Below are 144,179 nucleotides of genomic sequence, written 5' to 3' on the forward strand. Positions count from 1 at the left end.
GCACTTCCTAACAAACACCCATCAGGAGGAAAGCAGGAGGAAAGCAGGAGTTAAGTTTATGATTTGGCTCCCAGCACCAGCCAATTATTTTAAAGGACAACACAATTCCCTAATAGCCCCTCCCCCCCCTCCACTCACATGTGTGTCAGGCTAGAGACCCCCTTGCTTACTTGTCTCAGTAAATGCTTACTGGAAAACGGGCTTGAGGCTTCACCCTCCCATCCTGCTGTGTGGCCCAAACTTGTGCCTGAATAAAGACCCTAGTGCAATTGCATCAGAATTGGCTCCTGGGGGTCTTTTGGTTAAAACAGCCACAATAAGAACACTTGCTTGCTGTTCGAGAGAACCTGAGTTCAATTCTCAACATTCATGTTTTTAAACTCACAGCTGCCTGTAATTTCACCTCAAGCGATCCAACACCTTCTTCTGGTCTCCACAGGCGTCTACACTCATGTGGCACGGACGCAGATGTGAACGAGATGTTTAAAGGAGTTTGAGATACCCAGGAATCATCTGGAGTCCTAGTTAGTTGCTAGTCCCAGAAAACTTAATCAAGAATGGGTAAATCAAATAAGGAATTTGTCTCATAAGCCAAGATATCTGGGGCTGGGCATGGTGGCACATGCCTGTGATAACATCACATAGGTGGAGGAAGGTCAGGATTGGGAGCTCAAAGTCAGCCTCAGCTACACAGAAGATTCAAGGCTAGCCTGGGCTATGGGAGACATTAGCTTGAAGATGTTTGTAAAGGCACAGGGTGTGTGACAGGTGGCTAAGGCAAGGTTTACACCACTATGTGATTCATCTTCCCTGTGACGCTGACTCAATTTGGAATCATCCAGGAGATACCTAAAGAGTCTGTACTCAGACAGACTAAAAGAGAAACTGAGACCCGGCATCCGTCTCTTCTGCTCCCTGACTGTGAGCACTGTGAGCCAGCCATCTCCTGTTCCTTGCTTTCCCGGACACTATTGACTGTTTCTTCCCAAACCAGGACACAAAACAAACCCATCTTATGTGAGCATTTTATACCTATGACAAAACTAAGGCAACCACCAAGAACCTAAGCTTTCCTTCTCTGGTGCTCGGGAAAGCCCCCTGTGCCCTCCAGCCTCACGCACTCATCCTGGAAGAAAAGACTGAGAAGATAAACTACAGTTTGAGCATATGCCCACTCACTTCCCACCAGCACTTAATTGGATGTCTTCTCTAGCCACGGTACCATCTGGGAAATCAGGCTGAGCAGGAATGGTTAAAATACAGACCGTGGGGTAGACGGAGCCCCCGAGTACAGGAGACAGGAAGAAAGAACTGGTCTCCCCAGAACACAGCTTGGTGAGTAAGCTATACATTTTATGTGTTTCGTCTGTAAGTCTAGGACTTCTACAGTGAGATGGATGTGGAGACAAAAGCAAACCCAGATGCTCACAGACCAGCCAACCTTGATTGTGCAGCTGTCAACAGGGCAAGGACAGACACCCAAGCTTGGCTGCTCCTGACTTCCACAGTGTACCATGGCACATGGGTGCCTGCATTCCGACACATGAATACACTCAAGCACGCACACACACACACACACACACACACACACACACACACACACTTGCTCACTCGCACACAGGCCTTTGTACATAGGAAGAGAGGGTTTTTTTTAAGCTATTAAGTGAGGCAATTTGTTATATAACAATAGATAAAATAAGTAAATGAAACATGGTCTCTCAAAAGGCCACCTCCAGAATGGCCCCTGTATTAGTTGCTTTTCTGGACAGTCACAGTGGGGGTAAGGCATGGAGCAGGAACAGGAGAGAGCTGGTCACATTGCATCTGTCGTCAAGAAGCAGAGAGGACAGGAAGTGAGACTATAAAAACTAGTAAGCTCCCCCAGAAAGAGAAAGAACTTTTTTCTTTAGTCTTCACAGATACATCCTATAAACGGGATATTCTGAAAGAATTCTGAGCACATGTGTGTGCTCGGTGCATATTTGGGAAATTAACAAGTGCTTTTTACTTCTTGTGTGGATTCTTGGAAGTTTTTTTCGAAGCCCTGTCCAGTTTCCTCATGGCTGTCCTTCCCTCCTCTCCGTCCTCCTCCCCTTCTTCCTCTTTCTCCTCCTCCCCTGCCTTTCTTGTTTTTTTGAGGCCAGATCTCACTCATGGCTGAACTTAGAACTCACTCTGTCAACCAAGCTCACCTCAAACCCACAGAGATTTGCCTGCCTCTCGCCTCTGCCTCTGCCTCTGCCTCTGCCTCTGCCTCTGCCTCTGCCTCTGCCTCTCTGCCTCTCTGCCTCTCTGCCTCTCTGCCTCGCCTCTGCCTCTGCCTCTGCCTCTGCCTCTGCCTCTCTGCCTCTCTGCCTCTCTGCCTCTCTGCCTCTCTGCCTCTCTGCCTCTCTGCCTCTCTGCCTCTCTGCCTCTCTGCCTCTCTGCCTCTCTGCCTCTCTGCCTCTCTGCCTCTCTGCCTCTCTGCCTCTCTGCCTCTCTGCCTCTCTGCCTCTCTGCCTCTCTGCCTCTCTGCCTCTCTGCCTCTCTGCCTCTGCCTCTGCCTGGACCATGGCCAAGAGACACCATGCTCTGCTCCCTAGCCACGTCTGTGAATCAAAACAAGCTATTTTTATAGAACCTGGAAATTAAAATAAGACTAAACATTCTAATGCCACGTTCTAATTTTTCCTAAAGTGATTAAGAGGAAAAAGACCTAAAACCAGTCTAGAAGTTTCTTCTCTTAACCTAAGGGATTCTGCCATTGTTACTGCACTCTGATGAGTGAAACAGGTCCTTTGGAACTAAGATACATAATGAAGAACCCTGACACAACCAAAGACTGAAATTGCCTTGAGCCAACATAGAATGTCCCAGTTTCCCTGAATCGAGCAAAATGATATCAGCTCACTTGTCCTGCATACGCGCTTCTGGGAATGTTCTAGATTTCTGTGGTGCATAGGACATAAATGTGCAGCTTAATGCACAGGTACTGAGTGAATACCAATGGCTACACAACTCCAGACGGAGACTGGAGAATGTCAACACCCATGCTCCACTTCACAGTTCTAGGCTTTTCCTTCCTCAAAAGGAACAGAGAGCGGCGTGCCCAGGAAGCAGTCTCAGGTATAGGTAGGCACGAATGATGCTTATACGGGACTGCCTGAAGATCCATATCTGTGGGTGGGAAGGGAAGAACTAGGCAGAGAGATGCTGAGTGCGGCTAGAGCTCAGACTTCATCCATCTCCTCAGGCAGCTCTGGGGTTGACCTGTCGCACAGTGAAGCTGACATTTTAAACTCAGCTTTGATCAGCATCTGGACCCATCTGCCCCCAGGAGGGTGTGAATCCTCTTTAAATCCAAAATCCTCCTGAAGTCTCATCTAGGGGTCACCTGCCAGGAGTTACAGAATGCTGAGAGGTAAAAGGATTGAAAGGGAAAACACGAAATATGCCTTTGTGGATAATATGAATATCTCTCTGGAAAGATAAAACATGCTAAAACACCAATGTTACAAGTGAATCCTGCTCCATCAGACGCAAGCCTGCAGCATCTGGCTACAGCTGGCCACAGTGGACAGCTAAGATGGCTGAAGAAAAAAAAAAAACCTTTATGGTTCTGCACCCACCAGCTGAATATGTGCAATCAATCTATACTTACTGTCTTTGTCCTGCTATCAAAAAAAATGTATCTTTTCAGATCTATTCTTGTTGCTGAACCTTAATTCAGCTTGATTCATTTATTTTCAACCTTGCTTATCCTGATTTTAAAGTGTGTGTGTGTGTGTGTGTGTGTGTGTGTGTGTGTGTGTGTGTGTGTGTGCATTTGCTGCATCATGCACATGGAGGTCAGAAGACAACTTACAGAGATCAGTTCTCTCCTTCCATCATGGGCTCAAACTCAAGCTGTCAAGGTATGATACCAAGTGCCCTCACCCACTGAGGCAGCTACTCATTCTTCCAGCACTTGGGGTTATTCACAAGCTGGATGATTTTTTTTTTAAGAGCCATTGAGAATAGGGTATGGGGGTGTGCACATGTCTTGGCGAATTTCTAGGTTAGATGCTTAGGAACAAATTTGCTGGGTGCTCACTAAAGCTGTTTAAAATTTTCAATTCCACTAGAAAACCCCAAATACTTTCTGGTTTTTGTAGTCCTGTGGTTCCCTGTGGGGCATCCCTGGGGACAGGTTTGGAAATGGTGTGGTGACAACCCTGTCGTCTCAGTGACTCATGACAACAAAGATTTCCTTCCCAGCTCATTGGAGCTGCTTGCTATGCATTCCAGCCAGCTGCTGCATAATTACCGCAGGTCCCGGAACAATGGATCAGACCGGCATCTGCTCACCCAATCACCTGCATGCTTTATACCCTCATATCTTTGTGGTTTTTTAATCTCTAGAAAGGGACTCTAGGGCAGCTAGTGACCAAACCAACCGCCAGGAGACTGAGCACACGACTGTGCCATGGCTTCTGTGGGATCGGAAAGCTCGTGGGCTTTAAAGCAGACACTTGTTTGGTTCATTAGACTCTGGATCGGTAATCTGAGGTTGCACTTGTTTGGCTGCTTCTCTGCCGCCTAGGAGATGAGCTAGAGAAAGAACAATGTCACCTGCAAGCAGAATTTAAAGAGAATGTAAATGGTCAACAACTGGTGCCCTCTGCGATCTGCTCAGCCAGGAAAATCAAGCCCAGAGAAGTTGTTGGATGCTGAGTTCATATCCCTTGTCTTGGTATATTTCACAACATCATAATAGCAACAGCTGCATTAAAAACATACGATTGACCCAGGTATGGTGGGAGGCAAAAGCAGGCAGATTTCTCTTCTATGGAGTGAGTTCTAAGGCACTTAGTGCTACTTGAGGAGAACCTGTCTCAAATACACACACACACACACACATACACACACACACACACACACACAAACACACGGGGGGAGGGGGAGGGAGGGAGGGAGGGAGGGAGGGAGGGAGAGAGAGAGACCGACCAAAGGTCTATTACAAGATAACAAAACTCAAGCAAAGATTAGTACTATTCTTGGTACCAATAGTACCAAAGAGTACCCAGGCAAAATGGCCTCCGCTTAGAAAATGCATATGTATGTATATGCAGATGCATATATCTATGTATGTATACACTATGTATACACACACACATACAAGGCTCCTCTAGCCCAGGATGACCTTGAACTCACTTACTCTGTATCTGAGGGTGACCTTGAGCTCCTGATCCTCTTGGGTTACAGATATGTGTCACCATAACTCATTTCGTTTTGTTTTCTTTTCTTTTTTGTTGTTTTGTTTGTTTGTTTGTTTGTTTGTTTGTTTGTTTTTTGAGACAGGGTTTCTCTGTATAGCCTTGGCTGTCCTGGAACTCACTCTGTAGACCAGGCTGGCCTCGAACTCAGAAATCCACCTGCCTCTGTCTCTCAAGTGCTAGGATTAAAGGCATGTGCCACCACTGCCCGGCTAACTCATTTTGTTTTATGGGACAAGATATTACTATGTTGCCAGTCACAGACCTTGAACTTACTGATCTTTCTGCTTCAGCCTAACCTGTGATATGCATGTGTACACGCATGCATACATGACTGTGTATGTGCAGGTGTGTATGTATAGTCCTCAAGATCAAAGTTAAAAGCTCTCTTTCCCTGAACTACATTCCTATCCTTTCCTGCTTGCACCATTTTGCTTTTTTTTGGGGGGGTGGGGGGGTGGGGGTTGTTTGTGACAGGGTCTCATGTAGTAGCCTAAGCTGGCCTCACTCACTGTATTTCAGAAGATGACCTGGGATTATAGTTGTACACCACCACACCTAGATCTCATATAGATTTCTGCACTTCCAAGCACAGCTGGGAACCGAATTCTGAGCCCAGCAACCCTAAACCTTCTAGTTTCATAGACTCAATGAAATGCATTGAGTGTCTAAAAACACTGAGCAATCGATTCACCTAATGACTAAGATGCTTAAGCTTTGCAGAGTGAACCAAACAGATGCCAAGATAGCTCAGAAGGCATTTCATCCTGGTTTTGGACCAACCGACTCATTACATAGGGCTGGATGTCACTTGACCTTTCTACAACTTAAGTTCATCGTAAGAATTAATATCCCCAAAGCAGCATAAGGTGATAATTAACTAGACAACAAATCTAAAAGAGAATTTCAAAATGCATGAAGCTTTTCCTCAGGGGCGAGGGGCTATACAGAACCTTGGTGTTTGAAATAAATGCAAAATAAAAATAATAAATGTAGAGGGGCTGGAGAAATGGCTGGGCAGTTTAGAGCACTCGCTGCTCTTACAGAGGACCTGAGTTATATTCCAAGCACCCATGCTGTGATTCACAACCGCCAGTAACTCTAGATCCAGGGGACCTGACACCCTCTTCTGACGTCAGCAGGCACAAGACATGTGTGTGTTGCATGCACATACACACAGACAAAACACTCGTGCATATAGATAAATCTAAAAACAAACAAAGAATGCAGAATCTATAAAATGTTCTTTCTAGGGCAAGAGACATAGAAAGGAAGCCAGTGCTAGGGTTTTCTGCCCTGAGCCCCCAGCAGCTCAGGTGGCAGGTCCTTCTTGAAGGTGTATCTAGAAGGTACACTATGCCCTCAGCAGGGCATGCCTAGACCATAGGCATGGTTTCCCAGATGCCCACATCCAGTGGCTGTGGAGGCGGGGAATACTGACTCAGCCATCAGAGTCCATCCTGGGCAACACCAAGAAGCCCTTTTTGCCCCAGATCTCTTTGTGGGTAGAGAGAGCCACTATTGTGGTGGAGATTGGCCTTCATGGCAGTTCAACCTCTGTCCATATTGTTCCAGTTTCCCTCCAGGCCGGAACTACATGGGCAAGGTATAAAAGCCACGCCCATCATCCTCCATGCTTCATGACACTAAGAATCCTCTCATGGGTGATAGTAGGAACAAGCGGAATAGGGCAACAAGAACCCTAGCCTGTCCATGCAAGGGATTCAAAGCCGATTTTATCTTGTGTTTTGGTCAAACCAGTTTCCCTCCTAAGATGGTTTCCTTCACCTGGAAATAAAGACATTCACTAGCATCTGCGAGGTGGTGGTGGGAGTGAGGAACCAGACAAGATAATGCAGAAGAAGGCCCGTGTGTTCAAACCGGGTATACTGAGCAGGATAACTGTCCTCTGCAGGTTTGGAGGCAGCAGAAGAGCTAAGTGGAAGTGCTGTACTGCCACCTAGGAAACACAAGGAGAATAGCAACTAGATCTCAATGGTCCCAAGGAAGGGAACCAACACTGCTTGAGAGTACGGGCCTTCATGTCTTCAGTTTCTGGACTCAAGAAGGGCAGAGGAGGAGTCAGAAGTATAAATGTACCATGACCCAAATACCACCCTCTGGACAGAGAGACATACCCCTCTCTGCTCGGGCAGCTGGGACTGTGTCTAAAAGCGAGGCATCGACACCTGCACAGTCAGCAGCTCTGCTAATGAGCTAGAACAGCTGCTGCTTCATTTCCTTCGTTAAAAGCACGGGATCCCAAAGCAGAAACACACAGTATGCTACGGCAGAAAGCAGAAAGATAGGCCTCCGGGCGTTGGGTAAACCTAGGTCATGCACAAATGGCTGGGGGAAAAGATTATAGGTCTACCATCAGGTCTTTTGTGCTGGGCAGATTTGTTGCAGGGAACATAGTCTTCCCTTTGTGATAAGACAAAAGTAATCTCGCTGTAAAAATCGAGTATAATTTTGCTTCTTTGACCACTCTGTGCAGAGCTGGATCCCCAGGCTGGGGAGATGGTTTAGGAGTTAAGAGCACTGGCTGCTCTTCCAGAAGACTTCAATTCCCAGCACCCACAGGACACTTCCCAACCATCTGTAACTTCAGTCACAGGGAACCTGATGCCCTCTTCTGGCCACTGCAGGCTCCAGCCACTTAGTGGTGCACAGACATACGAGCAGGCAAAACACCCACCCACACATAGAAAATATAAGGGTTAACATAAGCAAAAATTAAGGGTTTTTAAACTGATTCCCACTTCCTCCTAAATGTCACCAGACTCTGGGGGAACAAAAATGAATCTAAAAACCCTAGTTTCTGGGACTGGAGAGATGACCTGGGCAATTGAAAGCACTTGTTGCTCTTGTCGAAGACCCAGGTTTGAAGCCTTGAACCCAGATGTCAGCTCACAACAGTCTGCAACTCCAGCTCCAGAGGATCTAACACACCCTCTTCTAACCTCCATGAGTAGCAGGCATGCCCACGGACACAAACATATATGCAGGCAGCACACATAAAATAGATCATATCTTTAAAGCAATTAAAATTTAAAACAAAGGTTTCTGTGTTGGGAACTTGCCAGAGGGCAAAGTCCACTGTGTCCTGGGGGGGGGGTCGCAGGGGTGGATGAGAGTCATGAGACCATCAGCTCTCTGTGGTCTGGTAGGCTTGTTCTCCAAATTCATGTGACAATGTTAATATCAGATCTGACTGCATTTGCATCTAGAGCCTTTTAATTAGATATGCAGAGGGGTGGGGCCCTAATATAGATGATGGATGCTTAGAAGATGCCAGAGGGTCTCTTTGCCGCCCCATTCCGTCCCTCCCTCCCTGAGCATGTGGAAGGAAAGGCCATTCGAGGACACAAGAAAGTGCCCATCTGCCAGCTAGAAGAAACCCCTCACCAAGAAAAGCGAGCAGGCTGGCGCACTGAGTTGGATTTCTAGGCAGAGCTTTGAGACGTAGACTTCTGTTCTGTAGGGTACCCAATCTGTGATGTTTCCTTAGGGAAACCCAAGATGAATAATACATGTCACAAAGAACCCAAGCCAGACTCCATCAGTTTCCCAGAGTTCCCTCCTTCTCAGTGCTTGGTAGAAGCTAGGGATGTGTTCAGAGGCCAGGGAAAAAGCTCTGTGTGTCTGTCTGTCTGTCTGTCTGTCCACCTATGTCTCTGTGTCTGTTGTATATCTGTATGTGTCTGACCATCTGTTGGGCTGTATGTGTGTCTGACTGTGTGTCTGTCTATCTATATAGATTATTCCAGCTTCTCCTCAGGTGTGTGGGTGTGTCTGTGGTGCATGTGTGTATCTCTGTCTATCAGCCTGTGTCTCTGTGTATGTGTCTGTGTATGTTAAATCACAACACATTTAATTTCTTTTAAAAAAAACTCAAATATTTGAGAATAAACATTGGAATCCTAAAGAATATGCAAGATCAAGCCAAACAGCATCCCAGCACGGAGAGGGAAGATAGGCACCCAATTACATCCCAGCTGGGGAGTTCTGCGAGCAGCAGAGTCGGTTTTCATTACAGTGCAGTCCCTGGCAGGTCGGCCATGCTTCAGTGGAAGGCCACGCATGTGGGCAGCACAAACTGGACTTGATGGGGGTTTTTAACGATGGCACAAAGTTGGATTGGCAGGAGAGAGGGAGTGAATCTTGAAGGAGTCCAAGTATGGGTGAATATGACCAAAACACTTTGTACAAAGTTCTCCAAGAGCTAATTTTACAATGAGGGAAAAATAGAATTTAATCCTTCTCCGTTACAAATGATCTAGCCTAAGCCTTCACAGGCAGGAAAACAGTGGAGGGAGTTAGAATATCCAGGGCTACAGGGTGGGGTTTGTCAGTCATGAGCTGGGAAGCCTGTCTCAGCAAGGGTAACGCCAGTCTCACTGTCTCGCCGTTAAAGGAAGGGCGTCAGTTACAAGGCTTGGCCTACACCATGTCTCACACTCTTCTCTGGTTTCAGACTGGTTGGCCTTGCCCCCACAGTCCCCAAACCAGAGGCGGTAGCAAGCTTCTTCTTCCTGGCTGTAGTACTACTTCAAGACATAATTCAGGCACTCGCCTTCCTCAGGACCCATGGGACAAGGACCTGCAAGCAAACAGAGGAGAGAGAGCTGGGCTCAGGCACGATGGGTCTGATTGTCTCAAACACTGCAATTCCCTGCCTTCCCACCAACTGGCTGTGCGACCATGGGTAAGATAATGATCCTGTCTGAGCCTCGACTTCCTCAACCGTAAAGACAATACTTTTAAGCCTAATATCACAAGTGTAGTACAGTAAGTCACATGTTGCAACATATACCACGTGCATATAGATATAATTATCATTAGACATATATGGAACAAAGATGCATTATATACAACATATACATGTGAATGACGCTGCGATCCCTCACTTGCTTTGTTTCCTTTTACAAAACATCTCAGTCCTTTGCCCAACCCCAAACTTGACTCCTCCTGATAACATACAGAAATCCAGCTTATTTGTCCTGATAACATACAGAAATCCAGCTTATTTATCCTGATAACATACAGAAATCCAGCTTATTTATCATTTGTAGCATCCTGATTTTTTTACTCAAAAACTTAAGGTAGCCACTATAAAAATAAAAAAAACAAATATGGTATGCCTTGGAAGATTTTTTTTTAAATGGCATTGGGAATCAGCAGATCACAGCAGGGCAAGAGTTGGGAACTTCCGGATTTTCAGTCAGGGGCAGGTTTCCCAGGTGTGTCACCCCCTCCCTCCGCATGTCTTTGGAGACACTTTATATCTTGTGCACTGTGCTCATCCTGGGCCAACCCTGAAGGGCAGAATGCTGGCTGGAGTTCCCTCTGGAACTTCAGAGGACCCTAAATAGCAAAGACACCACACAGAGAGGAGGCAGCACAGTATACGATGCCCCCGCTGCCAGGAGCTGAGGATCAGCCACTCGGTGGCATCACACAGAGAGGGGGTGGCACACTGCATGATGCCCCTGCTGCCAGGAGCTGAGGACCAGCCACTCAGTGGTACAATCAACACCTGCCATCTTTCTAGGAGATGCCAGCACCCATGAGGATGGAAACACTTGATCCTAAAGGAACTGCTAGGATTGTTCTGTGCCTGGGGCAGGCACACTTGGATGTATCATTGTATGGTTCTCTTCTCAGGGTAGGGTATCAGGAAAAAGGACACACGGTCAAAGCCTTGTGGGAGTCAACCGAGAAACACTGAGAAGCCAACAGCCAGCTGTTCTGTCTTGACCTGACCTGGAGACTTGCAGCACTCCTCAGCTCTGCCAAAGCCGATCTACTTAGAACCCACAAACCAAGGACTTGTCACATCAGCTTGGGCCCTTGTCTTTAGAAGCCCCACTTTGCCTGGGTGGAAAGAAGCCACTTTTCCTAGATTACATATCTGGAATGGTGTCATGCAGCTGAACTTTCTTCAGTGACACAAACATCTGGATCGATAGGAAATCTATGCTGATCAACACCCGTGCCCACATGACTGCTGAGCATCTGAAGTGAGTCTGGGCCCGCCAAGATACCGAAACTTTAATTGTACTGAATTTTAAAATACTTCCACTTAACCAGCCTCTAGTGCTTACTGCCTTAGTCGGAACTATGGGTGAGTCCTCGCCACTTCCATCTAAGCAGCCGACACTCTTGCCTGAAGCCTAACAACACCCAGTATTTCTTACAGCCCTGAGCTTGCTTTATTAGTATGGTATGACATCAGAGAACAATAAGCTTTTACTCAAGCAATTACTGAAAACCCCTAATCTTGTATTAGGCATTGTTTTCCCATGAATATTAACATTTGCCTTCTTGGCAGATGCTGCCGCAGTGCCCAGGATTTTACTCAAGTCTGTGGAATCCAGGGACGTCGGGAACAGGGTGTGTGGGAAGGAGAGTGCTGGTGGGTGTAACGAGCAGCTACAGTGAAATTGCAGCTTCACTGAAGTCCAGGCTTGTTCTATCGCCCAGTATAGATGTTTTACAATATAACCCTACCTGGAAGGGGGAAAAAAACTCTGAGTGCTTGAGAGATAACGCCAAAATTGAAAATGTTTCAAGATCATCCTGGCTTGTGTGAATAGAGATAGCACTTGTCTAAAATTCTTCACAAGCAGGGCAATAGCGGGGTGCAGGCTTCATGGCAGAATCCAGCAACAACAGGAGGATACAAAGGAGGCCATGAAAATTTCATAAGGGCACAGAGAGGGCCCCGAGGAGGGATAAACTTGAGCCCAGTGGTAATGAATGAGCAGAGGCAGGCAGGTGAGAGTGAGCTGGGCCACAGAGGCTGGAACCAAGTACCAGGACCCAAGGACCAACTGTGACTCCTGTAAACATGACATACAGGAACACGGCAGCCATCAAGGCTCTAGAGCCTCTGGGCATGGGTCAACCTTAAGGGGCCTGTGTTCCTCACACAGGAAGGACATATGATAAGAAATGACATGACCCAATCTGCATTCTCACAGGGGTGCAGAATGAAGTTGTACAAAGGAAAAGTCAAGAAAAACATATCAGAGAAGAAAGGGAGAGTAAGAGAAAGATAGGGAGGGGCTGATGTTCTACGCCTGGCTCAAGAATGGTTGTCCACTCCAATGCAGACTGCTGTCCACAAAGCCAAGGGACAAGCAGGAGTCTGAAAAGGAAGGGGACAGTCATCAGTGGCAGAGTCCCCAAGCAACTCGAGGCTATGGGGTCTGAAAGAGCAGTTTTGTCTGTCTCAGCAATTCAGAACAAGATGGAGACTGGCCAGCTCTTTTCTCCAATGGGAGAAGATGGGGTGGGCGGGGCAAGAGAAAGGAAGTTGAAGGTTTGACTGTTTACCTTTATTTCTTTTGAAAAGTGCAAAAGGAGTAACTATGGGAAGGGAAAATGGAGGAGGGGGCTTGAGGTTGTTATGAGGGCTAAGAATAGCCTTGGAGTGCAGGAGGAGAAAGAGCAGACACAGCCAAGCAGCAGAGTGGCTGAGGGGGACTGGGGACCTGCAGGCGTCAGGTTTATGGATAGGCCTAGATTAGATGGCCAGGCAGCAGTCCTCCATCATTCTGACCTTGGTTTGGGGACTAACCTGCCTCAGAGCAGCCGCCATTGTTGACTAAGCTGAGGAATCACCTGTAAGTCCCCCACCCACAGACTGCTCAGAGGAGAATGTCCCTCGATTCCCAGGTGATGAGCGGCAGTTGAATACTCAGCCCTAAATAAGATGTTTACACCATTTCCTCTATGGCTCAGGAAGGTCACCAAAGAAGGGGTGGGGAGAACACAAGAGCCAGAAGACCAAGAGGAGAGCTGAGATCCGCCATCTTCTGAATTCAACGCAGCCACTACAATCAGGAACCGAGGCTGCCTGAACTGAGCCTGCGCAAGACTCTCCCTGTCAACAGTCGGCCATAAAAGGAGAGAAGCCCAGGAAGCCCTGGCCCTCCAAGCTGAACTTTCATCGTCTGGAAGAGTCATCGTCTTCAGTTGCACGCCCATGGCTCAGCCCACCAGGTTCAAACGGATAGCTCCAAACCCATAACTCACACCGATGGCTGTGGTTAAACTTGGTGGATTTCAGAATGTGAAAGGGGGCTTTGTGGGACAGAGAAGACAGTTGATAGAAGAGAAATGACAGAGGGTGGGGGGTCGAGAGTAAACAGAATGCATGATACACATTTATAAAATTGTCAAGGAACAGGCTTAATTAGTAAGAAAAGATTCGCAGGTGATTTCCGATGTATATCCAGGTCTAAAACAGTTACCTCAGTAAGATTAGCTGAAGATAGTCTGTACTGAAAACATAATCTGCATGTGAGTTCTTCTGATGCCCATTTTAACCTATAGAGGGGAAGTCACTGCTGTGAGGAAGGGAAGTCACTGCTATGAGGAGGGGAAGTCACTGCTGTGAGCACCTACTCTTGAACCACCAAGTTCTGTTGCTCCTCCTGGATGCTTTGGAGTCTAACAGGTAACTAACTACACATGGCATCCTCACCCTTACAGCTAAGAGTGCTGTGTGCTTAGCAGGCGCTCAACGCAGAACATCAAGCTTTATCCTCAGAACAACCCTAAGAAAAAAAGCACTCATCTAATTCAGAGCCATGAGCCACAGAGAAATTGCATTGTTCCTGTGGCCACCTCACCAGCAGCCATAAGTGTCCCTCGAGAATCATGCAACACATCTCCTCTTATCTAAATAGGACTAGCCCCACCCCCAGCTCATAGAAACTCCACCTTCTCGTATGACTTTTGAGAATGCCAAGGTTGGGGTCTAGAGAAATGGCTTGGTAGTTAAAGAGCACTGGGTGCGTTTCTAGGGGACCTGGGTTCAATTCCCACCATCCACATAGTGGGCCACAATTGTCCCTAACCCCAGCTCCTGAGGATCTAACGCCCTCTTCTGGCCTCCAAGGGCACTGCACTCGTAGTGCATGCATACATACATACAGGCACTCTCACACAAACAGAAAATAAAAAAAAACAAAACTCTTCAGAAAGCATTACAGTCAAGTCCCCCCATGTCTCTCACTAATGTGTTTACTGTTCCGCTTAATCCACCAAGCACAGATAAGACATAACACTTCTACACGTTGTGATCTAAAACCTATCTACAGCTGTTTTAAAATGTTCCTTAAATGAAAGATAGCTCAGAGGTTAAGAGCACTGACTGCTCTTCCAGAGGCCCTGAGTTCAATTCCCAGCAACCATATGGTGGCTCGCAACCATCTATAGTGAGATCTGGTGCCCTCTTCTGGCCTGCAGGCATACACACAGGCAGAATGCTATATACATGATAGTCTTTTGGTGAGGCTACACCACAGTGAACATTCATAGACCAAGAAGTCTACCAGGGAGGTCAGGTCAAGGTCAAGAGTAAATTCACCACCTCTGGAGGAGGCAATCTGGCCTGTGGATTGGTTGGTTGTAATGGGCCCTTGAGTCTTTTCTATCTGGCACCACTTCCTGGAGAGATGGTGACATAACATGGCCTGATATGGAGTCTAGGGGAGGGAAAGTCAGCCTCTTTTTGATGTCTTAAAGTACTTTCCACAGCTTAGTGAATAAATTTGTAAATAAGATGTGCTAAAGAGCGCATGTTGACAAGGTACACAGAATCGTTTTCTAAAGATAAAGATGTTTAAAAGTGAATCAAACTTAGAGAACAAGGAAGCCATGGTTTGGCGGCTCACCGTGGGTGGGGCCCAAATGTCTTCCTTTTGCTGGCGTTTCCTGATCAATGTCTTCAGTGTCCGCCCTGTCCTTCCCATGACTTCCCAACGCTTCTTGCAGAGCTACGGACGCCACCCTGCTTTTCCTCTCCCCTAGAAAGATGCCCTGTGACTTGAGTGCTTCTGAGTCATTCGCAAAGGCAGCAGACGTGCCAGACTGGCTCCTGGAAAACCTGCAGGAAAGAAACCCTTGTCACAGTGCACAGCCAGGGATGTAGCCCAGTGGTACCACACCTGCCTAAGCTCAGTCTCCAAGATCACGAAAGACTCCCACAAGCCCTGTTATCTGACCAAACTGAGCGGCTCTGCCCTCGGTGGTGGACACTCCTGCTGTGGCTCTGGGCTGAGGATTCATACCACTCTCTGGCTGGACCAGGGGCAGCATCGGGTGCTTAGCATCATCATCTTTTCCTCTGAAACTTGAGATTGGAAGACAGGTGCTATGGTGGGATGGGAGTTTTCCTTTTGTGCTTTAATGTTCCCGTGTGCTCATTGAGTTTTTTTTTTTATATTGGTCCTATGTTGCTTTTTATTATCCTTGTTTTATGTAGATGAGTGTCTGCCTTGCATGCACTTGGGTAAACCATGTGCATGCCTGGTGCCCATGGAAGCCAGAGAGGGTATTGCAGCCCCTGGAACTGCAGTTGCAGCTGTTTGAAAGCTACACAGGGATGCTGAGAACAAGTGCAGCAAGCGCTCCTAACTGCCAGCCATCTCTCCAGGCCCATTCTTGCTTCCAACACTAAAGAACAACAGACCTGGGCAGTGGTGGTGTGCACCATTAGTCTCAACACTCAGGAAGCAGAAACAGGCAGATCTCTGTGAGTTCAAGGCCAGCGTGGTCTACATAGTGAATTCCAGGACAACCAGGGCTACGCAAAGAAACCCTGCCTTTAAACTATCCCACCACACCACCAAATAGTTAGAAAAGAGATCCGCTCATCATACCACATCTGTAACCCCAGTGCTCAGGAAGCAAGAGAATCATATGGTCAAAGCTGCCTGAGCTATACACGGAGACCCTTTCTCAAAAAAAAAAAAATTACAAAAGAAATACTAAGCACCATCAGAGCTGTCAAACCCATAATCTGGCTCAAGCTAAAAACTGGGACTTTGTGCAGAGAGGCATCATCCCTGTCCTGGGTCAACCCCACCCCGAGCTCACCTCTTGGCAGAAGTGAAGAAATGCAGCAAGGTGTCCCCACGGTTTGGGCCTCCACACTCCTTAACAAGCTCTGGGGGTGGATACTGGTTTATTCCACCTGAAAGTAAAACAATTTTTAAAATCAAATCATAAAGAATGTAAAAATAATCAAAATGCAAACAGTGTCCGAGGTGTGCCCAGCACAAACAGGACATCTAATCACCACCACTGGGAGCCCTGCAGTGCTCGGGGACCTTGAGGAAAGAAGAGATGCAAAGACTGTGGAAGCCAGGGGTGGGAATCAGCACAGCAAAGCAGTGTCTCCTTGACAGGGTAGCACTCCTACACTCACACTCACAAACTCACAGTAGGTGTGCCAGAAACCTGCACCAGAGAAGCACCATATTCTAGCAGGAGGGAAAGAGGCTCACTAACCACATGCCTATCTGAGGAGATACTGATGGTTGGTACGCATGGAGACAAAAACCAGTTTCCTTTAAGGGCGTTGGCCACTGGTAGTCATCCATGCTCCAGTGGACACCCCCCACACCTTGTGTGTATAAAAAAAAATAATAAAAAACAGCACAAAAGAAAACAAAATGCCACTAACATCACCGCCAAAAATACTGCATCAAACTCAAAAGTCAGAAAATTAAGGCAAAATCTAGAATAAAACAAAATAAAATAATGCAAAAAGGAGGCAAATTGAACAGTAAGAATAACAAAAAAAAAGTCTGTGATGTAAAATCAAAGACTCATAAAAGGCACTAGAACAAAGCATAAAACAAATGTAAGAATAAATGCAAATAAAACAATAAAAATTGAATCATAGGCAAGCAAAACAAAAACATAAAGCGCATTCTGTTAGATAAATAATATCCCAACATAAAGGAAGACAACAAAATATAAAGTGCAAATCTAATAAAAACCTCAAAAATAAAGTAAAACCACATTAAACAGATGAGAGAATCGATTGTCTTTCAGCTTCTCCCTCAAAGAATCGCTGAGCTCTAAGCCACCTCCACTACTCTCTAAGGCTCAGAGAAAGAAAGCCTGTGGCTTTTTCTGTCACACAGCTCCCGAGTAACAAAGCGAGGACTAGATTAGCTCAGTGATGAAGCATCTGTCAAACGGGAAGGTGCAAACTCCACGCCAGTGCTTCTAAGGTGTCCATCAGCATCCCTTTACCTCCTGCGTCGGGAAGGAGCAGATGTCCCTCAAGACCCACAGTGGGACGTCATAGCCGCTGTGAACTCATGTCTTCCAGCATGGAGGGGGAGGAGGCAGCACCCAGACCTCACAGCATGCCCTGAGCATGGTTCATTTTTAATTACCCAGTGCAATACAAATGCCTGGAATTGGCCAGGCTAAAACCCCCACCCTATGCTAAGTCACCACTATTATGTTGGGGGTACACTTTGGTCCTGGATGCTCATGAATTCGGTTCATCTGGGTGTAATAGGAGGTGAGGCTGCTGGGGCATGGATGAAGGGGAGAATCCCAGCCTGGATGCACTGACACAGCCCCCACTCTTTAATCGTCACCATTGGCTTAATCTACCCCGCCTGAAGGAGACCCCAAGCTCTTGACCTGTCACCCTTGCTTCCTGGAAAGTCTCTGAGGACTTCTGACCTCATGCTGCCAATTCAACCTGTGCTCTAAAGCAATAAGACAAAACCCTGCCTGCTTCCTCCAATGTACAGAGCTTAGGTCTCAAATGGTGAAGGAGGCAATGTGTGTGCATGCCTGCACACATGTGCATGTATGTGTGCCCATGCATATGCATGTGCACATCATGTAACTAGAAAGAGGATCATAAAAGTGAGGAAGAGATCACAAGAGAGGAGGCAAAAGAGGATGTTGGAATGTAATGTGTGTGAATGGAAGCAGAAGGGCTGTCAGGGAAGGAAAGGGCACAGCCAGAGGAAGCTGTGGTTCCTCAAGAGAGGCAGCAGGAGAGGGGGGTTAAGTGAGAAAGTATAACAACACATATGTATTAAAGTTCCATAATCAGACCACTGCTTTGAATGCTGACTTAATAAGTAAACAAAAGAAGAACAAAGTTCTCTACCCTTGTTACTTAAAATGTGTTCCATGACTCTGAGATGGTGGCACATGTCTGCAATCCCACCACTTTGTGGGGAGAGGGTGGTGAGGCAGGAGGATTACAGCCAGTTTAAGGGCATCTTGGACTGTAAAGAAAGACTCTTGTCTCTAAAAAACAAACAAACAAACAAACCCCTTGGTCCGTGGGCCAACAGCGTCATTCTGAAGCTGTTGAGAAATCGAGACCCTCAGACCCCAGCCCAGACCTCAGAACTAGATCAAGACCTGACCAGGATGCCCAGAGGATGGGTGTGTGAGTTAAAATCTGAGAAGCATGGCCATCTACTGCTGAAAAGGAGCAGTGGGTGTGGCGGCAGCGCCCATGTATTGGCGCTGAGTCCCTCCATGAACATCTGGTTTAATGATCAGGGAACAGACATCCCAAATTTTTCATTTTGATAACTGAAAAAAAATGGAGAAACTGTGTGGAAGCCTGGGGCCACCGGGTGAGGAGAGAATGACAAGGAATTTGGAGCAGATTGCTGGAAACGGTATCCTGAAACACAGCCATATACAGGTGACAGCTGCGGAGGGAGGGACAGTCGGTTTTCTTTTGTGGTGTGCCCCATGGTAGGTTGCCCATGTTCCTAAAGCAAATGGCCCATGGTTCCTAAACCCACGGCCAACTGACAACACTAAATGAACTCAGTGGCAAAGAAGAGCAGGAGGAGGGGGAAAAAAGAGGAGGAAGGGGAGGAGGAGGAAGAAGGAAGAGGAGGAGGAGGAGGAAATGAAGTTGGGAGGAGGATGTGGGGGAAGGTTCAAGAAGAGTTGAAACAGGAAGAGTGATATGATCTAAATATATTATTTTCCTGTATGAAATTAACAATGAATATAAAGGCTTTCAACTATCAAATAAAATGACATTGAAAATAAAATAAAATAAGGTGTTTTAGAAAAAAAACATCTGCGGCCAACAGCACCTAGGATAACCCAGTCCCTACCCACCCCACCTGCCTACACCCCCAACCCACTTCCATACCCACCCCCTTGGCCACTCACTATTTAGAAGGTTCAGGAAGGCCTCCGTGAATCTGCTGGCATAGGCCACCTCTGCCTCTGAGACACCCTCTAGGCGTAGCAGGTGCTGCTCCCAGGGCGCACTGGCCACTTTGGCCAGCTCAGCCAGCTCCTGGGCGCCCACTCCAGGGCCCACGGCGAGCACGAATAATGCGATGCCCTTGCACTTGGCCTCCTGGGACAGAGTCCTTAGCTTCTCTCTGTCCCAGATGCTTGTCTCGCTGGCCACGATGGCATAGAGGACCCGTGACCTCCGAGGCAGTACGGCTGTCAGAAGCACGTTTTCCAGCGTCCACTCCAGGGCGTGGCCCAGGGCGGGGCCTCCCTGTAGCAGGCCACTCGCAGCCTCCCGAATCTGCCTTTGCATTTCTGTCCGGTGGCCGTGGGAGGTCAGGTGGAAGTACTCAAGCACAGGGGCTTGATCCACACCAGGCCAAAAGCCTGGGGTTGTGTGTGTCAACAGGGCTGCGCGCGCCCCGTGCCAGGATGTGCCAGGCTGCGCAGCCACCTCCAGGTCCTTGAGCACTGAATCCACTAGCCGCAAAGCCCCAAGGTATATGTCCCTGCTGACACCCTGGGAGCTGTCCACCAGGAATACCAAGTCCATGTCCAACTTCTGAGGCCCAGGAGCACGCAGCTGGCACCCCAGGGCTGGTCGGCACTTGTCTGGCAAGAAAATAAAAAAATACAGAGTGGGGGAGGGTAATGAGGGAGAGCCAGATTTAAGCCAGGTAACCTTTCTTTCTGTGCAGAAAACACTTCCAGCCTCATGGTGAATACCTGTCCTGAGTCCTGCCCCGGAAGAAATGGGTGGAGATGGAGATCTGACAGCTAGTTTAAAAACAGGTGTCCATCTTTCAGAAGACAGAATTGAAGCTGACTGCATATCTAATGTTCTCCAATACTGAAGGGATGTCAAAGCTATTGATATTGCAAAAGCATATTGGGGTCACCAAGTATGTCAGGCCACATCTGTAGCTATCCTGGGATACACGGTACCTGCGGGGCCAGGCTGGACATGCCTGCTAGGTCTTCTGGATTCCTAATCTCTGGTTATCAGTATTGTTTCCTCTCCATAAAAAAGAACTAGAGATGAACGGTTTAAGTAAGTAAGAAAGTTTACATGGACGTGCATACACTCAGGCATTCGACCGGGGTTTTAGGATCAGGAGACCGTTCCTTCCATATGAGAAACCACACATTGACTGCTAGAGCTAACAGTGAGCCTAGCAACCAAGTAAGACTGACATTTTATGCTTATATTTTTATAAATGCAATGGTGGTGGTTTTAAAGTGACTTCCCGGTCAGGAGATCAGAGTTCTTAAGCTGGTTCTGCCCTACAGGCACACAGAATCTTTTTCCCTCCCCCGCCCCACTCAGACTTTCTGCCAATGTTTTAGGAACCCACCCATGAGCCAAACCCTTTCATTAAGAACTTATGGTCAGTGCTCACTTCGGCAGCACATATACAAAAAAAAAAAAAAAAAAAACATGGAATGCTACAGAGAAGATTAGCATGGCCCCTGTGCAAGGATAACTCACAAATTCGTGAAGTTCCATAAAAGAGAGAGAGGAAGAAAGGAAGAAAGAAAGGAAGGAAGGAAGGAAGGAAGGAAGGAAGGAAGGAAGGAAGGAAGGAAGGAAGAAAGAAAGAACTGGTGGTCAGCTGGTGTTCTTAACTTGGCACCACAGTCCCTCAAGGGATCTATAGAGCATGCAGGGGGTAGTGATGTCTTTATTTTCACAACTTCTATCCCAGAGAAATGGACTCACTTCTGTGTGAGATCTAAAAGGAACCTGGTTGCCTGGTTCGATCCAGGTTCATCTCTTACTCAGCACGTGACCTTGAGCAAATGAACTTGTCTCTTCCCACCTCCCTGTGTCAGACACAATGAAGATAACAGCACCTATCTTGTAAAGTTCCTTCCAGAGGCAGAGAAACGGCTCAGTGCTTAGGAGCCCATACCACCTTCATACCCAAGACCTATGCCCAGTACCCACATGCAGTATGGCTCACAACCACTTGTTACTCTAGCTCCAGGAAAACCTGACAACCACTGACCTCTAAGACATACTTACCCTTAATTTGAAAATAATAAAAATGCAGTTGGTTTTGGTGTTTACATTTTTAAAATATGAGTTCAAGTACGTAGGGCTGAGAACAAAGCCTAACACACAGTAAGATCTTAAGGAACACCCATGAGGTTAGGTTTCCACAGAGCAGAACTGGGGTTCCAGGAGAGACCATGTGCCCCATGAGACAGTATGTGTGGATGTGGCTTCTGAGCCACAGCATGGTCCAAACAGCCATTCCTGAATCTGACTACATCCTCTTGGGAGTTCAACCCTCTGGTGTGGGTTCTCCACGAGTATGGGTGGTTCACTACAGTGGGCATGCACGAGAACGCCTCCCAGGCAGGCAGGCATACTTCTGCAGAGAGGATCCTCTGGCACAGCCTAGTGAGCAGTGTGGGATACAGTGGAGGAGGTGGGAGAGCTGAAGAGGGTGGATCTCACTACTAACCAGAAGTAGATCCATTGTCTAGGACCCAGGACTCCTGACTCCTGTTCAGTGACCACTCATCACACTAAAGGAGGACTCTCATGCTCAGACACATACAGGAACTCTGAAGAACTGAACAGAGTGTACTGGGGTATGCCAAAGGGGACGAGGGAGGACCAGGGAACACAGCAGTCACTTGGCTTATCAGGAGTCATGCCTCCTCTGATCTGCGGTCAGCCAGGAATGTGGTGTTTGTGCCTCTCAGGATAATGCTGACTTCCTAAGAAAAACTGAAAACCTGCATTTAGTAAGAATTCCCAGACTCTAATGCACTGTGCATGCCAAGCACATTAGTGTCTGAAGGGCAGGTCTAGCCTTATGGCTGGCGTTGACTCATCTGGCCTTAAGTCCTCAGCTGGATTAGGAACACTGTCCTAGCTCTTACCATAGCAGAGAGTACAGCTGGCCAGGCGTTCCACATCCTGCTGGCCCTCGGTCTCCCACGTAAACAGGTGAAATTCGTTGGGTCCATCCACCTAGTTCAACACATACACACACAAATTCATGACCACCTGAGTTAAATCCCAAGTCATTGTCTTTGTGGCTTTTAAGGAAATACACAGTTACGTAAATAAATACATAGAAATAATTTGACATTATATAACACATTTATAATCATGTAGGATCCTAGCTCTAAGGGATCACATACTATGTACTAAGGAGGGAGTCCTGTAACGTTCAAGGGAAAGAGGTAGACACCATGAAGGGAGCACCTGTAGAACATTCCTGGTGATCACAGCCAGGGCCTAATACAACTCGCAGCTATGAATGAAGAATCAGAGGAGCTTTGGTGAAATGGGAAAATATGTTTATCTCTTTCATTACCTCTCTGATCATGATTAGTACAATAACTAACAAAAAAAAGATTAAAAACAAAATGTGAATAACAACAGTAAATCCAACAAGGTTCCTAGAACACCTTTGAAGTGCCTTCTTCCTAGGTGCAGAGCCAGACTACATTTCCCAGCTTCCTTTGCAATGAGTTCCTGTGGTTTGGTTAATGGAATGTATGTCATTCTAGGGTATGCATTGTAGTTTCTTGCTCCCTCTCCTACCTTTGCCAGCCAGATTTAAAGGATGGAAAAGAAAAGGGTTTGATCCCCTAAAGTATAATGGGACTGCTGAGAGAAAAAGCCAGAGTCCTGAAGTGGCTAAATATAGAACGTGCCCTGCCCCCAGTATCTTACATAAGGACTACGTTCACATCATGGCATTCTGGTTGGGGAATGAATGGTTCCACAGTTAGCCAGGCCTGGCTAACACTGTTCCTGAGATTTCTACCTCATGATGAAAACTAGAGATGTTCTCCAATCCTTCCTCTCAAACACTGAGGTGGAGTCTGCAAAGCTGCAGGGGTTTATTCACGTCCATCTTTGTATCCACTCTCTATCAAAGCATGAAAGATGGAGCCCAGTCGAGGGCCTGCTCCTCCCCCTTCATGCTCAGGGCCAGATCCAGTCAACTCTCACCACTCCTCTAGGTAGTAATGTGGCCAGGCCAGGAAGATATCCCGCTAGCTCTCAGGGAGACAGACCATCGAGGAGTACTCTGGAAAAGAACTCTATGCCATCAACTCTTTACAGAGCCCACTGCTCTCTCTACTCAATGCTCCAGCAGACCTCCATCGCTGCCTTCCAAAGCAGGCTCGCTCGAAGGAAACATCTTAATGAGGAAAGAATTATGAAGAATTGACATTTATTTCTATTAATGTAACACAGAGACCAAAACAAAAAGGCAAAAGTCTAAGAAGAAAGACAAACTCACATCCTCTCTCATTCTTTACAGGGCAAAAAGAACATTAAGTTGTACCCAGGCTGATCAGTAGCCACTTCCTAAGAGTCCTCATAAGCCATGTAAAGGGCAGGAAGGTGACAGGGCCATGCCTTCACTTGTGGAAAGACAGACAGAGGATCTTCAAGAAAGAAGGGACTCTGATATATAATATGTTTTAGGAACTCAAGGGAAGGGGTTAATGAAGGCAATGACATTTGGCACTTTTCAGAGCGTGAGGAGGGAAACTTAACAGGCAAAGCAGTGGTGGTAGCCTTCTAGTGTGAAGGATAGCACATACCAAGACTCAGAGCTGGACAACGGCTTCCAAGCTGGCCTCTACTCACTGACCCATTTTGTGTGTATTAGAGAATATCCACCTCCAATGTGCCGCTGTTGTGTAAATCTGAGCCATGTGGCTCCCTGACACATGGGAAACAGTAACACAGAGTCTTCTTAAGTACATCATGCAGATCTCCTCCAAATGGCTAACAGATCCAAGCATGGGCTAGCCAAATGTACCCAATTCATCACTCCAGATTAAACCAGTGTAAACAGGATTATGACATGTCATCATCTTACTGGAAGTCACAAGAGGAGACTGGGAAACTTCTGGGCCCAGGATCTATGGCAGTGAGCCGGGAGAAATGAGAAGCAGAGAGAACCCTAAGAGCTTTGTCAAGGCCTTGTAGGGATATGTTAAATTGGTATACAACTTTTTTTAAATCACAGAAAGTATAGCTGAAGATATATATATATATATAAACTTAAACGAAGTTTTAAAGTAATGAAAGACCTCAGACAAATGTAAACATTTAGCCTACGTCTGTACAAATTCATGCTCCTCTATCTTAGAGACGGCTCCAGGGGAAAGTTCTAGGCCAGGAGTTTAGGGAACCTGGGTTATAATCCTTGATCTGCCTGCTGTGGCAGTGCATCCACAGAGAGGTATCTGCCTTCCGTGTCCTAGGTAACACAGTTTTAGGATGGAAGTGGGTACATCTGGGTTCTCCTGTGCCAGAGCAGCTTGGTCCCAAGTGACTGTCATCTGTGTCCACGTCTGTTCAGGACAATATACGAGACCTTCTGCTCTAAGCACCTCAGAGCCTATAACTCTTCCATGTTTTATTCAGCTCATTGGAAAGTTGCCAAATTCAGTCAAATTTGACTATATACACAACTTCCACTTTTTAACTTCCCTTGGGAACAATAATTTTAGGATCCCACTTAACATCTGTACTGTCCTTGCAAAAGAATTGTGGAAACAAGAGACAAAATGCAGTGGAGTCCACAGGGAAGCTATGACTCAGGAGAGATATATCATCTATATGGGGCTTTATTAATAACTTTCCATGACTTTGGCCTTAGGCTTGCCAGCATAGTCATTGCCAGTGAAGAGGGAAAAGAGGGTCTCCTGAGAAAACTCAAGCAGAGAAAGAATGTGGGATGGTCACTGGTGTGAGGAGAGAACAACTGGCCCATTGCTTCCTGCTGAGAATCCACAGCAGAGCAGGGAAACCAGAGGGCCTCAAAGGCAAGCTGAAGTCAGCTAGCATTAGAATCTGCGCCATTGACATCCTCACCACCGACTCCATTCCTACACACCCAGTAGTGTTTGCAGCAGTGGGGAAGCACAGCGCAACAGAGCCAACAGCAGCCTCAGGAATCCGAGAGCCCCTTAGGGGTCTCTACTCGGGTAAAGTGGGATTCCTGACTGCCACAGAAAAGGACTTCAGGACAAGTTAGAATGAGGCACCCACCGGTGGTGATTAAGTATTTAGACAGAATACAGGAAAGGGAGAGGCATAATGCCAAGGCACAGGTGTGGTCTCCTGAGAGAGAAAACTGCTCGGTACCTTTACCCTTAGAGGACTGTCTCCCTCCTTTGAGGATGTAATCTACAACAAGAATTAAAGGTTAAGCCAAATGAGCCTTTCTCAGACTTCTGGCTAAGACTGAGCATAAACATTAAGCAAATCTTAACATTTAAGTGAGGTGTAAAGTCTGTTTTAGCTGGAGTACTTATCTTTCCTACCTTGGAGACTTACCTAATGTGGGCTGGGAGGGAGCTCAGTCATAAAGCATAAGAACAGAATCCGATTCCCCAGAACCCACAGGCAAAAAAGAAAACAAACAAACAAACAAACAAGAAAACATGGCTGGTCCACACTTACGATCCCAGCACTAGGGAGCCAGGGACAGACAGATCCCTGGGGCTCAACAGCCAGCAAGGCTAGCCTACTTGGCAAATTCCAAGCCTATGAGAGACCCTGTCTCACAAGAAAAGGTGAATGACACCTGAGGAGAGCCAAGGTTGTCCTCTGACTGCCACAGGTCACCCTCATACACGTGAACCTGCACATACACAACACACAGAATTTCCTTTTGTAAATAAAATCGTAAGGTAGTTTTATGGGGTAAAATATTACTGTATAAGATTTAAGAATAAAGGGCTAGGAAGATGGCTCAATAGGTAAGAGTGCTTGCCATCCAAGCATGAGGACCCAAGTTGAAATCCCCAAGAAGCATGAAAAAGAAAAAGCTCAGAGTGGCCACACAACACCCTCCTGTTCCCCAGTGTTGTGGTAGGCCAGAGGCAAGAGGATCTTTCAAGCTTGCTGACTGCCTGCTACCTCCAGGTTCCAAGAGAGACCCTGTCTTAAAGGAATAAGGAAGAGAGTGACAGAGTATGACACTATTTCTGACTGTGAGTGTTCCCACCCATATGGGCATGTGTAGTGAGAATTTTGGTTTCCTCAAAAACACAGAAATATTATAAGACTAGGGTCTCATTTTAATTCCAGGTGTAGGATATGGGGCTGCTTCAGACTGTCCACAGCAGCTGACTATGATTTGCCTCATGCTCTAGCAGGGCTATGATTTTGTCAGCTGCAGATAGTTTCTGTGATTGTGTAATGTTTGAAAAGCTGGGGACTTTTCACAGGGAATATAAATGCTAGGACCCTGAGAGATGTGGTTTGGTGGTTGGTGGTTGGTTGCTGTTGGTTGTGGCTTATTAAGTTGTCATGTACAAAGAAAAACAAGAAGAAATTAGATCTCCTGATGGCGAAGTTCAAACTTGCCACAAGGAACTTGACACCCCTAATCAGCAAGAAGTAATCTAAGGATGTAGATACCCCCCTTTTCCTCTTTTTTTTTTTCTCTCTTATCTAGTGTTAGGGAGTTGGAAGGGTGGGAGAAAGAAGAACCCAGAGTAGCCAAAGTCTGGCTACAGGCATATACTATACTACACACACACACACACACACATACACACACCGAGATTTAGGGATAAGAAAAATGCTGATAGGCTAAGCTCAAAAGTTACATTCTGGTCCCAAGTAGGCATAATATATTGATTCATTATGATGTTCTTGTTTGAGATGTCTTGTTTTAAGGAAAAACACATCATGTCTGTAGGCACTTGCAGTTTGGCCTGTCGTGTTGACGTTTCCTGACACTTACTCTGCAGGAAAGGCAAACTAGATCCCAGGCTGGGGGCTTCCTTCCATGTTCCTGTCACCTCCCTGTCACTTCCAATGCTCCCTGCCTTTCTACCCCACCTTAGTGGTAAAGACAGGGAGCGACAGCACATGCCCGTGGGTTTGCACGGACATTCTTTGCTGGCAGAAGAACTCATAAGCAACATTCAAACCTCACTGAATCTAACCCCCAATACTAAAGGCCGTCCCATGAACCCTTGTCCTGAAGACTCCCAGGCTCTAACCTAAGGCCTCAGCTGTTGTGCTCAGCTGCCAGAGGCCAAAAGAGAATTTCATTCCTGGGAATAAGCTGGGGGAGGCTCTTGGCCTGAAAAAACAAAAACAGATAGGGATGGTGGAAGCAAGTCCTAGGGAGGGAGGTTTACCTTGGAGAGAGTGGAGCTGACTAACTAGACTCTAAGGAGTTTACAAACCATCTGGCACTGAGTTGGGGTAAGGGCTCAGAAAAGAAGAAACTGTGGGAGTGAGGGAGTGAAGAGGCCAGAGGAGGAGAGAGAGGACAAAGCTGCCATCTAACCTGTGGCTGGCCCAAGGAGCATAGGTAGAGCTACGGCTCCTCTAAATTTATATCATAGTGTCACCAAAGTCAACCAAGAAATCCACTCTCCCTGTTCTCCCCAGAAACACCAGGAGTCAGAACTGGGATAAGAGTGTATGTGATGGTTTGTAGCTGTTTGGCCCAGGGAGTGGCCCTATTTGGAGGTGTGGCCTTGTTGGAGGAAGTGTGTCCCTATGGGTGTGGGCTTGACCCTCTTCCTAGCTGCCTGGAAGCCAGTCTTTTCCTAGCAGCCTTCAGATAAAGATGTAAGACTCTCAGCTCCTTTTGAACCACACCTGCCTGGATGCTACCATGCTCCCACCTTGATGATAATGGACTGAACCTCTGAACCTATAAGTCAGCCCCAATTAAATGTTGTCCTTATAAGAGTTGCCTTGGTCATGGTGTCTGTTCACAGCAGGAAACCCTTAAGACAGTGTATATACAGTGAGGAAGAGGGACTTGGGAGCAGGCCATATCAGGATGCAAATTCCTGGACTGTGTGGCTTAGAACAAGTCATTTCTCCCTCTTGCCTTTGTTCACTTCATCTGGGCAATGCAGGTTAGCATTTGTAACTGGTGGAACTGCTGTGAGGGTTAGACAGTCCTTGTGATAGCTAGATTTATTTATCAACCTTACACAGACTGTATTCATCTCAGAAGAAAGAGCCTCTGTGCAGAATCATCTGTGCTGAGCTGGTCTCCAGGCATGTCTGTGGGGGAGCATCTTAACTAAGTTAATGGATATGGGAAGATCCAACCTACTGTGGGCATGAGTGCCACCAATCCATAGGTAGGGGTCCTCTTTAAGAGTAGAGAATTTAAAAATAGTATCTGGAGCTAGGGACATAGCTCAATTGGTACAGAACTAGCCACACAAGCTTGGGGCTATTTGATCCCCCACACCCATGGAAAAGGCTGGGCATGGTGGCTTGAGAATGGGTTTGTAATCCAAGGTTAGAAAGAACAAGACAGGAGGATCCCTCAGGCTCCCTAGCCAGCCAGCCTTGCCCAATAGAAGAGCTTCAGTTCTCAGTGAGAGACCATGTGGGCAAAACCAAGGTGGACAGCACCGGATGAACTACATCCATGGCTGACTGCTGGCCTCCATGTGCACATGCGAACACACACACACACACACACACACACACACACCAATTTCTTTATCTTCTAAAGCTGATGACATATGAAGAGACAGGACTTCTGTGACAGCCGGTCTTCCAGCCTTCGGATTTGCTAAGGACTAAAGTAGGACCGTTTTATAGACATATCTCCTAATATAACTATAAAGATAAAATGCCCTAAAAGAGAGAAGGGACTTAGAACTTGGAAGGACTCTGTTTTACTGTCTTTAACTTTTGAATTCAAAGCCTTGGGGCCCGTGAGAGCTCCAGACCTTGACCGCTCACTTAACTGCTGTGCCTTGGTATCATCGCCTGAAGAACAGGCTCATCATACTGCCTATCTCACTGGGTTCTGAGGATTAAGTGAATCAATAAAGGCTTAGAATGGTGGCTGGATCAATAAACATGAGCTATTTTCCTAGGCGTTGTTTCAAGAGAATCTGTGCGGGGCTTTTTAGAAAGAAAAATGAAATCCAAAGCCTGGCACGCAAGCTGCACTTTCTCTCTAGTGCTCTGCTTCTTCGCTTTAAAAAGATGATCTAATGAAGGCTTGTGTTTGGGGACATGCGACCTCAATAGTGATGGGATCAGGCACGGGGAGTCCAAGTGCAATAGTACCATTTTATCTAGGGCTGAGACAATTCCGTTGATAACGAAAGAAACTTTCCAATAGGCATGGTGGTCTCCAAGTGTGTCTAAATGCAATAAGAAGTTACGATATCTGTTTGTGTAATCTGTTCAACTTGGACTACCATCATTTGCCTGAAAGAAGTATGTGGGAGTTGTTCTGAAAATTATGGTAACGCAGAGGTGAAAGGCAGAAAGCCTCACACACGTCAGCAAGCCTTTGGGCAATGAATTCAGAAGATGAACCATAAGACAAACCCACCACCTTCACTAGATTGCCCTCATGTAAGGAATAAGGAACCAGGGAGGCTGCAGCATACCCACCAGAGAAGAACGGGGGCTGAGAGGCCCTGAAGAAGCGGTTGTCATTTTGACAATTTCTTTCCTTGCCAGTGTCACCGGCAGCAAGGTCATTCGTTACATCTGAACTGGCAAGCACCATTTAACATCTTTTCTAAACCATTAAATTTTCAAAGTGCCGAGCTGTCTCCCCACAGCCTGGGGCAAGAGCATGTCCACAGGAGAGGAGGGCGGCTAATAGCGATATCACGGCGTGTCAAGTATATTCAAGCCGGCAACCTCACCTCACAGAGCATTTCATGCTTTCACTCTGAAGCCCACCCACCCACCACGAAGAGGGTGAGCAGGCCATGACTAAGGATGTACCTACAAATCAGAAGCAAACACGAGCTGTCCATCATCCCATCTGAGAGCACCACAGGGCTGCATTCAGGGGGATGTGACTGCCCATGGTGTCAACCTCTAAACGTCAGGGGCCGGCCTTCCTGAGAAATAGAGGTGTTGATGGTTATACCTGGACAGAAGCCTACATAACAGTGCAGCACAAACCCGTCTCCATCCCTGTTTTAATTTTTGTTTAATTTGGTTTGGTTTTTGGAGACAGTGTCTTGCATAGCCCAGGTTGGTCTTGAACTTGCTACATAGCCAATGGTGACTATGAAATTCTGATTCCCCTGCCTCCACCTCCCACGTGTTAGATTACAGGCATATGCCACTTTCCTCGGTTTATGTGGGGCTAGGATCAAACCCAGGACTTCACACATGCTAGGCAACTACCCTAGTAACTGAGCCATATCCTCAGACCCCAGTGTTTTCATTTCTGAGCCAAGAAAAATGAGACCCAGACAGTCCAACTATTATGATGGCTCCTATAAGCATCTTATCATCTATGAAAGTGGGGGAAAAAATCACATCTCTAACTTAAGTGGTTAGCTTTATACTCGGCCTTTATCAAAGCATCCTGAAAATTACCAGACCTCTCTCAGCAGCCTGCCCTGTCCTGCTAGGCCAGGAAGATGCAGCAAGAACAAGAAAGAGCACCATGTCTTCGTTTTCTCTTTGTTTTTCAACTGAGATGGCTGCCTGCCCTTCCTGGTAGTTGGCAAGCTGTCACAAGCTTATCCATTGATTCTTCAGACACATGCACTGTGTGTCATCCAAATTTCTCACCTAGCAGTTCTGCTGCACAACTCTATCTCAAGAGAAAATGAAGTGGCCCAGCACAGCTGAATCCATTAGTTATTAAGGAGAACCATGTGACATCTCCATTTTTCCCGGTCAGAAATGGTCAAGTGTCGGTAATATCACATGGCTGAATCTAGCATTTGCACACAGTGGAAGAAAATCGACCTTGAGTTTGATAAATCGTCCCAGAAACTCTGTGAGCACATACTGCATGGGTTTTAGTTAGAAGAGAAAACTTTAGAGGCTACACATCTGGACTAGTTTCTACCAGCTGCTAGTTTCTATACATATTGAAACACCATACTGACAGAAGGAACAAATTACCCAAGCACACAACATAGATGAGCAAGACTGGACGTGTTGACTGGAAGAAGTCAGATACAAAGGACTAAATGGGTGATTTCATTTATATCAAGACTCAGAATACGTAACACTAACTGCTTGTGATCAAAGTCAGAGGGGTAGTTACCCTGGGGATGGCAAGGAACAGGGAGAGAATTTATAAATGCCAAAGGTACTCTGAATCTTAAGTCACATCCTGGTCACAGAGGAGTAAAATACCTAAGAACCCATCTGGGCTTGCTCTGTCAGCAAAGTGCTTGCCATGTGAGCACAAAGACCCGAGTTCAGATCCCCAGTAACTAGGTAAAAAATCCAGATATGGCATAAACCTGTAATCCTAGCACTGCAGAAATGGAGTCAGGAGAATACTGGGGCTTGCTGGCCAGCCAGCCTAGCCTACTGAGCAAACTCCAGGACAATGAGAGACCCTGCCTCAAATCACAAGGTAGTCAGCGCCTGAGGAATGACAGCCAAGTTTGGACTCTGGCTTTCACACGTATGCCTATGTATACATGTATGTGAGTGTGTGTGTGTATGTGTGTGTGTGTGTGTGTGTGTGTACATACACACACAATCCTTTTATGTGTGTGCTTTAAAAGCACAACATTTTTTCATGTTGTTAAAAGAACACATAAGGTTATAGGAAGAAAAGGAAGAAAGCCACAGTTGATAATCTCTGGTGTTAGTTTAGCATATATATTGTAATGAGCAAGCTTGACGGCAGATTGTAGTCTGCCACTAACTAGTTACTTGACCCTCAAAAATATCCTTACCTTCTCTAAGCCTTCTTCTTACAATAGGGAGAACCGACAAGGCCTAACTAATTGCGCTTTAGGTACATTACATGTGATATGAGGCCCTTTACACAATTCATGCGCCTCCTAAGAGCCAGGTCATCTGTAGTAGCTCTGTCAAGAGTATCCATATTGAGATCCCCTCACCTCTCCCATAGTCAGCAATTTCTGAAGAATTTTTCCCCCGAACCACTCTGACTGCTCATGTCATCCCTGGTAGAATGGTAAAAACCAGACTAACGCCAGAACCTCTTCCCATCAGCCCTTGCACCTCCTCCCATCAGCCCTTGCACCTCCTCCCATCAGCCCTTCCCACATCTCACATACCAGCCCTGCCTCTGGGAGGTTGTGCTCCTCTGTGAAGGTCACAACTGCTGTAGCAATGTCCGCTGCGTGGAGCTCCAACGTGGCTGTGCTGACAGAGGCTGTGTCATAGTTCCTACCTGCCTGGAAGAACACGGCCACCTTCCTCACCAGAAGGCCTGAGCGTACACGTTTGAATACGTGTCTAGCCACAAACCTCATAGTGGCCCCAAGGTTCCGAGACCCAGATGAGCGTTCCAGGGGGATTTTCCTGACAGCCTGCAGAAGGGCAGCTTTTCCCCGATGGTCTGACAAGCGCACTAGGTAATCTGTCCTCGTGTTGTAGGAAACAATGGCCACTCGGGCACCAGTGGGACAGTTGCTCTCGCACATTTCCAGCTTCATCAGCAGAGATAATAAAATGTTTCTCATCCTCTCAAAGTCTGATGGGGCGACATCGTTGGACATGTCCAAGGTGAAGACCACTTCTGTTGGGAATGCTGGGCACCTGGAAATACCTTGACACGGGGATACACAGACTTGAGATGTCTGAGCTGCAGCTAGACAGGCGAGGGCTTATGTAAACAACGAGCAATATTTACCTGTTGAGCAAGCTGGAAGGGAAAAGACACGGTTTGTGCCTGTCTATGGGCAGTTTCTATTTAATATAAAATACACTGGTTTTGGTTTGACAGCTTCTGTGTCACTGAAGCTGACCTTGAATTTAAAATCCTCTTGCCTCAGTCCCCCAAGTATTGGAATTTTCAAACTATATCTACTTTGAAAAATCCTCTTTTGAGAAATTCAAGTGACCTTCTAGATACCCTTCCTTGGTATGGCAAAAGTCCCTACTATTTGCCCAGGATCCAGCCTTTTTTTTTTTTTTTTTTCCTATTATAATAGGGCCTCAATTTCTGACTGGGTATATCGCTGCCTGAAACAAATGTCACACTTCCACTGGGCTAGCTGACTTACTACATTCTGGATAATACAGTATGACTTTGCAAAAGCATCTTTATATCCTAATGAAACCCATTATTAAGTTATAAGAGAGAGGCAAGAGCACCCTTTGCCTTTTGCCCTTTGCCCTTTGCCTCTTCCTTCCCTTCCAGGCTGGATAAAATGTAGATTCAATGACTGAAGCTTGATTAACTTCTCAGAGCATGAGATAATTTGAGAAATACAGCAACTAACACACACGACAGAGAAGAAAATACAATGAGGCTTCATCCTGGAACCCCTGGAATGCACACCCCAGAACTCCATATCAACCCAGACTAATGATGGCTAAGCTTTGACCTGAGAGACACATTTCCCCATTGTTATTGAGGACTTTGGTCATGTTCAACTAAAATTAAATCCATCTAAAGCACTAAGCTATTCTGCAGCTATATTTTACATGTGCCTCATACATACATATTCATAAAATATAAATTATCTACAATTATATGTATATCTTATGTAAAGTATATGTGTGTATATACATATATATGTGAGTAACTTGCTCATAAAAAAATGTGTCCTTAGTTCACATCTATGTATTCAAACATAAAAATACTTTTATTTTATAAAACTTGGAGCTTAAAGTATGTTTGACTCTGAATCATATTACACTGGATATGACATTTTTATCAATAAATGCCAAGTGCTATCATATATTCTACTATGTAGCTGTCCTGTGATTTCTTCAGCCACTGTCTCTCAGTACAAACACACATGTACAAGTATCTGTGCCTATTTGTCCAATTAATCTGCCTATCGCAGTAATTATGGGCTTTTATATGACCATTCCAATTACTCTTTAGGCAGCACTTTATAGTCCCACAAGCCACGTTTATACATTCCTCAAATTAGGGCTAAGGATTTTTTTGACTTTTCAAAAATATTTCCAATTTGAAGCTTAGACCTGGTGGTACAAGCTTGTATTCCTAGCTCTTGGGAGGTTGATGCAGGAGGATTGCAAGTTTGAAGCCACAGCAGTATACATAAGGAGTTTTGGGCCATATTAGCAAGACCCTATCTCTAAAGCCAGAACTATATAAACAAATATACATATGTATATGTGTATTATTTACATACATATATATGTATGTATTATATGTGTATGTTTATGTAACAAGTATGTATATATTTCCATATATACCATATATGAGAACCATAAAGAGCATATCATAGTTTTAACTGATAATCTTCAATTTCCACTGAGGGTGAATATTCTCCCAGGTGCATTGTTAATTTATAATTTTTTTCTTCTCTGATTCTTTATGTCTTTTGCCTATTTTCAATTCAAAAGGCTTTTTTTTAAACATTTAGATTTAGCTCTCCAAAAAAAGTCCACACTTATCTATAAAAATGATTATGCAGCAGCAGTTTTAATCTTGCCGTGACATAGCAAGGACACTGAGCCCTTCACTTGAGTCTGCTGCTTCTAGCTAGAATTTATTTTCTCCCTTTTCTACTTGCTTTTGACCCTGTGGTGCTCCTCGCTGTAAGGGGTTTTAACTTTCTATGTGGCCAGTTCTTCCTTTCTATCCAAGCTGATAGTATTCCTCTAGGTGACTCCCAGGAAAATGGATCCTGGACTCTCCTTGAATAGCAGTCAGATGGGAGTGGACAGAAGCCAGAAGGTTGAGCAAGAAGGCAAGTGGTTGTGTAGAAAAGCCAGACTTCTACACCAAGACCTTTCAACTCAATGTTCTTTCCCTGTCGCCAGTAAGGAGAGATGTGTGCTCTCTGTGGATGCGAGTACCCACTATGTTTTTAAAGAGAGTACAAAGTGACAAAGCTAGTCTTAAGACCTAATGGTTCATAGTTCCATTTCTGCAATGGAAATACCAACCAAATAGAGCATGTTTCTTTTCAAAAGGTCACTGTGAATACTGTTGGCTGAAATAAAAAGAACAGGGCTTCCCATGCCCTGTTTCAGGGACCAAGGCTCATGGGTATGTGAGTATGGCAATACGTTGCGGGATCCAGCCTTGTATGGTAGACTTTTTCTTCAGTATTGAGATGGTGTGCCTTTCAAACTACTTAACTTCCAAGCCCACTGAAGAAGAGAAGACTTACTTAAAGGGAGCTTGGACCCAGTCTGTTAATTTATAAGATCTTTTTACAATGGACAAGCCACTTCCCAAGGCTCAGTCAAATCCTCGGGTAACTTATGTCCTTGGTCCTTGATCCACACATCCCCAAACCACCACCTCCCAAACAACTCACGGCAGTTTCCTCGCACGAAGTCAACAATTTCACAAGGCTGTAGAGAGACGGGGAAAGACAGGGAGAGGAAATAAGCATTTAAAGTGGAGCGGATTTCACTGTCGTGGCTTGAAATGATGCATGTGCGTGTTACCAGTTCCTAGCTGAAGCATTTAAATACGTAACAGAAAACCACAAAATTGTTAGAGCTGATGATACCACCTAACAGTATTATTTCCGGATCCAGCCACTACTTTAAAACATTTAAAGGATTTGATATGATACATTGAGATAAGTAGGTAAGGTATACTGTTTTACTTTGTAATCTGCCTCACAAATCGATGGAATCAAATCTGATGTGGAAGGTTGAAATCCAGGAATCTCAGGAGAGAATACTGGGGACCACTGTTGATGTATGCAACTTTATAGAAGTGTTTGCTATAAACTTCCCTTCTTTAGACTGACTGCCCAGACAGGTACCTCCATAACCTGACCCCAAGGAGAGTCCTCTGTTTTTGTTTGTTTGTTTTTATCCATTATAGGGATAATTTCTTGTGTACTGTGTGGAAGCATCACCTGCCAAGAAACATCTAATGGCCAATAAATTGAGACAGGATTAGAAGGTAGGACACCTGGCAGAGAGAAGGGAACTCTGGGAAATAGTCAGGCTAGGAGGATTCCCCACCGGGATTTGAAGGAAGTTGGATGCATGAAACCGAGGAGAGGTAACTAGCCAAGTTGCAGACGTAGAATTGTATAAACTGGCTAAATTATGAGCTAGCTGGGGAACAAGTCTAACTTAAGGCCTAGATATTTTATTAACAAATGATGAGCCTCGGAGTCGCTGTTCAGGCCCTGGGGAACAGGTGGGAAGCCTGTAGTTCGAATCCCTCCCTCTCTCTCTCTCCTTTGCTCTTCCCTCAACTTCAGATCCTGACACTTCCCGTTTGTTGGTTGTTTCTGCTTCCTGCCACCCCACCTAACAGTCTCTGTGCACTTGGGAGAAAAGCACTCCTCGTCATTGCTGATATTATTCCCGGAGTGTCCCATAAGACATGAAAGCCTGTGCTGTTCTGTGCATTGGCGCATTAAAAATGCATAGCTTTATGAGCCGTGTTTTTAGCTTTACAGAAGAGCATGCTTCAGAAAGAAGGTAGCTCCCAAATATTTTCATTTATGTCACTTAATATTTAAAATATTATCCTAATTTTATACTGGCATTTCTGGGGGGGAAAAAAAAACTCTGTAAACTTAACGTATTAACAAAATTTATAAAAGGAAAACCTCCGAAGCTTTAAGATGAACACATCTTGCTTTGTGGCTATTGAAAGATTTATGTTCTAAATGAGTGAATTTTCAAATTAGGAGTCTTCACCTACCGTCCTATCTGCCAAGCCTTTCGAGCCTTTGGTGCCCTGGAAAGAACAGAAGCATGGTTAGAACCGTGGGTTCTGATTCCTAACACTTTTTTATAAGCAACTGGAGATACTGAGTGCTCACCAGGGCACATACACTGCCCTCCTCTCCTGGCCCTGGAGTTCTGCCCAGCCCAGTAAGGAGGTCAAAGTACCTGAGTGGTATATCCTAAATCTCAGAATCCAGGAAGCCCAGGAGGATGAGACATAAACTCTTGGAAGACCAAGTAATTTTGAAACCAACTTATACTTCAAGTTCAAATTCAAAAACTGGTATTCAAGATCCCAGGTCCTGCCACATGCTATTCTAAACTACATCCTGGTATCCCCCTGTTCCTGCTCTTCCACGCCTCTCATCCCCACCCTGTTTCGACCCTCGTAGTGAAGGAACCCTCCCAGAAGTCTTCCAGTTACCACTGTCTGGCTCCAGCCCCCCTGGGAGCCTAGCCAGTCGTTGACTTTGTGTAGTCTCTACACAGTGGTAACCTGAAGTCTAGGGCAGGTCACTGTACTGAGACCCACTAAGTCAGTACTTCATCATCAGATGACTATGAACTACCTCTGTGGTGTTTGGTTTTTCTGACTTAGTTGATTCCCTCTAATAAATACTCCAAACTCCAGTGAGGGACATGCCGATGTCCCCTTCTGGCTGATGAATATGTTATTCCTCACAGAGTGACAGACACACACTGGCTAGTTTTTTACCGGCTTAATACAAACCTTGGCATATCTCAGAAGGATGAATCTCAAGTGAGGAATTGTCTCAGATTGGCCTATGGACATGTCCATGAGAAATTTTCTTCATTGCCAACAGATAAGTTCCCAACCAACTGTGGGTAGTATCACCCTTAAACAGATGGGCCTGGGATGCTACCATCCCCGGTGGGGAGCAAGCCAGTAAGCAGCATTCCTCTATGGTCTCTGCTTCAGTCCTGGCCATCAAGTTCCTTCCTGCCTTGAGTCCCTGCTCTGACTTCCCTCAATGATAGACTATAATCTATAATCCAAATAAACACATTCCTCCCCAACTCGCTTGTGGTCAGTGGTTTCTCACAGGGAAGCAAACTATTCCATGCTGTCTCTAAAACAGGACACAGGGCAAACCTTCAGAGTCTCTCTACATCCCAGTGTATTCTAAAAATTCTTCTAGTCTTGCAGCATTATCAGCTCAGATTGTATGGATGGCATATCTAATGAGGATTTCCTTCTGGCTTTATGTATTGGTCATCATGTTTGCATTGATAAGCTCATTCACTGGTAAGTTTTATGTATTAATCTATGTATTTAGGAAGATCCATAAATCTCTATCTACGCCAAGATCACCTCTATATTCAGAAACACTACATCTAGAATGCTATGTAGGGTTTGAAGTTAGTGCTTTCTAAGTAGTTTGCCAGTTCCCTTGAGCCTGCCAAATGTCCCAGATGTTTGTTTCTCCTTCAGCGAGGCCTCTTATCAAGCTCTTTCTCACCTTGGCACAAGGTTAAAAATATAGAAGGAAAGGTACTCATTACCATTTTTCCCGGTGGGCCTTGGTCACCTGGAGTTCCAGCAAGCCCAGGAAATCCAGAATTGCCCTATAATGAAGAAACCAAAGAAATAAGTGTCCCTGTTGGCTATAAGACTGGTCTTCCCAAACCATCAAATTGCTTCATACCTAAAGCCAATGACTCTGCCCCTGTGAACTATGTATCCATGGAGAGACAGGGAGGCTTTATGGGAACCAACAACTCCCTTCTAGGCCACCTATCTAACCCCAGCTTGACCACGGATTACACACACACACACACACACACACACACACACACACACACACACGAGTACATTTCCATGCAGAGCCTTAAAAGACAACTTAACCCTAAAGGTTAAGTCTCAAGGGCATACGATAAACATGATAAACACAAGGGCTACATAGAGGGTCTGACAGCAGAGAAAGGGAAAATTCCCATAGCACCTTTGGGCCTCAGTTTCTCAAAGACAGTTTCAGGTGGCCAGGGGTTCACTGCTCATATGCTAGGTATTCGAAGTAAAACAGCACCGATTATCTGGACTGAATCGGTGCCTCATCTTTTTTTATTTGCAAGTAGAAAGAAAAGCTGACTGACCAGAGTAGCCACAGGCAGCATCGAGCTGAGAAAGCATGGCCCCGATTGTCTGTAGGATCTCGCCAACAGATGAAAATACCAATTACTGAGTCCAAGGAAAACACGGGCTTTCTATCCCTCCTTCCCCTTTGCTCTGAACACAAGTTCATGCCCTGTTCCCAGAAGGCTTTCCTTGAAACATTTTTATCAAGGATTCAAAGGAGGTCTTCCTTAACATAACATAACAAGTTCAAGGGCAGCATGGGCTATCCGAGACTGTCTCAAAACAAAAAAGAATTAAAAAAAAATCATCATCTACAGAACCTGAAGGAATGAGTTCTTAACAGGAGACTCAGTTAAGCACACTATATTCAAAGTCCACCAAGACAGAAGTTATCTTTTTGAGAATCTAGTCCCAAAGAATCTTGGGGAAGACTCAGACAAACCACACTTGCTTGAAAGTACTGTCTGTGACAATGTCCTTCCAAATTTCCCTAGAGTCACCAAGATAGTCGTGTGTGTGTGTGTGTGTGTGTGTGTGTGTGTGTGTGTGTATGTACTGACTGGTCAAGGATAGCCTAGCCCCATCGTCACCTGTGATGACTGCAGATAACCGTTCAGTTCTTACCCTCTTCCCTCGGATTCCCTTGGCCCCCTTCTCTCCTCCACGGCCTGGGTTACCATCTTCTCCCTTAACAAGGCAAAAGCAGGGTTATGAACGTGAAGAAAGATTTGCACACATGTGACACACAGTGCCTACCAGTTGCCAGGCCCACAGAGATCTCTTCTTACTTGCACACCAGGATAGCCAGGGAACCCAGGTTCACCCTAGGGTCAGAAATGATAAGAAAACATTCAGTGCCAGGTAATTTAAGTTTTTCTTCAACATTCCTCCAGGAAAGAGAAACGGTCATCAAAAGGCCACATTTTAATTCCAGAGATCAACAATTTATAAATAGTTTTTACAATTTTAAGCATCTTTGATGCAGGGTCTAATGAAACTTCCTTCTTGTGCATTTTATTTCTCAGTCTAAAGCCCCTGAGATCTGTGACAACAGAAAGCAAGGCAGGAGCATCAATCTGAATGTTAGGACCCAGCATGGAACCGTCAGAGGCACAGGCATGCTTCAAAATGATCGCCCATCCCACAGACATTTAGTTATCCCTTGCTGTTTGCCAAGTGGTCCTGTAATCACTGGGGACTCAGCTATGCACAAAACCAAGACCCACACTGAACTTGCATTCCCAAAGAAGCAAGTGACCAAAGAAGTAAATAGCATCTCAGAAATGGACCAGGATTCCAGAGTGGGGACCAGGAAATTAAAAATGAGCTGGTGAGATGGTCCTGTGGGGGAAAGACACTCACCACCAAGCCTACCGACCTGAGTTCAGTCCCTGAGACCAAAGGTAGTAGAGGGAGAAAACAAATCGAGCAGGCAGTCCACTCTCCTATGCTCTTGCACACACAAATAAGTAAATGTTAGAGTGAGAGAACAAATCTTTTAAGTTCAGACTCCATTTTAGAAAACTTGAACTCAGGTAAACTAACAGGTCGGTACCTAGCATTGGTTTCCAAATTACCCCACAACAAAACCCAAGCCTAGCTCCAGTTTCTAGGCTAACTCCAACAGACCAGCATCTCCAGGTTAGTTTTCCCCAACAATCCAGCATTTCCAAGTTAATTGCCAACAAGCCTGCCCCCTGCATAACAACCACCAATGCAGAGGGAAGCAGAAATTAAGTTTATGGTTTGACTCCCAGCACCAGCCAATTATGCTACAGGCCATAGGTGCTCTCCAATTAGATGCTTGCCAGGCTAGAAACATTCACCTCCCACTTGCTGCTTTCTATAAAGCCTTCCTGCAAAAGATATTCAGGGCTGAGGAATTATTAAGTTGATGGCCGCTAGAAGGAAAACCAGTTTTCATTAGGTATACAGCTCTCTATATATTGGACATGTTTATATAACGTTCAATGACCAGTGAATACATTTTCCTCAACATTCCTCTGAGAAAGGTCATCAAGAGGCCACATTTCAATCCCAGAGGTCGACAATCCATAAATAGTTTTTACAATTCCCCCTACACCACCTAGAAATTATAACTCCAGTAGATGCTCCCACACACATATGGGCAGGGATAATCAGACTTAGCAAGTTTTAAAGACTTGGAAAGGAGACGATGTCAGAAGGAGATCAAGGAGCTGGAGTGGGGAGATAGGAGGAAGGAATAAAATGAGAGTATGAAATTCTCAAAGAAAAAGTTAAAATATTATGTATTTTTAAAAGAAATAAAGAATTACAGCTGCCCCTCAATATCTTCAGAAGGTTGATTCCAATATCCCCCAAAGGTACAGAAATCTGAGCACAGTCAACGCCCTGACGTAATACGGTGCTGCCAAGCACATACATGTGACATATGCACACCCTCTACTAGACTTTAGTCTCCAGATGACACAGAACACCTACAACTACGGGTGCTGTGAAACAGACATCACCTTGAGCTATTTAGGGGATAATGGGTTCGTACATGTTCAGTACACATGCAGATTTTTCTCAGATGTCTTAACCTATAGCTGGTTGAATCTATCATTGGGAGCCTGTGAGTATAGAGAATGTGAAGGGAGAAAGGCAGGGAAGTGAGGGATGAGCCCAGTCTGATTTCTCAGTAAGGGAACTCTGTCAAGCTATAAAAAGGAAGGAAGGAAGGAAGAAAGGAAAGGAAAGGAAAGGAAAGGAAAGGAAAGGAAAGGAAAGGAAAGGAAAGGAAAGGAAAGGAAAGGAAAGGAAAGGAAAGGAAAGGAAAGGAAAGGAAAGGAAACCATTCCTGACATACAGTCACTATATTCTAGTAAAACTCGGAACGTGACTTGATATTGGAATGCTCTTGGCAGGAGCTCACCTTCCTGCCTTTTCTTCCCGGATAACCATGGCCGTCTGGACCGAAAAGACCCTAAAAAAATAACACAAGATTAATTGACTGTCAATAAACCCAGACCAACTCATGGCAAATGACAATACCCAAGCCTCTGGATAAGCCAATAAAGTAAGAAAGTGGGGGGTAGAAGGAGGGGGTGGTGAAGACTGGGAGAATGCCTTCACAGGATAAACACGACATTGGAGGGAGTGGGGCTTAAAACCTTAAGAGACCATGAATGACAGTGTCACCTACACAGTTGTTGGGAAGAGTATTAAGAATGTGCACAGATGTGCTCACCATCTGGTGAACATGTTCATATTGTTTCCAGTTTTCAGAAAAGCCCAAACAGGAGGCCTGAGAGTCTGAGCTAGCTTAGGCTCAGTGAGACCAGTGAGACAGTAAAACCCTGTCACAACACACACATGCTTACACATACATGCATGCACACACATGCATGCACTGGTACATTTCAAGAGGTTGGAACACCTGTATGTCCAGATCATAAATGTGTATTATAAGGAGTGAATTCAGAACCTTGCAGTGCCTGGGGGGGGGGAGGCGGGATGTGACTAGAAACTGTTTCTAGATCAAGTAGACTATCAGAAAGGGAAAATAACAAGCTGAAGGGCTAAAGACTCTTCCTGTGGCCTAGTTAGGAAACATTTAATATTAAAAGACAGCAAAGTCAGGGAAATGGGGGGAGGGGGGCTGAATCTTGAGGGAAGGAACATGCCGTTGGCTGGCTGTCTCTCTGTCTTCTCCCTCCTGAAGATTCACAGAGCATCTGTGCCTGCAGCTCCAGGGACAGACCAAGGCCTGGGTTTGGAAATTTGTGAAAGCCCTGGGATTAAAGATGTGTGCTACCATATCTATCTTTACCTGAGTTCTAGAGATTCAAATTTAGGTCCTTGGGCTTGTGCGGTCCTGAAATGCTGCCTCTAAGAAGGATATCCTTCCCTAGCTTTGGGGAGGAGGGGGGGAGGCAGTCAGGGAGGGAAGGAAAAGATAGATGATAGATAGATAGATAGATAGATAGATAGATAGATAGATAGATAGATAGATAATTGATATACATACATATAGGCATACATACATACATGATTGATAGACAGATACATAGAGACATAGATAGATAAATACATAGATGATTGATAGACGGACAGACAGACAGACAGGTGAGGGTATTAAGGGGCATAAGCTCTATGCTATCTCAACAAAATTTTAGTTTCACCATTTTACCATCTACCTTTTTGGAGGATGGGCACAGGGCACCTGTCTGCTTCACAGTCCCCTTCACAAGCGCCCATTTCTGCTCTCTCTCCCTGTACATTTTAATTTAAGCTTCCTGGGTCTGCTTCGGGTTTCTCTCCTTCCCAACAAATGTGACTTCAGTGCAGAATTGCAGGAGGTCAGGGATACCTTTCTAGGCCCTTCCTAACTGCTGGTGGGAGAGATCTCCAGAAGACAGCTCTGCTCTTGTGAAAAGTGAACTGCAGAGAAGCAGTGAGCTGAAAAATAGTCATACAACATAACGATTTCCCCCTGCATTCAGATCAGTGAATGTGGAAGAACCAAGACTGCTGCCTTTGAAAGTTTCATCTGTAGAAAGAAATAATTCATGATTATTGGTCTCCAAAGTTATTCCTATGCTCTGGATAATTAAACTCATACTCTGAAAAGCTAATGATTCTGGCTAAGTATTCTTATTTGGTATCTACAAAATTGAGTCTGTGTGCTGGGAGAGATGGCTCAGCGGGTAAAGCACCTGCCGAACAGGCATGAGGACCTGGCTTTAAATCCCTAGAACTCATTTGAAGCCAGATACGGTAGCACAATCTTCAATCTCAGTGCTCCCAGAGGGAAGTGGAGCTCATGGCTATTTGCACTGCCTCACACAGTTATTAAAAACAAGGAGAGCTGCTTCAAACAAGGCTGGGGGCTGGGGAGATGGCTTGGAGGTTAAGAGCACTGGCTGCTCTTGCAGAGAGGATCTGGATTCAATACAGAGTATCCACGTGGAGGCTTACAATCAACTAAACTCCAGTTCCAGGGAACCCAACACTCTTCTGGCTCCCACAGGTACAAGGCAAACAAACACGTGGTATACCGAAATACATACAGACACCTATACATATAAAGGCCAAAAATGAAGAACACCACCCAAGGTTGACCTCCACATATATGCCATGGTATGAGTATGCTCACACACACACAAAGCACATACACACACACACACACACACAGATACAAACTCACAAAGTTTTGGTTTGCTTTGTTTTTAATTTGTCTGAGCATCTCATTAGTCCCAAAAGACTCAGATAGTTGAGAAACTTCCTTATCAAGTAGAAGAAGCGCACAGACACTTCCCTCTTCAACAATGAGAAAGAACATAAATCCAACACATTTTTGGATTTTTTATTTATGTGGAACTTAGGAACCTTTGGCTAAATCTTCAACAGCCCAAGCCATGATGTCATATTAGTAAGCCCAAGGGTAAATCATGGAGCACATTATGTTTTATGTGCAACAAGAACACATACCAAACAAGAAAAAGATAAGGTATTCAATTGGGAATTCAAATCAGAGAAATGAGACTTACAGGCTGCCCTCTTGGGCCTTGCTGACCCCGTGGACCTCTTTCTCCTGCAGGACCGACTTCTCCCTTTTAATAGAAAGGAGAGTTGAAATTAATTTTCTCCTATGAGTTTCTGAACCTTTGGGCCATTTTCTTAGAAACTGTTTGGTTAGCCTTTTTAAAACCTGCTGCCTTCACCAGGCTTGTTAAGGCTTGTTCTGGAAATGGGGTTAAAATGCACAGTGGAATTAGATACAGCTGTAAAAGAAATTAAATCAACAATATTGCAGGAAAAATGAATGCAACCATAACTCATTATGTTACAAATAGTTACAGGGGAAAAGCTGCACTTACAAATACTACATGATTCCTTTCAGACTCAGAAACTAGACTTAAAATTATGTATATTTATATGTATGTGAATTAAAGAAAGATAATTATAAATACACTAGCTGTCTTTGTACTGATGAGTACACATGTTGACAGTGAGCCCATGTTTGTTCTCTGTCAATACACATTTGCCTCCTGATATATGTGAGCCAATTCTCCATAGGTCAGTTTTTATAATTTCCTTCTTTTTATGCATCTATCTAGCTATAAGCTACCATAATTTCATCAACAATATCAGAAACATGCTAGAAATGATCACATGACAGGGAAATATTTGCCTAAGAAAGCCCAAAGGCCTCCTAAAGTCATAGCCAAGAGTGACACATGTAAAGTGGCCAAGAGTAACATAACCAAGAGTAACACATGCATAGTAACCAAGACTAAGAAACATAGAGTAACCAAGAGTAACATAGATAGAGTAACCAAGAGTAACAAACATAGAGTATCCAAGAGTAACACAGATAGAGTAACCAAGAGTAACACACGTAGAGTAACCAAGAGTAATACACATAGAGAAACCAAGAGTAACACATGTAGAGTATCCAAGAGCAACACAGATAGAGTACCCAAGATAACCAAGAATGTTCCCTGATACTCGCCTTCAGTCCTCTGGGTCCATCTGGTCCTTTTGAGCCACTTGGCCCTGGAAGCCCAGGATTCCCCTGCAATGATATCATGACCAAAATCATGACTCTTATTACAGATGGCCCCTGACTTGTAGTCATTTGACTAGTGATTTTTGTTTTGTTTTGTTACTTTATAATGGAAGAAAAATTGTAAGCATTCAGTAAAGCCCATACTTCAAATTTTGAAATTTTGACCTTTCCCTGGGCTAATCATACTGGATACAGTATTGTCTTGTGATGCTGGGTACCAGCAATGATCCATCACCATGCAGCTACAGGGGTCAACAACTGATTCTCTACAGTGCTGTATCTGCTAAGCTGCAATGTTGGTAGGTCAATCTGTTAAATGAGCTTTTACTCCATGACAGTCTCAGCTACTGATGGCCTCACTGGGATATCATCCCACTATTAGTCAAGATCAAAATGGTCTGGGATTATCCATATGCTCATGAATTATCACCTAAAGCTCCAAGTCAGAGGCCAGTCTGACCACTTTCTGCCTGGGCGGCAAGTCATTTAGCCTCATGGAGCCTCTGTGATGTTATCTACAGAAGCAAAGCATTTCCTTGAATCTTCATACAGGACAAGGGAATTGGCATGGAGATGGGAGGTGAGCTTTTAATGCTCCACCCGGTTCATTTTATCTTCCAACATGCAAAATGCATAGCCAACACAGTTAAGCTGGGGGAGACTGGGAGGATGACAAGGTCTATTATGTAAGAGTCAAATCTATTGAACACTGAGAAAGAGGTGAGGAGACTTATGTACACACTCTCTGAGAGAAGGTGGTGAGCAGGAGAGGTTTATCTATAGACTCTCTGGAAAAGAACCTGGTCAAAAGATCAGGAAAACGAAAGCCTGGGCTCTTACCTGCTCTAAACTGGAAACGGGGTCAAATGAGACTTACAATAGCACAATGAGAATTTTTTAGATAGCAGGTTGGCCAGGCTTTGTGATATGCACATTTAATTGCAGCACTAGGGAGGCAGAGGCAGACAGATCTCTGTGGGTTCCAAGCCAGCTAGAATGATATAGTGAGACCCTGTCTCAGTAAACAAACAAATGTGCTTTAAAAGCTTTAAAAAGGACTTGGGCCATAGTTCTGTCCTCAAAGCTGCTGTTTTGAGTCTCAGGATGGAGACCATGGACCTGACTCAAGGCCTGTTGCTCGAATGTCTTATGCTGTGGCAAATGCTCCTGTCCTTAGGAAGCCACCCTGACCATACGGCTCAGTTTCTCTGACCTTTCCACTGGCCACAGACATTAGATGAACAGTGGAACATGCCCTGGGAAGCCCCAAGTCAGAGGCCATTTGACTACTTACTATTTGATAAAACAGTCACTGGGTCTCCCTGAATCTCTATGGCCTTATCTACACAGTCAAGCATGCCCATGCATCCTCGTGAGGAACGGGCAATTTAAGCTTGCCTCCTGTATGGTGCTATTATTTGCTCTTGCACTATGAGGATACAGGAGCTGTGGTACATGTCTGTGAGGCTTAAAACCAGAATTTATTGCTCACCGTGTACCCAGAATGAAGGGGGCACATGGCTGATACCAATGCCAACTTTGTCAAACTAGATGTCTTGGAGATCTATGGTACTCACAAGACCCCAAAACAAGGGATTCACCCTGTGACTCCTCAAGACAAGAGTCAGCCATTTCTAATCAGCAGCTAGACTGTAGCTATTTGTCTTACAAACCTACCTGGGTACCCGGATCCCCTTTTTGACCGAAAAATCCTGGTGGTCCTTGCCTTCCTCTGGGTCCCTGTTCCAAAAGAGACATTAAAAGTCAATTGATTTTTATACAGCCCTTCATATCCCATGTAAGTGTAAAGTCGCCTGAGATACCTGTTGGACCAAGGTGCCCAGATCCAGCCCTGTGCCATCTACCAAACTGAGTCGGGATTGTGTCTACACTCTGAAACGCTCACGGATGCTCGCTCATTCTCTACTCAACCATCTACAATGGAGGACACAGGTCCCCAACATGCACGTTCCTAGGAATCTTTCCAGGAGGATCTGCTGTGCCCTGAAGTTCATTCTTTTCATAGCCTCAGCCACCCAACTAATTTGGAATCAACAGAGTGGGCAGAGAGTAGCAGCTATGGTGTCCCTCTCATTAGAAGGAAACCTTTTCCTTTAGCTCCATCTCAGCTGTTACCCTGCGAAGAACCAGGGGTGCATTTTAATGGCCCAATCTCTGTTGCTGGGGGCGGGGCTCGGGGTGGGGTGGTAGGTACTTATTTTTCCCTCTGGTCTATTTTGCTTGATTGATTTTGACACTTTGCTTTTTTTCCAGTCCTTTTCTGAGAGATGCTTTCCTAATAGAAGCATTGATCTGGGTTTCTCCTCTCCCAGGTGAGATATTGACCGTCACCTGTTTCAATAGACCATCACCCCCACAGCCCCGTGAGGAGGTGAGCACTGAGGACCGTTTCTATTGATTATCTCCCTGGTGGCTTTCCGCACGACATCCATGCCTTTCAAACAATCAGAATCTGGTGACTACAGAAGAGCAGGGACAGGACGGCAGCGGGGGTCCGAATTTGAAATAAGTTAGCGATCAAAGAGAAACTGGGAAAACCAGGCTTCTTCATTATCTCTGCCTGAAGCCGTTTTTCATCATAAAGCAAACACACTCTAATTACACGTTGATTACTCTTTCTCTCTCGAGTGTCCTTGTCATCTGGTATCGGCAAGCAGCTTCTCGAATCAACTGACACTCACTGGATTTTTTAATGATGGAGAGAGGGCTCGATGCGAGCAAAGTTTCTTGTCAGTCTAAAGTTCTTCCATTGCTGGGAACTTGGAAATACTTTGCTTTATAAGAGAAAGAGTTCGAAGGGCCATGGAATGGTAGGTTTAGTTTCTATTTGAGGATCCCAAAAGAGCTATTTTGAAATTCAAGTTTTCATTTGTCACTTTGGAGTTTGCAACCCCTCCCTGGACTGAAACCCTTCGAGGTTAGACCCCTGTCTTGTTTGTCTATGCACCCCAAGGTCTATTAAGAGGGAGCCCTGTGCATAAAAGATAACCAGCAAGCACTTTGCTGATGAAATACAATTTTAATAAATTAAATTCTACTCAGGAATGACTGGAATCATAGCTCAGAGGTACTCATTAAGAGCGCTGACTTTTAAGTTCCAGCTGGGATTCTGTCGCTCACTAGCAGTGTGACTTTGGCCAATTTGCTTACCTTCTTCATCATCCTCTCCATTTTGTCCCTGTGAAATGGACTAATAAACTCACTTAACACCCCAACTGTGGATTAAATGAATTAATGCTAACACACAGGCGAGTAGCCAGATGTCTGATCAATACCAGTATTGTGGTTTAGCTTTCCCAAAAGAGGGGCGATGCAATTTCCTGTGGTAAGGCCCAGGAAGCTTCCTTTAGGGCATTCTGAGTCAGATTTCTATCACACAAAGAAAAGGTTTTCAGAAAATACCCTTAGAATAAGACCCAGTTCTCGATACAACCTGTGGGCCTGGATGCCCAGGCTCTCCTCGGGAACCCAGCTCACCGGTTTCTCCAAGCACACCCTGCAGAAGTCAAACAAACAAACAAAAAACCTGAAGTGAGCGCCCAGACACAGCAGAGGTTCTATTGAAGACAGCCTTCCCTGAAAGGTGGCCTTTAAGAACACAGAGGATGAGCCATGAAAAAAGACTGGATCGGTTATGCTCAATCCTCCCCAGAGATGGATCTATGCAGGAGAAGAAATTGGAGGGGTTTCCCTTTGATTGCGAAAATGCAGGGACTGATTGTTACTGCCTTTCCTGAATCTTCAGCGGGCTTCACTCAAATCTTTCCAGCAGCTCAGCCAGCAAAGGGACAGAAATCTTATATTTAAATAACCCAAACTCCCATTTTACATAAGAACTTCTATCTAAAAGCCTAGCCCTTCTTTGCGGGGTGGGGTTATATGTTCATGTGTGTGCAGGTACATGTATCTGTGTGTGTGTGTGTGTGTGTGTGTGTGTGTGTAGGTACATGTATCTGTGTGTATGTGTGTGTTTGTGTGTATATGCATGTGTGTGTGCATGTGTGTGTTTGTGTGTGTACATGTGTGTACAAGTGTGTGTGTGTGTGTGTGTGTGTGTGTGTGTGTAAGCCAGAGTTCAGCCTTGGGTCATCTGCCTCAAGGGCTATTACGTTAATCTTTTTCTTTTTTCTTTTCTTTTTCATTTTGAGGCAGGGTCTCTAACTGGGCCCTGGGTCTCACCGATTAGGAAAGCTAGCTGGCCAGGGAACCCCAGGACCTCCCCATCTTTGCCTCTCTGGTGGTGAGATTACAGTGACCATAACTGGCCTTTGCCCTCAAGTTCTGGGGATGGATCTCAGGCCCCACGTTTGTGCAGCAAGCATTTCAGTAACTGAGCCATCTCTGCAGCACTTTGGACCTTTCTTTAAGACTCAGTGCTCACATGCTGGCTAGTTTTGTGTCAACTTGATGCAAGCTAGAGTCACTTGGGAAGAGAGAACCTCAGTTGAGAAAGTGCTGCAACCAATTGGGCCTGCAGGCAAGCCTGTGGGACATTTTCAGGATTAGTGATTGATGTGGGAGGGCTCAAGCCACTGTGGGTGGTATCAACCCTGGGCAAGTGGTCCTGGGGTGTATGAGAAAGCAAAGGGAACAAGCTAGGGAGAGCAGGCCAGTATGCAGCATTCTTCCATGGTCTCTACCTCAGTTCCTGCCCTGACTTCTTTCAATGATAGGTTGTGTTATGTGAAACCATAAATTAAAATAAAGCTCTTCTTTCATGTGTTAACTTGGTCGTGGCATTTATCATAGCAGCAGACACTCTAAACCATCTCTCTAGTGTCAAGGACTTCATCTTTCATAGGAAAACAGAATGATGGCCACGTGTGGCAGTCACTTGAGGTTGGCCCTGCTATGATGGCCAAGCTGTTCTTGAATTCCTGTACTGGGGAGACCCTTACACTTCACAGCGCCCCCTGCTTTCCTGTTCTCCTTTCTACATGTTATACAGTACCTTCATGTGCATTTGTGTGCATATGCATAGGATTGTGTGCATTTCTATATGTTACACTTTATGTGCACTTGTTTGCATATGCATAGGATTGTGTGCATCTGTATATGTTGTACCTTATGTGCATGTGTGTACATATGCATAGGATTCACATATTAGGGAGAACACTCAGGGTGTTTCTTTCTGAGACTATGTGACCTCGCTCAGTATTATACATTCTAAGTCTCTCCGCTTTTCTACAAGTCTTATTATTTTTCCTTTAGAGCTAAACTGCATTCTGTTTATGTACCGATCTTTTTTATCAATTCATCTATGGTGGGGGGAACTATTTATTGAAAACTTAAACAGGACGACTAGCAAGCCATTCTAAGCGCACACAAGTTCACTCCTGTTGCAGAATGAAAGGACTCTGCTGCGAAATCATCTCAACAGAACAGTACAGATGCCTAGAGGGTGAAAGCCTGGGTTTTCGGTAACAGGATGGAGGGATGAGAAGAAATGAGTAAAAGGAAAGAGAAGCAATCCTTGCATGACCTACTACAAGTGGGGGTGCTTCGCTTCTATTAGGGAGCTGTGTAATTAACAACAGGCGCAGAGAACATGGAGCAAATGGGAAAGGGGGGTGGGTGGGATTCCACTCACAGAAAACAAAATTACAAAGCTGCAGATACTCAGTTAATTTGACCAAGAGTGGACAAAATAAAGGCATGACCAGGATGCAGGGAGCAGGAGAAGGCGGTAGACGGGTAAGAAAGCAAAGTCTTCATCTCTATTGTAAGGAGTCAACAGCACACTGAGCGCTGAGCTAAGCTGGCTTCTCGCCTCTAAAATACGTGAGCAGGGTGGAGCACTGCAGAGCTGAGTTCCAGAGAAGCCTACAGGAATGAAGCTGACTTTGTACAAAATCTTCAAAGAGCACCATAGTTGTTGATTCAGATGTTAGATTTGAACCAGTCAGCTGTGGCATCTCTGGCAGTTTCGTTCCCTTTACCAAGCTGGTTCTGCCAGGCGAGAGATCTAAGGCAGAGCTATACCCAGGCCTGGTTTTTACTTTCCATTTTGAAACAGAGGCACACTACATTGCCCAGGCTGGCCTTGAACCCACTCTGTAAAAGCTCAGACAAGCCTTAAAGTTACCATCCTTGCCAGGATGAGAGGACTGTAACATACATTACACTGGCAAACTGGCATGCACTGTTTGAACTCTTAGAGAAGCCCATGTTCCATTTCAGACCTCAGCATGTTTGTCTGAAGGTGTCCTCTAAGCCCCCCTTGTCTGGGGATGGGCTGTGCACTCCCAACTCTATGAGGAGGGAAGCGAAGAGCAGCACACCCCAAGTGTAAAACATTGTATCTTAGAAACAGAGAGAAAGCGGTTCCCAGCAGAGGTTACTATTGTTTATCCGATGATACAAAAGTGCCTGCAGTAGAGAACAGGAGTCCAAGGTTCACCCATGGGAAGCTCATTCGCAGAGAGGGAAGCTTGGTTAGGAACTAGGTCACTGCCTCAGCTTCCCCTGTCAGTGTCTGCCAGATGCCATGAATGCTGGACATGACAATGTTATCCCTATATGTTGCCATTTGCTCCTTAACTGGACACCTCTCCAGAGGGGACACTCAGCTCTGCCCGGGACTCTATCTGGGAATCTAGCTGACTCCTGAAAGGGGCTTCCCTGGTTGATTTCTGCTGGATGTTCTGAGCACCCAATCTGTTGACAGTCTGCTGTCTGTGTATCCTTTGCTATTTATTCTTTTGCTTTGACCTGCTATGTACTTGCTAACGCGCTCACTTCAAACCCCAAGTATGACTATTGTAGATCATCCTCCTGACAATATGGAACAGGATCTATGGGAAGATTTCCATGGGAAGATACGGACAAGCACGTGGTGCACCATCTGAGGTCCAGATAACGGCTTAGTAAAACAAGCTTCCCCGGCCCACTATCAAACTGCACGGGCTTCCTCTGGACACACCATGGCTTCCACCTCTTCTCTTCATCTCTGTGGTGAGCACTTACTCAAGCACAAATAGGAAGGCCTGACCTTCACTCAGAAATGTCATTTCATCAAAAACAAGAACTCTACTGTACTATTTTAAATCCAAATGAAATCTAGCAGGAGTGGGTGTGCTTTGAACGCTCCCTTCTTCCACAGTAACTTCACATCAATCACCCAAGCCATCTCAACAGCCAATCTGCACTCCCCTTGACCTCAGCAAGAACTATGGAAATAGCCTTGCTTGTGGAGCAAAAGGAATTCTCCAGAAATACTGACCTTCAACCCTGGCAAGCCATGTCTTCCAAGTGACCCCTAAGAGCACAAAAGAAGAAAAGATCTCAGACAAGAAAACAAGTCAAGTCTGCAGCACCAAGCCCCTCCGTGTGGAAGGCCAGCCCCCTCTTCAGCAAAGGCAGGAGTCTGCCTCCCCCTGCAGCAGTTATACCTACCCGAGGTCCCACACTGCCGGCTTCCCCCAGAGGTCCATGGAAACCAGGGCTTCCCTGAAATAAAGGAAAGATTCTGTTTAAATGCCACAGACTCCTGGTTTTATTCCATAGGCTTGAAAAGTCTGACACTGAAGCTGCTGGCAATATGTGATGATTCACCTTACCAAAAATTAAATAAAATTAATGGTCAGCCTGGCTACATCCCAAGGGTTCGACAAGTGCATGGGGCTGGTAGCTACCATGTTGGGAAGTGCAGAGGTAGAATTCCGTTAGCACTGCTCAAACACCAATCTCCATCTCGGTGAGTAAAGTGCTTACTGTGTTAGCATGAGGGACTGAGTATGAATCTCCAGAGTACACATAAAAGCTAAGTGCCTGCAATCCCAGCACTGGTGGGTAAAAGACAGGAGCTCACTGGCCAGGTAGTTTAGCAGAAACTGAAAGTGGTGAGAGACCCTGTCTCAAAAAAGATGGTAACAAGAGCAATTGAGGAAGACATCCAACTCAGACTTCTGATCTACACACACACATGCATGAGCATGTACATGTGTATACACACAGAGATGCACACAGTCATGAGCACACTCCCATGTACATACATGCACACATAGGCACGTGCACGCATGCACACATAGGCACGTGCATGCATGCACACATGCACACAGAAGTAAAGGGCATTCAATTTTCATGTTTCTAAATACAGATATGTTATTGTTCCCTGCTGAGTGTCCCTTTGTTAGTAGCACAAAGCTCATCACCCTGTGACAGCGGTCAAATATGTTCTTGAACAAGCCTTGCCCAGTATGTAAACATACTAGCATTTTCCTTCATACAGGTGCTACACAGGATCCTGTGTGGCAAGAAGAGAAGGTGGGAAGTTGTGTCTCTCTGAGCATGGAGAGACCAACACAAAGCATATATATAGGTGGTAACAGGAAGAAAGATATCACAGCCACCATGAGAAGGCACTCTGCTGTCACCTCTGTGGAGTCGGAAGTGAGCAGAATCCAGAGAAGTGGAAACACCATAGGATGCCAGAAGTGGAAACTTCTGATTTTGGGGGAAGTTAGTTGTGTCAAATGATGCTTTGCTGGGGCCACACAGGTGAAAGGATATCTTGCTAAAGTGAAAGACTATTTTCCTGAAGCAGACACAGGTAAAAGGATGTTTTGATATAGCAAGCATGTGAAAGGATGCTTGATGAAGGAGCATAAATATAACCCCACAGACAGTGGGAGATGAGCACTGAGCATTGGTTTGGTTCGCCTCCTTGTTCTTTGCTAATGACAACACACATGTATTGGTTTGCCCTACATAGCGTTGCTGAGCTCAACTTGTGATAACGCCGCCATCGAGAGAAACTCGCCCAAGAACTGCTTGTGAGGTTCCTGTGGCCACTTCGGCGACCTCACCTTAGACTGGCAGTTTCTTCAGGATTGAACTACAGTTGCTGGTTCATGCCTGGTGCCTGCCTGCCTAGAGGACTGGCCTGCAGCTGCTGAATCATATATGGCGTTTGCTACAGAACTGAACTGCTGAGAGAGAGGAGCGAGCTCGCTCCCAAGGAACTATGGCCGAACAGGTCCACTTCCCCTACATCCTAATAAGTTTTCTCTTCCACTCCCTCTGCTGGGAGGTGGGCTAGAGGAGAGCTTGAGTGCTTATTGAAAGTAGGTTGCTATAAAATGTATGCTTACAATCCCCCGCAAGAACGCCATGGGTCGTCACTCAGTGAGGCTGCCTGCTACCTCAGTGGGAAGCAGGAGGAAAGTAAGTGTAACCCTGAAGCCAAAACTGTAGCATCTTGTTACTCTGCTATTTAGGAAAGACTAAGTTCTCAAACAATTAGGCCCACAATGCTAGTGGATTAATAGTCAAATATGGTACAAACGTTTACCGAGACATTATGCAATGATTTTAAAATACTTATCAAAACACCAAGAAAGTGTGAAAAATTCAAGACAGAGCTGCATGGGAGGGCCAGGATATGTATTAATGGAACCATTATTGATGGCTTCATTTAGATTCTGTGGTGGGTTCATGAGCGCTTATATCTGTGATAATATTCTCTTTCTCTCACACACACACACACACACACACACACACACACACACACACATGAACATATACACGTGCCATATGCTAAACACAAAAACATTTTAACAAGGCCCTGGGATTTTCCTGACTTCCTCTGGAGAGTGATTGCTATCGTATGTTAGGAAAGTTCTTGGCTACTGGAAATATTAATAATTTTTTCTTCTACACGTTTTCCATTGCTCCATATTTTGTAGTAAACGCTGCTTCTATGGACTTCTTTTGGAAATGACTTGCATGTGGGAGAAGGCTATAGATGAAGCCTCTCGTAATAGATGTAGATATAATAAAGAGTCCTTCCTAGGAGATTTATCGTCTTCTCGCTTCCACAACAGACAGCATTTTGCCGCCAGCATAGTGAAGTAATTACTGGGACAGATGCTGGAGTCACCGGGTAAAAGATTGTTGGAAAACAAAGGCTTCCAGTCCTGAAGAAGTGTCGCTCCTCAAATGACTTGTTCATTAGAAAGGAGAGAAAAATATATCCACAGTAAAGAGAACTAGTGAGCATGGGCTCAATGAAGAGGTCAAATCTAATATCACCAAAACCAAGCCAAATTCCCAAATAGCATTACTAAATCATATGTTAAAAAAAAAAGATTAGTCTGTCTCTGCATATGGAGAAAGAATCAGACAAGTGCTATGGGGTGGGGGTGGGGTGTTCAGCAAAAGAGTAGGTCAGGAATCTCAATGTCATATAAAAAAACAAGCAATCTCAATGTCATATATAAAAAAAAAACAAGCAATGGGGTGACTGCTGTAACTAAAGAAAACTAAAAAGGCAAGATGCTCTGATGACAGCAACAACAGAGACAGGCCTAAAGAACAATTCAGGAGTGGCAGAGTGACCATTCTAATACTGCACTTCAGGTCAGTCTTGAGCCACTGAACACATCTTATTGGCAAGCCGGTATGCAGAATTCAGGGTCAGCGCTATAACAGCACCGATGGCCTTCTCGCCAGCAGTCAGCACAGGGCCTGCTGGCACCGTGAAAGCTGACCACCAATGTGCTTCCCCTAGAACGAGCACGTTGACATTTAATCCCCAACGTGCAGGGATCAGGCACACAGCCTGTGGGACATGATCAGGGCCATAAGGATGGAATCGGTGCATGTGCCCCAGCCCTCTCTCCCCCTGTGAGGTGACAGCCAGGAAGACAAAGCAGGAAGCCAAGACTGGGCCCTCGTCACACACCAAGTCTTCCGGTGCCTTGGTCTCTGACTTCCAAGACTCCAGAGCTGTGAAAAATAAATGTTGTATAATACAACCTGTCAGCTGTGTTCTGTTACAGTAGTCCAAAGACAGGTTCCCTAAGACATGGGGAAGTAGGAACCTGAACACGGGCTGGATGTTAGGAAATAATATTATTTATATGTGGCACAAGCAACAGAAATGGAATCATCGGGTTATGTGTCTGTGTGTATATATATATATACACATATGTATATATATAGTACAGACACATACATGTATATGTATGTAACAAATAAAGACACTTAAGAGTGGGAGGGCTTTGAGGGGGTAGGGATGGGGGAAGTGATATAATTCTATTTCAACTTTTAAAACTTTAAAAAAGAAAGCAATATTGTATAAACACTATGTTTCTTCAGCGTGACGTCTCCACCATGTCCATATAGAGTGATTTCCTTTTTTTCTATGCCTGTTGGATATGCATGGTTATGTGTTTTAATGCCCTTGATTAATCTTCAAGTGGCTCAGGAAAACACATGCTCAAACACACAGACACATGCCCATACACACGCCCATACACACGCCCATACACACGCCCATACACATGTGCACACTCACTCACACAGATGGACCGAAAGCAGATATGGTGATGGTTACAATTCATTCCTATAACTATATTTTTTTCCCTGTAGATCTAGAATTTTGCAAAATAAGAAGCACTGTGAATCTTTCATGAGCCATGTCAGTAACTCAGAAGGCAAGGGAAAGCAATGCATATGTTCTGTGTTATAGAAAGGGAGTTTTTTTCCATACAAATTCAGTCTCAGGTGGAATACACTCATGCAAACCTGAGCTTTCCACTTACCACTGCGACAGGGATGTTTTCCATATAAAGAAACAGTGTTCCGACTGATGGCCTAGCTCACGGGTGGAGTACTTGCCTGACATCAAAAGCTCCCAGTTTTAATTCCCAGCAGAAAGAAAAGGGTGGGGATGGGAAAAGGAGGGGGGTGGAAAATATGTAGAAAACCAAGCATGGTGGCTCATGCCTGTAATTCCAGAACTTAGAAGACCGGTGCAGGAAGATAGGCAATGAGTTGAGGCTAGCCTGGGCTACATAGTAAGACTATCAAACCACCAACAGAAATAGTTCTCCTTGTTATGTTTCACTGCCCAACACGACTACACCATGTGAAAGCAAGCGTGTATAAGAGTCATCTTTGATTATTAAATGCTGACTATTTCATCTCTGACCTTTTCTGAGACAGGGTCTCATGTATACAGCCTGAGTGACCTAGAACTCACTATGGGGCCAAGGGTGAGTTTCAGCTTCCAGTCCTCCAGCCTTTTACCTCCCAAGTGCTGGCCTTACAGATGTGTACCACCATGCCCAGCTTATACATGGTGGGGTTTGTACATTGCTAGACAAGTACTCTACCAACTGAGCCGCAGTCCCAGTCTAATTTTTAGTTATTTTTAAAATCACTACAATAATAATAATTGGAGCTAAGTCTTTCTATTGTCCCCTGATCAGCTTTAAGGAAGATATCAACTCACAGGCATTGGAATTTCTCTCTGTCTCTCTTATCTCTCTCTCTCTCTCTCTCTCTCTCTCTCACTCTCTCTCTCTCTCTCTCTCTCTCTCTCTCTGTGTGTGTGTGTGTGTGTGTGTGTGTGTGTGTGTGTGTGTGTGTCTGAGATTGCTTTTCCACTCCTGACCTGCACAATTGGTTCTCCACTCCTTCCCACACTAGGTATGTAATACAATTTCTCTGCTTTGTTGGAAACACTATTTCGGAGGAATTTTCCAGACTTAACTGTGACACTGATCCCAGGGCCTCTCGGAAATAATAGCAAGGAAATACTGCCCCCTAGCGGTCTATCTTCTAATCGCTGGCAGAATCTAATCAAGCATGGCTTATGTAAAGGAGTAATTTACTATCATCTAAGTCTATTCAAAGGATATTCACTAACACCCTTCTTTGAGCCCAGCATAAGAAAAGAAACCACAAGAGACACAAAATTCAATCATACAGGGCACAATCTGAAACAGTTACAATTTCTGTTCCACACACAAGAATGGAGTCAAGGCTAACAGGCTAAAGTCAAGGATGGAGGCCTTTGGAAGCTGTGGCCCTGAGGCTCTCACTACAGTTGTGGTGCTGTGATGGCCACCACACTGAACAGTGTGTTCAGAAGCCTGGATTCCTTTCTAGCAGCAAGCCATGAGCATTCTATGGCTCTGCTGTCTTCATGACATTTCTTACCATGACAACCAATGACTCACAGAAACCAGATGGTTCATCTACCCATCTTCCAAATGAGGATCCTGAGGCCTAGGAGCTGCTAAGGGTGGATTCCGCTATGTGTGCTTAGCTCAGTCCCAGGGAGCAGCCATTCACATGGCTCTCTGACCTTAACCTACTGAGGGGAAACAACCCAATGCTATTTGTATAATACAACCATAACTAATGACTGGGTGAAACCGCTTTCCCACACAGTGACATAGAAATGACCTTGTCCCAAGCTGAATTCCACTCAGGACCTGGATATACATAACATGGATTCTAGCTAGCCACAATCTAAGCCCTGTGGTTTTATCAAAGGATCCAAAATAGGAATTCAAAGTCAAGGTTCCCCTCCAGTTGCAGATATTTGCTATCCAGATCGCATGCCCAGAAATTGGGAACCATGAGATATGAGGACTGGGACACTCATTATCTTAGGCATGTTTCAGAATCGTGCATTTTAATGTCTGAGACATGAAAATCTAAAACTGGCTTCGGAGACATTAGCATCCGTCAAGCTGACAAGTCTCTTTGCTCTCTCTAATGTCTTCCACTGTGGTGGCTCCAGTCTTCAGAACTAGACAGACATCTCATCTTTACAACTGTCTACCACCCAATTTGCACCAGTCAGCTCCGGCTATGATGGAAAGCGAGCCAGCTGCATAATGACTTTGAGATCAGCACAGCATGCCAGGAAACTCACAGCAGAGAAGAGTCGAGACCTCCCTGAGTTGAGGCTTTCATTTTAGGCAAGAACCTAAAGACTGAATAGGCTTAAGGTCACTTTAAAACCATTACTAGCATGCAGTAACAAGGGGGTGGGAACTTGTGTAGGAAAAAGAAATGGTAAAGACAAGAACTCAAGGATTAGGCAGTAAGGGGAGGTTGGCATTCAGGGCTCCTGAGTCCATGGAAGATGGGAACCCTGTGGCTTTGCCCCACCTCCTATGGGGATTCGGCCAATGGGGATTCAGCCAGTGGGGATTCAGCCAATGGGGATTCAGCAAAGTATCCATGTGTTCTGAAAGAGCCTGTCTGGCATCCCTACATGAACCTCCAACCATCTTACCTGATGTCCACGCCTTCCCTTTTCTCCCTTGGGGCCTTGGATGAGATTATCAATTCCAGGATCCCCCTGAGAAAACAAAAGGTGGCCTTCCTCAAATGGACAGCAAGCGAAAAGAAAAAGAAAGGAAAAGGTAGAGACAAAAGGAAGAATGGTTTTAAGGGGAAGGAGGAAGGGCTGGAGCGCTGGCTTAGAGGCAGAATAACCACATAGCATGTGCAAGGCTCAGGGTTCTATTTGTAGCACCAGGTGAGAAGGGAGGAGGGGGCGGGGCGGGGCAGGGAGGAGGGGGATCAAGGAGGACCCTTTCCATTGCCCAGACTTGTTCGCTCAATAATCCCAGAGGTCCAGCCCAATTAAAGTCCCAGCTCTTTCCACACCCAGATGTGTAAGATGCTTTTACCCTCAGATCTCTAGCTCATTTCGACGCAGTAAAGACAGACTGAACAGGCCATTCTTAGCCTCTGCACGGCTCTTAGGAATAAGGAACAAAAGCAGAAGAAAACCCACAGCCATCACTCACCGGATCTCCCCTCAGCCCAGGCTCCCCACGAGGTCCAGCTGGTCCAGGCAGACCTGTCAAGCCCTTAAATTACAAAGGAAAAAAATGAAAAATGAATCACATCATAAAATCACTCGATGCTTAAAAGGAAAGTATAAAAGGGGGATGGGGAGCTAGGATTTAAGGGGAGTCCTTGAAGCTTAAAACATTCACAGTCACATTATGGTATTGTTTCTGCAGTCTCCCTCTGCCGGACCCTGCCGGAGTATCATCCCACTTGACTCTCACATCTCAGGAACTGATTAATTCTTCTGCACACAGTAGGATCTCAGGAACTAATTCTGCTGCACACAGTAGGACCCAGGCCTCCTCACTGTCTCAGGCCTTGGTCTTTTCACCCCTCCCTGATGCTCTATAAAGAATCACATGGGAGGGGGGAAGCAGGAGTGGGGTCACGTGGGGGCAGTCAACTTTATCCACCATGCATCTTGATAGGGTTAGCAGAGTTCACAGGCGGAGAGGCGAGGCATGATTGCTGATACATACTGCAGCATTTAGGAGCGTAAGGCATGATCTTATTAAAATGTTCAATAAAGAGTTGGGCACGGAGTATCTGGCTTATTGCACTTCTTCCTAGATTCTGTCCAACTCCCACTTCATGCAACCAGAATCATCCCCCAGGCCTGTAGCCTCCCTTACCCAGAAACAGCTGATAGCCCTGTAATGACTAAGTGGGAAGAAAAACTAAAGCCATTTTTAAAAATGTGTTGGGCCAGGCGTGGTGGTACATGCCTTTAATCCCAACACTCAGGAGGCAGAGGCAGGTGGATTTCTGAGTTCGAGGCCAGCCTGGTCTACAAAGTGAGTTCCAGGACAGCCAGGGCTTTACAGAGAAACCCTATCTCAAAAAACCAAAAAAAAAAAAAAAAAAAAAGTGTTGAATTGACCTTGGCTTTCAGGACATTCCTCCTAGCCTTTATGTCTTCTTGTGATTTTTCCTGACTAGAAATACCCTGTTTTGGTGTCTTTCTCCCATCCACTCTCACAGAGGTCTGAAAAACCAAATACCCATCTTCTCGTGGTCCCTGGAATTCTGAGGTCCCCTCTCTCCCTCGGTCTCTGGTCAAATGCCTCAGTCCCAATGGTAGCCCTCTTGGCCGCTTGGTCCTTTGTCCTTTACACTTCAGCACATCCTGGATGCAGTGGCCAGTCCCTACCCTGTCATTTCTCTACCTGTGTATTCACTTCAGTGGCGATCTTATATCTACTTTCACGATTTCTTGACCAATGTCTGTCTCTCCCCAGGAAAGTCAGTCCTGAAATCCAGAGGTACATCTGTTTTTACCTTCCACTCTAAATTATGTCTGGGTTCCAACAGATGCTTGGTTGATACTGATGATTGACCAAATAAAGGGGAAAGACTCTGTGTTTTTCTCCATTGTGTCCCAGTAACACTTTATTTATACCATTGACATCCTTGATCATGGCAAACCTTGTACTACAGTCTTTGTATAAACTATACAGGTTATTTATTAGCCCTTTGCTAGCCATAGCCAAGACATATTTATTGTTGAATCACTCCCTGTGGGTAGCAAAATGTTGTCTTGGGTAGAAGACACCTGATGGATATTTATTGAATTTATCTCAATTTAACTGAAACATAAAGCTTTTTATGTTAGGGAAGCATGGTGTCCCACATTGTCTCCAAACTATGACCCACAAAGTCCTCGTTTTTAGTTGGACTTTCTAGTTGGAAAGTAAACCTTAATAAAGAGATATGCATTTTAGTTCTCTCCTTCTGTTTCCCTATCAGGAAGCTGATCCACAGCCCTGATCATGCATCCCAGAAATAAAAGCACTACCTTAATTCCACCCAGGGTACAAACAATGACAAGCAAATAAATTTAACCTCCTATGTAAACCTAGCAATAAATAGACATTGACTCTAGGTTTTCATGAGATGGCTCCTCTAGCCAAGTTGGAGTCTATGCTCGATTAGTAATGTCTGCCATGGGCACAGAATAGGAGAAGTAAAGTCCATGCAACAGGTATCTCCCTTCCCCTCTACAGAACTAAATCCAGGACAGGAAACAGAAAGTAATCACCAGCAAAGACACAAAGAAGAGAGAGATCCCTATAAACAGCCAGAGTGGAGGCTTGTGTAGCAACTACTCCTAACTGAAACATTTTATCCTGGAGGAAGGCTACCTTCGATTCAGGAAGCAAGCAACTCACAAGTCTCAGGAAGTTCCTGAAATATCTAAGACTCACAAGGGTTCCCCAAAGTTATGGAAGCAGTAAAGAATGGTGAGGAGAGGAGGTGCTCTGCCATCTGGAGCCTTTGTTTGAGGAGATTCTGTAACCTGACCTATCCAGTTGTCTGCAGTCACGATTAGAGTTGCAGGGTTACGGTCTCTGGGAGTCATCATCATGCAGTGCTGGGCCTTTTGGTAATACAGTTAGTTTCTTTTTAATCATGCATACCCCATAAGTAACCTTTCACCCAGACATCTGTAAGTGACCCCAATAAACTCAACATTTCACCAAGCAGGACTCTGAACTCTGGAAGAATCGTTACTTTGGTCTGTCCTTGGTTTGCTATCTGGAGTGAGGAGGCATTGGTTCATGCCTCCCCAGGAAAAGTCTCCCACAACATCAGAAAAACTATCATGAGAAAGAAGGAAAGGGAACCAGACAATCAAAAACAAGTCAGTGTTCAAATGAGCACTGAGGACGGAAACGTGGAAAAGGCATGCATGTGGGGAGTGGCAACACCAACATGGACAAACACACAGGGGCCGGTAAGCATGAGGAATGTTCTAGAGGCAGAGACTGGTATAGTTTGGCTGGGAGGGAGGCTAAAGGGTCCTGGTGGGAGACTATGTCATCAGTGACAGGGACCCATAAAGAGCTTATGAGTCACAGAGTGACCCACTCACGGTACAAAGCACACGGGTTAAGTCCTACATTCAGCAACTAGGTTCATAATCCACCCTTCAGGTCCCAAGCAAAGCTTTCAAAGGGTCATGTGAATTACTGCCTTTCACACTCAGACTCAAACAAAACCACTAGATGATTCCTTCCAACTGCTTAAACTGCTGCTGTCTGATAATGCATCAGAAAGATGACAGAGAAAAACACCCGCATATTTTACCCGACTGCCGCTGCTTCCTTTCTCTCCAGATGGCCCTGCGGCTCCACGATCGCCCTAGGAAAAGAAAAAGAAAATAGACAAGGCATCTTTATCCTATTAGTCACTCTGGAAGCTTTCTTTGTGTCATCTTACATTCTAGCCAAGAGTGAGAATGTACATTAGCACCCTTGGCAAGAGGACAGATCAGGGGCCCTGAGTAACTCTCACACCAAAAACAATCTCAGTTACCAGATTTCATACGTTAAGATGACAAATAAAAAGAAATTCTTAGTGTTCTCAATGAAGAAAAGGCAGATAGCATTTTAAGAGAATCAATTAGAACTTCTTGAACTGGAAAAAAAAAATGAGTGGATTTAAAATTCTACGGGCATGTTAAATCGCAGAGTAAAGTCAGAAATAGTAAATTAGAAACCAAAGCTTAAGAATGTAAATCTTAAATCTCTGTATTTTCTCCGTGGTCTTAGGTGACCCCTGAGAAAAAGCTGTTCAACCCCCAAAGGGGTTGCAATCCACAGGTTGAGAACGGATGGAACAAAGGAAACAGATGCTATGCTCTGTGTCTCACATGTCTCTCGAAGTCTACGTGATGCATCTGATCCCAGCGTGTGGGTGCGAGGAGATGCTGTGGACCTTTAAGAGGTGTGACCTGGTGGGAGGTCCTCAGGCCACCAGATCGAACCCTTGAAGGGAACCCTGGGACCCCAGCCCTTTCTTCTTTTCCTCCTTCTTCCCAATCATGAAGAGAGCAGATCTTCCCACCACACGCTCCCCAGAATTCTCTTCTGGGGTTCCCCCATCGAGGGCTTTGGAGAAAGGGGTCCACCTAACCACGGACTTGAATCTTAAAATCATGAGCCAAGAAAATGAGCCTTTTCTCTCTATATGCAAATCAACTTGGGTATCTCATTATTGGACAGGAAGCTGACGAATACAATACCGAAGCTTAAAACTTCAATAGGGTAATTTTCTACGGATTTTCTAAGATCTGTAGAAGGCATAAATAGATCCAAAGGCTTAACAAGTTCCAAGCAGAATAAATAACATGAAACCTACACCTGGAGACGTCTTATTGAAACTGTCAAAACTAACAGCAATGGGGACTATTTTAATGCAACCTGATATATATTTTTGAAATGCTGCTTGCTGAGAGATAATTATTTTGACAGCTTCTTAGAAGTAATAATGAAAAATCCAAGGCAAAAGAAGACAGAAACTAAGAAGACATTCTCAAAGTGCTGAGAAGGGACAACTCTCAAAACAGAATTGTTTACTCAGTGAGTTATCTTTTTTTTTTTTTTCTGAACTAGAAAACATAAAATAAAGAGATTGCAGAGAAACAAAAGCCAAGGGAGTTTACAATGAGCCTGACCCTAACGGAAAGTCTGCCAGTTGTTTCTTGTTTTGTTTCATTTCACTTTGTTTCCATTTTTAAGATATATACTATTAAAAGGAAGGTATCTGTGATGCTAATAAATGTGGGAGCAAAGCTAAAAGAAGACCAGCTCTATAGGACAACTTGGACAACAAAGCTGGGGCTGGAGAGACAGCTCAGCCGTGAAGTCCTCTTCCACAGGGCCCAGGTTTGGTTCACAGGACCCACGTGGTCCTTTCTGCTCAAGTTATCGAGAATGTAGAGCCCACTTCTGGCCTCCACAGGCACCTCCATACACGGGCATGTGTTCACACACACAAATATAAATCTACTTTTTTAATGTCTAATTGCTGGAACTTAACAAAATATAAGACAGAAATGAACTTCAGGATCATGACAGGCAGCCTGGGAAGGGGCAGACTAAAGTTAAGGGCCCATGTATTGGGTGGATGAGGACAAACAGCTCAGTTTAAACCCTGCCAAGTGTGCACAGTAACAGGACCAGTCAGGAAACGCTGTCTTCACTGTAACAGTATTGATGCCAAACTAAGATGAGAACAGATGAGAGGCCTACTTGTGGTAGAGTAAGCAAGAGGGAAGAGGGGACGTAGGAGAGGAAGGTGAATAAGAATAAAGAATACTGGCAAATATGTACAAAGGTGCATAAGAGATCAACTATTAAATACTAGCATGAACTTTACATACTAAATCTTTTTAAAAGAAACATTAGGTCATTTTTTTTTATTATTTAACTTATGTAAACACTGTCGCTGTCTTCAGATACACCAGAAGAGGGCATCGGATCCCATTACAGATGGTTGTGAGCCACCATGTGGTTGCTGGGATTTGAACTCACGACCTCTAGAAGAGCAGTCAGAGCTCTTGACTGCTGAGCCTTCTCTCCAGCCCCCTAACTTGAATTTTTTTTTAAATTAATACTGTGAACTCTGTAAAGTAAAGGATACTTTTTCACTCCAAGACTCAGGGAACACTGTGAAAGGAGGGGTGGAATATGAGAGGCAGAAGACAGTGTGAAGCGCTGTCTAAAGCAGTCTTCTGGACCCAACACGGTGGTTGCGCCAAGAACTCATGGTGGCAGTGGCTGCGTGCACAAGACTGGTCCTCAACACTCCATCATGCAGTGGCGAGACCACACCTCCCCTGAGGAGCCATATGGTTAATGCTGTGAGGTGAGAATCCTGTCCTTGCTGTAGCCACAGGTAAGCTGCCCTTGCCTGAATGAATCTCCTCAGCCATGCTTATGCAGCCAACCCAGACTAAAAGCAGTGGACCACAAAGGAAATGACATGAAAATAGGAAGGGGAATCAGGAAGAAGTGGGGTTCCATGGGATGGGGAAGAGAAGAGAAGATAATGGGGGTGTATGATCAAAATACACTGTGTGTGTGTGTGTAGATGTGGGGGTGGGGGGTGTCTTGGTGTGTGTGTGTCTTGGTGTGTGTTTGTATTTGTTCTTCAGTCTGGTCTACCAATGAAAAAATTAAAGTTTTCAACTTTTAAAAAAATCACTCTAGTAAAGTTTCATATAATTAATTTAAAATATTGCTATGAGATGTTTCTCAGAAGGGAGAGAAAAAAGTTTAATGAATTGAAGGTAGTTGGTACAAAGATCAGGAGCCAGAAATGGATAATCTCAGCACTCAGGAGGCAGAATCAGGAGGAGCTCTGAGTTCATGGCCAGCTTAGTCTACATAGCAAGTTCCAGGCCAGCCAGGACTACACAGTGAGACCCTGTCTTAACAGATAGACAGACAAACAGGGAGATAGATAGATAGATAGATAGATAGATAGATAGATAGATAGATAGATAGATAGATAGATAGATAGGGAGATAGATAGGGAGATAGATAGATTACAGGGATCTATAGATCGAGAGGGAGATAGCAAGATAGATTATCAGGTAAAGGCACTTATTGCCAATCTAGACTATCTGAATTCAATCACCAAGACCCACAAGATGAAAGAAGAGATGAATTACTGCAACCTGACCTCTGGCATGTATGCACTGGCACAGATACACACACACACACACACACACACACACACACAATAATGCTAGAGTAGTAGGGAGAAAACATAAAGCAAGATAGTTCCATACCTGTTCTCCATCCAAGCCCCCAACACCTTCCTCACCAGGGTTGCCCTGCGGAAAGGAAGGGCAGAAGTTAGAAACAGGAAGCAGTGTGTGAGGTGCTTCTGGTAGTTAATTTCCTTGCTAGTGTTTCTCTTTCAGCTGTCAAAAGGGTAGAGTTGCTAAAACAATGTTAACACCAGGTCCAATTATTAAAAAGTAACAACTTTGTCTCCCCAAACCCTTTCTTACTGATTTTCCAGACCATTCCAGTCAGAAGAAGAGTCATGGCGATATTATAGAAGAGGGAGAAGGAGGAAAAAGAGAGACATGTAAAAAGGGTGGGGGTGACACGTGTGGTAAAAGGATAAGAAAGACTCCCGCAAAGATGAGCAAGCCTTTTGCCAAACTGGATGAACTATCCCAAATGGATGTCCCATTCTAAAAATGGCCCTTATAGCTGGTCTGGGCCATACCTGTAATTCAAGCACCCAGGAATCTGAAGCAAGAGGATCAAGAGATCAGCCAACCTGGGCTACATAGTGAAACATTGTCTTAAAACATATGTATGTGCAGTACGTGCATGCACATGCCCATACACACACACATACCATCTCTTGAAGAAAAACAATCAGGAAATAAAAGCTAGTTCCAACTAGAAAATATCATTCTGAGTGAAATAACCCAGACATAAAATAACACACATGTGTATGCACTCACTGATACGTGGATATTAACCCAGAAGTTTGGAATACCCAAGATACAATTCACAGACCACATGAAGCTCAAGAAGAAGGAAGATCAAAGTGTGGATACTTCGATCCTTCTTAGAAGGGGGAACAAAACACCCATGGAAAGAGTTAGAGACAAAGTATGGAGCAGAGACTGAAGAAAAGGCCATCCAGGGACTGCCCCACCTGGGGATTCATCCTATATACAGTCACCAAACCCAGACAATATTGTGGATGCCAATAAGTGCTTGCTGACAGGAGCTGTCTCCTGAGAGGTTCTGCCAGTGCCTGACAAATACAGAGGTGGATGCTCTCAGCCAACCATTGGACTGAGCACAGGGTCCCCAATGGAGGAGCTAGAGAAAGGACCCAAGGAGCTGAAGGTGTTTGCAGCCCCATAGGAGGAACAACAATATTAACCAACCAGTACCCCCAGAGCTCCCAGGGACTAAACCACCAATCAAAGCATACACATGGAGGAACTCATGGCTCCAGCTGTATGTGTAGCAGAGAATGGCCTTGTAGGTCATCAATGGGAGGAGAGACCCTTGGTCCTGTGAAGGTTCTATGCCCCAGTGTAGGGGAATTCGAGGGCCAGGAAGTGGGAGTGGGTGGGTTGGTGGGGGGGAGGAATAGGGGGTTTTCAGAGGGGAAAATAGGAAAGGGGATACCATTTGAAATGTAAATAAGGAAAATATCTAATAAAAAGGGGGAAAAAAAGAAAAGAAAAGCTATTTCACACTGGGCTTATCCCTATTGTCCACCAAAGTAAATCAAGTTTAAAGGAATTCTTTTTAAAACCCAAATAAGATTCAATTAGCACACAATACTAAGCACAGTAAGGTATTGAATTGGAATTGATGTGACATGTTTGCCAGAGGCTACAGGAAGTGATAGAAGGTTTCCGAACTCCCGAGTAAGATCAGCCCATAGTTCTTGTCTGTCATATCCTATTGTAAATACTCCACCACGGTATTGGGGGGCACGTAGAGGGTGTGCAGCTTGTATTTCTGGAGCAAATATGTGAACAAATAGACACTTTGATTCTGAATCAAGATTCCAGTTCTTCATTGACTGTGAGGACCGCATTTCATCACCCCCTCCTCAACATGTTACATCCTGACCCCACACTCCCCACCGCACCTTGGACTCCTTTTAGAGCATCATGTGATAGAAATGGTAGTTTAATTACTCTAGAGCTATCCAAGCTTAAAAATAATATATGTGGCCATCTTTGAGCTTAAATATCTGTCCCCTGAACTGTCACCCATCAGCCAGGCAGTGCCTTGGCAAGCTCTACCTCCTTGTCTTAGAATCAGGGATGTCACTCAAGCCATAGAACAGGGATGGACTCAGTACTGTGTTTCCCGAAGGAGCTACCACCCAGGACAAGGAGAGGGAAGACGGTCCTACCTTCTCTCCTGAAAATCCTCTTGCTCCCTGAAATTATGAAGAAATAAAAAATAATTAGGACCTAAAAGAGTGACGTTACCATGAAAAAAATACAAAAACAAGAAACCTGCTTGTCTGCACTTACTATAGCAATATTCACAATAGCCAAGTTAGGAAATCCACCTACATACCTACCAATGGAGGAATGGGCTTTGTTTTTTTTTAATTTGTTTGTTTGTTTAATATGATATAGATACACAATGGGATATTATTTAATCATTTTAAAAGAAATAAAGAAACATTTTGTCACTTGGAACTGTAAGGCATTGTATTAAATGAAATAAGGGAGACACAAAAGACTAGTAATACATTTATAGAAATATTTACAAGTGAAAATAAAAGTCAGCCCAAATGTAGAATAGTGGTCACCAGAGGTGGGCGTGGTGAAAGGGAAGAACAGAAAGCAGGGGGAGGGGCTTGCGCTCTACTGGTGTCCTCTATGTGCAGCTACTGAAATAAGACTTTATTCGTAGATACACCCCATACATATTATTCAAAACTAAGATAAAAAGGACTGAGGGCTGGCGATACAGCTCAGTGGCAAAGGCTTGGTTAGCTCATGTGAGATTATGTGAGGTGTACTTTCAGAAAAAAGAGAGAGAGAGAGAGCGAGAATGAAATTAGATCTGTCTTGATGAGCTTTTTAAACCCTTGACTCATTTACAAAGTCAGGTTTCCTCGATTGAAGAAAATATACTGATTAGATATGTCTCTCTGTCTCTGTCTCTGTCTCTGTCTCTGTCCCGTCCCCCCTACCCCTTGCCCAGTGAATATAATAGGAGATGCTGGGGGTATGTTCTTGTGTTCTGTGTATTCCAACGCTGATTTCTGTACCCAGAGATCTGGGTGCAGTAGGCTTTGGTACTTTGTCTTTGTTATGCAGCATCTCCTGACTCTCAGTATTTTGTAAGACATTGCTCTCCACCATCTTCTGACTGGTTAAAATAAAGGGCTGGACAGCATATAGCTGGACAGGAGAGAAAAAGGCAAGACTTCCATGCCCAGAGAGAGAGAGAGAGAGTTTCAAGTGGGAGCCAGAAAGTCACTATCTGGACACAGATGAAGAAGGAAGGGCCAGGACAGAGACCAAGATGGCAGGTAATGGGCCCAGTGTCTGGGAAGTGGGCCAGACCAGCATCAGCAAACTTTTTCTGACCTTACTGAAGGAGATCCTCCAATCCTGGATGCTTCAGTTCCATTTAATGCAACCATTTAAAAAAGAGGCATCCTGCCCCTCTCCCCCTTAGCTGTTGATATTTGGGGTTCTCGAGCCTACCTCCCAACCATTAGCACACTCAACTCTTGTCCTAATGGTCTTCCCCCTCTCCTGGGACCAGAGCCTGCTCTCCCCAGATGCAGGTCAGGCTAAAGTACTCGAGAATTAATTCCTCTTAGGACCGGCCCATCTCTTTCCTGGGGTGATTTAGAGTAGAACCCCCAGCTCCCTCATGTTCGAGTGCCTAAGGCTCAGGTTCATGTTCAACACTGACCACCAGAGCTCCTCCTCCACACGAACTTGCTCCACCCACAGGCAGAATCTGATAGTTGTCTTTTTAGGTCCCTTTCCCCTGTCTTACACCATTACTTCACTCTCGGGGTCTTCGGGTATCACCTCCCCGCAAACTATAGGTCTTACTTCCTGGCCACCTTCAGTCTTAGCAGCTAAAGTTCCATAGCTGTGGTGAGAAATTATGATGTTTCTCCAACACAAGGGATGAGAACAGGAAAGGCAAAGAATCTCAAAGTTCAAGGTCACACTTACCTTAGGTCCTCTCACACCTGGACATCCTTCCTCACCTCGAAGTCCAGGAAGACCTCGGGGGCCTCTTTGTCCCTGTGAAGAAAGACACGGGAAGATACTCTGTCTCCATGCCCACGGTGGTGGTTGGAATATGTTTGGCTCTTCGGAAGGGGCACTATTAGGAGGTGTGGCCTTGTTGCAAAGGGTGTGGGCCTTGAGGGCTCCTAGTGCTCAGGTTCTACCCAGTGCAGAAGAGAGCGACTTCTTGGCTGCCTTCCAATCAAGACTGTAGAACTCTCAGCTCCTTCTCCAGCACCATGTCTGCCTGCTGATTCTATGCCTCCTACCATGATGATAACAGACTGAACTTCTGAACTGTAAACCAGCCCCAATTAAATGTTTTATGTGTAAGGATTGCCTGGGTCACGGTGTCTCTTCACAGCAATGAAAGCCTAACCAAGACACCCACAAAGCAATTCAAACCAGCAGTGATGCCCATCAAAGGGACTGGAACATAGATGGTCCCTACAGTTTTACACCTTCAAACACCTGGCCAGATGTTGACCTACAAGGTCCTCAGATTACAAATTCATCAACTGGCCAAGCTGGAGTCCCAAATAAGAAGCAAAAGGATATGCTTAACCCTGCAAAACTTCAGACTTCAAACTTCAGATTTGTCTTAATATTCCCTTCAGACAGCTCAAACTGTGATCTCACAGAGAATTAATTGTTGTTAACACTTTGTTACCAGTGACATCCTTCCTGTCCCTAAGGTCCCTGTTTGTCACCTCACCTTGGCAACTGATTACTTTGATACTACCTTGTTGTCCCCTTATCTTTATAGGGTTTGGGGAAATCTACTTTGCATGTACCTGACTTATGTTGGTTGATTGGTTGGTTGGTTGGTTGGTTGGTTGGTTGGTTGGTTGGTTGGTTGGTTGGTTGGTTGGTTGGTTTGATATTTGTGAGTGAGTGGCAGGGTCTTGCTATGTAGCCCAGGCTAGCACTAAACTGCTCCCACCATACTGAGGTTATAAATACATACCACCAGGACAGGTAAATGTTTTCTAATTTTTTGAAGTTTATTATTATTGGCGTATGTGAAGAGTGTGTGTGCGTGTATGTGTGTACATATGCATGTCTGTGCACAGGTGTAAGGGACTACAGTAAATATGTGTAAGTCACAGTACACCTTGCAGGGGTTGGTTCTCTTTCCACTGTTGATTCTGGGGATCAAACTCAGGTTGTGGGGCTTACACAGCGAGCGCATTCACCCACCAAGGCATCTCACTAGCCAAATTCCTTTTTTAATATAATAGAATTGCCTGCTAGGTTTTGAGTTTTGTGTCAATCCAGTATCTCAGCAGAGATGCCAGTCACATGAGAGAAGGTGCCACTCCTGAGGTGGGTCCTCCAATCTCAATCTCTAGGGTCCCAGAAGGCCTCAGCAGCCCAGCTGAGACCCCAAACATGGAGGAACACCTGGCCTTTGAGCCCTTTTAGGTTCTCTCACCCACAAGGTCAATGAACATAACAAAATAGTTTTTTCTTTAATCTTGTGCATGGTGTCTCTGTGTTTGTGTGTTTTGTGTATGGGAAGCACATCGGTCCCCTGGTATGGAAGGAAGAAGACAACTTTGCCTTCCTGTCTTCTGCCTTGTTTAACATGGAGTTTCTTGATCTTCACTGCATATGAGCCCTGGGACCATGGGTGTGCACACTACAATATCTAGCTTTGTAGGAGTTCTGGGACCCAGACTCAGGTCACCATGCATAGAAAGCACTTTACCCACTGGGTCATGCCCTCAGCCTCAGAACATTCCTTGGAGGGCACGTTTGAGAGAGGTATGATATCTAGAAGAATAAACTATCTATTCCTAGGCATGTTCAACTTGAACATACAAATTTATGTTCACACCTCTGACAGCATTCTACCCACAAAGATATCTCTGGCACTGAGAAGGGAAACTGGACCATTTTTAGAAAAACAATCTTCAGAGCTGTTCAGAGGACAACCCACAGTGAAGTCATCTTCTCTTGTAAGAAATTACATGAAACACAAAAGAGGGTTGGAGAGATGACTCAGTGGGCAAAAGTACCGGATGAGCAAGCCTGGTCTGAGTGCCCAGCACCCGGGTAAAAAGCCCGATGCTGTGATAGAAATCGGTGATCCAGTATTCATGTGGCAAGACAAGAGGCAGAGACAGAATTGTCAAGAGTTGTCCAAACTAGTGGGCCTAAGTCTGCAATACATAAACAAAAGAAATCCTGCCTCAACAGTATGGAAGAAGAACCCAGTCCTGAAAGTCACCTCCAAGCAACACACACACACACACACACACACACACACACACACACTTTAAAGGAAATAATACTGGCTAGCACTGTTCTGTCAAATACAATAGTCCACAGCCAAGCTCTCAAAAGGTGTCTACTCCAAAGAGAAAGGTGCTATACATGAAAACAGCAGATGTGGAAGACAATGTATTTCAAAGTAAAATACCTTGTTGATTTATATGTTATATATTATGAACTGTGTTGAAGTCATGTAGGTATATTAAGTGAAAGAAATATATTATTAAAACAGGCTCCATCCATTTCATCTCCTTTAAAGAGGTAACACATTCACAAAGGAACTCACACAATATGTACTCACTGATAAGTGGATATTAGCCCCAAACCTAGGATACCCAAGATATAAGATACAATTTGCTAAACACATGAAACTCAAGAAGAATGAAGACTGAAGTGTGGACACTATGCCCCTCCTTAGAATTGGGAACAACACACCTATGGAAGGAGTTACAGAGACAAAGTTTGGAGCTGAGGTGAAAGGATGGACCATGTAGAGACTGCCATATCCAGGGATCCACCCCATAATCAGCATCCAAACGCTGACACCATTGCATACACTAGCAAGATTTTATTGAAAGGACCCAGATGTAGCTGTCTCTTGTGAGACTATGCCGGGGCCTAGCAAACACAGAAGTGGATGCTCACAGTCAGCTAATGGATGGATCACAGGGCTCCCAATGGAGGAGCTAGAGAAAGTAGCCAAGGAGCTAAAGGGATCTGCAACCCTATAGGTGGAACAACATTATGAACTAACCAGTACCCCGGAGCTCTTGACTCTAGCTGCATATGTATCAAAAGATGGCCTAGTCAGCCATCACTGGAAAGAGAGGCCCATTGGACACGCAAACTGTATATGCCCCAGTACAGGGGAACACCAGGGCCAAAAAGGGGGAGTGGGTGGGTAGGGGAGTGGGGGTGGGTGGATATGGGGGACTTTTGGGATAGCATTGGAAATGTAAATGAGCTAAATACCTAATAAAAAATGGAAAAAAATAAAAATAAAAAAATAAAGTGCTACAATAATAAAACTTAAAATTATAAATTCCCCTTATATTTCTAACTCTGTCATAGAAGTCTATAAAGATATCTTGGCTATTATGATGTTAGAAAAATTGAGAACAAAACTATCCCTTAGCCAGTGGAGGCCTGAGCTCTCCTAGTGGTCTGAAATCCAAGAGCCCTAAATGAGGGACTTTACACATATCTAATGTGGGCCCAGCTCACTTACCCATCCCATGCATATAAAAAATAACATTTAAAGGACATTTTAAACATCATCAAAAAATTAGGAGGTATATGTTTGCTAGTTCTAAGTGAAATGGCAAAACTCACTTCAGTGAGGCTGTGCTAACTGAAGAAAAGGGCTGGGGATGGGCTGAAGGAGTCTCCCAAAACTGCAAAGTAGATTGGTTCACACAAGTCCTGGCAGCTACATGTTGCCTTTAATTTCTGCTTATCACACAGGGTAGATGTTCAAAATAACAGGTGGAGGGGCAGGATAGATGGCTCAGTGGTCAAGTGCAACGACTGCTCTTCCAGAGGACTTGGTTCTGTTCCCAACACCCACATGGCAGCCACAACTGCCTGTAACTCCAGTTCCAGGGGATCTGACACTTTTCTGGCTTCTCTGGGTACCAGGTACATATGTAGTATATAGATACATCTGCAGGCAAAACACTTTTATACAAATAAATTAAAAAAAAAAACAGGTGAGAAAAGAAAATATCTACATTTGTATGTGGAGCTCACAGGGAGTATTTTTCCCAATTACACTCCAATGTTATTTTCTTCCTCCTTCCACCTCCTTCTCAAGGAAATCTTTTTTATTTTAATTTATTTACTTTGCTACATCTTCATAAGTTTCCCCTCCCTCCCCTCCCGCAGCCCTTCCCTCTCCCCTTCCTCACCTCCTCCTGTCCTTGCTCAGCCTTTCTCCTCAAAGAAGGGAAGGCTTCCATGGATATCCATCTAGCTTGGCATATCAACACACAGAAGAACTAGGCAGCCCAGTTAGGGGAAAGGGATCCAAAGACAGGGAACGGGGCCATAGAAAGCCCCTGGTCCAGCTGTTGGGAGTCCCATGTGAAAACCAAACTGCATATCTGTTACACGTGTGCGAAGAGCATAGGTCCATCCCATGATTGCTCCCTGTTTGGCAGTTCAGTCTTGGTGAGCGGCTATGGGCCTCCAGAGTGGTTCTCTATTTTAACTCTCATTCTCTCCCCAGGATGAGCTGGAGGGAAGGAAGAGCTACAGAGAAAGTGGTACCAGGTCAGTCGAGAGGCAGAAGCGGCGACTTAAGTGCAGCTGCCTCCTAAAAGCTAAATGTGTAAAAGAATGTTCTTTTCCTGATGATGCTTTTTGTTTTGTCAAAGATGTTCATTCTTTATAAAGTAAGATTTTTGTGTATATTAACACTTAGTGGGGTTTTTTGTCATTAGGAAATAAGTAAATAAAACTCTCTCAGTTTTAACTAGGATAGATATCACAAGAATAAACCCCAAGCTGGGATACACACACACACACACACACACACACACACACACACACATGTCGGTGAGGTCCTCAGTAATTGTTAAGATCATAAAGACTGAAGGATGGGGGACTAGAGAGCCACGGGTGAAAAGGTGTAAACTCAATTGTAAGTGAGTAAGTTCTGGGCTCTAATGCACAGCATGACAGCCACAGTGAACACAGCATGACCTGCTCCAAATTCTCCAAGGAGGCTGATCCAAAATGTTCTCACCACACACCCGAGAAAGGGCTGACTGCCGTGTAACCAACCTACCAATGGCCTCAACTGTATGGCGATCTCACAGCACAGGTGTATATGAAAACATCAAGTTTGCATACCTCAGGACATGAGGTTCCATCTGTCAATTAAATCTCAATAAGACTGGGGTGATAAAGAGTAGGACCGTGTCTTGAGACCCAGAAAGGTTGACAACTAGGGGTGTGCCTGCAAATCAACTTTCAAATAAGCTCCTAGGACAAAGGACTTTAAAAATCGACTGAAACCCATGGAATTCGTGTGTCTTCCTGGTATTGTTGGGATGGGGTGAAGATGGCCCCCCACATGCTGCTCTCCTGCCCTACAGTTCTCTCTCTAACACACATTTATGTTCACTGAATGGTGCACACCATTCCCTTGAAGCACGTCCTAGGGTTGGGATGAGATAGCAAACCTTAAGTGGTTCACCGTAATTCCAGAGCCTTCACTGCCACTCAAGAAAGAACTGAGGGACTGTGTTATATATTAGGAATGGACATGATCACTCTTCAGCTCCTCTCATTACGCCAGTCCATAATCATGGAGGCTTGACAAGAGTAACCAATCTCCTTGGTTTAGCCAATGGTAGGAGAGGGGACAAGAAAGGAAGGGAGGCTGAGAACGAGAAAAGATGCAGTACTCACGTGGTCTCCCTCTTCACCAGGATGGCCAGGGAGCCCGTCCAAACCCCTCTCTCCCTGAGAAAACAAGAACCTGAAATAGGTAACTCGGACTCTAGATTCTTCATCATTTCTCAAGTCTATGCAAAATAATTTAATTGCTACTATGAGATAGCCTTGTCTCACTATGTCTACATGTTATCAGCCGGGTGTGGTGGCGCACGCCTTTAATCCCAGCACTTGGGAGGCAGAGGCAGGCAGATTTCTGAGTTCGAGGCAAGCCTGGTCTACAGAGTGAGTTCCAGGACAGCCAGGGCTACACAGAGAAACCCTGTCTCGAAAAAAATAAAAATTAAAAAAAATAATAATGATAAAAATAAATAAAATAAAAATTAAAAAAATCTAGTAGCTACTGGAGGAAGTACACGGACATGGAGACCCTTGGCCTGTACAGCAGGGAGAACAGGAACATGTATGTGTCGGGCTCGTCAGATTATTGCTGTGCTTACACAACATTTTAAAGCCATTCTGTCATGAAAACTCAGACGGAGACTAGGCTCTAGCTTAAAGTTTAAAGGGGAGGAAAAGCATTAGCCCTAAACAGGTCTTCAACCTTACTTTTACAACAGTCTGCAGGATCTGGAGAGACTGCTCATGGTTCCAGCAACCTTACGGTGGCTCACAGCCATCTATAGTAGGATCCAATGCCCTCTTCCGTTTCCGTCCGGCATGCAGGTGTTCATGCAGACAGAGCACTCAGATACATAAAATAACTAAATCTCAATAAAAAAGCAAAACAAAATCTGCAAAAGGTCAGGCAGGCTTCAGCCGACTCATGAGGAAGGGTTTCTTTCTTACTCAATTTGTTTAGTCTTCGGTTTTGTTTTGTTTTGTTTTCGGTTTTAAGCTAAAACTGTATCATCCTAAGGAATGTTGGCTTGCCGTTTAAAAGGTAGATTTGTTTATTTAACCTAAAATTCACCAAGAAAATCAGTGAGGCATGTTTGTAAAATTCAATACAACCAAGCACTCTGTTCTAAGCAAGCAGGGAAATCGCTCTTTTCTAACCCTCCAGACGCCAGCATTGGTGACCTGGTGACTCAGTCGCCACACACAGTAAGAGGCTCCGAAATTCAACCCTCTAGTCTAATGTTAAAGAACACGAGAGAGAAACCTGTCACTAAGGACTAACTTCAGTTTCTTTTTCAACAAGTCTTTATAGGACCAGGGATGTAGTTCAGTTGGCAGGGAGCTTGCCTGACATGCATGAAACCCTGGGTTCAAATCCCAACACTGCATAAACCAAGCACAGTGACGCATACCACTAATCCTGGTCCTTGGAACTGAAACCAGGATAATCAAAACATCAAGGTCAGATTCAGCTACATAAGTTCAAGACCAGCCTGGGCCACTTGAGACCTTATCTCAAAAACAAAACAAAACAAAACAAAACAAAACAAAACAAAACAAAAACCATTGCATACTTTGCACTGCTTCCAACCGATCAGACTGATCTTCGAACCCATTAAGGACGCATCCCAGAGGTTGAAGTGATGGCTCTCAAGTTAAGAGAGCAGACTGCTTTTGATGAAGACTCAAGTTCAGTTCCCAACACCCACAACGGATGGGATGGGACAGCCTCTGCAGGCACCAGCTAAGCATGGGGGTGTACATACAACTAATAAAAAAAATAAACACTTTAAAAAAAAAAACCCTCATTCCAGCCAGGGATGGTGGCATGCACCTGTATCTTTAGCTCAAAGTCATCCTAGCTGCCTGGGTCAAGGATAGTGTCAAACACAGTAGCTCAGATTTGAGGCTATGTACCTGCCTATCACAAAACTTTGGTTCCTATGAACAGGGAACCTTGGAACCTGGCCAGCCCTGGGTTGCTGGGTGCACCAACACAGACCTGCAATCTCTGCACTGGGAGGAGGGGACAGGGGGAGAACTCTGCAGCTTGCTGGATAGTTGGCTGGCCTTACCCAATGGGGAACACTGGGTTCAGAAAAAGACTACCTCAGACATTAAAGTGAGCAACCTGATGGCCTGGGCTGGACACAGTGCACATCTTTAACCCAGCACTTGGGAAAGAGAGGCAGGCAGATCTATGTGAGTTCAAGGCCAGCATAGTATACAGAACAAGCTCTAGGCCAGACTACACAGTGAAACCCTTTTTCAAAAAAGAAAAGGAAGAAAGGAAAAAAGGAAGAAAACAAAACAAAACAAAACAAAAAACAAAATAAAAACATATGGCCTGAATTTGATCCCTGGACACACACAGTGGAGAGACCTGATTCTCAAAGATTTACCTCTGACCTCCACGTGAACACTATGGCCTGCATGTGTGCACACACACATATGTGCACAAATAAATAAATGTAATAAAAAAATTGAAAATCAATTAAAAAATATAAAAAGGTAATGTTATATGGTAGAAAGACTAGACTATAGTGAAGTCAGATAAACGCAGGAGTTCAGCTTCCACACAGCCTTTTGTACAATTTGGGAAGCAGGTTGTCTACTCTTAGAACTTCAGGATCACATATGTAAAATAACAAGGTCCTGAAAGGTTTGCTAGGACTGTAGAGTTAGGAAGAAGGCTGTGAGGACGTAAGAGTGGTATGCATTGGGTACTGAGTGTCACCCCTCCCCCTTCCCCATCCTCACACAGGAACTCTTACCTGCTCCCCTCGACTCCCAGGTTCACCTCTGATCCCATCGTCTCCGTAACATTTGGCATACATGTTACAGCATGTCCTCTCCACAATTGTGTCCTGAAACACAGAACCTGTGTCACATGTGGTTTTTTCTTCTGGGTCACACTACACACTAGACAGGCAAAGTTCTCCCCCTGCCTCACCCCCCTATCCCACCCCTCCACAAGTTTTCAAAGTCGTCACCATCATCACCACCATTACCACCATCAGGACCAAGTGAAAAACAAAGCTTTGGAAGAGGACTCACGAGTTGCTTCAGTAAGACGCTTGGGAGGGATGGCAGACTGGAGCTCAGAGGCTGCCTGTAGGCAAACCCTCTGCCAAACTCCAGCTCCTGCAGCTCTTCTAACTTATGTGCACCTCCCAGGCCGATGAGCAGCAGTCCGGAGAGCCCTTCAAAATGTCAAAGGTGAGGTTTACTACCCATCTTTAGAACCCATCTGTCTCTGCCTCAGTTGGTCACTCACGGTCCCACCATCACCACATCCTCAGTCTGTCTCGTCTCAAGCTGCATTTTTGTGAAAATTGAAAGAAGTTCCCAGGCTAGGTGAGGTGGCTTACATCTGCAGCCCCACAACATGCAATCGAAGGCAAGAAGGTCAGGAGTTCGAGGCCTGCTTGGGCTGCAGGAACTGTTTGGGCTGCTGAGACTGAGCTACACAGCAAGACTCTAACAGAAGAAGAAAGAGGAGGAGGAGGAGGAGGAGGAGGAGGAGGAAGAGGAGGGGGAGGAGGAAGAGGAAGGGGAGGAGGAAGAGGAGGGGGAAGAGGAAGAGGAGGGGGAAGAGGAAGAGGAGGGGGAGGAGGAGGAGGGGAAGGAGATGGGGAAGAGGAAAATACAACTAGCCTTCTTTTTCATTGCTGTTGGTGCTGTTTGGTTTGGTTGGTTGGTTGTTTCATTGAGATTCTACTTATGTAGCCCTGGCTGGCCCAGTGCTTCCAAGAAAGCCCAGGCTAACCTCAAACTATCAATGGTCATCTTGCCTTTCTTCAAATGCTTTTTTTTTTATTTTTGTTTGAGATTTGAATATATATTGAAGATATATATACATATATGTATATATGTGTGTATGTGTGTGTGTGTGTGTTTATATATATCACCCTGGTAAGGAAAGAAGGAAGGAGAACTCTGGTAATCGCATGACTACTTATGCATATTCTGATCCTCTTCTTGAGGATGCACAGTAAGATTGCGCTTCTAAATTTTAGATTGCAATTGCTAGGAGTGGGAGACGGCTCTACATCCCCAACTCACACAAGGGACACCAGGCTTCGGCCCTTTGGAACCCTGCTCCACCCACTAGGGCAGGTGGCTTCCTGGGGCCCATCCCCACCTGAGGCATAAGGGACTCAGCCTAGGTGGGAGGGGCCAGTCCATTCAGAACACATGCAGAGGTGTGCTTACCTCTGCTGCGAAGGAACTCTGAGGTTCTCCTCAGCCTCTCTAGGTCTTCATCAAGTCCGTCTGTAAACACTAAAAGGACCTGGGGAACAGAGGTGAGGTGGTGAGAGTGTTGGAGAGGGAAGGGAAGAGAGCAGGAAGAATGGAGGAAACGAAAGAAAGAAGAGAATGCAGAAGCACATGCTATAAATTACACAATTCTTTTTTATTTTTTATTTTATTTATATATAAATATATTTATTTTGTTTATTTTTATATTTTAATTTATATATAATTTTATATGATAAGTTATATATATGTATATATAAATATATACAAGTATATGTCATATACCATACATATATGTTTTTTCAAAACAGGGTTTCTCTGTGTCTGGCCATCCTGGAACTCACTCTGTAGACCAGGTTGGCCTCAAACTCAGAACTCAGAGCCTGCCTCTGCCTCTAGTGCTGGGACTAAAGGTGTATACCACTACCACCTGGTCACAATTCTTAAAATACAAGTGATTTTTTTTTGTGCCCAGCCTATTCCTTCTGACTTACCCATTGGTTACTAAATTACAAATCTATTTTTATTTTAACTTTCCCTCCCCTTCTCGAGGGGGAGGAGTGTTGTTGTTGAAACAGTCTAAAGTATTCACTGAAAGATACTTTACAAAAGTTGTCTCCTCCATCTTTTATGCATTCAAAAAAAAAATAGCAGAGTGCCATTAACAAGAGGAGAGAAGGCAGGTAGGGGACACTGTGGATGGAGTATAAAACTGAGTGTAAGCTAAGCCTGAATTATACCATTTAGGGGGGCATCAGGTAGACAGACGAAGCTTCGTGGGTGTGCCTGGGCTGCTCAAGGTAGTGAGAGAAAAATAACAGATTCACTCTGAAAATAGCTATGAGTGCACCTAAGAGACCAGGGGGCCATACAGCAGCCTGAGTGTCTTGAGAATAAATTGTGCAGGTAGGGCATAGTGGCACACCCCTTTAATCCCAGCACTGGTAAGGCAGAGGCAGGTAGAGCTCTGTGAGTTCAAGGCCAGCCTGAGCTACACAGAGAGACCCTGTCTCAAACAAGCAAAAGAAGGAGTTAAGCCATGGAAGCATTTGGATAATTAACCAGTGAGCAGCTGGAAGGCAAGGCTTTATTCCTTGCTCCCTCCTTGTTTAGCACAGAGCCTCTGGGACTTAATAAAAATATGCCCAATGAATGGAAGCCACCTCTTGTCAGTTCTGTTAACTTCAGTTACAAAAGCTTTTGTATCCTACCCTGCTCCACAGCCTGGGTCCTAGGCATGCAGTACCTTCACTTTAGCAAGAGACAGGTGAATGGCAGTCTCTCCCAGGGACTGCAGAAAGTCTACATCCATACGGTTGTTTACAGAACCCTGATGCACCAAGAACTTCTGGATGGTCTCATCGCTGTATTTCTCAAAGCCGGAATCAAAGACAGGCTGGTCGCTGGAGCCTGGAACCACATATCGGAACCTCGGCTCCATCTGGCCAGGAGCCTCACAGCTGATGTTAGAGAGAAAAGCCAGCTGTTGCATCAGCTCCGGCAGCAACCTTCGAAGCTCCTGCTGAGCTCGCTCTGAAGAGGTTGAGGTATCAACTCCTACAGACAGATCTATGTTGCAGCCTTTGAAAATGGAAAAGCAAGGTTAGTTGCCTGCAGCTGTAGAAGATAGTATAGCAGTCCAAACTTAAATAAGTTAAATTGGGGGGTTATTTGTTACATAGTAAAAGCTAACTGATACAAAGTACACCTTGCTGTGCCTTTGTGGTTGCAGTTCCTATTTCCTCTGCCTTGAGTATTCTTTCCTGTGCAACTGATTGACATATCCAAACCCCTGCCTGACCCTCCTCCCAAGTGTTCTGTTTTTACCTGTATCTCCTCTGATCAAGTACTTAACATCCTGTGCATCTATCGAAGCTTCACCTAGTCTTCTCTTCTACTTAACAGGGGTTCCTTAAGAGTGGGAGCTACGGCATCTATTCTCCCATGATCTAATACACCACTGTATGTCTGACAGGTACAGAAGCCTATAAATAAGTCTTGAGTCACCTTCAGCCCTGGGGATTTTCTTCCTCATCTCCCGGTCGTACATCAGTCACGGTTGGGTGTATAGGAAACTATTAGAAAGGGTCAATGCTGAGTGGTATGCTCTGTTATGTTTCTTCTGCCTGAAAAACTGCAAGTCCCTCTGGGGAAACTAAATCTAGAATTTGGAGGTCCACTGGTATTTCAGGCTATAATTAGTGTATAATCATCCCATTGACGAAATTCCATTGAGAATGCAAAATTGATGCTCACAGATAACATCTAGTTTAGGACGTAAATGAGTGAATAACTTAGCAGCCATGAGAGAGCTAGTACTATTAATTACTTCAGCAGGAGTAGTGCATAGTTAAAACTACTTTAAACAAGCTAGATATGTGGACATTTTCTCCTTAAATTTTCACACATGGTAGGCTAACAGGATGGCTCAAGAGATAAAGAGGTGCTTGCTGTCAAGCCAGAAGACCTGAGTTCAAGACCCCTCATGATAGAAGGAGCACAAACTGCTGTAAGTTATCCTCTGTGTGCGTATGCGCACGCGCACACACACACACACACTAAAATAAATGTAATTATTTAATCTTCATGCATCAGAATACTTGACTCAGAAAAATTAAAACTACAGATTAGGGAATAGAATTTGGGGAGGAATAAGTATGTAGTTGGCCCTTCACCAATAAAATGTTTCCCCAAAATCGGAGATCCGGGGCTGGGATATGAGAGCATACCCACACTAGCTGGTGTCTGAAGCTAGCACAATGAAAACTGTCTGTCTCCTGCTTTCAGATCACATGACTTGTTTTTAAATCTAGTTCAGGTTCACAAAATGGCACTCACAGATATAAATCCCATTTCTATGTTAGACCCAATTTTATGCAGGAGAGCTTTTGCTTTGTGCATGTCGTTATTATTGTGTTTCTAATTTACATCCCCCTAGAACCTTCTGAGCCGACTTTATTCAGTAATTAGCAAAGGTAAGGAGCCATTTTCTTTTCTGTTAATGGAGAGGGTTGGATCTTGGCAGGCAATCTCCAAGGTCTTTTTCAGCTTTGTGACTCTAGATTTCTGTAATTAATTAGTGCCTGTCTGTTATTAAAGTGCCTGGTCCAATCTCATCAAAAAGTTAAAAGAAAACCTGGATGAGCAAAAATTCCAATCCAACTGGAAAAAAAAAATGGGAAGAAAAGGTGGGTGCTGTTCACCTGCAAAGAAAGGAAATATAGGACTTTGATACCTGACGGATTCTTTGCTTTTTTTGTTTTGCTTTGCCATTTGGGGGTCCGGTTTGTCTTGTTTGAAGCTAGTGTGCTTTACCGCTGAACTACACCTCTGCCTCCATCTTTACAATAACTGCACCCATATGTTTGTTCTAAATGATCTCCAAAGTCACTGGGCTACTACAAAGCAATGCTCATCTCGAAACAGCATAAGCAAAGACACTAATTTAATATGTCACAAAAATAGATTTTCAAGCTTTAATGGGATACAGAGAGTGTTAGCATGCCTTCTAGGCTCCACCCACAGTTACCTGGCAACAGCCTGGCTTCCTATAAAAGGGCTATTTGCCCCCTCCTCTCTTTCTTACTCTCTTATACTCTCTGACTCTCTTCTCTCCCTCACCCCTTTCTCCCTCTCTCCCCTCCCTCTGAATTGAACTCAGTGGGTCTCACACACATACACACACATGCACATGCACGTGCACACATGCACATACATACACACATGCACACACATATACACATGCATGCACATACATACACACATGCACACATACATGCACATGTGCATACAGTGATAATCACTGGGAAGAAGAGTGGGTGCCTCAGGAGTGGAGGGGAATGAAAGGGGTGATGGCATAAAAATGACTGATTTGCATTAGAGACATGGATAAAATTTTCAAAGAGTAATTAGTCAGTTAATGTTTAAAATGAAGACTCCTCATTTCCCAGTCTTCGTTTTAACACTGTCCCAGATGATTCCAACATGTTTACGTTTCTAAGACCTAGTCGTGCTATATTATACAGCATCAAAAGATGCACTAGTGGTCCAGCAAGGTGGTACACACATCTTCAATCCCAGCACTCAAGAGGCAGAGGCAGGTGGATCTCTGGAGACTAAGGCTACCCTAGTCTACATAGCAAATTCAGGGCCAGCCAGGGATGCATAAAACAAAACAAAACAAAACAAAACAAAACAAAACAAAACCCTGTCTCAAAAAAAATAATAAAATAAAAGGCACCACTCAGACTGTAGAGCCATCTGCCTTGAGGATGTAGTTCAGTGGTAGAGCATTTGCTTAGCATTGCCAAAGCCTTGTATTCAGTAAGGGGGGTGGGGGGAATCTGCGGATCTGGGGTCAGTCTGTAACTCCAGTCCTAGAGGGAATCCAATGCCCTCTTCTGGCCTCCATGGGCACTGCACATTTGTGGTCCACAGACATATGGAAGCAAAATATACTCACAAAATAAAAATAAACATTTGGAAAAAATGAAAAGTTAGCTATTCTAAGGGTTTGAGATGGAATCTAATGGCAGAATGGTTTGCCTGGAAAGCTCAAGGCCCTGGGTTAAGTCCTCAAAACTGCAGTGTAGGGGATATGAGTGTGTGAATGTGTGTGCACGTGTGTCTGTGTGTCTGTATGTGTGTCTGTGTGTCTCTGTGTGCATGTGTGTCTGTATCTGTGTGTGTTCATGTGTTTATGTATCTGTGTGTATATGTTTGTGTATGAGTGCCTTTGCGTATATGTGTTTCTGTATATGTATGTGTGTCTATCTGTGTCTATTTGTGTGTGTCTTTGTGTATGTGTCTGTGTGTATCTGTATGTTTATCTGTGTCTATGTGTGTGTCTATGTGTATGTGTCTGTGTGTGTGCATGTGCCTGTGTGTGCATGTATCTATGTGTCTCTGTGTGTGTATTTGTGTATGTGTGTCTATGTGTGCCTTCGTGTATTTATGTACATTTCTGTGTGTGACACTGTTGTGTCAAGAGCTCAGAGCCAACAGATATCTTCCCATCCAACTCCTGCCTAGTTAGAAGGATCAGAGTTCTGCATTATTAAGAGAGCAAACAGGGTCCCCGACATCTCTGATAGATTGCAGACCAAATAACTTTTCTGTCACTCACCTTGGGAACTACAGACCTCAGAAAGAATTTCCTTTTCCAGGCTCTGCAGGGACTCAAAATTTTCCTCCTGGAATACTTTGTCCTGGTCATTGGTGATCTCCAAAAGCTGGGCTCTTTGAACATTTCCCACCCCGATAGCAAAAATAATTATGTTTCTGTCCCTGAGGGCTTTGGCTGGGGGAGCTACATTATCCTGGGAGACCCCGTCGGTGATCACAATCAAATACTGATGAACTCTGGGTCTCCCTCCTCTTGAACTGTCAAAAAAGGGCAGAGTGAAATTCAAGGCTTTCCCAGTATGGGTACCATCACTCATCTGTTGGACACTCAAGATGGCTCTGCACATGTCCACCTTTGAGGAGTACCGGTTAAGCCTGAATTCTTCCTGGGGATTGGAGCTGAACTGCAGAAGGCCAATCTGAATTTCATCAGCACCGATATTAGACTGGTTCACCATCCTCTCCATGAAGTCCTTCATCTTTTCAAAGTCTTTAGGAGCGATGGATTCTGAGCCATCAATCAAGAAGATGATGTCAGCTTTCTGGCTCTTACAGTCTGGGGGGCGGGGGGGTAGGGGCAACACGAGAGGACATTTGGTCAGAACCTGGAACCAGTGGGTTACAAGTCCCCACGGACAACCAAGGGAGCAGATACACAGCGCAAAAATATTTTCAAAGGGAATGAGGGGTAGTCAATAAATTTTCTGCAACTCAGCACAAAGGAGTCTCAATATAAGACACAGGCGTGGGATAGAGACATAAAATTTGACCAGCTTGGTTTAGGCCAGGTCACTGTCACTCTGTGCTCAAAATTCACTCACCAGCCAGTGGATTACGTAAGAGAATAAAGACCATTCACGTAATTAAAGATCCACTAAATAGATTTTTTTTTAAATCTTACTCGATCAGCAGTAAAGGCCATGGCGAGGGGCCTGTGCTCCTGTAAGTAACCTCTCACCCGTGTTCCCAGAATTCACTGGGTTGCAAACAGAGGAAAAGGAAAAACAAAAAGAAAAAGAGAGAAAAAAAACTACAAAAAATAGAAGGGGCAGTTAGAAAGGAAAACAGGGATCAGCAGAAAGAAGAGGGAGCAAGAGAGACTAAAGGGATGAAGATGATATATATATATACACATAGAATATAATGAAAGCCGATTATCATGCATAATTAATATATGATCACTTGTTAGTTCTTACTCTCTGAGGAGCAGATGTCCCGAATGACTTCCTGGTGGATGGACTTCAAGGAATCAAACTCATATATGAAAAACATCTTTTTGCTTGCTATTTCCTCAAGCTCAGTCGTATTAGCATCCCTTACTCCAATGGCATAAATATTGACTCCGATGTCCCTCAATCCCTGCGCAGCCTCAGCCACCGGGTCGGTAGACTGACCATCAGTGATGACAATGAGGTATCGGGCAACGTCGATTCTGGCAGTGTTTTGGAAGACTGGTACCATTTTGCTTAAGGCCTTGCCAGTGGTGGTACCACCTCCCACCTGTTGGATGTTGTCAATGGCTGCGCTCAGTCCTGCCATGCTGGCATACTGGGTGAGGAAAAACTGGCTTATAATTTTGTCTGAGTACTGAACGACTCCAAATCGTACTCTGTCGGGCCCAATGTGGAACATCTTTATCACCTCCTTCATGAAGTCCTTCATTTCAATGAAGTCGTTGGGTTTGATGCTGCCAGATCCATCAATAAGGAAGTAAATGTCTGCCTTCTCCACACTCTCGCAGCCTGGCCAATGAGAAGAGGCCACAACCCATTAGAACAGAATGTCAGGAGGAGCCAAAACCACTGATCCTGACTACCACCGTACACCCTCAGCACCCATACTCCCCTGAGCATGGAGGATTGTAAGCCTCTTCCTGGGCAGAACCCAATGCCAGAGGGAGACTAGTCGCAGCCACTAGCCAACAGTTGGCAGGGTTGGTTAAATGCCCCAGCTCTTGAGCATGGTTTGGTGGTGTGTCCCTTTAATCCCAGCACTCAGGAGGCAGAGGTATGTGAGTTCAAGGCCAGCCTGATAAATATAGTAAGTTCAAGACCAGCCAGAACTACATATGAGACCCTGTCTCAAAAAAAAAACATACATACATATACAAATATATATACATATATACATATATACATATATATATATACATATATACATATATACATATATACATATATACATATATACATATATACATATATACATATATACATATATACATATATACACATATATACACATATATACATATATACATACCCCGGTTCTCTCACTCTTGGGTAGGAAACCTCTTAAGTTAGTTCCCCATAGCTTCCCTGAGGCTCCAGCAGAACTGGGTCTGAATTTTCCTGCAGCCAAACCTTAGGTTATCTCCCATCCCCCCTCACTCTATTCTCTTATTCTCCCAAATCTCTAATCCCCTCTGATGTGGGAACCAGGATCCAGGAAGGGGTGAGGGAGACAGAGTCATCAACCCAGGAAACATTCTGGAGACTAGCATCAGGGTACAGATCTATTGTATTGGACAGCAGCAAGAATTTCTACACAGCCTCTGTAACAATGGAGAATCAATACTAGGTGCAGAGTAGCCAACTGTCCCACTGTCACTGTGGGGAGGTGCCAGGCTACTAGCACCTGAGGGGATTTCTGTAAAGAAGGGTGAAGCAGCCACCTCCCTGTTCCGGGTCCATTCTGAGGTTTCACTAGTTTGCTAGGAGCCTATTTTGTGTCCCGAGGTATGCAGCGGACATGGGCATTCCTACTATTAGGGCTGTGTGGAAGCTTTCTGTACCATCCTCCTGGCCCCACCCAAGGACCACAGCACCCACACCCTCGCAGCACCCGCTGAGGTCACCCACAGCCATGCAGACAAGCCATGGTGTCCTAATGCTCCTCACCTCTAAGCCATCTCTCCAGGCCTCGGGTTAAAACCTTTGGAATGTATTAACTTGGTGGATCCCTGGGCTCCAATAACCAAAAGCCTAAGAATGTCATCAGATAGCATCTGTGACCCATGGCAGAGATTTCCCCGCTGTTTTATCCCACCTGCCTAAGGTTTCCACCATTGTTTCTGAAAAGTACTGCGACTTATAGCTTCCTTTAGTCATCAGATATTACCATGCTGGAACATGGAGTTTGGGATAGCTTATTCCGTGCTCCTGTATGTGGAGGTTAGAGTAAGACTGGCCCCCATGGGCTCATATGTTTGAATGCTTGGTTGGTGAACTGTTGGAAAGGATTAGAAGGCGTGGTCTTATTGGAGTAGGCATATAGATGGGGTGAGCTTTAAGGTTCCAAAAATCACACACCAGGCCCAATGTGTCTGACTGTCTAATTGTCTGTGTCCCTCTGTGTCTCTGTGGCAGTGTCTCTCTCTGTGTCTCTGTCTCTGTCTTATCTCTGTGTCTGTGTGTGTGTCTCTCTCTGCTTCTCTGTCTCTCTCTGTCTCTCTGTCTGTCTCTCTCTCTGTGTCTATCTGTCTCTCTCTGTCTCTCTGTCTGTCTCTCTGTCTGTCTCTCTCTGTCTCTCTCTCTGCCTGTCTCTCTCTCTGCCTGTCTCTCTCTCTCTCTCTCTCTCTCTCTCTCTCTCTACCAGTTGCCTGTTGATTGTGCTCCAGCACCATACATACCTGTGTGCTACCATGTTCCTCTCCATGACCATGGGCTAAGCCTTTGAAACTGTAAGCCAGACCCTAACCAAATGCTTTTCTTTGTAAGAGTTGCCTTAGTCATGGTATCTCCTCACAGCAACAGAACAATAACTAAGACACTGTGTCTGTCGTTCTTACTCATATGTGGCTCCGGAAAAGAATGCCTCACCATTAAAGTGAGAGTTGTGGTTTTGGGTTGGCATGTGGTTTACAGGAAGATGTCTGCCCCTATGGGAGGTGATGGGCAGATGGCTATCTAGAGACGGAGAGAAGGACCACTGTGCAGGAAGGAATGTCTAGAATGCAGCTCACACAGCAGCAGACCAACATGATACGCCAGGCTCTTCCTGAGATTCTGAGGAGCCCAGGGCGCTGAACACGGCCTAGAATCATACATTCTTACCCATCTTGTGAAATTGAGATAGCTCTCAGGAAAAGGGTGGGGGAAGACGTTCCTTAGAGTCAGGCTTCTCCTGGGCACCTGCATGTATTACACACGCCAAGTGTTTAAAAGGCTCACACACATGTGCATGCATGCATGTGCATGTATGTGTGCCTCTGTGTGTGTGTGATATATACACATTGATCCATAACTGGCAGATCTTCTGATCATTATGATTATCCAGGAAGAATTCTGGTAAAAAATCTTTGACGTTTCTATTAGTATCTAAGCTCCCTCCAAACTCGGGGTGATTTTCCTGATTCTGGGCACCTTCTCAGCTGCTTCGCAGCCTGGGATGGAAGTCAGCTCTCACAGTCTTCAGTCCCTTTGTGAGTTAGCTCTTTTTCTCCTCTTCTGCCCGATAAGAGATAAGCGGGGAATGGACCAGGAAATGAAAGCCTCTTTTAATCAATTTCTCATTGCTAGAACAGAGAGAGGGACTGAGAACACAGGTCAGTGCGGGATGGGGACTTGTTTGTATAATTCAGATTTCTAGGCCTAGGGACAAGAAATCAAGAAAGCATTAAAAAAAAACATTTAGTAATTTTTAAAAATAGAACTTCGGTGGTTTTTTTTCCCCCTGAAGATATAATCACAGGCTTGAATTTTACGTCAATTATCTGCATTTCAGTGATTCAAATTTAAATCTATTCTTCTAAGTTGAGTCTGAGAAATACCAGTATGGTAGAGAAAAAAAAATAGAGAAGCAGACACAAAGGCCTTCATAACAGTGAAAGGTATCTCAGTTTTCCACACTTAAGCCAGGTGTGGTAATGCAGGACTTGAGAGGTAGAGGCAGGAGGACAGGGATTTTATCAGGTCATAGTAAATTTGAGGCCAGCCTGTTTTACGAGAGACCCTTTCTCAAAAAGTAACCTATTTACTAGGAACATAACTTTCTCTCTTGTGTTTAGAATCAGGACAAAACTACGATTTTCAAAGTTGAGGTTTCTGGGTTTTTTTTTAATGAGTTGACCCCAATTTTTGTTCATGGTGAAAAAGGGAAAGGAAGGAGCAGCACACAGCCCCCAGATGCAGACACGCCCTCCTACCTTCCTGTGTGCTCCCCAGATGCAGACAGGCCCTCCTACCTTCCTGTGTGCTCCCCAGATGCAGACACGCCCTCCTACCTTCCTGTGTGCTCCCCAGATGCAGACATGCCCTCCTACCTTCCTGTGTGCTTTGTCGTGTGCTTTCTGGAATAAAGCTCATCAGAGGAGGCATTCCGCTCAACATCTCAGGGCAGAGCTTCTTTTTAAGTTTGTTTCCTACAACACTGAGTTGCAGAAAGGACTCTAGGCGGATGGCGTGCTTCCAGGGAGGGTATGTGACAATCTTCTCCAGGTCCTTACTCTCAGAGGCAGGCTGGGTGCCCGCTGCATAGATGGTGACCCCCGCCCTGCGAAGGTAGGAAGCAGGTGTAGACACATTGTCTAGAGAAGGACTTTCTATGATGACCACAGCTATCTGCTGTACGCCCCGATGGGGCCGGCTGCCCTTCTCTGGAAGGAAAACTTCTTTCCTCAGGAAGTCTAAAGCAGCACCTGCCTTCGCCCTTCCTCTTCTTGCTCGGAAAGTTAACCTGTCCAGATGGCGTAAGACTTGGGCAGCGCTTTGATACATATCCAGGGAAAACTCCAGCCTTGGTTTCTCACTGTAAAAGACCAAGCTGACTCTTGTGGTATCAGGATGGATGTTGAGAGAGTGGACAGTGGTCGTCAAGAAATGGACAACTCGCTGGAAATTGGGTTGCCTGGCACTGCTAAAGTCCTCAACAAGGAACACCAGGTCGGCTGGAACGGGAACTAGACATTCTGAAAACCAAAAGACACAGAGAGTTCCAGCCTAAGAATGGAGGAATAAAGAAAATACTCAAATATAAAGGTACTGCTGGGGCATGGTCTATCTGCCACAGTAATGTGTCTAAGGCTTTAAGTTACATTATGCTAACTTCTACTTGGGTGCTTTAGAATTTAGAGAAAGTCTTTTTTTTTCTTTCTTTCTTTCTTTTGGACATCAAAATCAAAATGCATTAAGAGATTCATGCCTATCCCAAAATTCTCAAAAAAAAAAAAGTTATGGACACCCACCATAAAACCACCCAAGATCACCTTCCAATTTGTCTAACAATCTTAGAAGCTTGGGGTATTGGCTGGCTTTTTCCTTCATTTTTCTACCTTCAAGAAGACTCTGAGTCAAAATCCTCTCTACGGGTCTGAAACATCCTTTACTTCATCACTTCCCCCCACCCTTCATGTAATTTCAACAGAGACAAAATGAAATTCTGCAAGTTTTGTGAAAATCTTTCCCCAAATATGGGGCTAACTAGACACAGTGAGGCTTGCCTATGACCCCAGACCTTGGAAGGCTGAGGCAGAGAGTAACAAGTTCAAGGTCATCTTGGTCGAGAGAGAGAGAGAGAGAGAGAGAGAGAGAGAGAGAGAGAGAGAGAGAGAGAGAGAGAGAGAGAGAGAGAGAGAGAGAGTAGAAGGAGGAGGAGGAGGAAGAAGAAGAAGAAGAAGAAGAAGAAGAAGAAGAAGAAGAAGAAGAAGAAGAAGAAGAAGAAGAAGAAGAAGAAGAAGAAGAAAAAGAAGAAGAAGAAGAAGAAGAAGAAGAGGGAGAGGGAGAGGGAGAGGGAGAGGGAGAGGGAGAGGGAGAGGGAGAGGGAGAGGGAGAGGGAGAGGGAGAGGGAGAGGGAGAGGGAGAGGGGCTAGAGACACGGCTCAGTGCTTAAGAGCACTTCCTGCTCTTACAGAGGACCTAGACTCAGTTCCAGACATCCACATGACAGCTCACAGCCACCTGTAATTCCAGACCCAGGGATCACCTGATGCTCTCTTCTGACCTCTGGGGACTCCTTCATGTATGTGGTATACACAAACTCACACAGGTACATACACATATAAATAAAAATAAATAAACAAGAGGGTTGGAAGGATGGCTCATTAGTTGAAAGAACTTGATACTCTTCCAAAGGATCTAAATTTGATTCCCAGTACCCACAGGTGACCCTCAGCCATCTGTAACCGCAGTCCAACTTCCTCTTGTGGCATCCACAGGCTCCAGGCACACACGTGGTACACAGACACATATGTGGCAAAACACCCATGCACATAAACTAGAATGAAAGCTTGATGGTCCATCTAGAAAAGGTATGTGTTAGCTTGGGCTATTATTCAAAACTAGTCACTCCCTGCTCCTCATGTCCGTGGAAACAATATACTTTCTTCCTCCACTGATGCTGACAGTCTCATGACTTACTCTCACTAATAGTATGTAGTAGGTGCTGGAGAGATATGGAAAGAGCTTATACAGTTGGATATTTCTCTATGTCTCCGCAACTGCCACAGGGAGAATTGGCTCAGAGTGGCTGAATAACGTCAGAAGCAGAGCCAATGCCAGCTAAACCTCAGACCTGCTAATAAGCCCAGCTAAGGTCAGCAGATGGCATCACTGGACTTTACAGCTAACCGAGACCTGTGAGGATAAGTCATCACTTCCAACCACTGACACAGACGGCTTGAGCAGCATAGTAGTGGTAGCCATGGGTACCTCAAGATGTCTGACTGAGGCATTCCCATGTCTGCTTTCTCTTCCCTATCTACAGGGGAAAGTCTTTCCTACTGAGGGATGCAGAATGCCTCCTCTACCCCATCTGCTCTTTCCCAACTATTTCTTCCTCCCTCCTCCTCCTCCTCTTTCTCCTCCTCCTCTTCCTCCTCCTCCCTCCTCCTCCTTCTCTTTCTCCTCCTCCCTCCTCCTCCTCCTCCTCTACCTTTAGAAAATAAAATAAGATAACATGGCTTCAAGGAGCGACGCTGGCATCAAACACAGTATGTAACTAATGAAGCTGGCTTATGAACTTCAGTTCCTCCTGCCTCTCTGCACCCAGAGTGCTAAGGCTACAAGCATGCATGGTTGCACCAGCTTATGTGTGGTGCTGGGCGCCAAACCCAAGCCTTCATGCATGATAGGCAATTATCCTATCAACTGAACTACACCCCCAGGCCCCGAGGTTTTCTTCATGCACTGTGACTTCCTGGTAACACACATAGCCAAAGGTCAAGGTTTACTTACCTTCTACAGCGTCCTTCGCAACATCAGTCATGACCCGTGGAGGCTTTGGACTCCCCTGGATGAACATATTCACATCCAGCATTAGCTGTCTGATTCTATCTTCTCCCTGCAGGTCAGACACAAGCACTACAGGCCCTATCCCCTCCAGTTCTGCCCTGTCAAAGTCCTGCAAGCCCACAGACACGATGTCCACGCCTCTCTTCCTCAGGATCTGTGCGACCTCTCCGACCTCGTCCTCAGATTTCCCTGAAGTAATGACTACCACATACTGAGGGACACCCTGTAAGAGCCGGCTTCCTGCTGCCTCCTGGAAGAAAGTCCGATGAAGAAACCGAAGGCCTTGGCCAGTCTTCCTGGAGCCACCTTGGAACACCAAGAGTTCATGGATGTGTGCGACCATCTCATTCCGGGTCTTGTGGGTATTGAACAAAAACTCAGTGTGACCTTGATCGCTATACTGAGCCAGCCCAATCTGGTATTTGTCCTGGCCGACCTCCAGGATGCCAATAATTCTAGAGATGAAATTCTGCATCCACTGGAAACTAGCCTGTGATGTCCCCTGGGAGGTGTCAATAAGAAAGACCACGTCTGCGTAGGTCTTGGTAGACTCTAAAAGTAAAGAAAGGAGATGGGAGGAGAAGACAGGAAAAGATGAATCAAATTAAGCTCTTGTGAAGAAACAGAGTACAAGCATGGTTTGGTGTGGGTGATGAGAGAGATGGCCAGTGTATTTACACAATAGTACACCCAGGACTTGCCCTTTCTCTGCATAAGACTCTGTCACAGGCATAATATCTCTCTCTCTCTCTCTCTCTCTCTCTCTCTCTCTCTCTCTCTCTCTCTCTCCCTCCCTCCCTCCCTCCCTCCTTCCCTCCCTCCCTCCCTTCCTTCCTCTACCACTTCTTCCTTTCTTCCTTTCTTCTCTACCTCTCTCTTCTCTTCCTCCTCTTCTGGCCTGCTTCTTTATTATCCTTCTCTTTTTTTTTTTAATCTTCCTCCAATGGAGAAGGCATCCCCTAATGCGTGGCTTCTGTGAACCACAGCTCTTTAAACACTTTGTCTCATCTGATCCATATACGTCATTCTTCTACAAGCATATTGTCTCCCTCATGCAGGTGAAGATACTGAAGAGAAGTGAAGCCATTCCAATGCTCATATAACTACCAAAATGATCTGCTTTGTTGGTGTGGCTAAGGGGAAGGATTCTACTGGATATAAGAGAGAGAAAATATCTAGAGGCATCTGGAAGAATCCAGAGCAGAGGGAGAAAGAAGTAGACCGGACATGTCCAGCAGACCTGACATGCCCGGGGCTATGGAAGCAGAGAGTAGGAGAGAATAGTGGAGATAGTGAGACCATGGAGCTAGGAGATAGGTAGTGAATAGACTAGCCGGAGCACAGAGAAGTAAAAACAGTTGATTATAAGAAGGACGAGTAGCTGGGGAATGGAAGCCCATGAGCCAGAGAGAGGGGAGGGGAGGGGAGGGGTGGCAAGGGCTAGGATGCACGGACTTTGAAATGTTTAACAGGTGCTTATGATACAGAGGGAGTCTGGAGGACAGCATAAGCTTTGATACACGAATAGGTGCCACAAGTAGCCAGCCATCTGTCCCTTCTGCCAGAGGTAAGGGAGATGACTCATTTTGGCAGATGGGAACCAATTCCTGGAGAATGCTGGCTTTTATCTAACTGCCAGTAATCTGTCTATAGTCCAGGTTGAGCTCATTCTGGATATGTGGACCGCCTTTTGGAGTTCAGGGGATTAGAGTTTCCTTTGGATCTGAAAGTAACTGATAAGTGGCAGATGTACGATTTTAAAAGTATGACTTCTCTACCCCAGAGCCCATGCTGTTTCTTCTAAACAACCCAACAGCGTGTCTTCTCTTTTCTTTTCTACCTATGAGCTCTCTACTCATCCTTCAAGGCCAGCTCGGACTTCCTCTCCTCTAGGAGACATCCCCAGATGCTCCCGTGATTATAGGCCACCCTTCCCCTTCGGAAGCACACTGCTACATTGCAGTTCAGTGGTAGATGATTGAACGGGGCTTACTTTTCATCTGCCTCTCCACCGTGGAACACAGGGCCTGAAGGAGGGTTCCTGAGAGCGCCTGCAAGATGCTGAAGTTTTCTGTGGTGAAGAGAAACTCCTCAAACGGCTCGTTGGCTATTTTCTGCAACTCTTGGACATCTTGAATATTGATCCCTACCACAAACACAAAGACCCCGTCTCTTTTCAGCTGGTCAGCCACATCCTGGACCTCATCACTGGACTCCCCATCTGTCACCAGGACAACTATCTGAGGAACCCCATCCTTGGCACGGCTGCCACTCATCTCAGTCAAGGAGTTGGCCCTGATGAACTCCAGGGCGCTTCCGGTACTTGTGCCCCCCATGCTGTAGGGCAGATTCCGGATCCGATCCAGGACGGCGCTCTTCAGAGAGGACTGCTTCAGCGGAAAGGCTGGGTAAATGTTGTCACTGTACTGGACCAGCCCCACTTGCACCTGATCGCTTCTGACGTCGAGCCCCGAGACAACAGAGTGGAGGAAATGCTTCACTTTCTGGAAGTTCTGGAGTCCGATGCTAGTTGAACTGTCCACCAAAAACACAATGTCAGCCGGGGATGCTTCTGAGCACGCTGTAAAGAAGGAGGTAAACAGAGCGAGTCTCAGAGGGTTTGCTGTCAACGCCTAGAATCGGTAAAGCATGGTGCTGAACAAAAAGAAGGGAGAGCGGAGGTGTGCTGGTGGTGTCCCCCACTCATCTTCCAAGGCTTCAAGCCTGCCCGACTGCTGCTGCTCCTGCCTCCAGCCTTAAAACCCACTGGACAATCCCCAAACTCGTGGCAAGAAGGTAAATCTTTTGCAATTTTAACAGCATACTGAAAGAGGGATGGTCTTATCCCCAGTCGAGATAAGCCATCTGTCTCCCCATCTTGTGATGAAAACCTCCTCTCAAGGCACTTGCTGGCTAGAACACATCCCATTCTCTTTAGTAGGTCTCACTGCCCATCTAGCACTTAGCAGCCCTGTGGTCCGTCACTCTTTGAGACTTTTCTTCTCCTGCCGCTGAAATCTGTACACAGTCCCTACCTGCTCAGGGGCATTTTAATGATCATCTACTATATCAGACATCGAGACTCTGCTCAGGGCCTGCTGATTCCTTTTGACCATTTCTGAGCATTGCTCTTTGGAGGACTTCCTTCCAGCCACTGTCTTTTTCTCAATTTTACAAAAGCCAGATTCTTGTTGTGCCTCAATTCAGGGTCAGGACAACCTTGAGACGTAACATCTGCTCTTAAGTTCCCACAGAGCATGTGCTGTTAGGTTCCCACAAAGGGTCAGGACAACACTGGCTTTGTGGAACTTTTGGCAGAGTTCACACAGGCCCTTCCTTCCTTTCCTCTGCATCTCTGTCCGGCATAGCCTTATTGACTGTCCCCTTAGAGGGAAACCTAATTAAAGTATGTCATTCCAGTTCTTGCCATGGGCTCTGCTTCTGCAAGCACTCTAACAGACCTGCTCTAGACAGTGGGTCTAACTGTCCTGGGAAACAACTCTCTAGCTCTACCACACCCTCGTGGTGTCATTAACCTCAGGTTCCTTATCTGAGAAATGCAAAAGTAGCCATGCTAACCATCCTGCCTATTTACAAATTGGAGGCCATAGACCAGCCTAATGAGAAATGTAAACAAGGCTGGAAGTAGAGCCATGGTTCTCAACCTGGGGGTTCAAAACTCCTCTGGGGGGGTCAAATGACCCTTTCACAGGGGTCTATTAACACCGCCAGGAAACACAGGTGTTATACTACGATTTATAACAGTAGCAAATTACAGTTATGGTATAGCAATGAAAAGTTTATGGTTGGGGGCAAGGGGGGGGGTCACCACAACATGAGGCAGTGTATTAAAGGCTGAGAACCCCTGCTGTAGAGCAGCAAGCTGGTGGTAGTTATGACTGCATACATAAGACATCTTTGTAAACTTTGAAGTGCTATTTTTAAAGTATATGACCTCTCACACACTGTCAGGTTTTAGCACATCTTCCAGGTTATATGCTCTTAAAGGGAAATATCAAAATAAAGAGATAATGGAGGCCTGTCCTCTTGTGGAGTTTGATGGGACCATGTACAGTCATCTCTTTCTCTGCTTGAAGTTTTATGCCTTAGGAAATCGTGTGCAGGTGTCCACAAGTCTACAATGGATGCATTAAGAAAAATTTGAAGCCGGGCGTGGTGGCACACACCTTTAATCCCAACACTCGGGAGGCAGAGGCAGGCGGATTTCTGAGTTCGAGGCCAGCCTGGTCTACAAAGTGAGTTCCAGGACAGCCAGGGCTACACAGAGAAACCCTGTCTCGAAAGACCAAAAAAAAAAAAAAAAAAAAAAAAAGAAAAGAAAAATTTGAAAAACAAAGCTGTGTATTTTCCAGTAAGGCTGAGTAGCCAACTTATGACGGATTTTCATCAGTTTGGGTCCTATCAAGGGCAGAAGGAAGTCAGAGACAGGCATGTCCTCTCACAGGTGCCAATGGGCAAAACAGTAGGAAGTGCACATGGGTAACCTGGGTTACGTAGCCCGTGTGCCCAACTTTGTAACCATACAACTGTGTCTAATGCTTCCGACCCTCTGGTACAGGTGCTGTCATCCTAGGAAGAAATTTCAGATTCGGAGAGGTTAAATGGTTTGTCCAAGATGACACCAGAAGTGAAAGACAGGATCTAAGCTGGGGCCTTTCTTCTCTCTAAAATGTGTCCTCTTGACCCAGAATGCTGACAATGAAGCAAGCAAAGGCCCTGGGGACCTCCTGGTCTACTCATCCCCTGCCCCTTGGCCAGGCAAGATGGGCAGGGAAACCCGTGAATGATAACACCATTCTAAGAACAAATAATCCTTCCTTCAAAAACGGGCTTACACTCCTTCCAGTGCATGGCACTGCCACAGGCCCTCAGGATGCAAGAGATGTGGTCAGTGTTGGGAAATGAAACAGATACATCTTGTTGTGTGAGTTTGTAATCTCTGAGTTAAATACACTCACACACACACACACAAATAAGTAAAGGGGTGTGAGAAAGACAAAGTTTGGAGTTCTTTGATGTCCAGATGAGAAAGAAGGAGACGTTACCTGGAGACTCCCGCTCAGTATATTGAGCTGCCTTCCCTAGAGTACTGCAGAGCTCTGGCCGCAGCTTCTGGGCAAGGCCAGGCAAGCCAGGGAAGTTGGGAACAAAAAAGGTGAAGTTATCCTTGGGACTACTCGAAATCTCCCTGAGTTCAGCCTGAGATGCGTCTTTGACCCCAATAGCGTATACCAAGATTCCCGCTCTCCTGAGAGCCTCCGCAGGTTCGCGAATGTGGTCCTCTGTTAGACCGCTGCTCACCACCACGGCCACCTGAGGCACCCCTTGGCTTGCCCGGCTCCCGGCTCCTTCCCGGAAGTGATGCTCTAAGATGAACTGCAGGGCCTGGCCCATCCTGTTGCCTCCAGGCTTAAACTGAAGTCCACGGATGTGTTTCAACACATCGCCTTTGCGGTGATAAACTGAAAGCAGGAACTCAGAAGTGGGTGTATCGCTGTACTGGGCCAGACCCACACGGATGTTGTCTCTGCCAACTTGCAAACTGTTTGCCAATATGTACAAGAAGTTCCGCACACTGTGGGCATGCTGGGGATTGATGCTGTTGTGGACCAGAAACACAATGTCTCCCACAGACGCCTCCCTGCAGACTTCAAAAGAGAGGTACCTTGAGTTAAAAAGTACACATTGATAACTACCAGCTGAGAACCAGTTTCATCCAGAGCAGTGCCCTCTTCCCCACGGGTGTGCTGGCACAGCTGTCTGAAGGCAGGCAGCCCAGACACACTGCTCTTCCCTTCCCCCACCCCATGCTTACAGTCTATCCTTGCTCACCCGCCACCTTCTCCTCCTCTCCTCAGACATGTGACCTTTTAATTGGGTCCCACACCAGGTTCTCCATCCCTCCCGCACATTTAATAAGAAAACTCAGCTTTCTGCCAGTAGAGGGCGCTGTTAGAAACCACACAGCCCTCCTTTATGTGGAAGTCTGATCCACTGAGAGGGCCTGGCCCACATATCCCTCTAGCTGACACAATGGCTGCAGTTAACTGCTCACATCAACGTCTGTGATTAGAAGAAAGGAAGAGGGAGAGAGAAGATAGCATTTACAAGGAAGGAGCTCTGCTACTGTTAGCAGCAGCAGCAGCACACTGTGTATGCGTGTGCCACAGCAGACGCATGGAGGTCAGAGGACAGCTCCATAGTCACTTCTCCTCTTCCGCCTTCATGTGTGTTCACCAGACTCACAACACTGGATGGCAAATCCCTTTAACCACCAAGCCATCTTGTTAGCCCAAGGATGGAACTCTTGAACAATCATGAAAACAAATGAAGAAATTAAAACTTTAGAACTAGAAACTATTGTAACTAGTGTAGCCACTAGCCACGTATGGTCACTGAGCTCTGGGAACACAGCTAGTGTGAAGGAGAAATGGGACTCTCTGCCTTTTACTGGCCTTTTATACTCAAGTGATCAAATAGTCACACTAGACTATGAATAGACATCTCAAATAGTCACAGGCAGCTAGTAGCCACTATGTCTAAAATAAGACATCTCATTCACCCAGGGGTGTCACCACCGACTGTGGGATGGGCCCACCCACATCAGCCATCAATCAAGAAAATATATCACGAGCTTGCCTGTAGGCTGATCTGGTAGCAACATTTCTCAACTGAGATTCCCTCTCCCAAAATGACTGTAACTTGTGTCAAGTTGACATAAAACTGACCAGCACAGCATCTCACTGGCATTCCTTCAAAGAGCTACACAGAGCCCAGCCCTTCCAACATCCAACCCATAAAACTTCTATTATAAGTCCATACTGTAGAAAGCAAAGACCCGAGACAAGCGGAAACAGAGAACGGCTGTGGAGAACTTGGTAAAAATCCAAGGACGTCAAATCCCTGCATCTCTTCTGGAGTCCTGGGATATATCTTGTAGAAGTTTGCCTTGACTTTGGCCATAAAGCCAAGTGGAGTCTGACTGTAGAAGGTTTCTGCCCCTGTGATAGCAAATCTTGGTTGTCAACCTGACGACACCTAAAATCAGCTAAAACCAAGAACCTGGGCATGCCCTAAGGGATTTTCTTGATTAGATAATTTGAGGTAAGGAGACTCACCCTAAATCTGGGCCAAACCTTCTGGCAGCAGCCCATCTAGAAGGATGTGGAAGAAGGAAGCTTCAGGCCGCTGCCAAACAGGCTGGGGGCACGACTCAAGTCAGTAAATTGTTTGCAACCATAAGGTCCTGAGTTCACATGGGGTAGACATGGGGTGCAGCAGTGCACACCTGTAAACCCAGCCCGAGCGAGGAGCCAGAGACCGGTGGGTCCCTGGAGTACGCTGGCCGACCGGCCTACCCAAAGCAAGCTCTGGCTTCAGTGAGAGACCCTGACTCAAAAAATAAGGTAGACAGTGACTGAAGAAGACACACCTCTAACGTCTGCACGCACATACATGTGCACAAGCACCCCAAAGCACACATGAACACACCTATATGTACACCGTGGGAACATACCCCTATGCACATAAAGACTACCAAAAAATTACAGAAGCGTCACTAGCGTTGGGCAAAAGTACCCACCTCGTGATGACAAACACCTCAGAGCAGCTCTGTCGTGGAGACAAAGCAGAGCATGCAACTCTTCCAAAGCCCTAGAACACCAGCTTCTTAAAGCCTGGCAATACATTATGACACATGAGGCTTTCAATACATCTGTTTGTCTTACCACTTGGGGGTTAAGTTTTTTTTTTATATAAAATTGAGTACCCTCCCCCACTTAATGCTTCCAGACTCCAAGGAAATTCTCCTTCGAGGAGTAGATTCCTTATGATGATGGTGGTGATGATGATGGTGGTGGTGATAATGATGATGATGATGCTCTCATTGGGTTTCCTCTTAAGGCTGTCACTCCCACCAACTCCCTGGCAAGCAAGCATTTGGACTTTTAAAAGTTTTCATGTATTACCAATCCTCTGTGACTTGACGAAGCCCAAACCAGCTGCAAGGGAGATGATCAACCAAAATGTCTTCCAAGTTCCCATGATAGATGTGATCCTAGAGAGAAAAGAAAAGAAAGAGACCTTGTCATTTAAAAGTATGTCTGCATTTAAAATGAGTGTATCAGGTTGTATGCACGTTAGACCTCAGTTCTACTGAAAAAAAAATGTTTAAAAGACAGGATTTCATGTAGTTGGGTATGAGCATGTAGCCTGTAACCCCAACGTCACCACAGAGGAGGGAAGGAAGAGAGAGCGACGCTGAAGGCTCGTAGCCCAGCCAGTCTAGCTAAAATGGCAAGTGTCAGGTCATTGAGAGACCTTATCTCAAAAAAAAAAAAAATGTTGAAGGGCGAGCAAGAGAGTTCAGTGGGCAAAGCTACTTGTTCCCAAGCTGTCTTAGTTAGGGTTTACTGCTGTGAACAGACACCATGACCAAGGCAACTCTTATAAAAACAACATTTAATTGGGGCTGGCTTACAGGTTCAGAGGTTCAGTCCATTATCATCAAGGTGGGAGCATGGCACTATCCAGGCAGGCATGGCACAGGCAGAGCTGAGAGTTCTACATCTTTATCCAAAGGCTGCTAGTGGAAGACTGACTTCCAGGCAACTGGGGTGAGAGTCTTAAGCCCACACCCACAGTGACACATCTATTCCAATCAGGTCACACCTATTCCAACCAGGACACACATCCAGATGGTGCCACTCCCTGGTCCAAGAATATACAAACCATCACACAAGCCCAACAACCTGAGTTCAATCCTTGAAACCCACATTACAGAGAGATAAAACCAACACTTGCAAGTTGTCCTCTGACTGCCACAGTTGCACTATAGCATAGTGCATATGACAAGCACATACACACTAAATAAGTAATGTGGAAATATGATTGAAGAAGACACGCTCACATCAGCCTCTGTCCTCTATACATGTCTATGTAGGCACGTACACCCAACACAACTCACACATACATGTAAAATTATAATGATGGTGGTGATGGTGGTGGTGGTGGTGGTGATGATGATGATAAACCTTGACACATTGCTTCAATTGTGTAAAAAAAAATGCCCCCATTAGTCTGATCAGGAAGAATTCTGTAAACACTGGAGTGTACACACCTCAGACTTGCTGTTGATAGCTGTGCAGATGTGGTGTGTGGATGTGGGAGGCCTATGGGGAGGGAGCAGAACTCCCACTTCGCACACTGAATTCATTTGGTGGAACATAAACATTTCTGGGTGATTTTACTTGTATTTTTATACAAGAGTTAGATGACCCGATAAACATTTGCAGCATCCAGAATTTGTCTAAAATCTTAGAGGACATCTGCCTGGTAAAAATCAGCTTAGCCAGAACATATTTTATATTCCCTGGAAGGAACACAAAATAACCTCTTCCCCTGAGCTTGGACCTATGTCCAACGGCATCCATAAAAGTTATCAAGTCTGGAGTCTATTCTTCTTTGACTGTAAGAAGAGTGCAGTGACCACGTGGGATGTGAGTCTCCAAGCAGAGAAGGTGACACCTCACCTTTCTGCTCTTAGCCCATCAATCTCACAACCATAGAATTCTGCTTCCAGAGTTTCAATCACAAATCCACTAAATAGTGCATCTTAGGCAAATTGTATTTCTTCTCTGTGCCTTAGTTTCCCCAATAGCACCTACTCATAGTGTTGTAATCAAGATTGAGTGAGTCCATCCTTATTTTAAAAAAAAATTTAAGCCATGAAAATGGCAAAGAAAGTTAAGCCGGAATAAGTTCATGACACACCCTCACATCTGTAATAACATGTGACATTTCATTCCTAACACACAGGAAGCCAGGGGAAAGGAGCAGAGATCTTGGCCAGCCTGGGCTAACAGCAAACCCTTGTCTCAAAATAAGGAAATAATTAACCATCCACAAGTTGTTAAGACAGAAAAGTGGTCAGGAGTGAGATCTTGTGGAAGGGAGAAAGGGAGGGAGGACAGAAGGAGGGAGGGAGGGACAGAGGGAGAGAGGGAAGAAGGAAGGAAAGAAAATAAAAAGCTATACTTCAATAGTTTTAATTCTGGAGCTAATAAATTTATATGTAAAATAAAACCTTCCAAGAAGGCATCTACATGTTCATATCCCATTATGTCCCTCTTATTACAAATAGAAACATTTTTGGATAATTGTAAATAAAGTTTAATTAGCAAGTCAACATTTATAAACATTTGACAGCTGTGCATATGTGTGTTGAAAGTCTCATCTATACATTAATGACTTTATTTATATTATATGTACTATTTCAGGAAGCTGTTTAAGTCTGATAGTTTGCATTTAAACAGGCAGTGTCCACCATGGAATCAGGATATAAAACCAGTAAAAGAAGTGTGATTGGTTTGGGAAAGCAAAGGCTATTGAGTCTAATAACAACTAAGGTATTGCAGAGGAGAAAGACTTCTCTCAAAGCATGTTAAAAAGTTGACTCACATGAACCCACTGCACCTCAGGTGATCTGGCCAAGACTCGGGAGCTGGAGAGTTGGCTCAGCATCAGAGAGAAGCCATGTGTAACTCCAGTCCCCGGGGATCTGACAGTCTCTTCTGGCTCCCATGGTACCACACATACATAATGCACTGACATGCATGCAGACAAAGTGCCCACGGCACAGAAAAATAAAGAGTCTGAGTGTGCCACATGGGCTGATAATGTGCCCCACAAATGCCACAGATTGACAAAACCCCAGTATCATGCATGAGAAACCTCTTTAAGTTGTTGGTTGGGCTATCCAAGTGGTTCCTAAAGCTATCAATATTGTCTATTGCTGTTGCCTGCAGGTGCTCCCCCAAGGTTAAAGGTAGGTCTAATTACTAAAGACACCACACAGGTCTGAACACAGAACTCAGGAGATTCTAGCTGAATCTGACCTGAAAGCCTGCTGTCCCGCTTCCAGAATACCAGAAGGTTCTGCACAAGCTGCCAAGGGGGATAAACAAACAATAATAGTCCTGCACAATCATGATGTCTACGAACTACGACAGTGACATGGCTGGACATCCCTAAAGATACAAGAGTGGCACTCATATATTGGCAGTAACCAACAACCATCTAATTGGACTTAAGATCCACTTAACAGAAAGGAAGCCATGCCTGAAACTAGAAACCTAGTCAACCTAGCCATGGGTCTTAGACTTAGATACCACTTTTCTAGACTAGCATAATTCTTAACTGCATTCTGAAACCTATCCCTTTTTTTGGTTGGTTGACTGGGTTGTTTGTTTGTTTGTTTGTTTGTTTGTTTGTTTGTTTGTTTTTCGAGACAGGGTTTCTCTGTGTAGCAGCCCTGCCTGTCCTGGAACTCACTCTGTAGACCAGGCTGGCCTCGAACTCAGAAATCCACCTGCTTCTGCCTCTGCCTCTGCCACCCAAGTGCTGGGATAAAAGGTGTGCGCCACCACTGCCCGGCCTGAAACCTATCCTTATAGCCGCAGATAACCATAGCTTTCACCCCACACCAAAGAAGCTTCTCTTTACAGCATATGTCGACTGTTACACAAGTCATTGCAGAAAACCACATAAAACAAAGGCCAGCTGATCACGGGATGTCAGCTACACATCTACACCTCAACTCCTGCTCCTAAGGCTCAGGCAGCATCACGGAAGAGAAAACAGAGAGATTATAAGATCCAGAGAAACAAGAAGTCTGCTGAGAGACTATGTCTCCTAGAAATAACACGGAAGCACCCATGATACCTCACCAATATGGCCACCTAAACAAGACCTGAGCAAAGACTACAGGGAACTCGTTACTGCTGAATTAGTTCCTACCAGGGACGAGCCCCTGATCGGGTACCAAATACAAAGTGAGCCCCTGATTGGCTATCCAGTACAAAGTGATCAGCCCTGAAATCATTTATACAAGTAACACTAAGCATACTTAGTAGGTTGTATTTATATATTTGTGTGTGTGTGTGTGTGTGTGTGTATGTGTGTGTGTGTGTGTGTGTAACCTGTGTAACTTGTGTAATGTGTGTAACAGTAATAAAGAAAGGGGGACCATTAATTTGAAAGGGAGTAAGGGTGAACTTGCAAGGGGTTAGACGGAGGAAAGAGAAGAAGGGATGTTATGTTATATTATAATTAAAATGTTAACAGAAATCCCTCAATATTTCACCAAGGGTGGGGAGGGGCTTACAAGGCCCCGCCCCTCGCTGAAGGACTATTGACAGTTAGCGGTTGCTGAGGGTGGGGGTGTCATTTTCTTCGGTGGTGTAGCCCCTGAAAAGCAGCAGTAAAGAAGCTCCCGCTTGTGCTCACGCAAGCAGCCTTAATCAACTCAGTGGGTCACACACAGACGTGAACGTAGGCAGGGACCTGGGAGAACAGTGGAAGGGGTGGGGGTATGAGGAGGTGGGTAAAAATAACTGGCGTTCATATATACATGTATGAAACTGTCAACAAATAAATAAAACTTTGAAAACAATCTACTTTTTTTATTATTGTTGTTTTTTTACAGTGCAGAGGACTGAACCCAGAGTCTTGAGCTATACCCCAACCTGGCAAACCTGGCAGCAACCAATCTTTTCTTTGGTTTGTTTTGAGCCAGGGTCTCAGTTTGGCCTCCAACTCAGAGATCTGCTTGCCTCTGCCTCTGCCTCTGCCTCCCAAGTGCTGGGGTTAAATCTATGTACCGCCATGCCCTGCTGACAGCAACCAATCTTGAGAGAGTGGAAATTAAACCAGCTGAATGAATTAAACCAAACAAAATAAATTAAGTTACACAAAATGAGAGACTTCTTTATTGACGGATAAGCAAGTAACCAACTCCCCATCCACTGAGCTTCATCCTCAATGCAGCAATCTACTTCTAAGAATCAGTCAATCAAAAACTTAGTTTGTTGGCCTCAGTGGTTAAGAGCACTTGCTGCTCTTGCAGAGGACTTGAATTCAGTTCCCAGCACCCACACCGAGTGGCTTCTGACCATCTGTGACTCCAGCTCTAGGGGATCCTATGTCTTTAGTCTCCACAGGTACCAGAACTCACATGTACACACACACACACACACACACACACACACACACACACACACACACACGGTTTGGGGGTGTGTGTGTGAAGAGAATTAAAATAGCTTTTAAATTATTTTGCAACCACCACTAGAACAAATGACTCCACTAGACACATCAAAGGATGCTAACACCATTGGATAAAGTTTTGTTGAAACACAAGATGATAACTGTGGTGGTTTGAAAGAGATGTTCCCACAAATCCTGGGCATTTCAATAGTTGGTCCCAGTTGGAGTTGGGGCTGTGTGGGGAAGATTGGTGGAGGTAGAGTGTCACTGGGTGCAGGCTTTGAGGTTTCAAGGGACATCCGCCATTCCCAGCGTGCGCTCTCTGCCTGTTTGTGGCTGTGCACACTTAGCTCTCACCTGTTCTTGCCCCACCCCCTACCCCTCCCCCAATGCCTTTGCTCCGCCATCGTGGACTCTGACCCTCTAAAACCATAAGCCCAATTAAACCCTTTCTTTTATAAGCTGCCTTGATCATGGTGTTTTGTCACTGCAAGAGAAAATTAACCAAGACAATAATACAATCCTCAAAATATCTCTTTTTAAACAGTTACAATGGACAAAGCAAATCACCTTTGTAACGCAGAAACCATTACAGGCAGACAATCAAACGGTAACTTCAATGAAGAAGGATGCGGCAACATTATGTTCCTCCTGGAACTGTGCGTGAGTAGCCTCACCACTCCTTAGATTTCAAGCTCCCAAGAAGCTCATCGTGGGGAGATAATTGCATAAACCACAATTTAAGGGCAGCCTGAAAACTAATGGCTTGTGTTCCTCAAAGATATTCATATGCTGAAAGACTGAAAATGTTAAATAAACAATCGCAGTGTTGAGTATGTGTGTATGTGTGTGAGCATGTGTGGGTGTGTGGGTGCAGTGTGTGCACATGTGTGAGAGAGAGGGGGGACTAGAGCAGTCAAAATTCAGCTTCAAAATACTTGGACAAACTGTACAGTGCAAATGGACACAATTAGTTTAGCATTTTCTCCCATTTTCTTTCTGCCGGTTTTTATCCTTGGATAATGGCGTACTCTCCCTCTCTCCTCACGTTCATGGGCTTAACATAAGCACTGGATCTGGAACTTTCTTACCACGTGGACTTTGCAGTGTTATACCTCTGGATTGTGAGCTCCGGAAAGTGAATGATTGGAGCTGTGAGGAGGTTCGTGTGCACACATCACACTAGAACCCAACTGGTCTGTTTGGCAGTAAGAATGAACCTAAAGTTCAGCCTACAACGATCGCACAAACACTAACATTCACTTCCTGTGCCCATTCTCAAAGCTTGGCTTAGACATAAATACAACTTTGTTGTAAAACATTTGAGGGAAGCTGTGTCAAACATTTCAATGACAATTAATGGCTCCTTAGACTCCAAAAGTCAACAAGATGTAGAGCATTCCACCAGCAAGCGGGGAGGAGAGGCCAGCATAGCTCTCTCTGGAGCAATAAGTACGCCCTGATTCCCACCGTGTGCCAACCACCCGTGGTAATCCAAAGACTACCGCACAACTGGTGAAGAGTTTAAACTTTTTTAAGAGATTTATTTAATGTATGTGAGTATACTGTCACTCTTTAGACACACCAGAAGAGGGCATTGGATCCCATTATAGATGGTTGTGAGCCACTATGTGGGAATTGAACTCAGGATCTCTGGAAGAGCATTCAGTGCTCTTAACCACTGAGCCATCTCTCCATCCTGAGTTTAAACTTTTGGAATGGACTGGACCACTTGTAACTGGCCGAGGTCTTCTCCACATGCTGACTTATCTAAGTCCCTGTGATTCAGACATCAGTTGGGCCATTTGCTGAAAGTGACATCGGCATCATGGCCAAGTAGAGGTGTCCCCAGCTCACCTCCACACATAAAAATGACCAGAATGATAAATTAGCACTTCCATTTTGATCTCAGTGACTATGCTGGGGTTACAGCCAAGGGAATGGCAGAAGTTCCAGAACACAGAGGTTCAAGACGGTCACTTAGAGACAGGAGTGAGCACCTCGATTCTACACCCTGTTTTCCTAGTCAAAATGAACTTAAATGAGGACACACCTCTCCGTATGGGAAAAAGTATGGAAGCCCACAGTGGCCCTAAGCATTGCCCAGGCATCTGTGGCCTTTGTCACTGGAGAACACTGTAGTCCACAGAGGCCTTCAGCAGCTTGGGAGGCAGCCTAAGGGTCTCATAGCTACCACTACTCCAGGGAAGGAGCCTACATTGTATTCTGCCATCCATCTGGGACCCAAGCTGCTATTGTCTGCATCGCCTTGAAGTTGAAGCTACTGCTAGAATGTGTCCTGGCTCAGGGAACATTAGTTAACTACACCTCTGTCACCGAGCCTCTGTCATCATTGTGCCATGCTCACACACGTGGTCGTGCACCATCCCCATGCCAACCTACCTATTATGAGCCCATGCTCCCTGGGGACAATAAGTTACTGCCTCCTTCCCAGCCACTTGGTATTGGACCCTGCTCTCCACTACTCAGAACCTAGGCCTGTAAGAAGGACGTGACAGTACATACCTGTTACCCCAGCTCTTGAAGATACGAGGCAAGGAATTCAAGGCCAGCCTGGGCTACATAATAAATTTGAAGCCAGCCTGGACTACCTAAGGCCAGAAAGGGGTGGGAAAGAAAAAGGGGGAAGGAGAAAGAACCTAGGTGTAAAAGAGCAGTAATGTCTTCCCAGTGCCAGATCACCATAGTGTCCTGATGGTGGTGATGGTGATGGTGATGGTGATGGTGATGGTGATGGTGATGGTGATAATAATGATGATGATCCGTACAGGCAGAGGAGCAGCTAAAACCCCAGGACCCAATTTCCCCCAGAAATGAAGGAAAGACAAGTACAGTAAGAGCCACACAAAGCTAGCTGGAGCTTTCTATTCATGTCAGTCTTCCTGCTTTCTGCTTCACGGATCCCTGCATGTCTCTAGAATGCTCTACACCTCGGGTTTGTTAGCCATCAAACTGGAGTGTGTGTCTTTGCCAGCACCACGTGGCAGGGCTAGGGTAAGGACACTGGAACCTTGGAAGGGGACAGATTTGTAAAAAGCTGTGACAATCTACAAAATAAAACCCTTTCTTTATAACAAAGGACTGACCACATCTTCCACTTGGTAAATCCAGGAAATAGCCGTGTTTTGATGAACTTGAGATTTCAGATTCTAGCAGACTTTCTAGGGAGAGAGCCTCCCTACATCAAAATGATCCAGGTGTCTCGTCTGACACCATGCAGGAGGTACCATGGTCACCCAAGGGAAATAAGCCCCTTAGCTCTTGCTGTCTGTGTCTTCTGCAATGACTTTCATTTTCATCTCAAGAGTCTCAGCTTAAAGGAACTCGGTGACATTGAACTACTTTTTATATCATTTTTGATATCTTAAATAACTTTCTAAAAACAGATTTGAAAAAACGTGCACTAGCACAAGTCTACCTGCTGCTGAAAAGAATAAGATATTTCATTTTCTATCACAAGATTCACTGGGAGGGGATATCAACCCCCACGGAGGTGGTAATTACAAGGTAACACATTTGCCAAGTCTGGGTTCAGCTTTTCGGATTCATAAAGCACTGTGTATTCCCTTCCCTCACCTTAGAACCTTCAGGACTCCTGAACACACACTCGTGAACGTGCATGCACCCCCAGGCTCCTTCCTCAGCATGTTCCAGAACCCAGCTCACAGGCCACCTCCTCATCCAAGCCTAGAGGGCCACTTGCTCCTTGTTGTACTTTGACTCTGAACCTTGTACACTTATTTCAATGAATAACTGACATTTGTCAGGTTTTCTTCATTGTTTATAATACTCAATATCCACAATGGTTTGCTCTTGAATCTAGTCCCTCTTTTCCTCTTAATTAACTTCATGACAACCAAAGCCTCCTTGTGCAGACCCAAAGCCCTGGCCTTTCCCACACACTACTCCATACACAGGAAATGCTGTTGGATCTGCCTTTGAAGAGAGCTAATCTAGAAATGGCCAAGCTATCACTGTCTCTACTGCAAACATCCTGGCATAAGGCACCCTCATTTCTCATGCCTGATGACTGACTGCAACATCTTTCATGGGTCCCTATTCTGTCCTTTCCCCTGAAATCTATTCTCAACACTTTCGAGGGAGTACTGTGAAATGCAAGCCACTTCTCAATACCTCCCCAAGGCTCCCTGGTCTTCTGAGGAAAAGATGGATCCGTGATCTGACCCTGGCTTTTCTCATTTGTCTCTCACTATTGTTATTAATAACATGGTGGGGGATGGGGCTCCGCAGTGTTGGCAACTACATGTGCATGTGTGTGCATGTGTGTGTGTGTATGTGCATGTATGTGCATTTGTATGCATGTGTGTGCATGTGTGTGCACATGGGGGCCAGAGATCAAGAGCCAGTGCTTCTCACTAGAACCCAGGGCTCTCACTAGAGCCCAGAGCTTGCCAATTAAGCTAAACTGAGCCAGTAAGCCCCCTGGGATCCACCTGACTCTGCCTCCCCAGCCCTGGGATTATAAGCATGCACTACTGTGCCCAATATTAATCAGGTTCTGGGGACTGAACTCAGGTCCTCAAGCTTGCCCAGCCAGTCTCCACCTACTAAGCCTTCATCCCGTCCCTCATCTTCATGGTTTATACTCATCCCTTTATCTGCTGTTCTTCAAATCAGTCAGACACTCCCTGAGGGGGTTACAGCCTCTACACTTCCTGATCCCTCTGCCTGAAATGTTTTCAACATAGCTCCATGGACAAGCCCCTCACCTCCTGCTCAAATATGTCTATGTTCAAATGTCACTTTCAAACCACTCTGTGTATAACTGCTATCCTGTCCTCCTTCCCTGCCATACTTTCCCTTTGTCATGGCCCCCATCACCATGTAAGGTGCTCTATGATGCTCACTGTCGTCCTTAACTGTTTTCACACTCCCATCTCCCTCCAGAGCACAGTGGAACCCTTTCCTCCCTGTGCTGGATTTCCAAATGTGGCTTACTGGGAGAGGCTCCCTTTTGTTAAAATAGAATATTCTTCAACAATTTCAAAGTATTTTGGAGAAGTTTGGTGTGCCCTGCCCATCATTTTGATAAACAGAAAATATGAAGCCTATTGCATCCTCTTTAATACCTTAGCTACAATTTTAAATTTTAAAGTCATTTGTATTAAGAATATATTAGCCAGGCGATAGTGGCGCATGCCTTTAATCCCAGCACTTGGGAGGCAGAGACAAGTAGATTTCTGAGTTCGAGGCCAGCCTGGTCTACAGAGTGAGTTCCAGGACAGCCAGGACTATACAGAGAAACCCTGTCTCAAATAATAATAATAATAATAATAATAATAATAATAATAATAATAATAATAATAATAATAATATAATCACACCATTGCTAATGGTGCATGCCTTTAATCCTAGCACTTAGGAGGCAAAAGCAGGTGGATCTCTGAGATTTTTGAGGCCAGCCTGGTCTACAGAGTGAATTCCAGGATAGCCAGGGCTATACACACTCCAAAAAAAACCTTGTCTCAAAAATGTGTGTGTGTGTGTGTGTGTGTGTGTGTGTGTGTGTGTGTGTGTGTGTGTGTATTTGTAATCACAGCATTCATGGGGACAGAGGCAGTTGGACCTATATGAGTTCAAGGCCAGCCTGGTCTACAGATCAAGTTTCAGGACATATAGAGAAACTCTTTTAAGGGTGCTTAGTTTAAGAGCCCAGCAAACACTGAAGAGCAGTCGGTCTACCATTGCAACCCATGACCAAGGAGGACCAGGGATATGGTCAGGAAGAGGAGCCACCAGACTCAGTAAGGTAATGAGCTGTTCCTCACACAGAAGGCACAAGATGAACTACGGATGTTAGGGAAGACAGAACAGTCGAGGCCAAAGCAACCACAGACAGCAGTCATCCTCATGTCCTCCTAGCAACAACAACACGCTGCATTCGCTGCCACTGCAGAATATACACAGGACTCCACTCCTCTTGGCCAATGGCAAACTAAACATCTCAAATGTTCTTTCCAGGGAGCCCATTTCTGAGATTGGAAGCTACCTGACAGCACTCCGTGAGAGCAGGCTTTGCAAAGGCCACTGGGCTTCAGGGGTCAGAGGCCAAAACAAACAAAACAAAATGGCCACTCTGCATTTTGTAGCCCCTTGGTTAAATGCAAAAAGAAAGGAAGGAATGATGAAGGGAGGGAAGGGGAAAGAGAGAGAGAGAGAGAGAGAGAGAGAGAGAGAGAGAGAGAGAGAGAGAGAGAGAACAATACCTTGCTCTCCTGTGAATACAGTAGAACAACTCTCTGCCAGGGTTTGCTGCTTTCATCCCACTAAGTTATTCCTAACAGTCTCCACCATCTCTGTGTTTATTCAGTGAATGTAAACTGAATGACCCAGCATGGGAGCACTGATCACCAACCCTGGTAGCCCAAGTCCAATCTTCAGAACCCACAGGGTCGAAGGAAAGGTTCCACTCAACTCCTCTAAGTTGTCCTCTGACCTCCACACACGCACATGACACAAATGATACAAGAATAAACGTTAAGAAAGATATAAAGGGATTTCCCAAAATCATCCAAAAAACTATACATAAAATCAAATTCTTACCTACTTTAAATTTCCTTAGAGTACTTAATTAAAAAAAATCATTTTCTTCAACTCTAGCAAATGCTTAGAACTAAGTGATTAGAATGAAGACCTCTACCATTTCATTTTAAATTTGCTAAAATAATAATAATAACAGGAGCCAGACTTTGTAGCACAGTCTGTAACCCTCACTATTTAGGATTGCTGAAGCAGAAGGATTGCAAGTTCAAGGCCAACCTGAGCAACTTATTGAGAACCTGCCTCACAATAAAAGCTTTAAAGGGGCCAGTATGAATGTAGCACACTTGGTACAATTCTGTCTCCAGCAGAACAAGAAAATTAAAATAATAATGAACTACGGAATCTAAATTGTGAATAGTCTCTTTAAGTCAAATTTTACTGTACCTTGAAATTTTTATAAAAAATTAAAATTGTTTAACTTACATGTTCAAATTATTCATGGTCGCTAAACAGAAAGTTCAATAGTAGTCAGAATATATAACTCCTTAAGAGAGGGCAGGGGAGAGAGCAATCAAAACCTATTATATATATGTAAGAAACTGTCACATGGGGCTGGAGAGATCTCAGTGGTTAAAAGCGTTGGCTGCTCTACCAGAGGACCTGTGTTCAGTGTCCCGGACCTGCATGGCGACTCCCAAGTATCATCTGATGACCTCCGTGGGCACCAGGCACATAAATGTGGTGCACAGACATACATGCAGGCAAGCACTCATCCACATAAAATAAAAATAGACCTTTTTAAGATGTAGATTTTAAGAGGATAGCTGGAGCGATGGCTCTGCGTTAAGAAGATTAGCTGCTTTCCCAGAGAACCTAGGTTCAGTACCCAGCACCCACAAGGCAATGCATATTATCTAAAACTTCAGTTCCAGTGGATCTGATGTCCTCTTCTGTCCTCAGCAACCACCAGGCTGCCATGACACACAGATAGAAGTGCAGGCAAAACCCTTATACTCATAAAGTAAAAATAAATTTAAAAAAAAGAAACTGTCTTATAACAAAACTTAGACACACATACAAACGCTTACACACACACACACACACACACACACACACACACACACACACACACATGAATCCTGATAAGCTAAGCATAAGAAAATCACTCCAGTATCTTACTCAGGGCTGCCACCAGTTCCCCCAGCATGCTCTGCAAAGGACAGTGGTCTTTCACCTGAGTTCCATATCTTGCCTGCCCCAGTTAAGTTGTCAGTGCTTTCTTGTCCCTGGGTTTTCTCATCTAACACCAATCTGCAGTTTTGAAATCTCCAAAAGCTTGAATAATCCACAGAACGCACGTCAGACCCCTTTCCACACAGGAGGTAAGCCCCATACTACTTCATATCTTCTTGATCAATAAAAGTTCAAAGACTTGTAGGTCCCTTCTTACCACAATTTTGCACCTGAGTTACTTTCTTTCTCCAAGAAGTATTATTTCGGATTCTTCTTCTGTGTCCCTATCCCAGCCTCTACCACTCTCTGCCTCTTTGCTATCTGAGGTTACTCATGTCTGTCCCCACATGCCTCTTTCTCGTTGCCTACGAATAAAAGCAATACTTCTATAGGCCAAGCATAGGTGGTGTGGTACCTGGCCTGTCAGCCCGGGACTTTGGAGGTTAAAGCAGAAGGACCAGCAGCCGTTCAAGACTGGCCTCTGTTACTTAGCAAGTTTGAGGCCATCCTGGGCTACAGTGAGACTCTATCTCAAAAGGAATAAAAAAAAAATCAAAATAAACAAACAATACAAAGAAAGCCGAAAAGAGGAGAGGAGGAGGAGAGAACATGTGTAAAAACAAATGAAAACAATTATATCCACACCAATACTTGACCATATTGTGCTGTCTGGTGAAGCCTAGATTGGGAACAGCATCCAGTTAAAACTTCAGTACAGCTGCTTTCAGTAACTGTTTAATATTACAATGGGGCCGTTCCATTCAGCGGGTCAGGTAAAACATGATATTGTGACAAAATTTGAAGATAAAGCTGTGTTGCAGTCCTATTTAAACACAGGATATCTGTAGACCCTCACCAACGACTGATTTAGAGTTTTGTTTTGTGTAATTCATAATAAAAGGTATTTGGGGAGGGGGGGAATAAAACAAAACAAAATGTACATCAATACACCTACCCCTAGGAAGAGCTGGTTCTTAGCTGGCACCCTGGGGAGGCTGGCTTCTTCAAGCTCTCCTTGTCCTCATCCCTCAGAGCCCGTGTGAGCCTGGGAATCCCCTAGCACACAGGAAGCCTGGAGGAGCAGTGACACACCAGCTTTCCCAGCATTTAATGCTCTCCAGAGAGGGGCGGAGAGGGGCTGTTTATGCTGTGATGTGGGGCGGGCACTCCTGCATGCTTTATTGCCATTCGCCAAAAATGGTCATTGGCTCTGGAAACACCGGCCTTGAAACTGAATACACAAAATACCAGGGGAAACAGTCTCCGAAAAATAATAATGGGGGAAAAAACACAAATGAAACCAACTTTTTTTCTATTCTAATTAAACTCCGAAGGGGGGGGAAAATCATCACAAGTGCTCCTAATTTAAAGTTTTTACTTTCCAGGAAGTCTCGAAACTTTTTAAGTTTCTTGAAAGCATTCATTTCTGAGTCATCCATTTACCCACATACCCTCTAGCAAAGAATCCTATGCATACTTGATCTCTACATGATGATAAAGAAAAAGAATAATAAATTGGACAAGGACAAACAGTGCCTGAATTTCTAACACTGGCCTAGGGAATGTCAGCATTCATCTTGAACGCTCTCAAAAGAAAACACATGGCAATCAGATTAAGGGGCATATGGAGTCAAAAGAAATAGATTGCTGTGCACATATATGTGTGCATGAGTTGGACTACATTGTTCTAGTTCGATTTTTTGCTGCTGTGATAAACACTATGACCAAAAGCTACTTGGGGAGGAAAGGGTTAATTTTATCTTAGAGTTTATGCTCCGCCATGAAGGGAAGTCAGGGCAGGAACTGAGGAACCTGGAAGCCAGAACTGAATCAGTGTCCATGGAGGAATACTACCTACACGCCTGCTCAATTTGCTGTCTTATACAACCCAGAACCACCTGCCTAAGAGATGCCTCCTCCCACAATGGGCCAGGCCCTCCCGTAGCAATCTGCAATCAAGAAAATGCCCGACAGACTTGCCTACAGGCCAATATGATGAAGGCATTTTCTCAGATGAGGTTCCCTCTTCCCAGATGATGGTGAGTTGACCAAAAGATAACCGGTACAGGTTTAAACTGCTTGAATAGAGACCTAACAATTGGCTTAAAGGAGAAAGATTTGTTTCTTTCTCACATAGGTAGTGTCTTGGTTTGGGTTTTATTGCTATGAAGAGACATCATGTTATAAAGGACAACATTTAATTGGGGCTGGCTTACAGGTTCAGAAGTTCAGTCCATTATCACCATGGCAGGAATCATAGTAGCATCCAGGCTGACGTGGTACTGGAGGGGAGCTGAGAGTTCTCCATCTTGATCTGAAGGCAGCTAGGAAGAAACTCACATCTGCAGGCAGCCAGGAGGAGGCTACCATTCCACCCTGGCAGAGCCTGAGTATAGGAGGAGACCTCAAAACCCACCCCAACAGTGGCACACTTCCTCTAAGAAGGCTACACCTCCTCTAATAAGGCTACACTTCCTAACAGCGCCATTTCCCATGGGTCAAACATATTCGAACCACCACAGGTAGGTATTACAGTCAGCATGTGGCTAGCATAGCCCAGTCAGTCATTCAGGAACTGAGGCTAAGTAATGCAGACTGCTGTGCTCAACCGCTGGTACCTGAAAGTCTTACGGGCATCACCCAGATAGCCAATGAGAAGGATGAAAGGGCTCAGCCCAGAGACTTCCCTAGACAAGAAAAGCAGAAGTCCCATGGTTTCCACTCATGTTCTGTTAAAGAATGGACACTTACCATATCCAGCTACAAAGAAAGATGTGAGATTTGTTCTCCAGCTAGACAGCCATGTTCTCAGCTCAGTTCTATTATCATGTAAAAGCAGCAAGAAGGTTAGACAAGGGGCAAGGGAATTGGATGTCAGGACCATTACTGTTTGGACATGTCATTATTATCATTATCTTAGGACCTCAGGGCACTTGCTTAGCATGAAGTACTATTTCGTTTCTGGCATAACTATTTGAGAAAATGGGGTCAAATGACGTTTCCTGAAATAAACTGTCACTAGAAAGACAGCCTGTCATTAAGAGAGTCGAATTCTCATTTCTCGATGTTTTTTTTCCAAACTTAATAAATTTGACAGAAAACCTAAAGGGCCTCCTACACAGAGAATTAGCCCCAAAATGATGGAGCCGTTCATCCTTCATCAGCTATTTCTTAATCACCCGTGACATTGGGGATAAGAGCAGCGGAATGCCATTCTGATTGGGAATAAATTACTTAGTATGTAGGTGAGAAGCAGCCGTTGCTCGTTAAGTGTTCTGAATTCCTGAGAGAAATAAGTTATAGTGCTTAAAATCCCACCAGTACAGTTAAGCTCAAATACCTAATGTTTGTGCTACCTGCAGACTAGTGCGGCCCTCAGCCTTGGTCCACGAAGCTGCTTCTCAGCAAATGTGATAAATCCGGAGACTCGCAGCTGGTCAAGGTGCTGAGAGTGACTGTTTGAGCATCCATCTATATTACCTGTCCAGGGCACAGGGAGCATCCTGGAAGGTGGAAATGACGCAAGAACCAGGTGATGTGGAGGAGAGCCAGGAAGGTTCTCTTATGAGCATGATGCGGCCATTGCATTCAAGACTTGGCCTGTCAACACTCAAGCTTGGATCTGCGGATGGGCATGGTGCCCGGCCCTCCTCGCCCCTGGAGCTGTCAAGCTCAGTCCTTCTGCGAACCCTCTGAGAAATTACACAGAATGACCCTCGGAGGCCGCGCATTGAGGAGCAATTGCTACCGCTCATTGGTTGCTTCCACAAGGGTAAAGCTGGCGTTTCCAAGCTACCCTGTGAGTAGGCTTAGTAAACTCCTTGCACATTGGAGAAAGTCCTGGCACTGCGGTGTGGGAGCGCAAGGCAAGGGTTGTGCGCATGCGTGTACGCCTGCATCCTTGTGATTTGTTCGGGCTGCCAGTTCTGGAGGCCAGTGAGTTCAGAGACGCTCTAAGATCAGGCTCTGGATCATGGCACGCTTGCTGTTTTCAAAACGAATGTTATCTCAGAGCCTCCCCTTCCACTCGGAGGGTACGGTCTAGCCTCACCAGGTCTGAGACCAAATTCCCAAATTTTGCTGCTGAAAAGCAAATGTATACCAGTACCCGCAATTGGCCTCTTGGGGGCGTAATGTGCTTGTTCCCTGCTTCGGGTTTCCCTCAGAAACAGATCGTAAGCTGTTCAAGGAGAAAAACTATCTCATTTACAACGGCTGGCTCACAGTATTCTCTCAATAAATATTCCCAGAATAAAGAGGTGAACAGATATTCACCTCAGAAACATACTTGAATTCCAAAAGTCCTTCTTGTACTTGTTAGGACATTGCCACCTTCCTGGTCATGACACTTCCTGGTGTCATGCTATGGAAGCCAGACTGCTGTTCCCAGGAGCCCCTGGTGCCCCACATATCCGATTTCTACCGAGGAGGCTGTCCTCTGTGAAGTATTTTTTTTTAACGCTCTTTTTTTTTTAATTAACAAAAGGACATGAAAAAACTTGTTTTCAAAAAAGGATGGTGTCAGAAACTCAACCGTTAAAAATCCCAGTGAGAATGAAACACCTCCTTCCTGCCCAGAGCATCGAAGTCACTTTAACACCGCCTGGATTTCCACCCCAGGTGCACAGCACCAGATAAGGATTGGTACCCGGCTTCCTACATGCGTCTTCACCTTGTAGTTTCCAAGGAAACAAAGATCCGAAGCTTTCATCTCAGCCTAAGCCTGGTGTCAATCTCTGTATACACATCCCAGCTTGCCTGGAGCTAGAGCAGACTGCTTCGCTGCAATTTCATCCCAACCTCCCCAGTGCTATGACAAGCTATGCCTCCCTCTAACTGGCGAGGGGCCCCAGGGCCTCTCTGCTCTCTGGTGGGGGATCCCTCTGGCTCCTCAGTTAATCGAATTCTGTTGGACATCAGTGCAGTCTTTACCTGGTGAACTTTTTCTTGTTTTACTGCGATTTTATTTTGTTCTTCAGTTTTGAGATAGGCTTAAGTGGTATGCACTGCCGTGGTCTGCCCGACTGCCTCGCCTCTAGCCTATTTGGGTATAGCACGGGTTAATGGACCTAGTCTGCTAGTCGTTGCCATGAAAATCACATAGAGACAGACAGGCAGGCAGGCAGACACATACAGAGAGAGACAGACAGACAGACACACACACACACACAATGGGCAGGTAAATGTCAATCAGAAGCCAAGTCAGGATTTTTTTTAAAGACATAAACTTTTAATGTACAATTGGCTTTGACTTTATTATCATGGAGCTTTCAAGAGGAGGAAGGAGGAGGGGGAGGAGGAAGAGAAGGAGGAAGAAGAGGAAGAGGAGGAGGCAGCACAAGGTCAGAGGCATCAGGTCCCTACGGAGATGGAGTTACCGTAGCTGTGAGCTGCCCAACACGGGTGCTGGAAGTCCTACTGAGGTCCCTCTGCAAACCAGTAGCCATTGTTAACTGCACAGCTGTCACCTCTCCAGCCCACGTTTTATTTTGTTTGAGACAAAGTCTCACTCTCAAGTGCAGGCTTGCCTGGAACTTGCAGCAGTCCCCCTGCTTCAGCCTCCCACATGATGGGCTTATAAACCTGAGTCCCTATGCACAGCCTGATGAGCTCGTGAAAGAGGTGCTCACAAGACAAAGGCAGGCAGATCTCTGAGTTCGAGACTAGCATGATCTACATGACAAGCTTCAGGCCAGCCAGCGCTACACAGTGGTAACCACTCTACCAACGGGAAGCTCCACCCTCAGCTTCATGGGAACTACCAATCACAGAAAAAGTCCATACTGCCCCTGACCCAAGAGTCAGCATGTTACCATGGCTGGTCAGTAACAATCCTGCCTCAGTTACCACCACTACCATTACCACCACCACTACCACACACACATACACACACAGGTACACTCATGCACACATGCACACACACACACACACAGGTACCCTCACACTCACATACACACACCTTTTGTTATGAAGTTTTAGAGATACATACTGATATTTCCTGTTACCATGGTTTCGGTTTGGTCTCTGACTCTAAAGTACAGAGGAGAAAAAAAACAGGAGCTGAAATCCTGGATTCCGCCCTTCGTGTGTTCTTGACTCCATTTCATTTCATGTTGTTTTGTTTGGTCTTTGGTAGGGAGTTTATATTATTTATAAGAGTGAGCATATGGCCTTTGGCTCAATGTGAATTTCGGTCACTCACGGTCAACAATCACCATCTGGTTTCTGCATAGGTGCAATGAGACTTTTTCTGCAGGGCTTCAGATCACGAGTCCCCGCTTGCCACCCAGGCCATCCCTAGAAATGCACAGTTACGCTGTTTCTTGTTAAGCCACAGACCTCTTAAAACAACATGGCTTCATCGCGTCCTTTACTACCAGGAATCCTAAAGTCAGACACAGCACCTACGGGGGCAAATACATTGACAGCCACAGAATTTAGCCCTGGAACTGATGTATAGATTATATATAGTCAAAACCTTTTACATGAACTAGGAAAAAAATAGTGGTTTGATTTGCCTGAGTCTCATAATGTGAGCCCTTCACAGAGGAGTTCTTGAGTAACTGAGGTCCTCTTGCTTTGACCCCTTCCCATTCAGTCTGTCCTTTAATCTGGAAACTGCCTTTGGTGAGGACGCCTCCATTGTCCTGCACTGATGGGGGAGTGAGGGCTGTGCAGAAGGGGAGGATGGCCTCCAGAAGGGAGGGAGGAAAGGGGGAAGAGATAATGGAGCATTACCAAGGCAGCAATGCTACTAAAATCATTTCAGAGCCTGGGCTTCACACCAGCAAGGGCCACCCGATTCAGAAAAGGTAGAGTATTCATTACGGCTACAAAGGTTTAGTTATAATCCCCATGCTCTGAAATATAAAGATCTATGTTTTAAATGAATTAGACAACGCTGGTCACAAATGTATAGGTTCAGTCAGAACTGTGGTGGTACACACCTTAAACACAGCACTGCAGAGGCAGAGGCAGAGGCAGAGGTAGAGAGGCAGAGGCAGAGGCAGAGGCAGAGGCAGAGGCAGAGGCAGAGGCAGAGGCAGAGGCAGAGGCAGAGGCAGAGGCAGAGGCAGAGGCAGAGGCAGAGGCAGAGAGGCAGAGGCAGAGGCAGAGGCAGAGGCAGAGGCAGAGGCAGAGGCAGAGGCAGAGGCAGAGGCAGAGGCAGAGGCAGAGGCAGAGGCAGAGGCAGAGGCAGGAAGGGGAGGCTCTATGAGTTCAAGGTCAGCTTGTTGTACATAGTGAGACATTATCTCAAAGAACAAATAAGAACAAGACCTCACCTCAAAATAAAACTTTTTTAAAAGGCTAGTCTATAACTCAGTGACAGACTACTTGTATATCGTGTGGGAAGACCCCACCAGCAAAGAAGAAAAAGTGACAAAGATTACTCTTCAGGGCTGGTGATGTGCTTCAGTTGGTAAAGTATTTGCTGGGCATACACAAAGCTCTGGCTTCAGTCCCTAGCACCAACCACAACTGAGCATGATAGTACAAGCCTGCAAACCCAGCTTCTGGGAGGCTATGGTAACAAGAAGATCGGAAGTACAAGGCCATCCCTAGATACACAGCAAGTGTGAAGGTAGCTTAACAATCATAGTCACCTGTAATAAAGAGACTCAAGAATATCAGTCAATGGCCTCTCTGAAGTTAACATTAAGTACATTTTTACTATTGAAAAAAAAACTATCCATGGGGCTGGAGAGGTGGCTCATCGGTTAAGAACACTGGTTGCTTCCCCAGAAGTCCAGGGTTCAATTCCCAGCATCCACATGGCAGCTCACAAACATCCATAACTCCGGTTCCAGAGGACCTGACACCCTCACACTGACATACATGCAGGCAAAACACCAGTGCAAATAAAATGAGAAGAGATAAATCATTTGTAAAACACAACCCATGATCCTGTAGTTTTTCTCCATGCCATGTGTATACGGTCTTTAAAAGTCTTTAACACACATACCCAAAGATAATACACATGGATCTTAGTTCTCATCTATGCCATAGGACAGCGCTTCTCAACCTGTGGGTGGAGACCCCTTTGGGGGAGTTAAATGGCCCTTTCCCAGGGGTCATCTAAGACCATCAGAAAACACAGTTATTTGCATTGCAATTCATAACAGTAGCAAAATTACAGTAGCAACAAAATAATTGTATGGTTGGGGATCACCCTGACATAAGGAACTGTATTAAAGGTCACAGCACTAGGAAGTTAAAGAACCAGTGCCCAAGGAGAAGCAAATTGCTCGAATCCGAAGGGTCAAATAGCGTCTCATCACGAGTCCACATGGCAAATATGGCCGCAAGGGGTATTTCAGCTCCCTCTACCTCCCGCTAATACCAGGAATTTCGAAATTAACTTTGTGGCCACTGGAAACTAATTTTCTTTCATAAAATCAGTGAGGTTGTGGATCTATAGATTTGATGCCACTAGAGATGCCCCCCCATCTTTATATCAACAGAATGTAAGAAGTCACCCAGGGTACACACAGGCTATTAATAGTCATTGTGCTTCACGATGACCGCCTGAGGCTCGCCCAGGGTTCCTTGGGTATGCCTGAGATTTCATTGTCCAACTCTCTGATAGCTTCTCGTTTGCATGGCCTCCTGACTCTACAAAGTGATCAGAGCTATAATATTGTCATGTCACCCTCTGTTCCTGAAAGATCAAAGAAAGGGTTCCTTCACGTCTATAGCAGGGAGAACCAATTGGAGTTGCTTGCCGGGGGCATGGGCAGCAGCAGCCTTACCGCCAAAGAGCCCTTGCCTTCCCAGCAGATGTTAACTGCTTATACATCCCCAGGGAGGAAGGAAGGGGGGGGCATGCTGCTTCTCTGACAATGTCAGTAGACCTGGTCCTGTGGAGGAGTTTCAGCTGAGTGGTCACAGCTGATCTGATTTACGACGGCAGGAATCACATCCAGCCTGGGGGAAACAGCCATCCAACTAAATCCATTCCTCCCACTTGGACATTGTTTTCTGTCCCTCTGTTCGTCAAGGTCCCCTGAGGCTCTGGGAGGGTGAAAAGATGGATGGTTATTTCCTGCCATTTCCGCGTGATCATTGGGCTGCTTTGGCACAGTAATGGTCACTTATGTCTGGCAGCTTGGCTCCAGTTATGCATCTCTACAGTGGCCACCACCCACTTCAAAAGATGTCTCCGACCATGTCTGACAGCAGCAATCATCTAGAGGCATAAGTATCAATGCTTAGAAGACAATTGGGCAGGCACACTATGTCCATTGATCACAAGGATACCAGCAGCTCCCACACTAGGGCCTCAAACTGCTTCCAGTTATTCAGCCTGTGCTTCAAGTAGCCCTAACCCTCAGATCCTTCCCTTCCAAAGCCATCCGACTGGTCCCACCCATCCCAAGGATCACACAGGCTCCCAGGCCAAGCTTTGAGGGGCTCTTTCCTATCTTTTGTAAGTCTTGTTTGGGTGGAGGGGGGCCGGGTAACTAGAGACACAGCTCGGGGGTTAAAAGTGCCTGCTGCTCTTCCAGAGGACCTGAGTTCAGTTCCCAGCACCCACACAGGACATCTCAAAACTGCCTACAGCTGTAGCTCCAGGGAGTCTGATGCCCTCTTCTGGTCCCTATGAGTACAGTCTGCATTCCTGTGCACATATCCCCCAACTGACACTGCACTCGAGTGTGCACATGCACAGTCACACACACACACACACGTGCACACATACAGCTAAAAATAAAATCTTTTAAGTATTGGCCCAGCAAGATGGCACCTACCACTGAGCCTGCTGACCCAAGTTCAATCCCTGGGACCGGTGTGATAGGGGAAGAGAATCAATCCCAGCAGATTACCCATGGACCTCCACATACAGGTTTGTATCCACATACATACATACATGCAATTTAATTTTTTTATTTCAAAAAAAAATCTTTTCTAGGGGCTGGTGAGATGGCTCAGTGGGTAAGAGCACCCGACTGCTCTTCCGAAGGTCCAAAGTTCAAATCCCAGCAACCACATGGTGGCTCACAACCATCTGTAACAAGATCTGACTCCCTCTTCTGGAGTGTCTGAAGACAGCTACAGTGTACTTACATATAATAAATAAATAAATCTTTAAAAAAAAAAAAAAAAAAAAAAAAAAAAAAAAAAAGCTTTTCTAACCTAAGCAGTTCAGAGGCAGAGCATTCTGTGACTGTTAGCTATTTCTCTTCTGGAGTACAGAGCCCACAGCCCGCTTCCTCTAAGCTGCAGCCATTCATCCAGGACTAGGCTCCACCATAGCACTTGACGTCAAATGTGACAGAAGTGTGGCTTACTGATGGAGTCATCTCAGTAGACAAGGACGGGCATCTGCCCTCCCTGACGTGTGAGAACTGTGGGAAGACACTGATCTCTGGGGGCCTGTTGTGTCCAGCCAGCAGACCACAACCTGGGTTCTAGCCTGGAAAGGCATTTTGGAAACCTGGAAGAGAAGAGGGGCTAGGTGGCGAGAGAAAGATATGTAGCCAAGACAGTCATTCTGATCAAAGCTCAAATTTTACTGTTGCGACACTAGTTATGAAGGAAGGGGGAGGGGACCCGATTCCTGCCGAATAATCTTGGGTCCAGTAGAAAGGTGCACTTGTGTGGCTCCTAACAGCAAAGTGGCAGGTTCCAGCAGTGGGCGTGGCAGAACGAATGAGCAGGAAGCTCCACCCCTGAGCAAGCAGGTTTCAGGCTGGGGGAGGGGAGACTACAGGGGCCGGAAAGGCAAACAGTCCTACAAGCATCCCTGCTACTCAGCCATGGTCGCGCCCAAAGAGTTGGGTGAGGTAGAGCTGAAAGCTATACTTTCAAATAGCCCTAGGTTAGGAAAACCCTCCCTACCTTCCCAGGCACATACTAAGCCTTACCCTGAGACACCGCAGGCTCTCAATAGCACCCTTCACGCCCTTGATAAACCTGAATCTTGAGGTGGGTAGGGAATTTCAGAACTAGGCCATTAAGGCCCCTGTCTGCATATTGAATGGTAGACAGTGATGGTGATGGCGATGATGATGGTGTTGTTGATGATGATTGCTTTCCCTTCCTCTGTATTAAAGGTCAAAGAGGGCTTCCTTCTATCAATTCTGCCTCAGTTTCCTCTTTCTGCCTTTGTCCACTCTTCCTGCCAACTCCAAGGCCAACATGGAAGTAAAGTATTATCTTCATGTCATTTTCCCATTATATTTATCCTCCCTGCAAGTTTTTTTCTGGGTAGGCAGCCATCTTAGTTAGGGCTTCTATTTCTATGATTAAACACCATGACCAAAAAGCAAGTTGGGACGAACAGGGTTTATTTTCGCTTATATGTCTACATCACAGATCATCATCAAAGGAAGTCAGGACAAGAACTCAGGGATAGTACCTGGAGGCAGGAGCTGATGCAGAGGCCATAAAGGGGCGCTGCTTACTGACTTGCTTCCAGTGGCTTGCTCAGCCTGCTTTCTTATAGAACCCAGGACCACCAGCCCAGTGATAGCACTACCCACAATGGGCTGGGCCCTCCCCCATCAATCACTGATTAAGAATGTGTGTTATAGACTTGCATGCAGCCCAATCGTGTGGAGGCATTTTCTTAATTGAGGTTCTTTCCTCTTAGATAACTTTAGTCTGTGTCAGGCTGACACAAAATCCACGCAACAGCTCAGCCTCAGTTATGTGTCTTCTCCTCATTTCAAAGGCCACGACGTAGCCAGCATGCATTTTCATCCCATATGACATCCATCCAGGGAAGGCACTATGTTCTCTAGTCTCTCAGCCCTTTTCAAGGTATCTCTGGACTCGTGTAGTAGACCCCATTCACCAAAGAGCCATGCCATGCCACACTACAGAAGAAGGCAGCCAGTCTCACCCCCAAACGCCTGCAGATACTCTACCCTCAGGTGGCTCAGCCTTAGTTACATGTACTATTACATCTAGCAGAGCCATATGGCTGCTGTCGTAGCAAGACAGCACACCAACGCATACCACATGGGACAAGGATGGACCAAGGGAACAATTCCTTCCAAGTCTGGCTTGGAAAACCAATGAGTTTAATTGTGGTTACTTAGAAGAGCATGGTCAACTTACAGGGGACTACAGTGCATAAGAGTCTCCCCTTTTGTTGGGCAGTGGTGGCGCACACCTTTAATCCCAGCACTTGGGAGGCAGAGGCAGGCAGATCTATGAGTTCAAGTCCAGCCTGGTCTATAGAGTGAGTTCCAGGACAGCCGAAGCTATACAGAGAAACCCTGTCTCAGAAAAAAAAAAGAGTCCCCCCTTTCCTAGAAATGGATAATAACTTAGATATTTTTAGTAAGGGGCAGGGCTTTGTGTGCCTCATTTGCAGAGTGAGCATCACCCCCTTCCACGAGGGAATGGTGGTGGACCTAACCTTACAAGGATTCCATGTAGGAGATCATAGATGGTCTAACAATAGTGATCATTTCCAACCCTGAGGAAACAACCACATAACACCAAGTTACAGGAAAGCAAGAAATTAAATAAGAAGCTGCCGACCACAAGAGAAACTGCAAGTAAGCCAAGACTTAGCCCTGAGCCTTTTCTTTCTTCCTTTCTTTCTTTCTTTCTTTCTTTCTTTCTTTCTTTCTTTCTTTTGGTAGGTCTCATGTAACTCAGGCTGGCTTCAAGATCACTGTGTAATGGAAGATGACCTTGAATTCCTGATCCTCCTGCCTCTACCTCCCAAATGCTAGGATTAGAGGCATAAACCATTAGCTCTGGGCTTTTAACAGAATGAACAAGAATGAAGTACAATGGTTTGTGTGGCTGCTCTAGACCATCTAGGTGGACCCCAGTGGGGCCGTGCCTGGCCAGAATGAAGCCTGGCAGCCTTCTCTGATGTGAAACCGTCATCCTGACTATTCATTCAACCTTTATCAAACTCCACCTCTCAAGCTATTCCTAGCAATGTAATTCTGCCCCCTTGCCTAGTTTCTATTGCCTTAACTTGCCTCTCACACCTAAGAACATTCAGGATGCTTCTAGAACATTCAGGATGCTTCTGGAAAGCATGGTCTTTGGTTCTTAAATGACAGGACTCTCACATGCAGGGTTGATAAGCACATGTCAGAGTTTTATCCGAATTATTAGTTCATCTATGAGCAATTCCATGTGGATCTGAGAAACCTAACTTGTGTATAACCAGTGGCCAAAGAATAATGAACTAATGGTAAATCAGATACAGTATTGATTAATTTCCTATAAGACAACAAAGAACTAATCTGTGGGGTTAGCTCCTCTACTGGATCAAAAAGAAAAGGTTCCTTTTTGGTTCAATTTAATCTCTAAGTCTTCAGAGCTGTAAAACATGTGAGATATAATCAATGGATGGGAATTCAAAGAAAATGGTACACCCGAGAGTGAGAGTGCCCTAAAGCAGTCTTGTTGGAAAGCACTCTAGCATGGCATTAAAATGCCAGGCACTTACCCTAATACTTCATCCCACATTTTACATAATTTTACTTAGCAGTTCCTTTCTCTTTATTTTTTTTTCCAAATCTGCTCTCCTAAAACGCTATTATAGGAATATTGTATTTACAGGGTCTGAGGATACAGTTCAGTTACTAGTTGTGGTTTAACTAAGAATGGTTTCCAGAAGTTCATGTGTCTGAATACTTAGTCTCCAGTTGGTGGAACTGTTTGGGAAGGATTAGGAGGTGTGACCTTGTTGGAAGAGGTGTGTCACTGGGAATGGGCTTTGAGGTCTCAAAAACCACACATGCATTCCCTCTAACCCTCTGGAACCAGACACCCAATTAAACACTTTCTTCTATAAATTGCCTTGGTCATGGTGTGTCATCACAGCAATGAAAAGTACTAATACAGAAGCAAGCACTTGCCCAGCATGTACCAAGCTATGGGTATGATCCTCAGCACCCCGTAAACTGGGCATGGTGGCACATGCCTGTACCTTGAACACTTTAGAGGTGGAAGCAGAGTTTAAGGTCAGCCTAGACTACATTCTCAAAAAAGTAAAAAATAAAAACAAACCAAAAAAAAAAAAAACCCTCTAATACAGTCTGGAGGTGGCTGCTCTTTCTAAAAGACTCCTTCTTCTAGTTTCCACATGCACCAGCCATACGTGTAACACACAGCCATACATCAAGGCAAAACAACCATGTATACTTAAAAAAAAAAAAAAACTATACACATACAAAGATGGATGGATAGATGGATGGACAGACAGACCCCACATACAAACACTTCATTACCACTGGGCATATCCATCAGGCTTACCTGGGGTCCCCTGATGGACTTCATATATCATCTAACTTTTCAATAGTCAGATGCCAGTTCATACATGAAGCACACAGTTTTGGACTCTACAGATCCAAGGATCTCACATTTGACTGTTTATCAAATCCTCTGGTGTATTTTGATTCCAAGCCTTAAAACATAGTCCACTGTTTCCATAACAATTATCTCCCAGTGGGTCAAGGTCTAGACCAAAGTTATCCCATTTCTGGTTCTGGTTTCATTTCCTTCCTAGGTTGATTTGTGAAGATTTACAATTAGGTAAAGAATTTATAAACACACTGTCCTTCCTCAAAACTCCTTCCCTAACAGGAATGACCAGAACTAAGATACCTCCTTCTTCTTCCTAGGAATTACTTTTAAATCCTGCACCTACAACTGAAGAAGATTCAGTAAGCTTTTCATAAGTCACAGAGGCCATGACACCAGGTTGAAAAGGGAGACAGAAGTATCCTGAGCATACATCCTGAGAGTAGACACAGTCCACAGGCCATGTGCCCAGGGATGGGGGATCTGGAGGTTAGGTCTTTGCAACACAGTGCAGCCTGAGAAGCACTTTTCCAGTTTGCAAGGATATGGGGAGAGAAGCAACTCTGGGTGTGGCCCCTATTATGGAACCAGGCAGCTACAGCCCACGTGGGAACAACCTGAGCCCAGGACTCATTCCTTCCTCCAATTTAGCCAGTGGAGATGAGAAGAAAGTTCCAGTCATTGCCTACAGTTAAATTCCCTACAAGCCAAATGGAGGGAATCTTAGAAGAAACCATAACAGAGAGAAAAAAAGTACAGAAAGCTTATTGAGATCAGGAACTCTTCCTGCTTTAGGCTCTGTGATCCTGGGCCAACTGGTCTACCTGTTCCTTTCCCCCCTCCCCCATCTGTTCAGTGAAAGTAACAGTTCTAATCAATAGCATAAATTCACCATGACCTTGGAGTGAGTTAACACAGATAAGGCTTGGGAATAGAACCATTTAACTCCATTATCTTGACTGGCTTACCATTCATTGTCTCAGACCTAAAACCACTCAGCATACAACTTAACATCCTTTGGTTTACAAAAGATAAAACTTCTTAGCATCATAAGTAAATTGGTATCCATGCTACCCTATTGGTTCTGGGGGACTACTGGAGGTACAGATTTCTCTTCTGTTTTGTCTTCTGTGTTTTTGTTTGCGTGCTTGCTTTTTAAGTTTTATTTTTATGGAGCTAAGAGAGCACTAACTGCTCTTCAAGAGGACCTGGGCTCAGTTCCCAGCACCCACAAGGTAGCTCACAACCACCTATAACTTCAGTCCCAGGGTGTCTGATGCCCTCTTCTGGGCTTTGCAAGCACCAGCCATATACACATACATGCACATACATACATGCAGGCAAGCACTTACACAAGTAGGTTTTAAATAAATAAATCTGTTTTTAAAAGCCAAATTGAAATTTACTTTCATTATTTTTTAATTATCTGTCAGAGTGTGTGCATATGAGCGCAAATCCCTTGAAGGCCAGAGCATGGGATCCCCTGGAGCCAGAGTACACATGGTTATGAGCTGGCCGAGGTGGGTGCTGGCCACAGAAACTCCATCTTTGGCCAGCCCCTGAACTATATTTTTAACTTTGTTCTTTAGCAAGAAGTTGAGTCCCTAACATCTACTTGTCTACATTCAGCCATCTTAATGACCAGCTTACTTAACAAATGTTCTGTGCAGTTGACTCTCTCTTAACCTCCTACATTGCACAGAACACTATTCCATAGACAAATAGGGTTGTGAATGTCTATAATCTCAGCACTCAAGAGTCAGAAGCAAGAAGATCATGAGTTCAATTCGGGTGTGGTGGCACACGCTTTTAATCTCAGCACTCGGGAGGCAGAGGCAGGTGGATTTCTGAGTTCAAGGCGAGCCTGGTCTACAAAGTGAGTTCCAGGACAGCCAGGGCTATACAGAGAAACCCTGTCTCAAGAAGAAGAAGAAGAAGGAAGAAGAAGAAGAAGAAGGAAGAAGAAGAAGAAGAAGAAGGAAGAAGAAGAGGAAGAAGAAGAGGAAGAAGAAGAGGAAGAAGAAGAGGAAGAAGAAGAGGAAGAAGAAGAGGAAGAAGAAGAGGAAGAAGAAGAGGAAGAAGAAGAGGACGAAGAAGAGGAAGAAGAAGAGGAAGAAGAAGAGGAAGAAGAAGAGGAAGAAGAAGAGGAAGAAGAAGAGGAAGAAGAAGAGGAAGAAGAAGAGGAAGAAGAAGAGGAAGAAGGAAGAAGAAGAGGAAGAAGAAGAGGAAGAAGAGGAAGAAGAAGAGGAAGAAGAAGAGGAAGAAGAAGAAGAAGAAGAAGAAGAAGAAGAAGAAGAAGAAGAAGAAGAAGAAGAAGAAGAAGAGGAAGAAGAGGAAGAAGAAGAGGAAGAAGAAGAGGAAGAAGAAGAAGAAGAAGAAGAAGAAGAAGAAGAAGAAGAAGAAGAAGAAGAAGAAGAAGAAGAAGAAGATGATAATGAGTTCAAAGCCACATGGGGATACATGGCAAGTTTCAGGACAGCCTGTACTATGTGAAGCCTGTCTCCAAAAAAAAAACAAAAAAAAACAAAACCTTACACTCCAGGATATTAATAAAACGTTAAAATTCAGGTAACCCTGCCAGTCAAAACTAATCATAAGATCCTTTCAAAAGGAAGTCTTCCTTGCTCTTTAAAAGCTGTTTGCTTCTTCCTTTTACTGGTAGATGAGATGGTACTGACCAGATGAACAGGTCAGCTGGCCATTGGACTCAGCAGCTGCACTATCTCTATGATCTAACCAGCACAGGCCACTGGCAGAGTTTTCTAAGCAGGCCTTTTCAGAGTCCAAAAGATAAAGGCTAAATTTCGAGCAAATTCCAGCTTCTCGCCAGGGCTTCTGAGCACAAAAGATATCTGCCTCTCGGTAAAGCTCATTCAAAAGCTGGAATGGAAGAGCTAGCCTCCCCAGGAGCAAGAGGAAAGCTCTCTTTATCTGATTTGAGCTTGGACCTGAATTCAGACAGCTGGATGCAGTTGCAAGGATGTGGACACACTGCCATCTGCTGGCCACATTGTGCAGAGCAGAAGACGTGTCCTCCCGCAATAGCTATGTCTCCCCCAACATCCCCTTTCCTCCTTTTCCAAATTGGAAGAATACGGGTGTCTCACTTAGAGCAGAGCCTTATACGCAAGAAGCTGGGGATGGGTGTTCTATCTGGGAGATGATTCTGGGACTATGAGGAGGACAAGATGGGTTTCAGCTGCCATGCATTCCACCCCACAGTACAGCAAGCCCAGAGCAACAGACGGGATGCCTCAGAGAACGAACAGCAAGGAGAGGCTGAGACATGTATCTGTGCATCTTGCTCCCTCTGAAAGCCCAGGGGAAGTGGTGTTATGCACCAGTTATGTCTGCTTCTATTCTCTATGAGCTGCCTACAGCCCTGTCTGGTGCCAATTTTCCAGACTCCTTCCCATTTTACCGAAGTTTGGAATATGTGAGTGTGTCATCTACCAATCTTGCACCACCAGGCAGAAGGGGGACTAAGCTTTGACTTTCAGCTAGTCACCCAGTCTCTCTATGGTTCCCCAATTTTTAAATGAAATGGCCCTAGGACCTAACTCAGCACAGTGCACAAGGATTAACCAAGCATATGCTTTTAAAGTGTTTAAAAGTTCATCCTAGCTTGAAAAGCACTGCATAAACATCAGCATTCATTCAACAAATATTCCCTGAGCATCTACGTCCCAAGGATGCAACAACAATGAAATGTGCGCCCCACCCCCACCCCCATGCTCTCTGCCAGAGTCTCACTAGCCTACGTGACTCAGAGTCACCTGGAGAACTGTCAGGGGTGTTTGTTTCATCTTTGATTCTTGGTTTTAATCCAGAGCCTCACACGTGCTAGGCAGGTGTTCTATCACTGAGCCCTGTGACCTTCTTAGAGCACAGATGAGAGGGCCCCACTTCCAGGATCTCTGAGACCTTGGAGTCTGCACTGCCATCCTGGCTCCAGGTGCCACTAAGGCTGCTGGCCCAGGAGGTCACATTTTAGGAATCGTTAGCCAAACGGCACATGACAGCACAAGCCTGTAGTCTCATACTCCAGAGGCAGAGACAAAATTACCTAAGGTCAGGGCTAGCTTTGCCCATAAACTAGTAAGTTACAGGACAGCAAAGGTTACATAGTGCAGACCTGTGTCCAAAACCAACAACAAAACTATATGTATGCACAATGGAATATCTTCCAGCCTTAAAAGGGAGGACATTGAGGCCTGAGAGGTGGCTCAGCAGTTAGGAGCTTTTGCTAAAATTCCTTCCCTGAGAGAGACAAATGTCTACCCCTCCTCCTAAGGCCAAATCCCACCAAAGCTCACCCAGAAGTACCAATGACTTTATCAATCATACTTACATAGCGGAAGGTGTGGGATAATGGCCGTGCATGTGGATAACCTTAAAACGGCGCACCAGAAGGTCTGCATCCAGCAGGGATGCCAGTGTCCCCTCACTGTTCTCCACTCTAGCCCTTCCCCCAAGACCAAATGCAATTAAGGGGAAATTGCATACACCTGCGTGGGATATTCAGCTGAGGGTCCCTTGACTCTCCCAACAACCCCCTTCTAAGCGGGATGGTAAATAATCAACAGGTCCGGCTGTGACAATCGCAACAGGCCCAGCACAATTCCTGAAAATGATGACAGTTCAGATCAAAGGATAGTCCTGCCCAACCAGAGTGATTGCTGTTCTTGCAAAGGCCCCGGGTTCAACTCCCAGCACCTACTGAAGCCTCACAACCCTGGGTAACTACAGTTCCAGGAGACTCCTTATCTCTGCAGCTTCCACACATGTGGTACACATGTACACACTCAGTCACACACACTTGTGTGTGTTAAATAAATGAGTACATTTTACAAATTGTTTTTAAGAAGAAAACAGCTGGTAAGCTGACTTGGTTGGCAAAGGTGATTGCCACCAAGCCATGATGAGTTCAATCCGTAGGACTCAAGTTGTAAAAGTAGAACTCTTAAAATCTGTGGCCTGGGCTGGTGAGATGGCTCAGCAGGTAAGAGCACCGACTGCTCTTCCAAAGGTCCTGAGTTCAAATCCCAGCAACCACATGGTGGCTCACAACCACCCAGAACGAGATCTGATGCTCTTTTCTGGAGTGTCTGAAGACAGCTACAGCATACTTACATATAATAAATAATTTTTTTTAAATCTGTGCCCTGAGCTCCTCACCATACACACACACAGACACACACACATGTGCGCGTGCATAAGTAGATGTTAAGATTTTTACAGGAGGAGGTGAGAGTGAAGTGAGAAGAGAGGGGAGGAGGAGAGAGGAGGAGGAGGGAGAGTCATGGAGCAGGAGAGGAGGGGAAAAGAGAAGGAAGGGGAGTGAGCAGAAGGGGGCAGGAAGAAGGAGCAGAAGGGGACAGGAGGAGAGGGCAGGAAGGGGCAAGAAGAGGAGGCAGGAGGGGCAGGAGGAGGGGGCAGAGGGAGCAGGAAGAGGCAGGACAAGTAAATAACTCTGGCATTTGAAATGACTTGTATGGGACTGGAGACATTTTGCTAACTGAAATAAACCAGACAATGACACTTAGACAAGGAGTCTGAAGCATTCAAACTCAAAGAAGCAGAGAGTAGCGAGGTGGTTACCGAGGCTGGAGAGTGAGGGGAACCTGGAGGTGATGTCAAAAGGCACAGATCTCAGGCCAGGGGATTATTGTTTTTAGTTCTTCCAGGCCTCATACTGAATAACAGTTGAGAGGAGAGAGAGATACATTTCAAAACTGTGGAATGACCCAAATGTTCTCAGAACAAAGAGTTTCTGCGGTGTCCAATGTAACCAGCTTAGCTCACTTTATCCATACATCCTCCCCTCGCTTGGAGCCCCAACAATTTATACAACTGTAAATTGCCAATTTACAATTTCAAAAGAATCATTAGCTACACTTCCATTCCAGAGCGGGAGGAGCAAAGGCAAACTCAGCCCTGTCAGGCAGTAATTACTGACAGGAAAGCAGCAGAGGGTGAGGGGACCGGGCTCAGAAGGGAGGCCTCTGATTGACAAGGTAAAATTGGAGGAGGAGCATGGCATTAACGAGCAAATCAAAGTTGGGAGGGGGAGGGGACGGTCTTAGCCTGGCTGGAAACGTCTTTCATAGTGACATTCTGAAAAGAAACAGATGAACCTTCAGAAATCACGTGGCAGCATCACACCTGGCCACGACTATCCACGGAGGCACGGAGAAGCCACGGAGACAACATCCTCAGATCCTCAGGGAAGGGGCATAGACCCTGCCTCTCACTGGGATGTGTGTCGGAGAAACTGTGGACAAAGCTTCCACAGAGGAAGTAGAGACTGCGTGCTTGTGTCTCTTATGTTTCTAAAGAAAAGGGGGGCAGAGAGGGAGAGGAAGAAAAAGAGGCTGAGAGAGAGAGAGAGAGAGAGAGAGAGAGAGAACAAGGGAGGGAGGGAGGGAGAGGAGGGAGGGAGAGGAGGAGGAAAGGAGGGAGGGAGGGAGGGAGGGAGGGAGGGAGGGAGGGAGGGAGGGAGAGAAGGAGGCAAGGAGGGAGGGAGGGGAAGGAAGGGAGGGAGGGAGGGAGGGAGGGAAGAATTGAATCTTACCTCAGTTTGTCCTCATCTCTGCTCTTGGCAAAGTTGTTAGACAGTTGAAAGACCTGAGAACAAACGCTATTACTAATCCAGAAGTTCAGGGCCGGTTACAACATGGGAGACACTCTGCTGCTGACCATGGTGTCTGGCAGCAGTCTTAGCCTTCGGTTGGTGAAACTACAGTCTGTTCATACATTCTACCTAGCAGTCACAAAAGATGTTCGGTCACATCCAGAGGAGGGCAACACACAGGGGCTAAGCTGGACCAGCAGAAATGATGTGCAGAAGCGGTTTTGTCTTAACCTCTTGTGCTCTGCTCTTTGGTTATCACACCACTGAAAGAATGGATCCCAAGAAAGTCATTTCCCCAGGGATCTCTGACTGGGAAGAACAATATCTGGGGTTCCCAGCAGAGGAACTTGTCTCCAGGAGAAAGATCTACAACTCATCAGATGATCTTGCTGGAGAGACTTTGGGCTGAGGCAGTGATGGACAGGGACCACACCTTGGCTGCACAACTTAGTTACACATCTTTCTTGCTTTACATTTAAGCCCTGCCCTCATGTCAGGACCCCAGAGATAGATAGGACATGGACACTGAACCTCTGTCTGTCTTCCTCTTTTTTCTGCTTTTCTCTACTAACTTGGCTCTTTTAATTGGACTGAGGATGGACGGGTGGATGGGCTTCTAGCTGGGGTACCGCTCCCTGAGTCTGTTAAGTTCCACTCTGGAAGGAAGGGGTTACTATACTCACTCAGGAGGGAGAGCACACACATCCACACACTTTGCAACTGAAATTCACCCCTGCTTTTTAAACTAAAATATTAAAAACACACACACACACACTCCCTCCCAGCTAAGTCTTTTCTTATTTCCTACCCTGCATGAATCACTCACCTGCTCAGACATTCACAAGTGCTCCCCAGACAGCTCAGTGAAATGAATTCAGACTTCTTCCGTGAATAAATGAACAAGCACTTTCCAAAAAAGTCATTATTGGAAGGCTGAAGGGGAAAGCCAGGCAAGGAACCAAACAACCTCACAAGACAGGTGTAACGTCGGGAGGGAGGCGTGCACAAGGGAGAGAGTCACTGTCCACTTACAAACTAGGCATAGCTATTGGAACAAAAAGGCAGAGGGAGCAGAGTAAGTAGAAAAGTTGACGTGGCGGCGGGGGGTGGTGGACCAGGAACAGTGAGTGAGAGACTATGGGGGATAAGGAACAATCTGCTGTGGCCATTACTAGGGGTGAAATCATGAGAACAGACAGAATCTAGAAATACATGTTTCTTTACTTAATATAAATTATTATAGTTTTGAGAATTAGAACCATTTAACCAAAACAAAGGAGCTTTACTAAACAGCGCAGCCCTGGCTAACAGCTTTAAAGCACCTTTAGCTCCCCATTCATATTTTTTTTTCTTCTCTGCTTCACTTAAAACAAATGGACTCCCTCCTATCATGTTTTATTGCGTGCTTTGTCTTCCAAACTATATTCTCTCAGCTTCCTTCTGCCGTTCTGAATTCTCCCTCTCCTTCTGGGCCTAGATCTAAACAAAGATCATTCGGTATCTCTGCGTCCCGCGACTTTTCATTACTGTAACAAAATGCCTGAGACGAGCAGCTTCTTAGAAGGAAAGGTTGTATTGCCTCACCACTTCAGATGTTTCGATCGATGTGGAGTTGGCTCCTGCGCTCTGACCTGTGGCAACCCGTGGCGGGTGGGCAGGGAGTGTGCCGTGATGCAATGATGCTCACTTTAAGGTGACCAGGAAGCCAAAGAGTAGGAAGAGGAGAAGCAGAGGATTCAATCGTACTGCACTCAAAGACGTACCCCGGGGCCTTAGCTTCCTTTCACTAGGTTGTTTCTTTTAAGGGTTCCACCATCTCCAACCACTAACACAGGCATAGCCTCTGCCAAACCACAGCGACCCTCCTAATCCCATTGCCTCTGCTCTGTGAGTACTGGAGCTACGGGTATCCGCCATCCAACCTAGCTGTAGAGCTTTAGCTACGTAGCTGGTGTCCAGTTCAGTGCCTGGTTCAATACATCTGGCACGCTGTGGATGACTCTGAGGCTGCTGGCCTGGGTTCCGTGATGTGGGAAGGACTGAAGCAGGGGAAGGGGACAAGTCGCTCAACGTCTCCTGGCCTCGGTTTATGTGCTAGAAAGTCACTTCAAAGATTCACTGCCAGCTGTGATGATGACACGTGTCTGCAATCCCAGGCAGAAGCTCCCTGGACCATATAAGAAAGCAGACTGAGTAAGCCATGAGGGGCAAGACAGCAAGCAGCGCTCCTCCATGGCCTCTGCCTCCAGGAAATAATTTCAGGGACTGAAGAATAGGATGGCAGGGTATTAAAAAGCTTCTCCCCACCCCCCACCCCCCACCCCCCACAGGAAACCATCAGCACCGTAAACAACAAGTCCTGGTGAGGATGTAAGAAAAGTGGACCCCTTATATGCTGCTGGTAGGGGTGTGAATTGGAACAGGTACTATGGAAATCAATCCGCAGGGTCCTAGAAAGAGGGGCTTGGGGGAAGATGGTAAGAGCCAGGGTGCTGGAAGTTTGCTTAGAAATGTCAGAGAAGCTACACCCGTGATCTCTCATCAACACGGCTGGTAGCAGCTTTTTCTCAGTTAAGGTTTAAATGACTTTTCAAATGACTCTAGCGTGTGTGGCGTTGGCAAACCACTATCCAGCACGCCATATGCCCCCACCATGCTTCTTGCCTCACTCTGGCTCTGTAGCGGTGTGTGAGATCGGTTACTATAGCAACTCCAGCGTTGTTCTTTAGTTTAGGATCGCCTTGGTTGTCAGGGTCTTTTGAGCCTTCATATAAAAGGTCATTGTAATTTTGTTGGGGATTGCAATGAATCTATAGCTCACTTTAGGTCTTAGACCTATTTTCACAACATTAAACCTACCAATCCCTGAGCACAGGAAGTCTCCCAATCTTCCAGTGTCTTCAGTTTCTTCCTTAGGCATTTTTTTTCCATTTTTTATTAGGTATTTAACTCATTTGGCATTTTTTTTAAGAATTATTTATTTTAGGTGTGTGAGTACACTGTAGCTGTCTTCATTCACGCCAGAAGAGGGCATCAGATCCCATTACAGATGGTTGTCAGCCACCATGTGGTTGCTGGAAATTGAACTCAGGACCTCTGGAAGAGCAGTCAGTGCTCTTAACCGCTGAGCCATCTCTCCAGCCCCTTCCTTAAGCATTTTAAGATTTTCCTTGTAGATTTTTTTTCGCCTTCTTGGTTAGGTTTACTCTCCATATTTTAATTGCTTTTGAAGCTACTACAAATGAGATGTTTTTCCCCCAGTCTTTTTCTCCACTTAATTGGTGTATGGGAAAAGCTACTGTTCTGTGAGTTTATTTCTTTGTTTGATTTAGAGACAAAGTCTCACTATGTAGCCCCAACTGGCTGAGAAATATGTAGACCAGGCTGGCCTCAAACTCAAAGATCTAATTGCCTTTGCTTGTTGAGATTAAAAGTGTGTGCCACTAAGCCCAGCAAAGCTGTTGATTTTTCTCCATTGATGTTGTTTGTTTTTAGATTCTGTTTACTTTCTGTGTATGGATTTGGGGTTCCTGCAAGTGTCTTGGCTCACAGGGAAACAATCCTGGAGAGGTGAAGGATGTACCATGGATCAGCGTCACCTCAGCAGAGTCTGACATCACGGCTTATTTTCCTTGCACAGTTAAGTTCGGTAAAATTCTGGGGGAAAAGTCTCCACGTGACAATTATCACAACAAACCTTCAGGGATGGCTACATTGAGACTCCCATGCAAAGTAAATCTCTATAGCAAAGCACCTGCGATCTTCACAATAATAATGAATTCTACTGACTGATAAACAGTGCTCAGGGTAAAGGCCCAGGAGGAGGGACTTATAACAAACACAAGGATAGATCCTGTTGACGGAGGACGAAGAGTACGTGGGACCTCCTTCATAAGGAAAAGTTCTATTCACTGAGAGATGAAGCTCAAGATTAGAGCCTTAACGGTGCTTAACGGATGGATTTGGGGGGGAGGGCGTGGGGGTGGGGGAGACTCAAGAAAACAGCTGGCTCCACAGAACAGCAAGAGATCACCAGATTGTTAGACAGCATCCACTTCAGTCTTCCAGGCGAAAAGGTCTTATTTCCTTCCCTTGCAGAAAATAGGTCTGCATGTTTAACAATTCTAGTTTCTCCAATGTTTTCTCTAAGCCATGCCTTCTATATATGTGTATTTTGTCTGTGTGTACGTCTGCACACCATTACCATGCCTAGAAACTGCAGAGATGAGATCAGAAGAAGATGCCAGATCCCCTGGGACTGGAGTTACAGATGGTTGTGAGCCTCCATGTGGATGCTGCGAATCAAACCATGGTCACTAGAATAGCCAGTGGTGTTAACTGCTGAGCCATCTCTCCAGCCCCTATGTTGATTTTTTAACAGCTATGAGGATTCAAGTTCCAAGTAAGGACACTCTTTTCTAACTGGGTACGCTATAGAAATGTTACCTTAGGACTGGAGAGATGGCTCAGCCATTAAAGGCTAGGATGACGAATATATGAAATGTTACTTTAATGTAAATTCTAGTAACTATGACAAAAGTCAAAATATCCTCCTGGGTTTTTTGTTTTGTTTTGTTTTGTTTTGCTTTGCTTTGCTTTGCTTTGCTTTGCTTTGCTTTGCTTTGCTTTGCTTTGCTTTTTTAACATATGAATCAGTTTGATTAGGTTGTCAGCGATTTAGAACATCAGTTTGTGAGGGTACATCCCATTTGTCTGAGAGAACGAGATCGCAGGTAACCCTGGAGCTGAGCAACCGCTTTCATCTCTAGCAAAATCCGCAAGTCCACAGTTTTCTGACCAGCCTTGGGGGGCTGCTGCTTCTTGTCGGATGCATCTGTTAGGTGTTTGGGGATTTTAACCTTGCTGATACCAACTTTTGTAGAGGTGGCGATGACAAACTTGTGGTGTGTTCTGCGCAGATGAGCTCGGTTGAGGGCAAGAGGTCAGTCACAAGTAGCAAGCTGCTGCCCAGCTGCTTCAGGAAAACCACTCTCTTGCCCCTGTGGTGCCTGGTGAGGATGATCAGGAGAGCAGTCCCGGGAGTGATGCTCACAGGCAGCCTTCTCACTCGCTGACTGGAGACCTTTCTGCCCCGGCTCAGCAGCTCCTTAGGCATGTCTTCGTCTTCGCTAGGATAACACCTAGGCATTTTGTAAAGCTGAACCACCCAGGTACTGCCATTCTTGGCTGGCTTGTGACAGTAGACAGGACCTTGGATTTTGCACTGAGTATCTCCTTTTTTTGTACAGGCATTTCTGGGATATAGAGCAGATCATGAGTACTGTAAGATTTTCTCCCTTGTGTCAGGCTTCTTGGCTTTCTCGGCTGCCATCTTGCAAGATGGAAAGGCTGCAGTTTTCCTAAACTCTTCATAGGAAGGAGGGCAGGCAGGAATCTTATGGAAGCCTAAGATAGTAAGTGCATTAGTTACTTTCTTATTGTGATAAAATGCCATGACCAAGAAAACGTGCAGAAGGATTTATGTTGGACTAATGGTTCTAGGGGGATAGGACTCCATCCCCGTTACAGTTGGGAATCACAGCAGCAAGCAGCAGGCATGATGGCAGGAATAGCTGAGAGCTCACATCTGGGAACTGCAAGCAGGAAACAGAAGGATCAAACTCCAAACACTGCAAGTCTTTAAGCTCTCAAAGCCCCCACCCCCACCCCAGTGACTTACTTCCTCCAGCAAGGCCACGCCTCCCAAGCCTCCCAAAGCAGCACCAACCACAGACCAAGTATTCAAATACCTGAACTATGGGGGGGTTAGGGGGGCATCTCATGCAAACCACCACAAGTAATTGCAAAACCAGTTTAATAATTTTTTTTACAAGAGTATGTAAAAGAATGCCAGAGTTGGTGAACTCCTGAGCTAAGAAGGATTATCCCTGAGAGGATAACCCTTCTTCCTAGACTAATCCAACCATTGTATGTGTGGCTAGCCTTTGTCCATGTGTGTCCTTGTGCAGGCAGAGGCTAGAGGACGATGCCCAGCATCCAGTCCTATCTATAGTCCTTTAATACAGGGTCTCTCCCTGACCCTGGAGCTGGGATTATCATCAAACCTCAGCGACCATCTGTGGCTACCTTCCCACAGAACTGAAGTGACAGGCACACGTGGCCATCCCCGGCTTTTTACATGCATTCTGGGAATCCAACACACCCCCATGCTTTTACACATTGAGACTTTACTTGCTGAACCATCTTTCTAGTCCCTAGATCTGGAAGGTTCTAAAGTGGAGCCAGCTATAGATGAGGATGAGGGAAAGAGAGAATCAGATGGGCAGTCAATCAACTCTGACTAGTTGATTTTTAAAACAGATGTTGAAGAGAAGGGGCTGGAGAGGTGGCTCAGTGGTTAAGAGAACTTCTGCTCTTCCAGAGGACCTAGGTTCGATTCCCAAATGCCAACCTTGTCAGTGGTGATGCATACAGCTCTATTCAGAGGATTCTGGTAGCAGTTAGATAAGGGAGACAGGGAAGGGCAAAGTGTGGGTGTGTTAGCCTTTTAGAGTGACTTCACCTAGATCCAACACCCTCTTCTGACTTCCTCGAGCACATGCATGCATGTGATATACATAAACACAAACATATACACATTAATTATATATATATATATATATATATATATCCCCTGGTCTGTGTGGTCAGCTTCTGGAGTGAATCTGATATGAATTCTGGAGTGGGTCTGGGAAGAACTCAGGAATCGTCGATCCCACCGTATAAAAAGCTTCTCGTGAAGGTAGGCCTTGGTATATGTTTCAAGAAAGCCTTCACACCTGAGGATCTGGCCCTTACCTGTGATCCCAAAACTTGGTAGTCTGTAGTTAAGAAGTTCAAGACCAGTCTGAATTCTATACCAAGGCACTATGTCCAACAAACAAACAAACAAACAAGAAGCCTTCTCTACCTGCTTGCATCGCAGACAATGTCCCAAGCCTACCCTGTCTGCAGAGGCTAGCAACTATAGGATGTTTTTATAGAGAACTCATCGGAGAGCAGTTTATAGAAAGAGGAAATTGGAAATAAAAAGATGCCCTTTATTTCGGCATAGTCTTCCAGATGCTGTTTTAGAGTTCTCTCTACTAAGGGGTTGGTAGCTGCTCACACTTTTCATAAAGAATGCGACAGTAGCCAAATCAGCTTCACAGGTGGGTAGCCTCAAAGCAGTGGAAAGTCCACTAGTGCCACCTAGAGGCCACCACAAGCCTACACTGAGTGCAAAGCAAAGTTAAGGGACAGTTCTTGGGGCAGCAAATTGTAACAAGGCAGTTACAGCTGCAACTAAGGATTTAGCCAGTGGTTTGCTTTTTGTCCTGTCCTGTCCTGTCCTGTCCTGTCCTGTCCTGTCCTGTTCTGACGGGTCTCAGGTAGCTCAGACTGGCCTTCAACTGTCTGTCTATGTAGTCAAGAGTAGCTTTGAACTCCTAATCCTTCTGTCCCCATTCCTCTAGGGCTGAGATTACAGCAGCATTCCGCCATGCCCAGTTTGTTCAGTGCTGGAGATGGAACCCAGGATTTCACACATGCTAGGCAAACATTCTACCAATAAACTACAAACCTACATCTCCAGCACTTGAAATTTTGGGAGTGTGAATTGTCAACTTGACTAGTTCTGGGATTAACTAAAATCCAAGTGGCTGGGTACCCCTGTGAGGGATTTTTTTCTTAATGAAATTGTTTGAAGTAGAAAGGCCTACTTTTAAGCAGGATCTTTTGAGGTGGGAAGAGCCGCCTTTAATCTGGGCTACATCTTTTGCTGGCAGACTATATAAAGGGTATGGGGAAAGGATGCTTGCTCTCTTTGCCTGCTTGCTCTCTTTGCCTGCTTGCTCTCACCCTCCCTCACAAGTCCATTCCTTCACTAGCATTAGAGCCTACTTCTTCAAGATTCTAGCATATACTGAAGACCAACTGAACAACCAGCCTCAGGGACTGAACAACTACTGGATTCTTGGGCCTTCCATTGTTAAACAACCATTGTTTGACTAGCTGAACCACAACCTATAAGCCATTCTAGTAAATCTCCTTTCAGTGGATAGATAGACAAACGGACAGACAGACAGACAGACATAAATGATAGATTCATTTTATCAATTCTGTTTCTCTACAGAATCCTGACTAAAATAGTGACCATGCCCCATTTTTTTAATTTTCTTTTTAAAACTGGGCCATCATCACCAGCTTCATATTTACCACCATCACTACCATCCATACTTCATGCCATTGTTACCATCACCACTAGCACCAAGACCATCATTAAAATCTTCACCATCTTCACTATAACCAACTCCATCACTACCAACCACCAGAACACCATAACTAATACCATCATCACAAGCACCACCATCACTACCAGTATCACCTCCACACCTTCCACTCCCATATTCACCACTAATGCTCCCACCTTGGTCCTTACCTTCAGCACTCCTACCAGTCTCGATACCATCACAGCCACTGCCTACATCACTCTTGGGATGCTTATTTCATGTTCCTATTTCCAACACACTGAACACTGCCTCCTGGAGAGAGGAGCCAAGTTCACAAGACTCAGGAAGTAA

The 144,179-nt window shown here is 45.2% G+C and overlaps 1 protein-coding gene and 2 pseudogenes across 3 annotated transcripts; 1 reads left to right on the forward strand and 2 right to left on the reverse strand.

Annotated features, from left to right (window-relative positions):
* Positions 1-9,320: 9,320 nt before the first annotated feature.
* On the reverse strand, positions 9,321-115,831 carry Col6a4 (collagen, type VI, alpha 4). 3 transcript variants are annotated; one of them, NM_026763.2, is made up of 38 exons: positions 115,660-115,694; positions 101,870-101,958; positions 98,948-99,550; positions 95,875-96,462; positions 93,825-94,433; positions 90,917-91,561; positions 86,850-87,395; positions 85,655-86,209; positions 81,776-82,110; positions 80,485-80,563; positions 79,327-79,472; positions 79,044-79,136; positions 76,384-76,437; positions 70,636-70,707; positions 68,835-68,861; positions 66,718-66,762; positions 63,228-63,281; positions 60,095-60,157; positions 59,575-59,640; positions 52,932-52,985; positions 52,759-52,794; positions 48,970-49,032; positions 47,193-47,255; positions 45,459-45,521; positions 44,494-44,556; positions 41,877-41,927; positions 39,769-39,804; positions 39,605-39,667; positions 38,407-38,469; positions 36,857-36,892; positions 35,499-35,535; positions 32,885-32,896; positions 32,307-32,800; positions 22,182-22,272; positions 19,215-19,898; positions 16,128-16,224; positions 14,924-15,135; positions 9,321-9,837 (listed from the first exon to the last, which is right to left on the reverse strand). In NM_026763.2, the coding sequence occupies exons 2-38, from the start codon at positions 101,943-101,945 to the stop codon at positions 9,782-9,784; spliced, it is 6,930 nt and encodes a 2,309-aa protein (NP_081039.2). In that variant the 5' UTR covers positions 101,946-101,958; positions 115,660-115,694; the 3' UTR covers positions 9,321-9,781. The 3 variants fall into 3 exon arrangements, with proteins under 3 accessions (NP_081039.2, XP_030100404.1, XP_011241209.1); XM_030244544.1 differs by lacking the exons at positions 9,321-9,837; positions 14,924-15,135; positions 16,128-16,224; positions 19,215-19,898; positions 22,182-22,272 and having other exon boundaries at positions 32,489-32,800; positions 39,737-39,804; positions 115,660-115,831; XM_011242907.2 differs by lacking the exons at positions 9,321-9,837; positions 14,924-15,135; positions 16,128-16,224; ... (23 more) ...; positions 79,044-79,136; positions 79,327-79,472 and having other exon boundaries at positions 80,501-80,563; positions 81,741-82,110; positions 115,660-115,829.
* Positions 20,714-20,801, forward strand: Gm24631 (annotated as a pseudogene).
* Positions 140,299-140,902, reverse strand: Gm9451 (predicted gene 9451; annotated as a pseudogene).

Source organism: Mus musculus, chromosome 9 (genome assembly GCF_000001635.26).
Source record: "Mus musculus strain C57BL/6J chromosome 9, GRCm38.p6 C57BL/6J".
NCBI classification, from domain to species: domain Eukaryota; kingdom Metazoa; phylum Chordata; class Mammalia; order Rodentia; family Muridae; genus Mus; species Mus musculus.

Bases quoted from the DNA above. Each gene is read 5' to 3' on its own strand.
- Col6a4 (NM_026763.2), bottom strand. From the start codon at position 101,945: ATGGGAACTTGGAAGACATTTTGGTTGATCATCTCCCTTGCAGCTGGT. The intron at 76,438-79,043 runs GTAAGAGTTCCT...TTGTTTTCTCAG, and splicing joins CTGGGAGTCGAGGGGAGCAG to GGAGAGAGGGGTTTGGACGG. The intron at 19,899-22,181 runs GTAAGAGCTAGG...TTTTCTTGCCAG, and splicing joins CAGCTGTACTCTCTGCTATG to ACAAGTGCCGACCAGCCCTG.